Source organism: Cetorhinus maximus, chromosome 7 (genome assembly GCF_964194155.1).
Source record: "Cetorhinus maximus chromosome 7, sCetMax3.hap1.1, whole genome shotgun sequence".
Taxonomy (NCBI): domain Eukaryota; kingdom Metazoa; phylum Chordata; class Chondrichthyes; order Lamniformes; family Cetorhinidae; genus Cetorhinus; species Cetorhinus maximus.
Window position 1 is genome coordinate 105,702,648 of NC_135885.1, and position 144,179 is coordinate 105,846,826.

The following is a 144,179-nucleotide window of genomic DNA, read 5'->3' on the forward strand; positions in this document are numbered from 1 at the left end:
CTCAACTGATGGTGGGGCAGGAAGGTCAACCATGGGCCTTCCCACGCAGAACCTAATTCAGGTGGAGGTGGAAGGCAGTTGGGTTTGAGTATGTCACCATCCTGCCTAACTATATGCCCTGCCCACCTCCAAGCTCACCACCAGCAAGTTCACAAGCTTCTGCCTGATAGATTTTAGACCAACTGGCCTTTAGTTTCCTCCTTTCTGTCTCCCTCCTTTCTTGGATGGTGGTGTTACATTTGTGGCTTTCCAATCCATTGGGACCTTTCCAGAATCTAAGGACTTTTTGAAGATTACAAACAATGCATTCATTATCTTTTTTTAAAAAATTTGTTCATGGGATGCGGGCATCACTTATTGGGCCAGCATTTATTGCCCATCCCTGAGTGGCCTGCTAGGCTATTTCAGAGTGCATTTAAGAGTCAACGACATTGCTGTGGGTCTGGAGTCACACGTAGGTAAGACCAGGTAAGGACAGCAGATGAGTTTTTACGACATTCAACAATGGTTTCATGGTCATCATTAGACTTTTAATTCCAAAATTTTTATTATTGAATTGAAATTTCACCATCTGCCGTGATGGGATTTGAACCCAGGTCCCCAGAGCATTACCCTGAGTATCTAGAGTACTAGTCTAGTGACAATACCACTCCCCTCAATCTCTCTAGCCACTTCCTTTAAGAACCTAGGATGCAAGCCATCAGGTCCAGGGGACTTGTCAGCCTTTAGTCCCATTAGTTTTCCTAGTACTTTTCCTCTAGTGATCATGATTGCTTACATACATACATACATATGAACATATAAATTAGGAGCATGAGTAGGCCATTTGGCCCCTTGAGCATGCTCAGCCATTTGATAAGGTCATGGCCTCAACTCTACTTTCCTGCCTACCCCCTATAACCTTTGGCTCTCTTGACAATCAAGAATCAATCTAACTTAGCCTTAAAAATATTCAATGATCCTGTTTCCACTGCTCTCTGGGGAAGAGAATTCTAGGGACTAATGACCTCTGAGAGAAAAAAAATTCTCCTCAACTCTGTCTTAAATGGAAGACCACTTATTTTTAAATGGTGTCCCCTAAGTTCTTCTTTCCATTTTGCCCCTGCTTTTCTACTATCCTTGGGGCATGTTTTATGTCTTCCACTGCAAAGGCAGGTACAAAATAATTGATCAAAGTCTCTGCCGTTTCCTTGTTTCTTATTATTAATTCCCCAGGGTGGGGTTTTCCAGCCCCGCCTGCTGTTTGGATCCTCTGGTCCTGCCGAAAGCCAATGGAGTTTTGGCTGGACTGTCAAATCTCCTGCGGCAGCTTCTGCCAAGACAGGCCAGAAAATGCCAGCCCCTGTCTCACTCGCTAAGGGACCTTCTCTTGTCCTTTTATACTTGTAGAAGCTTCTACTCTTTGTTTTTATATATCTTGCTAGTTTTCTCTCATACCCTAATTTCTTCCTCATTACTTTTTTAATGATTCTTTTCTAGTTTCTAAAATTTTCCCAATCTTCTGGCCTACCATGAATCTTTTCAGCATTGTACATCTGTTTTTTCAATTTGATACCATCCTTAACTTCTTTAGCTAGCCACGGATTGTGAATTCTTCTTGTAGAGTCTTTCCTTCTCATGGAATATTATTTTGTTGAGAGTTAGGAAATATCTCCTTACATATCTGCCACTGCTTCTCTATCTTCTTACCTATTTTCCAATTTTACTTTAGCCAACTGGTTCTTTACAGTCTCGTGCCTTTATTTAAATTTATGCCACTAATTTCAGACCCAAATTTCTCACCCTCAAATTGAGTGTGAAATTCTGTTACATTATGATCAATCTTACCCAGAGGGTTCTTTACTTGGGGGTCATTTATTAATCTTGCCTCAATACACATCAGCAGGTCTAAAATAGCCTGTTCCCTGGTTGGTTCCAGAATGTATTGTTCTAAGAAACTGTCCTGAATACACTCCATGAACTCATCCTCCAAGCTACCTTTGTAACTTTGATTCAGCCAAACTATATGAAGATTAAAAACTCCCACAATTATTGCAGGACCTTTCTTACAAGACCCCATTATTTATTGATTTACACTCTGTCCCTACAGTGTAGCTATTGTTGGCGGCGGGGGAGGTGGTGGGTGGCTATAAACCATTTGCACAAGTGATTTCTTCCTTTTGCTATTTCTTATCTGCACTCAAACTGATGCTACATTTTGATCCTCCAAACCAAGGTCATTTAGCACCACTGTACTGAACTCGTCCTTGATTAACAGAGCTACCCCACCCCTTTTTCCTTTCTTCCTGTCCTTCCAAAATTTCAAATGCCCTTGAATATTTAGGCCGCAGCTGTGGTCACTTTGTAAATATATTTCTGTAATGGCTATCATATAATACTCATTTATTTCTATTTGTGCTATCAATTCATCCATCTTTTATGAATATTGCATGCACTCAGATAAAAAGCCTTTAATTCTGTCTTTCTACTATTTTTCCCTACTCTGACCTTATTTGCTGGAGCACTCTCACGTTTGTATACTCTGCCCATTCCTGTCTGGTTATCACTACCTAGATCGCTCCTTGTACTATTGCCTTGTTCTTTCTCTTTAACTTTCCAAATCTCCTCTCATGTGAAACCTCCCCCAACTCCACTATCTAGTTTAAAGCTCTCTCCACAGCCTTAGTTATATGATTTGCGAGTACACTGGTCCCAGCGTGATTCAGGTAAAGGCTATCCCAATGATACAGCTTCCTCTTTCTCCAATATTGGTGCCATTGTCCCATGAATTGAAACCCATTTCTCCCACACCAATCTTTGAGCCACGCATTCAGTTCTCTGATCTTATTTACCCTATACCAATTTGCTTGTGACTCAGGTAGTAATCTAGAGATTATTACTTTTATAATTCTGCTTTTTAATTTAGCCCCTAGCTGCTCATATTCTCTCAGCAGAGCCTCTTTCTTAGTCCTCCCTATTTTGTTCACACCCACATGGACTATGACAACTGAATCCTTTCCCTCCCACTCCAAGTTTCTATCCAGCCCTGGGGTGATGTCCTTAACCGTGGAACCAGGTAGGAAACGGCCTTTGGGACTCATGCTCTCAGCTGCAGGGAACAACATCTATCCCAGTAACTATACAGTTCTCTGCTACAACTACACTCCTTTTTTCTCCCCCAACTTGAATGGCCTCCTGCACCACGGTGCTGTGGTCAATTTTCTCATGCTCCCTGCAGGACCTGCTCTTGTTCACATAATCTGCAAGAGCCAAAAATCTGTTGCATGTTTGCAAAGGCTAAGGCTCTTCAATTGCTACCTTCTGGATCCCCATACTTGCCCTTCTTACAGTCACACCCTCTTGTCCCTGACCATGGACAAAATCTGAAGTACCTTGCCTAAGGGATGTGAATGTCTCCCGGAACAAAGTGTCCAGGTAACTTTCGCCCTCCCTGATGCATCGCAGTGTCTGAAACTCGGACTCCAGCTCATCATCTCAGAGCTAAAGTTCCTCAGCCTGCAGACACTAACTGCAAAAGTGGTTGCCATGGATTACACGGATGTCCACCAGTACCCACATGCTACATCCACCATGGAGTGAGCATAAAGGAGGGTCAATGCACCCCCTCCCCATCTCCTCCTCCACAACCGCCCACCCCCAACCCCAGCCTGGAACTCACTGGGAGGCTATCAGGGCTTAGCTGGCAGTCTCCCTACATCACATCCGTGCTGCAGCTGCAACATATCATCTGCCTTGCCATCTTTATTTTGTTTTTTGTAACTAATTAAGTTTCAAGTTTATAAATGTAACTCAATGATTATCAGTAGTTATATTATGGAGTTTAACTAATTATGTTAAAAATTTAATATAATGGTTATATCTATCCAGTACCAGTTTAAACTACTGCCCCTTTTTACATGGGGAAATAACTTAAAACTCACTAATTACCCACCAGCACCCCTAATTAATGGCCCCGAGCTTCAGCTCTCAGATCCCGCTATCTCTGGATCCCTATCTTGGACCACTCCTTTTTGTAAAAGGCCAGAACAGTACCTCCTCCTTCACTGCACTGAATTCCCTCACTTACCAAATTCCCAGGTTTAAGCACTTGGTCTCACTGCACTCAGTCTCGAGCTGCCATCTTTTGTGCAACTTGAATCCACAGGAAGTAATTTACTCAATGGTACAACATGGTTTCTCCTGATTTCCCTTCCTGTGTCACTGCCTTTCTTTGCATCATGACTATTCAGCCCTGAATATCTACCATACATACCATTCAAACCCACAGAGTTTCTTCTATTGCCTCTAGCTGAATTATCTTTTCCTCTTGGTGGATGGCCACCCAATTCATTTCCCCTGACCCACAATGTCTCCCCTCCTACAAAGTGCACTCCAGAAACCCTCCTCCCTCCTATTATATAGTGTCTCTACCTGTTTCTCAGTGACTTTTTGCTTCAGTAAATCCATCTTGACACATTTATAATGCACATGCTTTTCCTGGACATTGATACATTCCACAATACTGATTCCCACTAACCTGCCACACTAAATAATTAAAGGAACAAATGTAGCTTTAAGCCAATTCAAGCCAAGGCATTTCAGTGCTTATCCTTACTTATCTGGCCTCTTGCATTTTATGTTGTTCTGAAAGGACCAGATCACCTCAATCGGCTATGTTGGAGTATGTTCAAGTAGAAGTGTTGTCCATTTTCTAAGTCTTTTTTTTCAATATTTACAATCGGCCCATATTTAACCCTTTTCCATTTGAAGAACAGCAATGGTCTGTTATGTAATGCTATTCTCATATAGCTTGGAAGATATCTTGTGCACAGAGATTGTATCTATTTCATTTCTGTTCTTGCAGACAATGCACTTTCTTGATCAAACTTATCTTCTGGCAAATCCACCAATTTTTACACCTGATTACCCCTGTCCAAGTCTTTTATCAAAGTGCCACCTACATCCTATATCTTTTTCTTCTTTAATTCTTTTATCTGCCAACTGACCTTTGAATTCTTGTTGAAGCTTTTGCATATTGAATTCAGTTGTCTCCAAAGTTGATCAAATTTGCTGATTTTAAAAGAACTGGCAGTTCAGCAGTGCATTTTAGCTGCTCAAATTAGGTGGAAATATTTTTAGCCTACTTATTCTCAATTCTTGATTCCAGCTGTCAGGTTAGAATGGTTTTGTTGCCTCATTTTGAGGCCTCTAGAATTTCTACCTGAACCTTCATTGCATTGATTCCCAATAACCGTCTCATACTGAGCTAAGTTTATGAAAGATTGTATGAAAGAAATATCAGATCCCATTCCATGGATGGCCAGGATCCAAGTGTATGAATGACACAAAGACCTTTGCGAACTGGAAGGTTAGGTAGTGATTTGATGTATTGGACAAGGCCGGGTCACAGTTGCTTTGTATTCAGAATAGCTCCTTCTCTGCAATCCTTGTTACCCTCTTGAACAAATAAAATCATCAACCAGCTTGTTAAACTTTCAAATGGTGGAAAAAAGCCAGCAACTGTTTAAATAAATAATTGAGGTGAAAGGCCAAAGCCCTTAGTAAAGGACAATACTATGGTTGAAAGAAATTTTTAAAAAGATGAGCCAATCACTAAGTAATGATTAGATAGCACCAGCGTTTATTTAAATGTCTGGAAACTAGGAATAGAATTTCTGATGGCCAAGAGTTCCACAGCTTTAACATCTAGGGAAAAGATGAATTAAAGAGCAAATTCTATGCTGACTCTTGGGGCAGGGAGGCGGGGGAGCTGGTAATTTAGTGGGGGAAGGCATCAGGAGAAGAGTCGAATATCTATCCCACCATATTGCCAGTGGTGGGATCTCCAACAGACAGCCAATTTAGCCACTTAAATGGCAAATTAAGGGCTACCTCCTGCCCTGCTGGCATTATGTTGGTATCAGGAGGACCATTGTGATGTAGGGAGACTGCCAGCTAAGCCCTGATAGCCTCCCAGTGAGTCCCAGGCCAGGGTTGGGAGCGGGTGGTTGTGGAGGTGGTGGTGGGGGGGAGAGGAGGAGGGTGGGCATTGACCCTCCATTATGCTTACTCCATGGTGGATAGAGGAGCCCCCTGGAGGCAATGACAGCTCCCACAGCTGTGGTGCTGCCAGTTGTCGGTGACATCTCCAGTTCCCCTAATTGTTGTGGCCTGCCTGCCTTGCTCTGGCTCTTTAAAATAAATGTACCTTATTTTTGAAAACTTCTTGTTGCGGAGGCACCCACTTTTTCATCTTGATGCCTCAGCAGTGGCCACCTGTAACAGCAGTGCTGCCAATGCTGCCAATGCTCTGATTGAGCTAGCAGCTGGGAGGCAGGTTGATGTCCTCATTGGAGGCTAGTTCCAAGGTTGGCCTGTTACAGCCATCTCTAAAATGCCACCCTCGGTCTCACCAACCCCGCATGGGTTCAAGTCTTACTTTTGGTCGCGGTTGCAGGACATCAATGTTCCCAATAAAATTCAGCCCTTGGTTTCAATGCCTTATACAAGTTCAGCATGACCTCCTTATGTTTATACTCAATGCCCTATTAATAAAGCCTAAGGTACTATTGCTTTATTAACTACAGTCTCAACATGCCCTGCCATCTTCAATCACCTATGTACGTATACACTGAGGTCCCTCTGTTCCTGCACCTCCTTTAGAGGCTCTCCCTTTATTTTGTACTGACTCACCATATCTTTCCTGCCAAAATGAATCACCTCACAATTCTCCGCATTGAACTTCATTGGTCACTTCTCTGCCTAATCCACCTACATATCTATGTCCTTTTGAAGTTCAAGACTATCCCCATTACAGTTGACAACATTTCAAATCTTCATATCGTCTACAAATTTTGAAATCATGCCCTGAACACTACAGTCTAGGTCATTAATATATATCAGGAAGGGCAAGGGTCCCAACACTGACTCCTAGGGAACTCCACTACAAGCTTTCCTCCAATCTGAAAAACAATGATTTATCAGTACTCTCTGTTTCCTATCACTCAGCCAATTTCTTATCCAAGTGCGATTTTCCCTTTCGTTCCATGACCTAGAATTTTGCTCACAAGTCTGTTGTGTGGCACTGTACCAAATGCCTTTTGAAAATCCACATACACCGCATCAACAGAGTTTCCTTTTCAACTTTCTGTTACCACCTCAAAAAACTCCAGTAAGTTAGTGAATGCATGCTGCCTTTCCTTAATTATTCTGCACTTGCCTAAGTGATTATTGATTTTATCCTGTACTATAATTTCTAGAAGTTTCCCTCCCACTGAGGTCAAACTGATTGGCCTGCAGATACCATCCTTGCAACCCTTTTTGAACAAGGGTGTAGCATTCACAATTCTTCAGTCCCCTGGAGTTCATGGTCTGAAGCTGTTTAAGACTGGAAGATTATCATTAGTGCCTCTGCAATTTCCACTTTCACTTCCTTCAGTACCCTTGGATGCATCTCATCTGGTCCTGGTACCTTATCTATAGATCATTATGATACATAGATCATTAAAATGTTATGAACAGGTACAGAAAATATTCAGATAAAAGTAAAATACTGCGGATGCTGGAAATCTGAAACAATAACAAAAATTCCTGGAAAAACTCAGCAGGTCTGACAGCATCTGTAGAGAGAAAGACAGAGTTAATGTTTCAAGTCCGTATGACTCTTCTTCAGAACTAAAGAGAAGTAGAAATGTGGTGAAATATGTACTGTTTAAGGTGGGTGGGACAGGTGAAGCTGGATAGAAAGTCAGTGATAGGTGGAGGCAAATGAGAGATTGCAAAAGATGTCATAAACAAAAGGTCAAGGGGATACGGCTAAAGGAGGTGCTAATGGTGACATTAAGAGTAGAAAGCAGAATGAGCACGTGACAGATGGTCCTAGTGGGGGTGGGGTGGGGGGAGGAGGCTGTGTGGGAAAAAAGATCGAAATAAGCTAAAAGGTGGGGATAAAACAATGAATGGAAATAAATTTTAAAAATAATAATATAAATAGGTGGGGAAAATATATATATATAAAAATTTAAAAATAAATATTGAAAAAAGGGGATCAAAAAGGGTTGAGGATGGAGGAAAGACTTCATGGTCTGAAGCTGTTGAACTCAATGTTAAGTCCGGAAGGCTGTAAAGTGCCTAATCGGAAGATGAGGTGCTGTTCCTCCAGTTTGCGTTGAGCTTCACTGGAACATTGCAGAAGGCCAAGGACGGACATGTGGGCATCAGAGCAGGGTGGTGTGTTGAAATGGCAAGCGACACGGAGGTCTGGGCCATGCTTGCGGACAGACCGGAGGTGTTCTGCAAAGCGGTCACCCAGCCTGTGTTTGGTCTCTCCAATGTAGAGGAGACCTCATTGGGAGCAGCAAATCCAAATTGAGGGACATGCAGGTGAAGCGCTGCTTCACTTGAAAGGAGTGTTTGGGCCCTTGGACGGTGAGGAGGGGGGAAGAGGTGTTGCACCTTCTGCGATTGCATGGGAAGGTACTGTGGGAGGGGTTCGAGGTCTAGGGAGTGATGGAGGAGTGGACCAGGGTGTCCTGGAGGGAATTGTCCCTATGGAGTGCTGACAGGGAAGCGAGGGGAAGATGTGTTTGGTGGTGGCATCATGCTTGAGTTGGCGGAAATGGCAGAGGATGATTCTTTGAATGTGGAGGCTGGTGGGGTGAAAAGTGAGGATAAGGGGGACCCTATCATGGTTCTGGGAGGGAGAGGAAGGTGTGAGGAAGAGGAGCGGGAGATGGGTCGGACACGGTTGAGGGCCCTGTCAATCACAGTGGGTGGAAAACCTCAGTTAGCCTTCTACCTCTTACCTTAAATCTATGCCCCCTTATTGACCCCTCTACTAATGGAAAAAGTACCTTCCTATCCACCCTATCTATGTCCCTCATAATCTTATACACTTCTATCAGGTCCCCTTGCAACCTTTGCTGCTCCAAGGAAAACACCCCCAGCCTATCCAATATTTCCTCATAGCTCAGATCCTCCAGCCCAGGCAGCATCCTGGTAAATCTCCTGTGCACCCTCTCCAGTGCAATCACATCCTTCCGATAATGTGGTGACCAGAACTGCACCCAGTACTCCAGTTGTGGCCTAACCAGTGTTTTATACAGTTCCAGCATAACCTCCCTGCTCTTGTATTCTATGCCTCAGCTAATAAAGACAAGTATCCCAAATGCCTTCTTAACCATCTTACCTATCTGCTCTGCTACCTTCAGGGATCTGTGGATATGCACACAAAGGTCCCTCTGATCTTCAGTACTTTCCAGGGTCCTGCCATTCATAGTGTAGTCACTTGCCTTGTTAGCCCTCCCCAAGGGAGAGTGACGGTTCCTCTGTGGAGGCCAACCAGAGCCAAGGCCATGGCACTGTGGGTGGTCCAGCTGCTCGGGGTGGGGACGAAGTGTGGAAGGGGATTCATTAATGAGGGGAGTAGACAGGCGCTTTTGCAGCCATAGACGTGACTCCAGGATGGTATGTTGCCTCCTGGGTGCCAGGGTCAAGGATGTCATGGAATGGCTGCAGGGCATTCTTAAGGGGGAGGGTGAACAGCCAGAGGCCGTGGTCCATGTTGGGACCAATGACATAGGAAGAAAGAGAATTGAGGTCTTGCAAGCAGACTTTAGGGAGTTAGGTAGGAATTGAAAAGCAGGGCTTCAAAGGTAGTAATCTCTGGATTACTCTTGGTGTTACGCAGTAGTACGCATAGGAACAGAAGGATGAGCAGATGAATGTGTGGCTGGAGAGTTGGTGCAGGAGGGAGAGTTTTAGATTCCTGGGGTATTGGGACCGTTTCTGGGGGAGGTGGGACCAGTTGGACGGGTTACATCTGAACAGGAATGGAACCAACATCTTCGGGGGGAGGTTTGCTAATGCTGTTGGGGCAGATTTAAACTATATTGGCAGGCGGATGGGATCTTGAAAAGTAGTTCAGAGGGGAGAGAAGCTGAGGTGGAATTAGGAATTAAAACGCTAGCAAGTCAGTCTGGAAGGCAGAGGGAACATAGGCTAGATAAGAAAGGAGTGAGTTTAGCAAGGCTAAATAGAATATATTTTAATGCAAGGAGCTTGAGGAATAAGACAGATGAGCTGAGGGCACAGATAGGCACATGGGAGTATGGTATCATAGCTATGACCGAGTCTTGGCTAAAAGGGCAGGATTGGCAGCTCAACATTCCTGGTTATAGGGTATTCAGACGAGATAGAAAGGAGAGGAGGGTGGTTTGCAATATTGATCAAGGAATCTGTTTTTACAGTGAGGAGGGATAATATCCTGGAAGGGTAATCAAATGAGGCCATATGGGTAGAAGTAAAAAAGACAAAAGGGGCATACACTCGGGAGCCTACAGCATGCACCCAACAAACAGCCAGGGGATTAATTATGTAATCAAATTTCAGAGAAGTGTAAGAATCATAAGGCAGTAATAGTAGAGGATTTTAACTACCCAAATATTAACTGGGGTAGTTTCAGTGTACAAGGTAGGGAGGGAGCAAAATTCTTAAGCTGCATCCAGGAGAATTTTTTTAGGCAGTATGTAGAAAGCCCAACAATGGGGTGCGGGGGGCAGTTCTGGACCTAATATTCGGAAATAAGCCTGGGCAGGTGAAAGGCGTATCAGTAGGGGAGCATTTTTGAGATAGTGACCATAACTCAGTTAGATTTAGGACAGTTATGGAAAAGGGTAAGGTTGGGCCAGGAATAAAAGTTCTAAATTGGGGAAAGGCTAATTTTACTAACATGAGATACGATTTGGCCCAAATGGACTGGGAGCAGCTACTTGCAGATAAAACTGAATGCAAGGGGGACGAAGTCATGCGTCAGCTATACAAAGCCCTAGCTAACACTGCTAGAATACTGCGAGCAGTTCTGGGCACCACACTTCAGGAAGGATATATTGACTTTGGCGGGAATACAGGGTCAATTTACCAGAAAGATACCTGAACACCAATAGTTAAATTATGAAAGGGGGTTATAAAAGATAGGGTTGTATTCCCTGGAATTTAGAAAGTTATGGGGTGATTTGATCAAAGTTTTCAAGATATTAATAAGAACAGATAGGGTAGATTGGGAGAAACTATTTCCACTGGTTGGAGTATCTAGGGCTAGGACATAGTCTAAAAATTGGCGCTAGTCCTTTCAGAAGTGAAATTAGGAAACGCTTCTTCATAGAAAGGGTGCTATAAGTTTGGAACTCATTTCTGCAAACAGCAATTGATAATTTTAAAACTGAGATTTGATAATTTTTTCTCAGTCAAAGACTGTAAATGATATGGGGCAAAGGTGAGGTATATGGAGTTAGTTTCACAGATCAGCCATGATCTCATTGAATGGTGAAACAGACTTGAGGGCTAACTGGCCTCCTCCTGCTCCTATGTTATTATAAAAAGGTGTTGTTGAATAGATCCCTCCCTACCTTGTACACTAAAACTATCCCAGTTAATATTTGGGTAGTTAAAATCCTCTACTATTACTGCCTTATGATTCTTACACTTCTCTGAAATTTGCTAAAAGCGATGAGTTCACTGGTACTTCTCACCCTAATAAATGTGCCACAGTTGTAACGCTTTGTATTGTACAGGGGTAACCAGGTTGATTTGCATGCTTTTCTGATCCAATTAATGATTGAGTCATAAGCTGAATAAGACTCAGTGGTCACTTTTAGTAGTTAAAGGTAAGAGTGCCAAGAGATCCCCAGATGGATAGTTCCATATTCTTAAGTTTCAGCAGTGTGTTTGCCAACGTCCTTTTAGCCCAGCCACTGCATTTGCATCTGACTTCTGTATTTCCTGACCAATTAGAGTGGGTGGGCATCTTTATTGCCTGCATATGTCTGTTGCAGGTTCACCCATCCGTCTGTCCCAAGGCACCTCCTCATATTCCCACATGAACAGTCACTATAGACAGTCACTCTCGTCTTAACACAGTGACATAAGTGTCCATCATCTGTGACCCTCCAATGTTGTCCTTCCATTCTCTTAAAACACTATCTTCTCATGCTCATAGGTTCTTTCTTTTCTTGCAGGAGAAAAGAGCACAGGACACCAGGGAGAGGTAGAGAACCAGAAATGGCCTTTCAGTTATAGCCACCTTTACAGCTGGAGAGGAAGAGGGGACGAAATTGAGCAGGGGTCCACATGCCTGACCATTTGAAATGGAGAGATGAGGATCTCCCAGATACCAGGTGACAGCATTAAATAACTCACAGGCATGACATAAAACACTCATGTAGTTTTGTCAGCAGCCATTGAAATATGATGATCTGCACAATGATAGCTTCAAACCCTCTCACCATGTCGGTTCTAATTCATAACTTTCATCTCTCACAGGTCTAAGCATCCCTCAGGAGGCGATGCCACAGAAGGACGAAGAGTCCTCAGAGGAGATCACACATTCTGAGGATGCACAGTCACATGAGCACCCTCCATCAGCTCAGATAATCACACCTTTCTGGGCCTACCAAGACAGGTAGTTGAGTTGAGACATGGTGTCTTACATATCACAAGCAAGTAGGAGTAGGTGCTGGTGACAGGTACAGCAATGGAGAAGGTGCAGGACACAACAAATTCTACTTACCTGGACATAGATGCTGAACTTCAGAGGGTTGTTGATGAAGAGGACTATACTACAGGAGCAGCAGAAAACATGGGAGCTCCTGTCAGCCTTTCTCCTGCAAGAAGGGAAAGAACCTATGAGCGTGAGAAGAGTAGTGTTTCAAGAGAATGGAAGGACAATATTGGAGGGTCACAGATGACCCATGCAAAACTGTGCATGATTAGAGAGAGATTGGAGGAGTGGATCTCTAACCATGATGTCTCAGGCCTTCGTGCTGATGTCGAGGTCCATGGAAAGAGAAGCCACCATCATGGGACATCAAACGAGGCAGTACACAAAGTGAATGCTGGGGCTCATGCTCAGATTGTCTCTTCAGAGAGAATTGAGGAAATCCTCACCTTAGCCATTTAACACCTCACTGAAATGCAGCAAAGTGAGGGTGGGCCATGAGATGGATGATGCAGAAAGGGCACATGTAAGTGTGGACTTTGCTCAAAATGTTTCAATGCCTGTCCCCTTGAGCCTATCTGATCAGAGCTCCACATGTTGCCTCTTGTCCCAATGGCCAAGTCAGCCCTTACACAGGTACAAGTGGAACAGTTTTTGGTGAGGTCCTAATGAGAATGTGCTCATTCCCTCAGTTCTACGCAGCAGAAGTTGTTGAGGCTCTTGTTCCTCATCTGCTGCATAAATGGTTCCATGTTGTGAACGTTGACAGCTGGAAAATGAAAATCAAAGCAAAACTTCCAAGGCAGAAATAACATACAAAGTTTTGGAAATCATCTACAAAGCAGTAAAAGCACTCTCAGAAGAAATCCTGGGAGCAAAAGCCTTTCACCAAGGCAAGGAAGCAGCTGTCAGATTTCAGTTATTAAAGCCTTTCTTGCCTGTCATTTGTTCATCCCAATTAATTCCCACTGTCCTTTCATTTTGTTTTACATGGTGTGTTCCAAAAAGCACGGGAAACCCATGTGCACAGAGTTAAAGTCAGAATTCTGGAATAGTGAGCATTTAACGTATTTAAATTGCAGACCCCACCATCCCACAAAGCTCTCCTACAAGGCGAAGATGACGCTCAGATTAAGGGCGATGTCTGTGGGGTCCTGCTGGCTTCCTGGTGTGCTGACAGTTTCAGCTGTTTTAAGTTCCCATGTACCTTGATACATTTTTAAACTTCCACCATTCAGTCAACATTTAAAAAGCTTAAAAGGTAGTTGAAGGGAAGGAGCATGGGACCAGAGCCAACATTTGGGATTAGAACTACTGCTTGTCTGGAGGTTGAACACCCTGTTCCATGTTGTAATTTATATGTAATAAAATGTTTTTTGAATTGTTAATCATTTTCATTGATGTAGAGATTAAAATAAATATAAAATTATATTGCCTTAGATGTGAAGTTATGATAGTCTGTGTTCTGAATTGTAAACTGATTTTTGGTGTATCAGTCATGAGGCAGGACACACTGAGAACAGAATGTCAGGACACTAAGCTAAAAGGAAACTTTTCACACACTTCATTAATCAACTTTTGAAGATGTAGGAATCCTTTGAACAATACTACACAGGGATGAGTAGCTTGTTCGTGTTTCTTTCTAAATTGATTTTTGTTATGTGGGCGATGATCAGGGATAGTCAGCATGGCTTTGTCAGAGGGAGGTCATGCCTAACAAATTTGATTGAATTTTTTAAGGAGGTGACTAGGTGTGTAGATGAGGGTAGTGCAGTTGATGTAGTTTATATGTATTTCAGCAAAGCCTTTGACAAGGTCCCACATGGGAAACTTATAAAGAAGGCAAATGCACATGGAATACAGGGTAATTCGATAAGGTGGATTCAAAATTGGCTTAGTTGTAGGAGAGAGGATGATGACAGAAGGCTGCTTTAGTGACTGGAAGCCAATGTCCAGCGATGTACCACAGGGATCTGTGCTGGGTCCCCTTTTATTCGTCATTTATATAAACGACATAGATGACTATGTGGGGGGTAGGATTAGTAAGTTTGCAGATGACACAAAGATTGGCCGGGTGGTTAACAGAGAGGTTGAGTGTCTTGGGCTACAGGAAGATATAGACGGGATGGTCAAATGGGCAGATAAGTGGCAGATGGAATTTAACCCTGAAAAGTGTGAGATGATACACTTTGGAAGGAGTAATTTGATAAGAAAGTATTCAATGAACGGCATGACACTAGGAAGTTCTGAGGAACAGAGGGACCTTGGCGTGTGTGTTCATAGATCTCTGAAGGCGGAGAGGCATGTTAGTGGGTTGTGAAAAAGGCATATGGGGCACTTGCCTTTATCAATCAAGGAATAGATTACAAAAGTAGGGAGGTCATGTTGGAGTTGTATAGAACCTTGGTGAGGCAACAGCTGGAGTAGTGTGTGCAGTTCTGGTCGCCATATTATGGGAAGGATGTGATTGCACTGGAGGGGGTGCAGAGGCGATTCACCAGGCTATTGCCTGGGATGAAACATTTAAGTTCTGATGAGAGGTTGGATAGACTTGGGTTGTTTTCGTTGGAGCAGAGAAGACTGAGGGGCGACCTGATCGAGCTGTACAAGATTATGAGGGGCATGGACAGGGTGGATAGGGAGCTGCTGTTCCCCTTAGTTGAAGGGTCAGTCACAAGGGGACACAAGTTCAAGGTGAGGGGCAGGAGGTTTAGCGGGGATGTGAGGAAAGATTTTTTACCCAGAGGATGGTGACGGTCTGGAATGCGCTGTCTGGGAGAGTGGTGGAGGCAGGTTGCCTCACATCCTTTAAAAAGTACCTGGATGAGCACTTGGCATGTCATAACATTCAAGGCTATGGGCCAAGTGCTGGTAAATGGGATTAGGTAGGTAGCTCAGGTGTTTCTCACGTGTCGGTGCAGACTCGATGGGCCGAAGGGCCTCTTCTGCACTGTGAGATTCTGTGATGCTGACAGGACTGTACTTATTGCCCATCCCTAGTTTGGCTCAGGTTAGGATGAGGAGAAAAACTGCCCTTGAACTGCTGCAATCCATGCTGGGGTGATGCTAATTTTATTCTCGCCACTGAACTACAGAGCACCTAGTTCCAATTGTGTGATTGACAAGGCCACTTCAGAAAGCATTAAGAGTCAACCACAGAGTGAGAGTGGAGTCAGGTGTAGGTTGCACTGGGTAGGGTTGAAAGGCACCCTTCCCTCTAGGAACAATAGCTCACCAGTTGGGCTTCTAGACCAATGCAGAACTTGCATGGTTTTGTTTTGGTGCTAACCCATAATTTATCTCTACCTTTTCAATAAAAACAAAGCAAAATATAGCCCATAGATAAAAAAGCCTTTAAATACAATACGGTGCAGAAAGAAAACAATGATAGAATATCGAAGGGGAGGAAAAAAAAACAATGATCAAGAGGATAAGAGGAAAGGAAAAGGTGGCAAGGAGCAGTGAAATATTTGTAATCCAAAGAACAAAGCTTTATGTACACTGACTTCCTGAATTTTTGAAAAAACAATTTATACTAGGACACAGCAACAGGAAACAGGATAAAGATGACTATGAACTTGAGTGAGTTCAGATTTGCTGTTCTTTTTATGCTCTTTGAATACATCATTCATTACCACCAACCATCAGCATATATTATGCCACGGGGCAATTTTATAGGTCTGAAATACCGGAAGACAGTATTCTCAATTGAACATTTGGAAAATCGTTGGATATTTGTGTTAGAATTTCTGATATGCATTGTTAGCAGCTGAGGGTTCTCGCCAACAGCATTGACTTTTTAGTTACTCACCCCATCCAACCTCAAGGAGCATGATGTTTGGTTCTCCAACACTATCTGGTCACTGGGGGGTGGATTCTTACAGTCAATGTGAACCACAATCAATGCAAAAGCTTTGCTAGCACGGACTTTATAGAAACATTGGATAAAGGGATTGTGTAAAAATTTGCAGAAAGATTATTAAATGAAATCTGAGAAACAACAGCTTTCATAAATATTGTACGCTATTTTATTGCATATGGCTATTGGGACAGCATTCAAGATCAATACAGGTATAGTACAATATGCTATTCTAAATTAATTTTTCATCTTCCGGCAGCATTACATTCAACCTTATAATACAGTATATACAACGGAAGACACAGCAAGATATTGTTAAAGTCACAATTATCTCTTGTCTGGTCACAAGAAGAAATATTACATAATGTTATATTTCCCTCCATCTGAAAAGTAAGAGGTAACATGAAAACACTGCTGTTACATAGTTTAGGGTTTACACAGCATCAATTGAAGAAAACACACACATTGAACTGAAAGTGGCAAAATATACAAATAGCAAACTTTGCTGTACACTCTAGTGAACTTTGTAACTAGTGTATACAGATACATATTAAATTGTTCCAAACTGTAAACTAAAGATGTAAAATATTGCATACAGTTTTTGATTTGTACATTTAAATATTTTGATACAGTGAAGCTATTAAAACAGTATTTAGTGGCATGTGTCACTTATCTCAGTACATTCCAGACTCTGCTGTTGTCTCAGGTAATGAAATTTGTGGTCAGCATTTTTTCTTTCAGTGCCAAGGTTATAAGTGGCTATTAATGCAGATTCGGCCACTTTATCAGGATTAATTCTGATCTATTTTTACATAATGTAAAAACTAGCAATGATGACAGTACAGATCTTCTTTGTAGAGTATATTTACATACGCCATTAGGCATAACGACAATGGAATTGACCTCTGGTAATACAGAGACCTTCACACCAGTCTGTAGTGAAACTTCAATTACTGGCATTGCAGAAAACTACATTTACATTCAGAATTTTCTGGCACTTTCATCAGCTGTTCCAATATTAATAAATAAGTCAGCAGAAAGGACTTGAGGAGCCACATTCACTAAAGCAGTACTGAATAGTCCAAGTTCTGCATTCAACATAAGAAGCACTCGTGGTTAAGAAACAGCAAGAACTATATATTTTAAAGAAAAACTGCTGACTCCCCTCTGAAGGAATCAAACTTACATTTTAAATAAGCTGTACATTAACAATGTCTTGCATTCAATTGTGTTTTAATATTTACATTCTGATGCAGCTTAGAATATCACCCACATTTGTAATGTCATATCTTCTCTCCCTATAATGACTTATGGAAGGTTATCATCTTGGTTTTAGTGAAAGCACTTCTCTGCATCTTGATGGGTCTTTCATGGATCTTTTGATCCAAATCCAATGTCCTGAAATTGCACTTTTCTTTCCTCCTATCTGTCAGACCATTTTGTATTTTTTTAAGTTAGGCTCAAACTATTCAACATGGGATCCTTCTTGAACAAGCCCAAAATTCTGGCTCGTCATACAGTTAAACTATTTTCAAGACATTAAACAAGATGTTAAGGCCTAGGGTTTCTGTCTCAGGAGTTCAGCAGCAATGAAGCTAAGTTTGTGCTCCTTCTCCCATAAAAGGCTGACTTTAGTATTTAAATGAGGTAGGATTTATACCAGGACAGTAACATTCCAGTTCAGTCTGTTCCTGGCATGAGAAGCATTTCAGAAAGGTAATGTGGTCAAGGTGTTACCAGACTGGGAAAGTTAAGTAATAGAAATTGTGGCCATATCTCAGCTTAAAGAAAGGCCTAGCTGGAAACAGCTAATATACTGTTAAATAAGTACTGCTTCAGTGCACTCCACCTAGCAAAGGAAGAGAATGATCGATATCCATAACAGAAACTAATGAGGCAGAAAGCTTCCTTGTCCTTGAAGGTATGCTGTGCGTTGCAGTGTTATAACGGTCTCGAGGCATTATTGGTTACCCATTCACAATGAGGAAAAAAGGTAAACTTGAGCAGCATTCCACAAAGGTGTTTGCTGAGCAGCATCACTTGTTTGAGGTTCCAGAGAAGGGTCCATCAGTCTGAACAAGAGAAAAGAAAAATTTTGCCTGAAACAACATTTCATAATATAAACTTAGTCACTTGGTAGTACAGAACTTGAATATTGCTGAAAAAAGAGATGCGTTGCTGAAGCTTTTTGTCTTGCCCTCATCAGGACAATTGCAAGAATGCCAAATTTCAAATGATCACAACAATTTATACAACAGGAGAGAGGTTTCCAAGAATTGGCTGGCAAGTTGACTCTGATTGGCCTTCGGCTGTTTGTAATAGGCAGAGCACAGACTATACTCAACCAGCCTGCGTTTGCAAAACCCAAAACAAAACACCTGTTAGATGTGATTCCACGATTGGGCAGCACTAACTGCTAAACCAACTCGTAATGTGACTCATTTAGGCTTGCTAGAAGTGACATACATTCATACATTCACCTGTTCTCGGCAAACAGCGGGAGTATGTTCAAGCTTTGTGCCTTTTTTGGATTACTGGAAGTACATGGAGCCTATAGTTGCCCATTGCTTTCTCCTGACAATACCTTGGCCAACCAGAATCAATTTGTCAACTAATCAGCACCCTTTTCTCCAGTAGTATAAATTGTGATTTTTTGAAATTTGGCATTTTTGCATTCATCCTGATGAGCCCATGATAAAAAGCATCAGCAACATGTCTCTCTTTTCAGCAATATAAACTTAGCTAGTTATTTGCAGCTATTTTATTTACTTAATAAACAACTTAGATATACAGAAGGGTCAGATAACAAGCTGCATCTATTTCCAGTGTTTGAGCCTGTATCCTTTATCACTCTCCCAAAAGTTGTTTGCTTAGCTATCTAAGCACAGCAACAAGTCACATGGGAAATGCTGCTTTTGAGGCAGTGTTTATTTCTGCTGCAAAACTGGAGTTTAAGGATTAAGACCAGGAATTTAGAGATCCGTGCAAGTGGGTGGGATGCAGAATGCAAAATACATTTTGTAAAACATGCACCGCAGCTACAATTTCAGGATTCTGGGGAGAGCTGAAATTAATAGAGCTCTTTTGAGTAGTCTGCAGGTCTGACACAGAATACACCCAGAAGTCAGGCCAATGCATTGATTGAAATGTGGTTTCAAAGTGCAACCTACAAAATCTCTGCTCTATTTTTGAGAACATATATTTCACTTCATTTTATTTAAATGGCGAGGTTGGATGCAGTTGTGACGTGGAGTAACTGTGTCTAATCCTTGAACCTGGTGCTCTAAATTTCCCATATTAAGATATGCAGTTTCACCATTTCAAGATTTTATTTTAAAAACTTTGCATTAAACCTACTTGAATGACACTTAATAGGTGCAATTAAGTCTAAAAACAAAAAAACCAAGTCTCAATAAGATTTGAGTCAAACCTTTAAACCAAATTAATAAAAACAGTGCCTAAGCAGAGAGAGAAGTTTCTGGAAAGTATGGGGCTGGTGTTTACAATGGGAATACTGTGCTCTAAATATTACTGTTGGCACAAGTTCTTTTCAATTTCCCAAAGTGCAGTTATCAGGAGCTTGAACACAGGCTTCTTTTGTTTTTCAACATCCTTTTGAAATTTTAACAAAAGAAATCCAGAACATAATGAGTATCAGATGCAGAACAATCTGCCGTCAGAAAGTCAAACCCTTGAAAGGAGGTTTTTGAAGCGTATGGCCACAAGAAAAACATTCAGGGGGTGAAATTAGTTCACGCCAGCAACATGAAACAGGTATGTAGTGAAGTGGCAGCTGATTTTTTTCACCTCGCCTGTTCTTCTTGTCACTAAGTTCACAGAATCATAGTACAAACTCGTTTCAGAGACTTGATTCGCTGCCACTTTTACTTGGTTGGAAATTAAAACTCTTGGCAATCTTTTCTAAGACAATTAAAAATAAAAACTTACACAGTAAAACACTGGCTGCTGATTCACTAAGAGCTCATTCCGTGCTGCTGGTATGCATCAATTTCATCCGATGCCCACCACCGCCACCCCCTTGCCTACACCACCCCGGGATGGGAGAGCAGGTGTGGGGGGGCTAAAATTGGGCGCCAGGGCAATGACACAGTGCCTGCCACCCACAGACCCTCGCAGTAACTTTACCAGCAATGGGGGATACGTAGGGTGACCTGCTCACACATGGACCAATCAAGGCCTTGAACTGATCAATTAATGGCAACTTAAGGGCCTCCTCCACTGTCACTGGGATTTTGACCGTAGCTAGGAAGGCTGGTGCCAGGTGCCTAGCCTACGATTTGAAATCTGGTGGACAGATGGCTGGGCAAGGGAGGGTGCCTCCTTTTTGGGCCCCCTCCCCTCATGACAAATCTCCCCACTGGGTTTCCCCTCCCTCCCCTCTCCTACCCACCCTTACTATCCTGGCACCCCACACCGGGGTCTGTTCGCATTGCCCTGGTGACACCCCAGACATAGCTTCTTCTGGGCTCCGCGGCTTCTTTTCATTAGGGGACCCAGCAGTGACCACCGTCCACATTGGCGCTGCTGGAACAAGAACTACCAGCCGCTACAAGCTAATCAAAGGATTGACAGCCATGAAATGGCTGTGGGCAACCGACCAAGGTGGGCTCACCAGGGCCTTTACACCAAGGGGTGGGAACCCTGCCCCAGCGTAAAATTCAGCCTTTAGAGTGCATCACTTTAATCATGGACTGGCAGCCCATAGCCTTCAAGGCAGCATACGTCATATGATTCTTTTGCTAAAAGAGATCCCTAGCTAACACATATTCTGTGGATTTCAAATATAATTTGAAAAGGAGGATTTTTCATTTAGTTGTTCCCAGGATGTGGCAAATTTCTCCATGTCTCGTTGCCCACAGGTGTGTCATCTACTTTAGAGCGCATTTACAGTCAATCACATATAGTGTGGACTCAGTCACATGTAGATCAACTGGATTAAGGTGACTAGTGCCCTTTCCCTGAAGGGCATTACAACAGTCCAATAGCATTCACAGCCATTTAAATCTTCAATTACTAAATTTAAATAAGATAAGATCATAAGAAATAGGAGGTGTAGGCCATTCATCAAGATCATGGCTGATTCAACTGTGGCCTTAACTCTACTTTCCTGCCTACCATACCCACCCCCCGCCCCCAAAATAACCCTGGACTCCCTTGTAGATCAAAAATCATACTAGCTCAGCCTTGAATATATATCCAGCTTCAACTGCTCTCTGTGGAAGAGAATTCCAAAGACTAACAACCCTCTGAGAGAAAAAAAATCCTCATCTCCATCTCCAGTAAGTGAGATACTTTATTTTCAAACTGTGCCCTCTAGTTCTAGATTTCCCTATGAGGGGAACAACCTCTCAGTATCTACCATGTCAAACTCTTGGGAATCTTATCTGTTTCAATAAACTCCTTCCCCATTCTTCTAAACTCCAATGAGTATATGCCCAACCTATTCACCCTTTCCTCATAAACTAACCTCTTCATCCCAGGAATCAATCCAGTGAACCTTTTCTGAACTGCTTCCAATGCAAGTATATCCCTACTTAAGTAAGACGACCAAAACTGTACACCGTACTGTAGATGTGGTCTCACCCATGCACTGCACAGTTGTAGCAAAACTTCCCTAATTTTATACCCCCTTGCAATTTAATTTCACAACTTGCCATAGCTGTTGCTTAATGTCATTTTGCAAGTTCAGTTAATCTATTTAGATTATAACAATTGTCTGTTTGAATCAACCTTTTCCTTACACTCTTAAATCTAGATCATTTCAATCACACAGCTTGTTTGATTAAAAACAGTGGCAGTTAGCAGAAATTCATCCAAAAGCCAAATCACCTTGAGGGAAAGTATCTGCTGCATGGTTACCACATTAAGTACGGTAACAGTTACTGTAAGGGAGCTTTAAGTATTGCTTAGCATGACTAAGCAGGATGTTAATAAACTCAGCAGCAGCTAAATGGTGTGGCATTCAATACACACTATTTTTCTAGATTGTTGAAAACCAACACAAAATGAACACTAGTTGGATTATAAAAGACTCTGCCTAATCATCATCACCACAAAAGGAATCAGTAATGGAGCTCTATCATAAGTTAGGGTACAGTGATACTATGTGAAATCAGTATTGTCTGACCAGTTAACACCTATTATACCCTTTTTAAAGATTAAATTGACTGAATGCCACTGCTTGTATGACTGGAGTCAGAAGTCCCACTTCAGAGCACATAACCTAGCTTGACACTCTGAATGCTGCAAAGTCAAACCAAGGGTCCGCTTACCTTCTCAGAAGGCTGTAAAATATCCCATCACATTGTTCGAAGAGCAGTAAAGTTCTCAGTGCCTTGACTAACTTTTATCCCTCAACCAACATTATTAAAACAAATTAATTGGTCATTTCTCTCAGTGCTGTTCACGGGTGCTTGCCATATGTAATTTAATTGCCTATATTTACCTACATTACAACATTGATTACAGCCGAAGTACTACTTTTGAAGTGTAAGTGCTTTGGGGCAAACCAAGCCATTTGTTCCTTCTCCTTTTTCCCCCTGCTCCCTGGCAACTGTCTGAGGCTGAATCAGACGGTTCGCGACCTTAGTTTCAAATACGACACTGAGATGAACTTCCAACCACAAATCCATGCAGTCACTAACACCGCCTGTTTCCACCTCAGTAACATTGCCTAACTTCACTCTGCCTCAGCTTAACCACACCTGAACCTTGATTCATGCCTTTGTTGCTACTAGACTTGACTTATTCCAAGACACTCCTGGCTGACGTTGCACCTTCTATCTTCCATAAACTTGAAGTCATCCAAAACTCTGCTGTCTGTCACCTAACTTCCTCTCACCCATTATCCCTGTGCTCACTGACGTATGATGGCCCCTGTTAAGAAACGCCTTGAATGTAAAATTCTTACCCTTGTTTACAAATCCCTCCATGGCCGTGCCCTTCCTCATCTCAGTAATCTCCTCTGGCCACTGCTAATACTGGGATCTTGAGAATCCTCAATTTTAATTGCACCACCTGGGCCCTAGTCTATCGAATTTCCTCCCTACACCACTCTGCTGATACCTCTCTTCCCTCCTTTAAAATGCTCCTTCTCTCTGACCTTCATCTGCCTGATATTGTTTTGTCTGGATCAGTTTTTTTTTTAGAAATAACACTCCTGGGAAGTGCCTTGGAGCAGATGTATTTCAATACACTTTGAATCTAATAAAGTTGTTGAATATAAATTTCTATAATTCTATTTCTGCCTAAGTGCTGAACTATAGTGACACCAAAATAATTGGACAGATAGTTTGTTTGTAAAGGTTTTCTTGCTGGGTTCCGCATCCCACCACCTAGCTGAAGTCAATAAATAGATTCAGTAGATCTTTCGTGTTCATCGACACTGAAAGCAAGGTCAAGTTACAAGGATCACACAGCCACAGCACTCTGTCAGCCAACCTAAATTCAAAATGATGAGGTGGCACGATTCATGGTCACAGGATTAATATAAATGAGAGAGACCATTCAGCCAATCTTCCCGAGATAAATAGCTTAACGCTAGATTTTGACTGGCTAGATTTTAACGTGAACGTTAAATAACTTCAATCGAAAAGTCCAACCAATAAGTCACATAAATGATCCAACTGGATCTTTAATAAATCTGAAATTTTACCTTCACTGGTCTAACAAGAAAACCATGTGGATTACTCTCTGCGTGAAGGAGTTAGGGTGATATTGACCTTCCACCAGTATTAGTCAGTGCTTCTGATACTACTGATAAGGCCAAGTTTGATTTACGTCCTTTACATAATTTCCTAGGTTTCCTCATTCATCTAGAGTGCTAGTTTGGCCAAGTTTCCCTCAAAACCCAATCTTCTCATACAATCAATCAACTTTGCAGCTCTTCCATGCACTGCTTCCATTCTCAACTGAAATTGTACAATAGTACAATGGTCAGCACATTTGAATGTCAATGAGAATAACAGACTCTGATTTCTACTCTAGTTGTGCTTTTCTACATTTGCGCTCTTTTCTTGGGAGTGTAAAGCAGCAGAAATTTCACAGGATGCTTAACAGTCAGACAGACCTCCATGGTCACAGGCAAACAACAGGGTGACTCGTCCTATAAGCTCCCACAACCCACATGATGAGGGGAAACCGCACACAAAAACACACACAGACACTGGACCAAGTACTTTGCGTATGGCAACTCATAATTCAGAGCCAAAGCTCCAATTTCTGCTTGCCAGGACTGTCTAGAGCAGGGTTTGAATCCTGTATCTTCTGGCTCAGAAGCAGCAATCCTACCACTAAGCCAGAAACTTGCTTCTGTACTCTAGTGATTTAACAATATAATTCAACATTCTATGCTCTTTGTTTATTGTTGCCGCACCATGATTTTGTATGTTAAGTGCTGAGACTACTATTAATGAAAACAGATGTCAGACTTATAGCAAATGAGGAAATTCCACAGCCACCTTGAGAGTCTGCCTGGAGGTCAAGTACAGGAATACATATTTGTCTATCCACTGCTGCAGCAGTTAGCTGCTGAAACTCTGCAACTTCTACTGGTGAAATCTGAATTCCATGTGGTAAGGTGCAAGTCAATGTTGTGGGAAGGGGGTTGGTGACAAAGCATCACAGCTTTACATTGTGAATTGTTTTGCTGGTTGTGCTGCTCCTGAGGATTTACTTGTACCTGCTAAACATAGAGGGTTCGAATTAGTGCTTGTCAGTTGTCTAATGTCTACTGTCCTTGGGGGAAGGGGACAAATGTTGAGAGGTTGGAGCCAAGGTGGCTCTAAATGTGGCTATGGACAGGGGAGAGATGGTAGGATGGTTTCCCACTTTTTCCACCTCTTGACTGATGGCAGATAGATGCTTTAAAAGGAAAAGATGTTTTAACTCCTTGAGTGCTGTAACTTTCAGGAACAAAAGACAGGTTTTCTCATAGGTTTAAAAAGGATAAATGTTTATTTCTTCACACCTGAATGTATTTGCAACAGCATCCGCTCACATGCAGAAAGACACACAAACACACAGACACGCGCACACACACACAAAAGGGTAATAGCCCAGCACCATCCAAGCTTGATGCTGAAATAGGGCGCATCAAAGACATCCTGCAAGATAACTGTAACCCTGATCAGATCATTTTGCACTCTGTATCACGCAAACTCATGAACGGGCCTAAGGCTGTCACATTCGGTGCTGAAAAGTGCCCAGTCTACCTCAGATTACCCTGGAAGGGCAAGACACCTCAAAAATTTGAGCAACAGGTAAAGCAAGCTGTTTCACACTGCTATTATGTGGTAGCAACTCAAGTGGTATTTGCCACTAACAGGATGCTGCTGTCTAGCCAAAAAGATATTCTGCCTATCACACAAATGAATAATGTGGTGTATGAATTTCAATGCCAGTGTGCTGTTAGGTATGTAGGCTGTATGTCCCATAGACTGGCAGGTTGTATCAAATAGCTTTCACTTACCAACCAATCAGCACTCTCTTCTCATACAAAGTTGTTGTTTCCCCTGACATTGGCATTCTTGTGATTGTCCTGATGAGTGCAAGACGAAAAGCTTTGACAAAATGACTTATTTCAGCAATACTCAAGTTCTATACTACGAAAGGACCATTTGATTACATAAGAGGTAGCATGCACTTAGGTCTTAAACATGAACAAGGAACCGGAGTAGGCCATTCGGTCCCCCGAACCTGCGCCGCCATTGAATGAGATCATAGCTGATCTGATAGTAACCTCAAATCTGCATCCCGCCTACCCCCGATAACCTATCACCCCCTTGCTTACCAAGAATCTATCCACCTCTGCCTTAAAAATATTCAAAGGCTCTGCTTCCACGACTTTTTCAGGAAGAGAGTTCCAAAGACTCATAACCCTCAATTAAAAAATTTTGTCTCATCGGTTTTAAATGGATGACCCCTTATTTTTAAACAGTGACACCTAGTTCTAGATTCTCCCACAAACGGAAACACCCTCTCCACATCCACCCTGTCAAGACCCCTCAGGATCTTATATGTTTCAGTCAAGTTGCCTTTTACAGTTCTAAACTCCAGCAGATATAAGCCTAGCCTGTCCAACTTTTCCTCATAGGACAACCTGCCCATTCCAAGTATTAGTCTGGTAGACCTTCTCTGAACTGCTTCCAATACATTTACATCCTTCCTTAAATAAGGTGACCAATACTGTGCACAATGCTCCAGATATGGTCTCACTAGTGTTCTGTATAACTGAAGCACAACTTCCCTACTTTTGTATTTAATTTCCCTCGCAATAAATGAGAACATTCCATGAGCTTTCCTAATTACCTGCTGTACCTGCATACTAGCCTTTTGTGATTCATGCACCAGGACACCCAGGTCCCTCTGCATCTCAGAGCTCTGCAATCTCTCACTATTTAAATAATATGCTTCTCTTTTATTCTTCCTGCTAAAATAGACAATTTCACATTTTCCCACATTATACTTAAAAGTTTAAAAATTCACTGTTATATTTGGTTCTCTCGAGATGGAAGTTTGAAATGTTTTGGGCCTGATGATTTCCTTTGGGTTCATTGAAGGAATGGAGTTTGGAAGTTTCCAGCAATGGATTTGCAGTGGCTCTCTCCTCTAGCAGCATGTTTCTGACTTTATTTTAGTCAAGGTGCAATCGAAGCTCTGTAACGAAGATCTGGTTCAGTTCTTTAAATCAGTATGTAAAAGCTAGCCTCAATTTTTGCCTGATGGTAGGATTTTAGGCAGGGTGCTTCTTTGACTGGTCTGTCCCTGTCTGCCCAGGCTGACACACTGAGGATGCTCTCCAAATGTGTGTTAATAAACAATCCTTATCACAATCTGGTTTCTGTCAAGTGACCATGGTATCTATTTCTCCATTGTCCACACAAACGGTCCCTGACAACTTAAGCACTGACACTCAATAATGTTTGAGTTTCATCCATTTGCATTTCCTTGTGGTAGAATGGGTTTCTTCTTATACCCATTCGGTGGAATTCCATCCTGTGGCCGAGAAGTCTGTAAGCCCAGTGTGAGCTAGACTTCTGAAGATTCTTGGATAATGGTAGGCATTAAATCCACAGGAGAGGTCTGTTACTTGTTAATGTCTTCTCAATGAAATGTTCTGAAAGATGGCTTGCATTTTAGTGTCCTGCCCAGGCAAGCAGGCCAACTTCCAACCTTGTGTAGCTTCATGTATATTGGCAGGAACAAAGAGGTCACTTGACTTCTCAACCCCATTTTGTTTCAAAGCAGATTGTCCGTTCTCCAATTTATTTTTAAAAATAAAGTTTCCATTTTCCATAAATCCCTGCATAGGCGGCAGTGTTACACAATGGAAATTCACAATCCAGTCAATCCTCTGTGTTAGACACGGTGGTCTGATATCAGAGACAGGCAGGTCCAGAATACTCTGGGGTGCTGCTGGTAACAGACCAGCTAGCCTGAATCAACTCTCAGAATCTGTTGGGGCAGCCCTGCCACTAAGGATTGCGATTCTTCCCACTTAGCGTCAGACAACCCTGAAAGTCAATGTCCTAATGAGGGAATAGTCTTAGTTGGTCAAGCGCTGGAGGCTTACTAGTGTTCCGTGCTTGTAGGTGACATGGTTTTAGCTGGTTAAGCTCCTGAAATACTATTTGATAGTCTCCAAAACATGCCAAAGTCTTAACTAATCTGGAGTTAAGTGCAATGTGCCTCTCCGAGATAGTCTGAAACTTTGGCAAATAGAAAATATCTGCATGTAATTGCTACAACTTTGTTTGGAGGCTCTTAAATATACTGTGTGATGACTACAGTATCTGTGAATGTCGGAATTCCGTGTGACTAAAAGATCAACATTACATCACTGCATCAGTTTGGAACATTCACTAAAAGGCAGTTCAGAAACCAAGACCTCCCACCATTGACAACATTGTGAAAGTAAACACTGGCTAAACTCCAGAAAAATTGATCACCACCAAAGATCTGCAGCTGCAGAAATACCGGAATTTCCTATAAATCTCAAATTACATGTGCACTGTACAATAATGTCTATTTTTCTGTAATATGCTGAAATTGGTTTCAAATAAACCTGACTGCAGAGTTACAATAAAAGAGCCAATTTTTGACTGAAGGCTATAAGAAATTTCCCTGATTTATTGTTTGAAATGGAAGGTTGGAACATACTTAAGTTTTATTTAAATTCACAAGGATAAGGTGAAGTGTACTTCAAAACCAGTAGCATCTTGTGTGTAGTGTCCTTCACATTACACCCCAAATTGTGATTGAAGGAAACAGAGTAAGCCAAAAGAGATAAGTAACAGGAGGTAACAGATGTGAGCTCAAAGCTAAAGATTTTGGAGATAGTCTCCTTCCCACTTTTATACACTAAGGGAAACCTTTCCCTACTATAACATAACAATGCTCCATATGTGCAGTACTTCACAGAATAGGGTGCGGGTGAAGTGGATACAGAAATAAAACTTTCAACAGATTTGCTTTCCGAAAAGCTTTTGCTCCAACAGTATTAGCAGATTAGTCAACTGGTCACGCGATAAAGGACAGGAAGTATCAACAGTAGATATACGTGATAATTGCAGTTTGACTACACATTTATAGTAGCTTGTTGGCCTAATACAGAATGAGATAATGTTTGGGTATGCTAGAGACTGTTGGCATTTTCACAAATTTATTTAAGAATGTTTGCTTATTGTATATAATTTTATTATAACAATTTTGCTGACATTGCATATCATCTACAAGTTAATTTTTGTTAACGCGAAGTATAGATGAATAGATGTTCTTAAAATCAAATTTTTCACACTACTGTATTACGAAGTAACTATTTTGAACATTGATACTATCGCTATGGGTTGTTACATTGGGTCTTGGGAGAAAAGAATTTGAGGGATGAGGCAAAATGCAAATTGAGGGTATGGTTTAATATTTTTTAAATATTTTAATAATTTTTATCAGTTTAACTTCAGTGGTGGGGAAACTTCTAGAAACAATAATTTGGAACAAAATTAATAGTCACATGGAAAAATGCAAGTTAATTAAAGAAAGCAAGCATGGATTTCTTAAAGAAAGTCATGTTTAACTAACTTGAAGCTTTTTCAAGTAGTAAGGCTGATGAGCGCAATGCTGTTGATGTGGTAAACATGGACTTCTAGAAGGTGTTTGATGTAGTGTCCCTGAGTATCAAGGGAGAATTTGGCCGAGGGTAGCATTAAGGAGGCCTAGCAAAACTGAAGTCAATGGGAATCAGAGCAAAAACTGCCCACTGGTTGGAGGCATACCTAGAACAAAGGAAGATGGTTGTGGTTGTTGGAGGCCAATCATCTCAGTCGCAGGACATCACCGCAGGACTTCCTCAGGGTAATGTCCTCGGCCCAACCATCTTCAGTTGCTTCATCAATAACCCTCCTTCCATCATCGGGTCAGAAGTGGGGATGTTCACTGATGATTGCACAATGTTCAGCAACATTCATAACTCCTTAGATACTGAAGCAATCCCTGTTCATGTGCAGCTAGACCTGGACGATATTCAGGCTTGTGCTGATAAGTGGCAAGTGACATTTGTGCCACACAAGTGCCAGGAAATTACCATCTCCAACAAGAAAGAATCCAACCATTGACATTCAATGGCTGAATCTCCCACTATCAACATCTGCGGGAGTGGGGGTTACCATTGATCAGAAACTGAACTTGACAGCCAAAGAAATACTGTGGCTACAGAAGCAGGTCAGAGGCTGGGTATTCTGTGGCAAATAACTCACCTCCTGACTCTCCAAAGCCTGTCCACCATCAACAAGGTACAAGTCAGGAGTGTAATGGAATACTTTACATTTGACTGGATGAGTGCTGCTCCAACAATACTCGAGAAGCTTGACACCATCCAGGACAAAGCAGCCCATTCCACTGGCACCCTATCCACCACCACCACTGATGCATAGTGGCAGCAGTATGTACTATCCACAACTTGCACATCAGCAACTCACCAAGGCTCCTTCAACAGCTCCTTCCAAACTCACGACCTCTACCACCTAGAAGGACAAGGACAGGAGATGCATGGAAACATCACCAACAGCAAGTTATCCTCCCAGTCACAGACAATCCTGACTTGGAATTATATTGCTGTTCCTTCACTGTCATTGGATCAAAATCCTGCAACTCCCTTCTTAAAAACATTTTAAGTGCACCACGCTGACTACAGAGATTCAAGCAGCTCACTACCACCTTCTCAAGGTAAAGTAGGGGTGGGCAATAAATGCTGGCCTTGCCAGCGATGCCCACAGCTATTGAAAGAATAGATTAAAGGAAATGTATTAAGCAGCTACTACTAGGAAGGTATGAGATTTAAGATTATAACAGGTAGGGATGACCCATTTCCCACAACTTGATTTACTCAATTTCAAATTTCATCTTAGAACGTATATACGCTCAGAACTATTTCTCTAAAGCCAGCCAGGTTATTTGCTATTTTCTCTTAAAACAATCACAGTATTTCTCCCCCCACCCTTCATGGCTAGGTCCACGTCAGCTTGAGAGAAAGAAAAGGGAAGAAAAAAAATGAAAAGGTAGAAGAGTACCGTAAAGTTAATTGTAAGTTTTAACAGAAGGATCATGGTTTACAGGGAGGGAACAATTTCTAAATTGCATGGCGCCTGCTGTACAGTGTGAACGGAGAATGTTAAATGAAAATCAATCACCACCCCTCTCCTCCCCACAATGCTTCTTCCCTCCTGCTCATTAAACAGAACATCTTGTGTCTCACGGTAAATATTAATCCAAAGTATAATAGATGTTTTGAAGCTGCACTTATTAGAATTTCATTTAATGGTAGAACAGCTTACATAATGGAAGAAGGGACTTTAAAAAGTAGGAAAAAAGAACAAGAGTGTAAGATTGCAGCAACACTTTTGATTAGAATATGAGTACTATGAAAAGGCAAGTTTGAAAAACATCAAGACGTTAATTTGACAGATGATTAAATTCAATTAATTTTAATCCCAAATCCCACTTAAAACTATTAATAGAAAGTTCTGATATTAAAAATGAGTTAATTCAATGCATGAATTTACCTTTTATGCAACACTGCACAAAAGCAAAAAAAAAGTTAATTCACGTGGATGAAAAAGTAATGGAGGATGGAAATATTGGTGGGCCAAAAGTTGGTTCTTGAAGTTTTGATTAAATGTATTTATTTGTTTGAAAAAAAGCATTTCGCAGTATGTCCTAAAGTTGTTCCAAGTCCACGCCCTATTGAGGGTGACAGATGCCAGTACAGAGTCAGGTGCTCCATGTTCCCCTACCCCTTTTTTTGGAGCATTTTATCAGAAGCACATCGTGAAAGCTGTTTCTTTTTCACTTTGTGACACTTCAGAATAGCAGAAAGGAATGAGTTTGCCCAACGACATTCAAAAGGAAAAGTTATGGCAGAACCTCCCTAAATATATATATTTTTTAAAAGTTTGCCCATCTAATAATTACAGATCCTTAAAGGAAAGATCATGTAAAGCAAGGGTGGGATGGAGGTGGGGAGGGGGCTATTAACATGATTAATTCATGGCAAACAGCCCAGCAACCACTCAAGTATTTCATGCACAAAGCATCTAAAGAGGCATGAAAGCAAGCTCATGCATTTGCTTGCTAGACGACTGCAGTGCTGTTGCGACTGTTACCCAGCTGATAAGTCATCATTCACTTCTGTCAGATTTCCATTGCACACCACGATAGATAGCTAACTCATTTGTTTGTCTTGCCTTTACCAATCTACTCATTCACTTCCAGTCTCACTACTAACGAGTTCATTTGCAGTGCCAATAACTGATTCACTTAAGCCTTTGACAACAAAGGCATAAAAGGTTGTTACGAAACCAAACAATGGTTTATGTGATTTCATACATTTCTCATGAGTCATCAGACAGCCATTTTAAGACTTAAAAGAACAATGTGATTTTCCTTTGAGTGCTGAGGTGAAGTGAAAGCAGCTTTCGAAATATTGAGGGAAAGGTTCATTCATGTGGCACCTCTTCTAGCTGCACCACACGGACATATAAATTCCTCGAGGGCAGGAAGAGCCACAGATATTCTCCAAACGCATGGTTCAAAAAACCTGCATGATCTGCACCACCACCTGACCATGAGGAAATCAACTTAGCCTGTGTAACGCTACTTGAAGCAGCATAACACTGAATGATTTTTCTTCCACTAGGCTTTTCTTTAATAGCTGCAAACATCACGCAAATTTTTAATCAGCAAGTCGAACTGGATAAATGAGTGACTTCTTAGGAACTGCCTTAATTCATGACATTACAACTTAAGCAAAAAAAATGTTTCAGTATTGACACAGGAAATCTATTGCATCCTCATGGAATGAAATTCGGAGTGTCAGCCATGGCTCAACCTTCTAACTCAAAGGCAGACTGCTATGTGTTCAAGACCTACATCAGGACTTGGGTACAAAAATCAAGGCCAACTCTCAGGGAGTGCTGGATTGTCAAAGGTGTTGTCTTTTGGATGAAAGGCCTGGTCTGCCTTCTCTGCTGGACATAGAAAATCCCACGATACTATTTCAAAGAGCGGGCGAGTTATCCTGGCCAATATTTATTATTCAATCAATGTCACAAAAACAGATTATCTGGTCATTATCATTTTGCTGTTTGTGCACACGTTGGTTGCCACGTTTCCAACATTGCAACTGTGGTTACACTTCAAAACTACTCCACTGGCTGTATTGAATGGTCATGAAAGACACTATCCAGCTTTTTCTCCCCAAAAATTGAAATTAAAACTTTACCTGTGGTTTATAACTATCTACCATTGAGTACATTTTGTATCCTATTCTATACAGTACTATAGGGTAGTTATGTTGTGTTTGACTGTTATTTTGCACTTGCTACACTATCAGACCACGCATAAAATTGTTCGCGTTAAGTCCTTGTACCCACTGAACTATAACAGCTGAAATGTAGAGGAAGCAAGTCAGCTTCTCATGGTGCTGAATATGGGGATTTGAAACTAAATGTAGTGCTCGGGTGAGGCAGACTTAGAGGGTAGGTGAAATTCAACCAGAAATTGTAGATTTAATTCAGTCATCATTTTAAAATCATACATCTGTTCTCATTCTTATACAATACTTTGATTTTATATCTTTTTTTTTAGCTCAGTAGCAATTTGGGAAGCAGAATTAGTTGCAACATAGGAACTTCTCTGCAGTACAGGCTGAGATATATAAAATCAAAGCACTACAAATCCAAGAATGTAATTTAAGGTGTGACAAGTTTACATAAGCTGTTCCTATTATAAATGTGGACATGGGAATTCATAATTGAAAAGTCAAGAGAAAATGTAACCTGACTTGTGATTTTAAACTATGTTACAACCCATAAATATGTTAATAACACATGAACCCAACTGTGCTGAATAAATGGATGGGTTTTCCAAAAATAATGTATTGGGTTTTGTAGACCTTTTATTACTTGAGCTACTTTGAACAAATTAGAGATGTAATATATAAGGTTTGACAAGAATGTCTATAATTACCTGGACATATTGCAGTATTGTACTGCTAATCACGGAATCATAGAAGAGTTACAGCACAGAAAGAGGTCAGTCATCCTGACATGTCTGTGGTGACTCTCCACAAGAGCATCTCAGCTAGTCCCACTCAACTGTCCTTTCCTGATGGTCCTGCAAATTTACTATCTTTAGATAATTATCCAATACCCTTTTAAAGCCATGATTAAATCTGCTTCCACCACACTCTCAGGGGGTGTGCTCCAGGTCCTAACCACTTGCTGCATTAAAAGGTTTTCCCTATGCCGTCTTTGGTTCTTTTACCAATCACCTTAAACTGATGTCTTATGGTTCTCGGCCCTCTGCCAATGGGAACAGTTGCTCTCTATGTGCTTGGTCCAGAGCCGCCCTCAACATTTTCAAGACATGTCCATTCAATATTCCCTTCTCCAAGGAGACAGAACCAGCTTCTACAATCTAACCTTGTAACTGAAGTCCTCCATCCCTAGAACCGTTCTCATAAATCCTTTCTACATCCTCCCTTTACCTTTACATCCTTCCTAAATGTAGAGCCGAAAATTGACCACAATACTCCAATTGAGGCTGATCCAGTGTTTTATAATGTTTCACCATAAGCTCCTTGTTTTTGAATTCCCATCATCCACTTATAAAGCCCGGGATATTGTATAACTTTTTAAACACTTTCTTAACCTGCCTTGCCACTTTCTACTATTTATGCATATATACTCCCAGGTCACTCTCTCCCGCACTCACTTTAGAATTGTGCCTTTTATTTTATATTGCCTCTCCCCATTCTGTACCAAAATATATCACTTCACACTTGTCAGTATTAAATTTCACCTCCCACCTTTCAGGCCATTTCACCAGTCTGTCTATTTCCTCTTGCAGTCTATCTCTATCCTCTTCACAGTTCACTACATTTCCAATTTTTCTGTCAATCACAATTGAAATTGTAACTTGCACACCTAAATCTATGTTGTTAATATGGAAACATAGAAAATAGGAGCAGGAGTCGGCCATTTGGCCCTTCGAGCCTGCTCCACCATTCATTATGATCATGGCTGATCATCCAACTCAATAGCCTGCTCCCGCTTTCTCCCCATATTTTTTGATCCCTTTCGCCCCAAGAGCTATATCTAACTTCTTCTTGAAAACATACAATGTTTTCGCCTCAACTACATTCTGTGGTAGCGAATTCCACAGGCTCACCACTCTCTGGGTGAAGAAATTTCTCCTCATCTCAGTTCTAAATGGTCTACCCCACATCCTCAAACTGTGACCCCTGGTTCTGGACTCCCCCCACCATTGGGAACATCCTTCCTGCATCTCCCCTGTCTAGTCCTGTTAGAATTTTATAGGTTTCTATGAGATCCCCCCTCATTCTTCTGAACTCCAGCGAATATAATCCTAACCGACTCAATCTCTCCTCATATGTCAGTCCCACCATCCCAGGAATCAGTCTGGTAAACCTTTGCTGCACTCCCTCTATAGCAAGAATATCCTTCCTCAGATAAGGAGCCAAAAACTGCACACAATATTCCAGGTGTTGTCTCACCAAGGCCCTGTACAATTGCAGCAAGGCATCCCTACTCCTGTACTCGAATCCTTTGGCTATGAAGGCCAACATATCATTTGCCTTCTTTACTGTCTGCTGCACCTGCATGCTTACCTTCAGCAACTGGTGTATAAGGACACCCAGGTCTCGTTGAACATTCCCCACTCTCAATTTATAGCCATTTAGATAATAATCTGCCTTACTGTTTTTGCTACCAAAATGGATAACCTCACATTTATCCACATCGTACTGCATCTGCCATGCATTTGCCCACTCACTCAGCTTGTCCAAATTACACTGAAGCATTTCTGCATCTTCCTCAAAGCTCACCCTCCCACCCAGCTTTGTGTCATCTGCAAATTTGGAGATATTACATTTAGTTCCCTCATCTAAATCATTAATATATATATTGTGAATAGCTGGGGTCCTAGCACTGATCCCTGTGGTACCCCACTAGTCACTGCCTGCCATTCGGAAAAAAACCCGTTTATTCCTACTCTTTGTTTCCTGCCTGCCAACCAGTTTTCTATCCATCTCAATACACTACCCCCAATCCCATGAGCTTTAATTTTACATGCCAATCTCTTAAATGGGACTTTGTCGAAAGCCTTCTGAAAATCCAAGTAAACCACATCCCCCGGCTCCCCCTCATCAACTCTACTAGTTACATCCTCGAAAAATTCCGGTAGATTTGTCAAGCATAATTTCCCTTTCATAAATCCATGCTGACTCTGTCCGATTCTGCCACTGTTTTCCAAGGGCTCTGCTATTAAATCTTTTATAATGGACTCTAGAATTTCCATCAGGCTGACTGGTCTATCATTCCGTTTTCTCTCTACCTCCCTTTTTAAATAGTGGGGTTACATTAGCTACCCTCCAATCTGTCGGAACTGTTCCAGAGCCTATAGAATCTCGGAAGATGACCACCAATGCATCCACTATTTCTAGGGCCACTTCCTTAAGTACTCTGGGATGTAGATTATCAGGCCCTGGGGATTTGTTGGCCTTCAATCCCATCAATTTCCCCTACACCATTTCCCTATTAATACTGATTTCTTTCAGTTCCTCCCTCTCACTAAACCCTGTGTTCTCCAACATTTCTGGATTGTTATTCGTGTCCTCTTTTGTGAAGACAGAACCAAAGTATGTATTTAGCTGGTCAGCCATTTCTTTGTTCCCCATTATAAATTCCCCTGTTTCTGACTGTAAGGGACCTACATTTGTCTTCACCAATCTTTTTCTCTTCACATACCTATAGAAACTTTTAGTCAGTTTTTATGTTCCCCGCAAGCTTACTCTTGTATTCTATTTTCCCCTTCTTAATCAATCCCTTGGTCCTCCTTCGCTGAATTCTAAAGTGCTCCCAATCCTCAGGTCTGTTGTTTTTTCTGGCCAATTTGTATCCCTCTTCCTTGGATCTAATACTATCTCTAATTTCCCTTGTAAGCCATGGTTTGGCCACCTTTCCTATTTTACTTTTGCGCCAGACAGGAATAAACAATGGAAAAACTCAGCAAGTCTGGCAGCATCGGCGGAGAAGAAATCAGTCAACGTTTCGAGCCCTCATGGCCCTTCAGCAGAACTGAAGCATAGTTTCAACAAGGGAGAAATATAAATTGGTTTAAGGTGGGTGGGGGGGAAGAGACACATTGAGGGTGTGGTGTGAGCAGATAATCAAAAGATGTCAGAGACAAAAGGGTCAAAGAGGTGTTGAAGGTGGTGGTCTTTGTCCGAGAAAAGTGCTAATTAAGAATGCAAGACAGGATATTCAAAGTACAGCTCTAGTGGGGGTGGGGTGGAAAGACTAAAGGTTTTAGTTTTAGATTTAAAAATAATGGAAATAGGTGGGGAAAGAAGAATCTATATAAATTATTGAAAAAAAAGGCGGGTGGGGGGGGAAAAGAAACGGGGTGGGGATGGGGGGAGGGGGGTTTAAGATCTAAAGTTGTTGAATTCAATATTCAGCCCAGAAGGCTGTAAAGTGCCTAGTCGGAAGATGAGGTGCTGTTCCTCCAGTTTGCGTTGGGCTTCACTGGAACAATGCAGCAAGCCAAGGACAGACATGTGGGCAAGAGAACAGGGTGGAGTGTTAAAATGGCAAGCGACAGGGAGGTTTGGGTCTTTCTTGCGGACAGACCGCAGGTGTTCCGCAAAACGGTCGCCCAGTTTGCGTTTGGTCTCTCCAATGTAGAGGAGACCGCATTGGGAGCAACGAATGCAGTAGACTAAGTTAGGGGAAATGCAAGTGAAATGCTGCTTCACTTGAAAGGAGTGTTTGGGCCCTTGGATGGTGAGGAGAGAGGAAGTGAAGGGGCAGGTGTTGCATCTTCTGCGTGGGCATGGGGAGGTGCCATAAGTGGGGGTTGAGGAGTAGGGGGTGATGGAGGAGTGGACCAGGGTGTCCCGGAGGGAACGATCCCTACGGAATGCCGTCAAGGGGGGTGAAGGGAAGATGTGTTTGGTGGTGGCATCATGCTGGAGTTGGCGGAAATGGCGGAGGATGATCCTTTGAATGCGGAGGCTGGTGGGGTGATAAGTGAGGACAAGGGGGACCCTATCATGTTTCTGGGAAGGAGGAGAAGGCGTGAGGGAGGATGCGCGGGATATGGGCCGGACACGGTTGAGGGCCCTGTCAACGACCGTGGATGGAAAACCTCGGTTAAGGAAGAAGGAGGACATGTCAGAGGAGCTGTTTTTGAAGGTAGCGTCATCAGAACAGATGCGACGGAGGCGAAGGAACTGAGAGAATGGGATGGAGTCTTTACAGGAAGCGGGGTGTGAGGAGCTGTAGTCGAGGTAGCTGTGAGAGTCGGTAGGCTTGTAATGGATATTGGTGGACAGTCTATCATCAGAAATTGAGACAGAGAGGTCAAGGAAGGGAAGAGAAGTGTCAGAGATGGACCATGTGAAGATGATGGAGGGGTGGAGATTGGAAGCAAAATTAATAAATTTTTCCAGGTCCCGACGAGAGCATGAAGCAGCACCGAAGTAATCATCGATGTACCGGAGAAAGAGTTGTGGGAGGGGGCCGGAGTAGAACTGGAACAAGGAATGTTCCACATACCCCATAAAGAGACAGGCATAGCTGGGGCCCATGCGGGTACCCATAGCCACACCTTTTATTTGGAGGAAGTGAGAGGAGTTAAAGGAGAAATTGTTCAGTGTGAGAACAAGTTCAGCCAAACGGAGGAGAGTAGTGGTGGATGGGGATTGTTGGGGCCTCTGTTCAAGGAAGAAGCTAAGGGCCCTCAGACCATCCTGGTGGGGGATGGAGGTGTAGAGGGATTGGACATCCATGGTGAAGAGGAAGCGGTTGGGGCCAGGGAACTGGAAATTGTTGATGTGACGTAAGGTGTCAGAGGAATCACGGATGTAGGTGGGAAGGGACTGGACAAGGGGAGAGAGAAGGGAGTCAAGATAACGAGAAATGAGTTCCGTGGGGCAGGAACAGGCTGACACGATCGGTCTGCCAGGACAGTTCTGTTTGTGGATTTTGGGTAGGAGGTAGAAGCGGGCCGTCCGAGGTTGGGCGACTATCAAGTTGGAAGCTGTGGGAGGAAGATCTCCAGAGGAGATGAGGTCAGTGACAGTCCTGGAAACAATGGCTTGATGTTCTGTGGTGGGGTCATGGTCCAGGGAGAGGTAGGAGGAAACGTCTGCGAGTTGACGCTCAGCCTCCCCGAGGTAGAGGTCAATGCGCCAGACAACAACAGTACCACCCTTGTCAGCGGGTTTGATGACAATGTTGGGGTTGGACCTGAGAGAACGGAGTGCAGTGAGTTCAGAGAGAGACAGATTAGAATGGGTGAGAGGAGCAGAGAAATTGAGACGGCTAATGTCACGCCGACAGTTCTCAATGAAAAGATCAAGAGAAGGTAAGAATCCAGAGGGAGGGGTCCAAGTGGAGGGAGAATATTGGAGGTGGGTAAAAGGATCCGTTGAACGGGGAGAGGACTCCTGCCCAAAGAAGTGAGCACGGAGACGAAGACGGCGGAAGAAGAGTTCAGCATCATGCCGAGCCCGAAATTCATTGAGATGAGGGCGTAAGGGTATGAAACTAAGTCCTTTGCTGAGCACTGAACGTTCAGCATCGGAGAGGGGAAGGTCAGGGGGTATAGTGAATACGCGGCTGGGGCTGGGATTGGAAGATGGGGTGAGGACGGAGGGACAAGCAGGGGTGGAGGGCCCCCGATGGGTGTTGGAGTCGATGAGTTGTTGGAGCTTGCGTTCCTTAGCACTTGAGAGAAAGAGAAAAAGTTTCTTGTTGAGGCGACGGATGAGGCGAAGAATAAAATGAAACTGGGGGCACGCGCAGCTTTGAAAAAGGGTGCGGCGGTGCTGCTGGAGGGAGAGGTCGAGTGTGTTCATATGGCGGCGCATGGCACTGAGTGTGGATCTCAGAATGCGACGGGAACAGCAGTCGATCGCATCGGCAGACCGATCGTGTCAGCCTGTTCCTGCCCCACGGAACTCATTTCTCGTTATCTTGACTCCCTTCTCTCTCCCCTTGTCCAGTCCCTTCCCACCTACATCCGTGATTCCTCTGACACCTTACGTCACATCAACAATTTCCAGTTCCCTGGCCCCAACCGCTTCCTCTTCACCATGGATGTCCAATCCCTCTACACCTCCATCCCCCACCAGGATGGTCTGAGGGCCCTTAGCTTCTTCCTTGAACAGAGGCCCCAACAATCCCCATCCACCACTACTCTCCTCCGTTTGGCTGAACTTGTTCTCACACTGAACAATTTCTCCTTTAACTCCTCTCACTTCCTCCAAATAAAAGGTGTGGCTATGGGTACCCGCATGGGCCCCAGCTATGCCTGTCTCTTTATGGGGTATGTGGAACATTCCTTGTTCCAGTTCTACTCCGGCCCCCTCCCACAACTCTTTCTCCGGTACATCGATGATTACTTCGGTGCTGCTTCATGCTCTCGTCGGGACCTGGAAAAATTTATTAATTTTGCTTCCAATCTCCACCCCTCCATCATCTTCACATGGTCCATCTCTGACACTTCTCTTCCCTTCCTTGACCTCTCTGTCTCAATTTCTGATGATAGACTGTCCACCAATATCCATTACAAGCCTACCGACTCTCACAGCTACCTCGACTACAGCTCCTCACACCCCGCTTCCTGTAAAGACTCCATCCCATTCTCTCAGTTCCTTCGCCTCCGTCGCATCTGTTCTGATGACGCTACCTTCAAAAACAGCTCCTCTGACATGTCCTCCTTCTTCCTTAACCGAGGTTTTCCATCCACGGTCGTTGACAGGGCCCTCAACCGTGTCCGGCCCATATCCCGCGCATCCTCCCTCACGCCTTCTCCTCCTTCCCAGAAACATGATAGGGTCCCCCTTGTCCTCACTTATCACCCCACCAGCCTCCGCATTCAAAGGATCATCCTCCGCCATTTCCGCCAACTCCAGCATGATGCCACCACCAAACACATCTTCCCTTCACCCCCCTTGACGGCATTCCGTAGGGATCGTTCCCTCCGGGACACCCTGGTCCACTCCTCCATCACCCCCTACTCCTCAACCCCCACTTATGGCACCTCCCCATGCCCACGCAGAAGATGCAACACCTGCCCCTTCACTTCCTCTCTCCTCACCATCCAAGGGCCCAAACACTCCTTTCAAGTGAAGCAGCATTTCACTTGCATTTCCCCTAACTTAGTCTACTGCATTCGTTGCTCCCAATGCGGTCTCCTCTACATTGGAGAGACCAAACGCAAACTGGGCGACCGTTTTGCGGAACACCTGCGGTCTGTCCGCAAGAAAGACCCAAACCTCCCTGTCGCTTGCCATTTTAACACTCCACCCTGTTCTCTTGCCCACATGTCTGTCCTTGGCTTGCTGCATTGTTCCAGTGAAGCCCAACGCAAACTGGAGGAACAGCACCTCATCTTCCGACTAGGCACTTTACAGCCTTCTGGGCTGAATATTGAATTCAACAACTTTAGATCTTAAACCCCCCTCCCCCCATCCCCACCCCGTTTCTTTTCCCCCCCCACCCGCCTTTTTTTTCAATAATTTATATAGATTCTTCTTTCCCCACCTATTTCCATTATTTTTAAATCTAAAACTAAAACCTTTAGTCTTTCCACCCCACCCCCACTAGAGCTGTACTTTGAATATCCTGTCTTGCATTCTTAATTAGCACTTTTCTCGGACAAAGACCACCACCTTCAACACCTCTTTGACCCTTTTGTCTCTGACATCTTTTGATTATCTGCTCACACCACACCCTCAATGTGTCTCTTCCCCCCCACCCACCTTAAACCAATTTATATTTCTCCCTTGTTGAAACTATGCTTCAGTTCTGCTGAAGGGCCATGAGGGCTCGAAACGTTGACTGATTTCTTCTCCGCCGATGCTGCCAGACTTGCTGAGTTTTTCCAGGTAATTCTGTTTTTATTTTGTTTTGGATTTCCAGCATCCGCAGTAGCTTTTAGCTTTTTGTTTTTAGGAATAAACAATTGTTGCAGTTCACCCATGCGCTCTTTGAACTTTTGCCATTGCCTATCCACCGTCATCCCTTTAAGTAATGTTTCCCAATCCATCATAGCCAACTCGCACCTCATACCATTGTAGTTTCCTTTCTGAGACTTGGGTCCTGAATCTTAATAATCAACTACGTCACTCTCCACCTTGATGAAGAATTCTATCATATTCTGGTCGCTCATCCCCAAGGGGCATCACACAATTAGATTGCCAATTATTCCTTTCTCATTGCACAATACCTAGTCTAGGATGGCCTGTTCTCTAGTTGGTTCCTCAACGTATTGGTCCAGAAAACCATCCCATATACACTCCAGGAATTCCTCCTCCACGGTATTGTTACTAATTTGATTCGCCCAATCTATGTGCAGATTAAAGTCACCCATAATTACAGGTGTTCCTTTATTGCATGCATCTCTAATTTCCTGTTTAATGTCATTCCCAACATCACCACTACAGTTTTTTGCCCCTTAGTGTTTCTCAGCCCTACCCAAACAGATTCCATATCGTTGGAGCTAATATCTTTCCTCACTATTGCGTTAATTTCCTCTTTAACCAGCAATGCAACTCCACCGCCTTTTCCTTTTTGTCTGTCCTTCCTCAATACTGAATACCCATGGATGTTCAGTTCCCATCCCTGGTCACCCTGTAGCCATGTCTCCGTAATCCCGACTATATCATACCTGTTTTACATCTATTTGCGCGGCTAATTCATCCACTTTATTGCGAATGCTCCTCGCGCTAAAGCACAAAGCCTTAAGGCTTGTCTTTTTAACATTACTTGTCCCATTCCCACTGAGATCCTGTTTGATTCTTGCCCCTGATTTTTCTGCCTATCACTTTTCTTATTCCCCTTTCTGTCTTTTGTTCTTATCCTTGATTCCCCCTCCCCTGACTTTGCATAGGTTCCCATCCCCCTGCCATTTTAGTTTAAACCCTCCCCAACCACTCTAGCAAATATTCCCCCTAGGACATCAGTCCCGGTGCTGCCCAGGTGTAACCTGTCCAGTTTGTACTGGTCCCACCTCCCTCAGAACCGGTCCCAATGTCCCAGGAATCTGAAACCCTCCCCCTCACACCATCTCTTCAGCCACGCATTCATCTGATATATCCTGCTATTTCTACTCTGACCAGCACATGGCACTGGTAGTAATCCTGAGATCACTACCTTTGAGGTCCTACTTTTCAACTTACTTCCTAACTCCCTATATTCTGCATTTAGGACCTCATCCCTTTTTTTTAACCTATGTCGTTTATACCAATGTGTACCACAGCCATTGGCTGTTCACCCTCCCCATTCAGAATGTCCTGTAGCCGCTCTGAGACATCCTTGGCCCTAGCACCAGGGAGGCAACATATCGTCCTTGGGTCTCATTTGCGGCCACAGAAACGCCCATCTATTCCCCTTGCAATTGAATCCTCTATAACTATTGTATTCCCACACGTTTTACTCCTCCTCTGTGCAACAGAGCCAACTGTGGTGCAACGAATTTGGCTGTTGCTGCTTTCCCCTGTGAGGCCATTCCCCCCAACAATATCCAAAGCGGCATATCTGTAATGGAGGGGAATAGCCACAGGAGATTCCTGCACTGCCTGCCTAGTCCTCTTGCCCTTCCTGGTGGTCACCCATTCCCTTTCTGCCTGTGGACTCTTAGCCTGTGGTACGACCACCTCTCTATACGTGCTATCCATGATACTCTCCGCCTCGCGGATGCTCCAGTGTTCCCAGCCGCTGCTCCAGCTCCGAAACGCGAACTTCCAGGAGCTGCAGCTGGAGACATTTCCTGCACGCATGCTGGCCCCAGGCACTGGAAATGTTCCCGGCTTCTCACATAGAGCAGGAGGAGCACATCATGGCTTTGAGCTCTCCTGCCATGACTTACCCCTTTAAATTAAACCTTTTGGAAGATACTTGATATCAAATAATATCAATTACTCTAGGGCCCTTCTTCCCTGCTCTTTGTTGTTACAGAATATAGCCCTTACAAACAATGAACCACAAAATAAAACCTTAAAAGCTATAAGTGATAAAAGCAGTAAATACTTACCCGACCATACTCACGGTACTCAAAGGATCACCTCATTCCCTCCTCAGCGAACTCCCTCAGTCACCAAACCCCAACTTAAGCACTTTACTGTAGCCCAAAGCAGCATTCCAGTGCAGACGAAGTCAGCACTGTAAGATGGCCTGTTTTTATACTCTCTGAATCTAGCCTCTGGAAACCTGTTTACGCCAGTTATCTAATTAACTAGTTGTAGCTGCAATCAGAGCCTGTATAAACCCTGTTTTAAAGCTGGCCTAAAACTCACCTTCTTCCAACCCAAACAGCAACTTTTAGTTAATTACTAAATTAAAGAAAGACTAGACTTTAGATAGACATTAACCCTTAAATTCCCTCAGTCACCAAACTCCAACTTAAGCACTCTACTGCAGCCCAAAGTAGCACTCCAGTGCAGTGCATATAGAATGAAAAAAGTGGTGGTCCTAATATCAATCCATGGGGAATGCCACTATGTGCATTCCTCAAGTTTGAAAAACTGTTCACTACTTTCCATATTCAGCCTGTCCCCATTTATATTAACCTGACATCTGTCATACACAGCATTTTTCTGAGCCAAGTAGGAAGGGTACTCAGACAGCGCAAGACACAGCTGGCAAAGGAAGGGTGGAGGGAGAGAGGGATGTATAAGAGGTTAGAGTCAAAGAAACAAAGAGCTCAAGGACAATTGTAGGTCTGAAGAAAGTCAGAGAAATAAGGAGGATTTTCTTCAGAAAATACTTCCTTTATTTGTGATTGGTAAGGATTATGCTGCAATCTAAGAGCTGCTGAATTACCCAACCAAAATAAAAAACGGTTATACCTTCTGACTCAAAGGATTTAGTAATCATTTTATTCTGCAATTTTGTGAAATGTTCTATGAAAAATGTGAGAAATTGTTAATTTATAATTTCTCATGTTTATAATAAAAGTTACCAGAGATAACAGTCCAACCAGCTCCCCTCAAGCTCTTTGTTCCTCTGACTCTGACCTCCAACTACCTAAGGGTTCACCAGATTTGGCGTCAGCTCTATGATGCAATGCTGAGCAGGATTTGAGCAAAGCTTGAAAAAAATTGTTTCTAAACAGAAGAATTATCATATACTAATACAGGAAGCCCCACAACAAGGCTAGTTCCCTATGCAGTCATTTGAGTTCTTTTTACAATCATTTCTTTAGGATGCTTTCAGAAGCCGTAAAAATATGCAAATATACCACAAAGATTATTAGAGTTCAATTCAACTTAGGTAAGGAATGCTCTCAATTTAGCATGTTAACCTTTTTTTTTGGTGATGCAATCACGTATACAGCCGTTCCTTGTTCCTTTGTCTCCCATACCCCATGTATACCACATACAGGCTCTTCCTCATTTTCCAAAGAATTGAGCAATTTTCAAAAACTCTCGAGCGACTAGCAGAATGCTTGTTGTTACCAGAGTGGTCAGATTTTCTTCAAAAGTTTTCTAAGGTCCTGGATGGGTATTCCTCTGGAACATTTGTATTCAAGGTAAAAATCCCAGATTATATCTTCAGGTGGATATTTTACCATGTAGATGCAACAAAGAAAAAATTAGCTCAGCAAAAACTGCTTCAATGGCCAGAGTTATCTGACCTCTCTGCTTCTAGGTTACTAGTTATGAAGCTCTTAAAGGAGGTGTGACATATGCACCTCTGCTGAACTATGTGAGACACCCAAAACATGTACAAAACATGCTTGAGGAGCCATTTTCAATGTTATGGCTGAAAGCAAACCACCCTTGCTCCCCAGCCCCCACCTGTCCTCCCAGCTAATAATGTGAAATCCCAACTGATTTTAGTCATTTATTTCAATGAGGGAATGACAGGGCAATAGTTAGGACAATTAAGCTCATATCCTCATAGCAAAGTTGTGAAACTGAATTGAATAAAGCTGACAAATGGTAGAAGCTATCAGACAGCTGTAAAAACCTAACTAATTCACTAACGTTCTTGGGGAAAGGGAACCTGCCACTCATATCTGTTGTGATCTAAACAAGCCTGCAATCTAAAATTATGACCCCAATTTAACCCTTACACTCTGTTAAAATTTGACCCTATTATCATTGAGTCATAAGGCCTCTGAACCAGACTGTTTGCAATCTTGGTGTTATATCTGACTAAGATGAGCTTCCAACCACATATTCAGCTACCAGGACCGTATATTTCCACCTCCATAACATCGCCCAACTCTGTCCTGTCTCAGCTCAGCTGCTGAAACCCTCATCCATATCTTTGATTACCTCAAGACTTGACTATTCCAAAACACCCCTGGCCAGGCTTCCACATTCGACCTTATGTAAATTTAAAGGTCTTCTACAACACTGCTGCCCATATCCTAACTTACACCAGGTCTAGTTTGCCCATTACTCCTGTGCTCACTGGTCTACATTGGCTCTCGGTTAAGCTCTTCAATCCATTTTAATCTCTTCAAGCCCCACAACACTCTGAGGTATCTACACTTCTCCAATTCTGGCTCATCAGCTCCTCCAATTTTAATCGCTCCACCATGGGTGGCCATGCTTTCAGGTACTAAGACCCGATACTCTGGAATTCCCTCCCTAAACCTCTTTCTTCCTTTAGAATGCTACTTAAAACCTATTTCTTTGGCCAAGGTTTTGGACATCTGCCCTAATATCTTATGCGGTTCAATATCAAATTTTATTTAATAACACTCTTGCAAAGTACCTTGGAACAATTTACTATGTTAAAGTTGTCACATAAATACAAGTTGTTGTTGTTGAAGTGGCCTAGAAGTCATTCAAGTACTAGAGTACTTTTTCAACATTAAAATTAACTGTGGCTCCTCAGGTTTCTTCAAAACCTTACTTTTATACTTTCATAGTTTGAACTTCGCAAGATCTTCTGAGAATGACTTCGGGCTACCGAACAACACTCTGATGCATGTTGTAGGCAAAAGCATCTGTGTTCAACGACATATTCCAGGGTGATTAGCTGTTGTGAGAATAAGGCTTTGTCAATAAAACAGAAAGTAGGTCTGCACTTCCTCTATCCAGTGACCCTTCCCCGCCCCTTCCTACCCCAATAATTAGATAAAAAGAATTATTAAGCTGTTTGTGGGAGACAAGATGGCTTTAAAATCCATTTTTTTTCCAGCATCTAAGAATTGACTTCCAGCAGTGCTCATAATATGCATCTGGTTACCAATAATCACCATCTTTAGAAAAGGTGTCAATCACCACACATCAATGTTACTCTAAATGGTAACAAAGACTTTTAAACACATTACCTCATAATATCACAATTTGAAAGGAAGATGTTTGTAAAATCATTTAAGCAGATGGGAATCCTCCTAAAGTAACTAACCTCAAGTAACAGTGCAGCCACCTATTTTAGCTTTCCACTTCAGCCATCAAAGATTACATCTTCCAACAAATTCATTGGATTGCTGTCACTCTACATGGAAACATGGACTTTCAAAAACTTGTATTTTACATCAGCTGGCAATAGAAGTTGGGTTTGTAAAACAGATGTGGGTGAATCGCCACCACCGCACATTCTTTCCCATCCACCCACTGACTCCCAACCCCTCCAAATCAGACTGTGTTTCCTGCCACATGCTAGATCCTTGGTGTTCATCATGCATTTTGATCAACCTATCTAATAGGACATCAATATGCAAATCTATAGAACAGGATTCAGGAACTGTTTCCTGGGACATTCTATGCACATCACAAAATGAACAAACAAAAGCTTTGTTATATATGCTGGTTATTGGCCAGTTTAAATGCTAGAGACCTACAAGAAGTAAATATTACAGATGAGTCCTGATTGGCTGCATTTCACTCATTGGGGTTCGGATTGACTCAAAACTTTGGGGCACTCACCAATCATTTGAATTCAAGTTCAAGATGAAGACCACTCACTTATAAATAAATGTTCAGTTATGAAATATATTCCCATTTACTGTAATATTAATTCTTTAGGAAGCAAAGTTTTGCAGGTTCATCTTTAAATTCAAAAGGTTCAAAGATATATTCCTTTCTTTTATCTTGTTCCTTGAGAGAAAGAATGAAAAGGAGTGGGCCTTGCAAACACAGCATCAAGCTACTGGTTGGTCTAACCAATATCAAACAAAGAGGGAGTTGTCACCTTAACAGAGGGCAAAAGGCATTGCACTCTACATCTGCAAGTGCCAGTTTGGCCCAGTGGTTACACTCTTCCCCTCTAAACCAGAAAGTTTTAGCTTCAAGCCCAAATTCAGCATTTGAATCCATAGTCTGGACTGTCACTGCAGCACAGTACTGAGGGAGCGCTGAATGGCCAGCGATAATGTCTTTTAGAACAGACATTAAACTGGAGACCTCATCTGTTGTGTATTTAAGACCGAGACAGATAGGTTCTTGATTGGTAAGGGGATCAAAGGTTACGGGGAGAAGGCGGGAGAATGGGGTTGAGAAACTTATCAGCCATGATTGAATGGCGGAGCAGACTCGATGGGCCAAATGACCTAATTTCTGCTCCTATGTCTTACGGTCTTATGGTTGCTCAAATGAGCATTTCAAAATTGCTAAGCACAATGCAGTTCGCCTGGTATCTTGATCAACATCACCAAAACTTATTATCCGATTGTTTCTTTCATTATTGTTTACGTGACCTTGCTGTGCTCAAACTAGCTGCAACAATGTTTGCTTCTTAAACCAGCGATTACACTTCAAAATAATTAATTGGCTGTAACCCACTTGGGACACCCAAGCACATGACATTTCTACAGAACTCCGCCGTAGATGCTGAAAAAGTAAATGTACTTTTTCAACTCTTCCACCCTGCCCAACCCACACCCACCAACCCCATCCCACCCAACCCAAGAATGACTATATGGATGTTATAAGCAAACGGGAAGGAGTCATTAGTAGTAGGTATCAATTTAATCCATTATTCATTCTCACACTTCATTTAAGGTGGACCCGTAAAGAGCTAACTCCAGGAAAAGCAGCTGCCTTTTATGTGCCTGAGACTGATTTACATAGAATAGCAAATACCCGAGCTGACAACAGATAATAACAACAGTGAATAGCTCTATGATACTTCCCATCACCATTTTTTGCTCTCCATCAGATTATTTTCAATCAACAGAAAAATGTTTTCTTGGAGGGTTCAATGACACTGGAGCCCTTTACTGATAAACTGCTTAACATAGCTCACTCATTCAATGACTCCCTCATGCACTAACTGAAATATCCCTTCTTGATTTGATCCACCCCACAGCCGAACATTAGTTCTATAGATTTCTAAGAGAAGGTTACATTAATCATTCAATAGATGTTGATATTCTGCAATTATAAAATTGGTGAAATTAAGTATCAATGAAATTTAAGGAAGTCTCACCACACAATTTCAAAATGATACGTCTCTAGACTATTTGCACCCATAAATAGTTATAAAGAGGTATTTTCTTTATCTATTCATAGGATGTGTGCTGTACTGGCTAGGTGAGCATTTGTCACTCAGCCCTAATTGCACCAAGAAGGTAGTCATAAGACACCTTCTTGAACCGGTGTAGTCCATGTGGCATAGGTACACCCACAGTGCTGTTAGGGAGTTCCAGGATTTTGACCCAGCTAGAGTGATGGAACAGCGATATAGTTCTTAGTCAGGATGTTGTGTGGCTTAAGAGGCGAACTTGCAGATGATGATGTTCCCATGTTGCCCTTGTCCTTCCATGTAATAGGAGGCCACAGGTTTGGAAATCGCTGTTGAAGGACCCTTTACAAGTTGCTGCAGTGCATCTTACATATGGTACATAATGCTGCCACTGTGCGCCAATGGTGGAAGTAGTAAATGTTTAAAGGTAGTGCATGGGATGTTGTTCAAGTGGGATGCTTTGTTCTCTATGGTGTTGAGCTTCTTGAGTGTTGTTGAAGCTGCACTTATCCAGGCAAGTGGAGAGCACACGCACACACTCACACAATGTAAAATCCTAAACAAGGCTTTTTACCAGGCAATAGTCCGTGGAGGAAACCTATGGTAATCATGTTCATTCATTCAAATGCGTTCTGCCTGAAGGTAGGTCCTTTGGCTCATTGTCTGCGATACTTCATCCTGAGCTGTTTCCTTTGCTGTTTTTTTCAGTGGTGGTTTGTCATTTCTTTCACTCTTGGGGACAGAGCAAGGAGGCAGATCCCAAGTCTACCTCAGCTGGAATGGGAATCAATCCTGCGCTGGTGTTATTCTGAACCACATACTAGCCATCTAACTGACTGAGCTAACCGGCCCTTGGCAATCATGGTGATATTTATGTTTATTGCACAACATCGCCAACAGCAGCACCTAAATTTTCTATATTTCTAGTAATAATCATAGTGGCTTTCCACCATTCTAGCAGCCTGTAATAGTCTCTTGTCAAATGCAGCTCAGTGGTAGCACTATCATCTTCTAAATCAGAAGGTTGGTGTTCAAGCCCCACGATTAAGGTTTCAGTGCATAATCTAGCCTGAGGTATCAGTGCATGACTTGGTGAGTGCTGCACTATTGGAGGTGCTGTCTTTCAGATGTGACATTAAACGGAGGCCTAGTCTGTAACATTACAGTGCTCCCAAGGGGTGTCTTGACCAACATTTACTATTTAACCAAAAACACAAAACAAACAGAAAACTTGTTGGTCATTTATATCCTTGCTGCTGCGCTTCTCTACATTACAACATTAAATTGGCTGTAAGGTGCTTTGGGACGTCCGAGGTTCTGAAAACTGTTATACGCACGATAGTTCTTTTGCCATCATTAGTGTAGCTCATATACATAGACCAGAGGAAAAACTGGATTTGGTCAAAAAGACAGGATTGTGATGCGCATAGAAACCATACCTGCTCAAGTCAATATGGGCAGCATACAAGCTGTGCACTACCTACTAATTTATGGCATGCAGCCCAGTCCTGAACATGCTGCTGACTGGTTATGTGGCTCAGCAGGTGGCCCAAATTCATGCAGGGCTCAAAAGGTTTAAAGTTAGCCCGCACTATTTAAAGCCAATTTGCACTTCTTAACAGTGTGGTGCATTCTCGCTGGAGCAGCTGCTGGAACTGGTTACAAAAGAGTCTCCGAGCAGGAAGTAAAGTGGAAATGATGCAACGGGTGAGAGACCACATTCCAAGGTTGTCTAATATAACACTGGAAGCCTTGATCAGAAGGTAGACAGGAGGAGAGAGGTCCTCTTCCCTCATTGGGCTAGGAGACCCTCGAGGCTGATACTAAGAAGGCAACGGGAGCAGGTAGCCATCACTGTTCATGTAAACAGTTTAGCCTCCATGAATGGGAAGCAGTGCAGGAAGTTGTTCAGTGACCATACATGGTCAGGGGTAGTGAATGCATCTTCAGATACCATTTCCTTACAAACTAACAACTGGCCTCACACACTGCTCCATTCAACAAACCACATTTACTCACATGCTAACAATCTCTATCAAGAATGATTCATCCATCACACTTATAACTTCACCTCACTCTCACACACTTAGCATTGTTCCAAGGCTCACACCTGAACTTCACTACTAGCTCTTCAACTGTGACAAACATATCACCCAATCACACTGCACTGCACTTACTCACATTCCTTCCTCTCTCTTGCATGATAAGGGAGCCCCCTAAATCCCATAACTCTCCACTGGTTGGAGTCATACCTAGTACAAAGGAAGGTGTTTGTGGTTGTTAGAAGTCAGTCTTCTCAGTTGCAGGACATTATTGCAGGAGTTCCTCAGGGTGGTATCCTAGGCCCAACCATCTTCAGCTGCTTCATCAACAATCTTCCCTTCATCTTACAGTTAGAATTGAGGGTGTTCGCTGACGATTGCATACTGTTCCATACCATTTGCAACTCTTCAGGTACTGAAGCAGTCCACGTGCATCTGCAGCAAGACCTGGACAACAATCAGGCTTGGGTTGAAAGTGGCAAGTAACATTCATGCCACACACACATTAAGTGACCATCTCCAACAAGAGAGTATCTAACCATCTCCCCTTGATATTCAATGGCATTACCATCACTAAATCCCCCACTATCAACATCCTGGGGGTTACCATTGACCAGAAACTGAACTGGAATAGCCATAAAACTATTGTGGTTACAAGAGCGGGTCAGAGGCTGGGAATCCTGTGGCAAGTAACCCACCTCCCGACTCTCCAAAGCCTGTCCACCATCTACAAGGTGCAAGTCAGGAGTGTGATGGAATGCTCTCCATTTACCTGGATGAATGCAGCTCCAACAACAGTCAAGAAGCTTGACACCGTTCAGGACAAAGCAGCCCGCTATATTGGCATCCCTTCCACAAACATTCACTCCCTCTGCCACCGACGCACAATGTCATCAGTATGTACTATCTACAAGATGCACTGCAGCAACTCACCAAGGCTCCTTTGACAGCACCTTGCAAACCCATGACCTCTACAATCAAGGACAAGGGCAGCAGACGCATGCAAACACAAGAACCTGCATATTTCTCTCCAAGTCGCTCACCATCCTGATTTGGAAGTATATCGCCGTTCCTTCACTGTCGCTGGGTCAAAATCCTGGAACTCCCTCACTAACAGCACTGTGGATGTACCCACACCACATGGACTGCAGCAGCTCAAGAAGGCAGCTCACCACCACCTTCTCAAGGGCAATTAGGGGTGGACAACAAATGCTGACCTAGCCAGTGATACCCACATCCTGTGAAAGATTTGAAAAAAGTGAAGGTAGTAGCTGCTAAGTAGCGTGGGACAGGCACAGCTCCATGCTCTCATTTCAATCAAGGAGATGGTGCTGCCATCATTACAGCAGTCACAACTGAGGCTGCGGCCAGTGGGAGCTGAGATTTAAAGTTTTGAAGAAGGAGTTGGATATAGCTCTTGGGCGAAAGGGATCAAAGGATACGGGGGGAAAGCAGGAGCAGGCTATTGAATTGGATGATCAGCCATGATCATAATGAATGGCGGAGCAGGCTCGAAGGGCCGAATGGCCTGCTCCTGCTCCTATTTTCTATGAAATGATAGAGGGTGTTTCTACCTAATCCACCTTTTCACATCCCACTTCCCCTACATCCCACAATCTCTTCTGAGTTTTTAAGTGGCTGATGACAGAAGTATGCACCTCTTGCTTTCCCTAGTTCACTCATGCCAACTTAACTCTTGTGCCTCTATCCTGTCAGATACCCAAGAACTGGTACATGGTCAAGAACTGTTGTGAGAGCGTGAAGCGCAAGAAGAGCAGGATGCTAATAAAGAATAAACACCATGTGTACTTTAGAGGGCAGGACAGAGATGGGATCTGTATGTAGCGAGTCACCGGGTACGAGTGGGCTGTAGATTGGCAAGGGGGAAAGGATGGTGCGTGTGCAGAGAACTCAGATGAGGACTTTGATGGGGCAGCATACAGAAAAAGGCTTATAGGCATGCACACACAAACAGGCCAACCAAAGAGCCAGATGTCACTGTCGAGGAGCTCCAACTTAGCACTGGGCTTGAAGCCCATTATCCCCATCATGAAAGTAATAGCCATGAGAATACTTGTGGACCCGAGAATGATGCAGTGTCGGATGGTTAATGCCTGAGCTTCCATTGCAGCATAAGGAGAAGCCACCCAATGACTGAGTGCTGTTGTGGAAGTTCAGATTAAGGTCATGAACTCTTTGATTGTTGCCATGTAAGCCATCATGGCTGTATTCAAAAGGGGCTTTGAGAGGGTGCAAGCTGGAGAGGGCAGTCACATGACAAGCCAACCCTTTGTATGTTTTAAGCTGACCTGAGGACAAGCAGCTGAAAAGCTGAGATAGATCCTCTCCTCCCACCCCCCTCTCTCTCTCTCCACCCAACTTGAAAGATTTTGAGCCCTTCTGCTACAGTTTGACTCTCTCTCTCCATGTGCAGCACAGATTTTAAAGAAAGGGCTCAACTCCACAGCTGTGTGTCTCCAGAAGAACAGGTAGATCTTCCATCTGAAGTTTTAAATCACCTCGACGTTGAAAGCAGAAGACCACGAGTGAAAGCAGCAAGACCACTGGATTCAGCCTGAAGCCAGCCGAGTCTCTAAACTACAGACTCTGAATTCCCTTTAACTTCTATAGACTCTAATTTGCCCAACATATCCTTCCCTGCCCTGTATTCTGTATTTGTGTGCGTGTGAACTCCGAGTACCCCAATTCAGCCGCATTGCCACTCCAGTCCAAAGTTCTTACCTTGAAATCCAGGTGATCCTATCTCGCCTGACCTTCCACTGAGGGCGGGCAAGATATGGGCAGTGAAGTGCGTCCCCATGGCTTAGTGTCGAGGGCTGTAGAGTCAAAGGTAAGTAAGCCACACCCCCTTTTTAACAACACTAGCTGCCGTAAACCAGGTAAGTATAAAAGTTCAGCCAGGTTTAGAGGTCTTTGACAAGGTAAGCTTATAAGGTGAGTGGGGAGTGAGTCAATGCTGGGGTGGAGGAGGGTTGGAGTCCCATGGGGGGGTCAATGTGGGTCTGTACAATAGTTGCCCAGAAGCTAGATGTGGTTATAATTCTTCTAACTGTTTCTGGATAACTATTATGTAACACAGTCGGAACCATCCGAAGTTTGCAATTTAAAAATCACAATTTTGGGATGGTTCCCAGTGCAAGGCAATTACCCATCAGAAGTTTGCACTTCCCAGGCAACTGCTGTGCAAACCTTACCTGGGAACTTCTGGCGGAGGGGGAGAGTGTTTCCCCAGTGCATCTTTTAAATACCCCCCCAGATACGAAACCCCGGAGCTTGGAGGTTACGGCCCATTATTTTACTTAGATCAGTTTAAGTATAATAAAACTAACCTCTTTCTTTGCTAAACTCAAGAAAACCTGTCTGATTGGTTATTTTATGATCACAGCACATAAACAGTTGTGCGCTCACTGAATTGGAAGTATATTCTTTTCAAACAAAAAAAACTGTTGCGGTCAAATGAGGAGGCAGCAAAAAGTGAGGGGGTGGTATTTGACCCCTCTTCACCCAATTGTAACAAAGGCTATGACCATCTCCAACAAGTGAGGATCTAACCATTTCTCCTTGACATTCAACAGCATAACCATCACTGAATCCCCCACTATCAACATCCTGGGGCTGGGGCGGGTGGGGGGGTAGGGTTACCAGTTACCAGAAACTGAACTGGACCAGTCATATAAACACTGTGACTACACAGGCAGGTCAGAGGCTAGGAATTCTGCAGCTAGTAATTCACCTCCTGCCTCCCCCACCCCACCCCCCCCCACCTTTGGAATATTCTCCACTTGTCTGGATGAGTGCAGCTCCAACATTCTTGACACCATCCAGGACAAAGCAACCTGCTTGGTCAGCACCCCATCCATCTCCTCAAACATACATTCCCTCCATAACCATGCACAGTGGCAGTAATGCGTACAATCTACAAGATGTACTGCAACAACAAGGCTCCAAACCTGCGACCTCTACCATCCAGAAGGGCAAGGGCAGCAGGTGCATCGGAACACCACCACCTGTGAGTTCCCTTCCAAACCATACAACAATCTGACTCGGGACTATGTTGCCATTTCTCCACTGTCACTGGGTCAAAATCCTGGAACTCCCTCCCTAACAGCACTGTGGGTGTACCTACATGACATGGAATGCAGCGGTTTAAGGCGGTGGCTCACCACCACCTTCTCAAGGGCAATACATTTTGCCTGGGCAGCAATGTTCACATTCTACAAAACAAATTCAAAACTGAATAACATTGTTTTAACAATAAATTCTCACTTAAATTTATTCAAATTATTGGATGATTCATTTTTTATAGCCTAAAAATTGACTTTAAATTATCAGTAGACTATAATGGGTGAAATGCTCTAGCTGAGCAGGAGGTAACAATGCCACGTTGTAACTAGAGCTTTTATTGAGCAACTTTATCCAGGATTTCCTTTTTTAAGTGCATTTGATGACATTAACGAAATGGAGCAATATACTCAAGTTTCCAAACTCAGATTACAAGAATTCCAGTTTGGCTATCATTACAATATATAAGAAACTATTTAACTAATGGTTTCTTCTCGATCATCACACCTTGCAAAGTTTTCAGGCACTGCTTTTTCATTCTGACAATCTAATTCACTTGAGTTTCACGGTCATCACAGGTAATATGAACTGCTGCACTCACTTGCAATTGATGTAAACTATTTAAAATAAATCATTGTAGAATTTTAAAGCAACTTTGTAAAATGTCAGGATAACATGGCTTGAAACAAATCTAATTCAAACTCGCTTGCCAACAACTCGCTGTTCAAATAAAGGCATTCGACAGATGACCACCAGCACTGCCTCCTGTCACAAAGCTCACTCTTGTTTACATTCCTCACACATTACGTTAAGGGCTGCTTATTGTCCTTTTGTTTCTTATTCTGTCTGCGCAGACATAGATTAAAATCATAGTCTCCCACTCCCTTACAGCTTTATCGTTAAACTGTCCTTGACCTAGCAGAACCTCCAACTAACTACTGAAAAGGCAAAGACAAAATTAAATGGGCTCAGCCAACAGTACTGAATCAAACTGTTCAACATAAAAATATTTATACAAAAAAATTGACCTATTTTGCAATAAAATTAAATCCGACATCTCCATAATAAATACAGGTGTAGAAAACTCCAAATTTTTGGAACACGTATCAAAACAAGCGAGTGGATTTCACAATACAAATCCCTCCACCACCTGCCACACAAAAATGCAAAACTCCACTGGCAGCAAGTTCCAATGTTCTCAAAAATTCAAATCCCTACATGAAAAAGACTCGAGGAGAACAGACAACAGTACGTACTGTTAATTTATTTCAGCTGAAGTTGGTCAGAGGTCAGTCCGTCGAAACACATCAACTTCCCTATCTCCAACCAAACAATACTTTATATTCACCTACATACTAATAAGCCATATATTAAAACAATAACTGCAATAAGCATTGACATCTATTCACAATTATACTTTACTGGCATTTTTTAACCCTCAGTTATTTGACCATTTATTGCCCATCCCTAGTTGCCCTTGAAGAGGCGGTGGTGAGCTGCCTTCTTGAGCCACTGTAGTCCATGTGGTGTAGGTGCACCCACAGTGAGCGCTGTCAGGGAGGAGTGAAGGAATGGTGATATAGTTCCAAGGCAGGATGATGTGTGGCTTGGAGATGAACTTGTAGGTGGTGGTGCTCCCAAGCACCTGCTGCCCTTGTCCTTCTAAATGGTAGAGGTTGGGGGTTTGGAAGGTGCTATCAAAAGGAGCCTTAGTGAGTTGCCACAATGCATCTTGTAGGTCGTACACTTGACTGGCACTATGTGTCAGTGGTGGAGGGATTGAACGCTGAAGTTGGTGGGTGGGGCTACTTTGTCCTGGTCTTGAATGTTGTTGGAGCTGCGCTCATTCAGGAAAATGGAGGACATTCCATCACACTTCTGACTTGTGCTTTGTAGGTGCGGACAGGCTTTGGGGAATCAGGGGAGTTACTTGCCACAAAATTCCCAGCCACTGACCTGCTCTTATAGCCACAGTATTTACATGGCTCATCCAATTCAGTTTCTGGTCAATGGTAACCCCCAGGATGCAGATAATGGGGTAACGCCATTGAAGACTTATTGGAGATGGTCACAGCCTGGCACTGGTTACTTGCCACTTATCAGCCCAAGCCTGAATGTTGCCCTGGTCTTGCTGCATTTGGACATGTACTGTTTCAGTATCTGAGCAGTCGCAAATGGTATTGAACACTGTGCAATCATCAGCGAACATCCCCACTTCTGACCTTATGATGGAGGGAAGGTCTCTGGTGAAGCAGCTGAAGATGGTTGGGCCTAGGACACTACGCTGAGGAACTCCTGCAGTGATGTCCTGGAGTGGAGATGACTGACCTCCAACAAACACAACCATCTTCCTTTGGGCTAGGTGGGACTCCAACCAGTGGATAATATTCCCCTTAATTCCCATTGACTCCAGTTTAGCTAGGGCTCCTTGACATCACACTCAGTCAAATGTGGCCTTCATGTCAAGGCAATCACACTCACCTCACCTCTGGAGTTCAGCTCTTTTGTCCATTTTTGGATCAAGGCTGTAAAGAGGTCAGGAACTGAGTGGAGCCCAAACTGAGCGTCAGTGAGCAGGTTATTTCGGAGTAAGTGTCGCTTGATAGCACTGTCGATGGCCCCTTCCATCCCTTTGCTGAACATCAAGAGTAGACTGATGGGATAGTAATTGGCCAGATTGTCCTCCTTTTTGTGGACAGGACATATCTGGGAAATTTTCCACTGTGATAGAACCATAGAAAAGTTACAGCACAGAAAGAGGCCATTCAGCCCATCTTGCCCGTGCCAACCAAAAAAGAACTAGCTGCTCATTCTAATTCTACCTTCCAGCCCTGGTCCGTAGCCTTGCAGGTTGCAGCACTTTAGCTGCAGATCCAGGTACCTTTTAAATGACTTGAAGGCTTCTGCCTCCACCACCAAACCAGGCAGTGAATTCCAGACACCCACCACCCTCTGGGCGAAGAAGTTTTCCCTGCGTCCCCTCTAATTCTTCCACCAATCACCTTAAATCTGTGCATCCAGTAACTGACCTCTCCACAAGGAGAAACAGGACTTCCCTGTCTACTCTATCTAGGCATCTCAGGACCTCAGAAGGAGGCTGAGATGGATCATCCACTCCCCACTTCTCACTGAAGGTGGTAAAAGTTATGGTATCATTACACAGCAAAATTGTTCTTGCACATCAATAGATCAGTTGTCTTGACAAAATCCATGACTGTGCAGTGAAGTTCATGGAGCCAAGGTCATTACATCACTAAAACAAAATGAAAAGTCAGTAGGCTCCTTTAATTGTTAAGTGTTCAAAATCCACCAACAATTAATGACCCTTATGGCCAAGATTAATGTAAAACCATCCATATAAAATGGACATATAAAATATTTGGCTATTCGTTTTGCTCAATTGACAATGCACTTGCTTGAAAAGGTTGAAGATTCAAGATCCTTTCCAAGATTTACGCAAGTAATCCAAGAAGATATTTTAGTGCAGCACTGAGGGAATGCTGCATTATTTGAGGTGTTATCTTTTGATGAGGCATTTAACCAAGATCCCTTTTTCCTGTTCAAATAGATTTAAAGGATATCTTGGCACAAAATAAAGAACAGTAAAATACTTCTCTGAGTATTCTGGCCAATATTCATCTTTTCACCTGGATTCTGGTCATGGTGATACCATTGGCTTCAGCATCACCAGGTTAAGTATTGACCAACATTCCCCATTTGAATGCCATCTAGTCCAGTGACCCTGCTAGAAGGTATGGCTTCTCAAGGGCCATTGTAGACTTTGCTGTCATGACCATGAGGAACTAGACTATGTCAAAGTGGTAGAGTCATCAACCCTTCCAGGCTGTCCTTGTGTCTCCTGGAACCATTCTCCAGAAAATTCCTGTGAGCAATGCTGGAGTAAAATCTGCTGAACATCTCCTTTTCCTGATTCACTTTAGGTAGACTCACAACAAACATTGAGGCAAAGAAGAGGATGGGAAGTATTGTAGCTGCTATTATTAACCAGTTTCTGTGGTGGTTGTCATATGAGGCAACCAATGCAAGAAGGTAGGGAGTGGGGGGGGGAATGGAGATGGGATAGTTGGAACCTGAACGTCATATGATGAAACCAAAAATACAGCCCAAGCAGTGTAAGCAAGCCGACCAAAATGCCACCAAAGGTTTTCATTTCTGTACCCAGAGCTAGATCTAAACTAAAGCTCCACTGCTGAAAGGAGCCCATAATTTTAACCTACTTAAAAATGATTTTCACTGGAAAAATTAGTATGGGAAAGCCTCCAATGAAACTCTGACATTCCTGATCAACATAAGTTTCAGATGGGATTTTACATCACCAGACAAGACAATTTCCTGGTTAACAACATACATTACCCACTGCCACAAAAATGTAATCAATATTGCCACAGGCCAGCTGTATAATGTGGAATGGTGAGATGATGGCAGTGATGATAATGACAATAACTTGCATTTGCATAGCACTTTTAATGTAGTCAGAAAGAAGGGAGACATTAAGGGAGGTGACCAAAAGATTGGTCAAGAAATTGCTTTTTAAAGGAGGGGGTCTTAAAAGGGGGAGAGAAATGTGGCTCAGGATAAGCTCTGGTACTTTTAGAAAGAAATTCAATACTTCACACAGTTCTGACGCTTTGGTGAAGAAAGGTCAGGACGATAACACTTCTCTACCAATGCATTAACAGCTTTTTCTTTCATTGCCCCAAGTTATCAGTCACCTGTGGATTAACATCTGAACCATAAAATTCCTATACCTCTATGTAGCTCAATGATGAGAATTAATCATTCATTTAAAAAAGAGTGGCAAATCAAGAGAGAACAGTTGTCAGCAGCCATAGGTTAGTAAAAGTCTCAGAAGACACAAATGCACTAAGGAACAAAAGTAAATCAAATAATGTACCACATCTGTGCAATTGAATCCAATTTTCACATTCCTATTAAAGTTTAAATAGAAAAGGGTTTTCATAAGTGTTAACAATCCATAACTTTTATCAGGCTGCAGTCAGTTACAGAATTTTAACAGCAATGGTCTCCATGTTGAAGAGAATCATTGTAGTTTGTCTGTTCATTCACAAACATCAATTCAGTAGAACAGTGAGAGTGGGAGTGGGAGGATCAGTAATATTCACCACATGTGTAAGATTTTATTTTGGTTTGCGGTAACTGATGAAGAGCTAGAGCACTGCACTGACAATGGTATGTTACTAGATTTATTTCAGAGTTCATTGGCTTCAAAATTCACAAGTTTATAAGGAGGTCTCCTACACTATTGAGTTCAAGCCATCTTTTTGTCTTGAGAAAGCAAAACAGCACTTCAATTTGTTGTAGTTCACCTGCTTTGGTACCACTCTCCCTACTTATAAATCAGCACTTATAGGCTGATATTGAAGTTCCAAACCTTTTATATGCACATTTATGTTGGCATAAATGTAAACTAACATAACATTCTGAAACCTGTATGAATGAAAGCAGGGAGGTACAGTCATTTAAAACACAGACTGAACTGACTAATGAAGACGTTGATAACTTTCCATGAGGTAGAATCATAGAATCACAGTGCAGGAGAGGCCCTTCGGCCCATCGAGTCTGCACCGACACATGAGAAACACCTGACACACCTACTTAATCCCATTTACCAGCATTTGGCCCATAGCCTTGAATGTTATGACGTGCCAAGTGCTCATCCAGGTACTTTTTAAAGGGTTTGAGGCAATCTGCCTCCACCACCCTCCCAAGCAGCGCATTCCAGGCCGTCCCCACCCTCTGGGTAAAAAAGTTTTTCCTCACATCCCCCCCAAACCTCCTGCCCCAGGACAGATAGATTAAAAATATTTCAAAGTGTGGACAAATTTAATTTAGTGATTCTGCAGCCATTAAGATTCGAACACATACTGGGGCAGCAAACAAAGTTCACATCTGAAACATTAACTACATCTCTGCACTCTCCATTTTAACACAAGTTTGATTTGTTTAAGAGAAACAGGTTACTGTGTAGAATGTAGAACCTAAGCGCAATAAAATTCTACCTATTGGTGTTGCCGACCAGAAATTCTACACTGCCGAGTTAAAGCCTACAAACACTGAAAATTTTGTCTAAAGACAAGCAGATAGAATGTAAAGATCACAACTGTTTCTGTTTGCAGAATTTTAACTGGAGCACTGTGATGAGGTAGCTCATTAGCCAATACATTATTTACCCATCCAAAAAGTTCATTCCCCCATCACTTGTGATAAACTGCGCAAACATCCACAAAATAAAATGCTTTTAACTTCAGTAAAGCCTCTCTTAGCTTTTAATTGTTTTTTCAGGTACCCTTCCAGTCAAGAGAGATATGTTGACATGCCTCAACCCCTCGATCATTGTATTTCTTCAGTAGATCAATGAGAACTTCTCAGAAGTGGTTCAGGATTACTCCCATCCTCCAGGAAAGTGCCTGCCTTCTGCTCTGTACCTCTTGTCGTCCTCTACTTCCCTTCCCACCCCATCCCTGCAGCACAAATCAGAAATCACCATATAGAATCATGGAACAGTTCTAGCTCAGAAGGAGGCCATTTGGCCTGTTGTGTTTGTGATGGCTCTTTGCAAAAGCACCTCACCTCGTCCACACCCCTACCTTTTCCCTGTAGCCTTGCAATTTTTTTTCTCTTCTGATAGTTATCCAATTCTCTTTGAAAGGTCTCGTTTGAATCTGCCTCCATTACAGTCCCAGGCAGTGTTTTCTAGATCCTAACTATTTGCTGTGTAAAGTGTTTTGTTCATGTCGCCACTGCTTCTTTTGCTCATCACTTTAAATCAGGACTCTCTGGTTTTCAATCCTTCTACCAACAGAAACAGTTTCTTTCTATCTACTCTGTCCAGGCCCCTCATGATTTTGAGCACCTCTATCAAATCGCCCCTTAATCTTCTCTTCACCAAGGAGAACAACCCCAGCTTCTCTAATCTATCCACATAACTTAAGTTCCTCATCCCTTGATTCCCATTCGCATGAAACTTTTCTGCACCCTCTCTAAAGTCTTCACGTCCTTCCTAAAGTGTGGTGCCCAGAACTGGATACAATACCCCATTTGAGGCCAAAGCAGTATTTAATACATGTTTATCATAACTTCCTTGCTTTTGTGCTCTAGGTCCTTATTTACAAAGCCCAGAATCTCATATGCATTATTAGCTACTTTCCCAACCTGCACTGCCCATTTTCAATGATTTGTGCACGTATATCCCCAAATCTCTCTGCTCCTGCACCCCCTTTAGAATTGTACCCTTTATTTTATTGCCTCTCCTCATTTTTTCTGTATTATCACTATAGAAACAAATAGGTGCCCACGTGCTGTGTAGCAAAGCATATGAAACACTGACACATTCTATCATCCTGTTGCCAGTCAATCATAGTTAGCTGATTACTATACTTAGACCTTAATCTTATTTCCATTTGCATTGCTTGGCAAACTGTCTGAATCTATCAGGGTGAAGGGAAAAGCTGTCCACTACCAAGGCCTCTGTCTTTAGAGCTGACCTGCTCGTCACAAAAATCTCTGGGTCATGGAAAGTCCCACTGTTGTTTTGGCAACACACAAAAGCAATGTACCTCCCTTCACTGACCACAGAACAAAAGCAGGCTGCTCAACTTTGTCTAATCTCCACGTCATGTAATCTTTCCTAATACAATGCTAACTCTACGTAATGAATAGCTTCATCTTCAGCAAGAACATCGTGACCTGGCTAAATCATCATTTCTTAACCTATGACTTAATATTATACATAATTAACAAATGCTCCTAAATGTAGATAATTAACCTGACTAAAATGCAATTCTAGTCAACTATGCAAATAACCAGCAGTCACATCCAGAACAGGACACTTGATGGAAACTCCTGCACTTGCTTACATTGGTACAATTGGAAACATTATGCTGGGTGCAAAAAAATGTAGTATCTTAATCAAATTCATTATGAGTAACTGAAAACAAGCACAATGCATTGATAGACCAAAATGTGAAATGTTCAGTCCTTTACTAAGATTTTTCCCTTCTTAAAATGCCCTCTTCTTCACCACATCTTCCCAAGTGTTGTTATTTCCCAGCTGAAGGACAAATATTTTTCCTGTTTTGTTTGAATTGCAAGGCAGATGGTCTGAAATCATTAGTTCATTGTCAGCAGTGATGGAGGGTAGATTACTTGTGTGCTGTGTTCATAATGGCAGGTGCACAGCCCTGGGACTGCCATCTGCTGGGAAGTAAATGTTCTGTATTTATTCTGCAGAGATGTTGAAGAGGTTGTGCCTCTGTTAAACAACAAAATAGAAGCCTGCCCTCTGTAGCACTTCTATTTTACCTCTCCCCTTCAGCCTTTTATGGTCTGCCTGATGGGAGTGACGCAGTGCCTAAAAATAGCTGCATGTTCCATTCATTATTACTTCTTTGTAACACTTAGTGCAGGCTGTTATCTTCTAAATGAATTAGAGCTTCCCTCTTTATATGCCAAGCTCACAGTTCTAGAAGTAGGCGGTGATTGCAAAACGACTCATACATGGTTTCAGCCTGAACGCAGCTGCCTTCTGAAGTCAGAGCTTTTCTGTAATTGGACATCAGAAGAAGGGAAAAACTATCCAGATCATTTAAACTGTGTGTGTAAATGCTCATATGATCTTACCAAACGGTTGAAAGAGGGGAGTTCAGCAATGATTGTGGGAGAGGCTACAGCAAGTCTAATGCCCCCTCCCCCGCCAAATATCACAATCATGTTACTGTGAGAACCACACACACACACAGTCAGCACTGTCAGACAACTACCAACAGGAGAAACGGTATCATTAAATAAGGAAAAAGGCTGGTCCCCAGAGTAATTGAAATGATAGTAAACGTGACAAAAGCGAAGAATCCAAAGTGATAGAAATGATTACACTAAAGCGATTCATTCAATTTCGAACAGGAGACTCATTTAATTAAGTTATTCAGCAACTTTATGTAAAGATATTCAATAATATCAATCTATCCACGGCAAATTGCACAGTTTAAAAAAGAGAAAAATACGCACATCTTTAATTTGTACAAAAGAAATTAATGTATTATCAGAATGATAATCTAACAGATTAAGGCAACAGGACTGAAAAGGGCAATAGTGGAAGAACAAATGGTTTATGCAGCTGGAATGCATTAGTGGATTAACATGGAATTTTGCTCCTCTAGTAGGTGAGGTTTTAATTTGGATTTAAAGGATTTCCCACAGAAAAGAACTGTGGATAATCTAAAGCCAACACCACACAGATATTAGTTTTTGTTTAAATTGATCAGATTCTGTGTCACGTTTGGTGGTATTCAAAAAGAAAAGTGACACAATAAATGATAAACACACATTTCACACAACAGCGGGTAGAAACAGTGCATTACTAAATTGTGACAATGCCGAATGTTCAAACAAACAAACTCATGTTTGGATGTTTAATGTCTTTAACCTAAAAGTGTGTGAAGGGGCCCCACATTTCTTTGCTCAATATCAATCAATCCTTTACCTTGCAAAACTTTTGCCCATTGTCATAAATACCCATCTGGTTCACTAATGTCCTTTTAGGAAATCTGCTGTCCTTACATGGCCTCAACTACATGTGACTCCAGACCCACAGCAACGTGGTTGATTCTTAAATGCCCTCTAAACAAAGGCAATTAGCAATAAATGCTGGCCTAGCCAGTGATGCCCGCATCCCATGAATGAATAATAAAAAATACTGCCAATATATAAATGATCAGACAATTAATGGGAGATGTTAATGTTAAACCAAGTATAAGATTTACTTATCCCTGTTGGTTTGTTTGCACCTCCTACTGGTTCATTTACTAGTTATAGGGTTCCACAGGAAGTGGTGCCTGCCTCCACTTCAACAGAAAAGAGCCACAAAAGTAACATGGGACAAGTAGTAGGTCATCAGTGTAGATGAACCAAGACTGAAAAAAGATCAAGTGATAAAACCAACTTCATTTACAGATTTTCCACTTCAATTTTTTTTTTCAGTTAGAATACTAACTGTTACAGGCAGAAGAAAAACAAAACTGAACAAATCCTTAATCGATGTCTTAAGAGAGAGCAAACCTTACTGCTCTATACTCTTATTGATGTGATCCCTGGTACCATCACAAAGAATGTATGCCAGGGTCCATTAATTTATATTTGACAGCAGATAGGTGGCTGAGGAACTGATTCAAACAACATGGATCCACATCAGCCTACGAAACCCCCTGCTTTTGTATGGTGCCTATGTGTATCCGCAGGATGTCTCAGTGCATTTCGCAGCCAAAAAACTCACTGTGCCAAACATGACAGCCAACTTGCATATAAACAGAGGTGAATGAATACTCAGGTAATGTATTTTCAGTGCTTGGATTGAGGAACGAATGTTGACCAGGACACCAGGACTCTTTGCTCTTCTTCAAATAGCGGCATGGGTTCTGACATATGCACCCGATAAGGCCTCACTTTGACATCTCATCTGAAAAATGGTACTTCACAATTGGGATCAGGTCTCTCTAGTTGACTTTGAACCCAAAACCTTCCGGCTCAGAAACGAGAGTCCTACCACTGAGCCAAGGCCTATGGCAATACGTTAACAAACAACTCTAGACAACAAGGGTTGCTTTTGCAAGGAGGTACAATTCGAGTTTAATGCTATACGCTGCCGGCAGCACCTCTCTCTCCCCACATTTGAAGCTTACATATCTCATTAGATACAAAACTTTTCATTCTACATATTATAAAAACAGAGCAATTTTTCATTATTCTTTCAAGATGCAGTACAAAGTAAACAGTTTTTCTCTTGTTAAAAATGGCAATATACAGCAGTTTTTTTTAAAAATTGCTTAATTTCAAATTATGGTTTCAAAAAACTGTTCTGCAAATCTGTGCCAGTTTAAATTTCCCAAAGTCTAACTCCATTTCCTACTGGTTTCTCATACTAATTAACATTCATATTTTCAATCATCCAACCAATATCCAGCACTAATTGACTCTGATTCAACAAAAGCTTCGGACAGAGAATTCTGATTCTACCCACTCTCATGTGAAGGAATTTCCCTGGCCCCTCCAAATCTTTTACGATCATCATAAATTTATGTCCTGCTGTTACACAAATGTTCTTGTCCTGTAAAAATCCTAATGCTACTGTTGGAAAAATGCTTAGAAGCATCAAAACATGCAAATGTTAAAAACACAAATCACTTAAACTTAGAATCTACATGAAAAAACTAGCTATTGAGAAATGAAAACAAAAGTTGCAGTATGAACCTATCAGTTCCATACTGAAGCACACCTAAAGCTGGTTTTACAAATCTATTTACAGTTAACCAAGTGCCCTTATTTGACTTAGCCCTGCATTTATATTGTAACTTGGCATCCTTGAAAAGGTTTACATTTCCAGTATTATGTCAAATCTCGTTTAGAAAATATACTGGTGGAGCTCTTGACCCCCTGAGCACTTCTGGAGTTATATGTTTACACAGGCCGGAAGCCCTTGACCATGGGGCCTTTAAACATTTATAAACGGCTGGGGGCAGAGTTCCGACTATGTAAGCATGCACTGGGAGGCTCAATTCTAATCACAGTCAGGCAGCAGAAGCGAGCTACGCCTGGCTGACACCTATACTGCAGCTTCTGAGCCCAGACGGCTGGCTGCAGTGTAATTCCACCATGACTTTCTCTGTGTGGTGTGAGTCTTCTGCACCCAACTTTAGGCCAGTATCACTCAGGCGAAAAACTCACCAGGACATGGCTATAATTGAATGCTTGCGTGTTCACGACTTAGATTCTGTTTATTGTCCTCGCTGCTTGTGAACACAACACTGTTTTCCTATAAATACAGCCCTTGTGTCACAGTAAAGCCATTGTAGTCACTTACCATCAAACTACATTAATAATCTAGGACGAAAGACAACAAAAGACCTGGGGGCTGATTTTAACTCAGGGGTGCAGGAGCTGAAGCAGATGGAGCGCTGCCATTTAAATTAGTGCTCCACTCATTTGGGACAGGCAGGCTTCCTGTGCCTGAAGTTGGAGAAATTAAAAAGATACGATGAGGCAGAGAGGAACTTGCCCAGGTGTAAAACCTTGCAACTCCGCGCTCCCCCATCCCATCTTATTAAACCCTATCTGCGCCATATCCTATCAGATGGTGGGAAGGAAACTCAGCCCTCTACACAATTTATCTTTTTGGTTACTGTTAAATAGCTTCATGGTGCCACCAGAATCATTGATCAAGTTACCCCTTCCCTGATCAACATTAATTATTTCCTATTTCTTTCCAAATTGGGTAACTTGCTGTGCCATTTTGAACTATCTTCAGATAAATCAATTGATCATAACTTACCCACAACAAAACCACTTAGCTGATGAAATTAGTTTAATTTTCTCTCACACAAAGTCACTTTTAAGCTACAGTGTTGTATCTATAGAGACTGTACAGGCTTCAAAAATAGTATTACATTGAAAATGAAAATCATCTTCAGCAGGAGTGCAAAACAGATAGTTTAACATCTCATCTAAAAGACAGTCCTCTGACAACGTGCCACTCCCTCGATAATGTAGGCAGAAGCTCATATGAAGTATGTGCAAAACTCAGGGACAAGCAAAAATAAACATTTTAATCATCAACTACACCATATTGCAGAATTTTGGCTGATCAGAACATACAATTGGAACTTGATAGCAATATTTCATTCACAAGTATTCTCAATGCTCCTGTTTTTCATATTGTATTAAAATAGTTTAATGTAGAAACGCTACAGTAATTCTCAGTCTTTACTTTAAAGGGATCATGGCAGGAATAATCCAACAGGAGAAAATGAGAAATTCTCATTTTCCATTTTAAATTAAATTACAATCTCAGGATGAATCAAGTAAACCAATCATTTGGAGAGAGAAAATTTTAACCAAGCCATCCCTTCCTTCCATCTGACAGGAACATTCAAACTACAGCTGTGGTATTTATGGGACAGAGAGAAAGGTTTTGGTCAGCGCACTAACCTCCAGAATGATAACCTTCTCATTTCAAAAACACCCATTGCCTAACATCGTAGGTCAAAAAACAAGTGAGCAGCTCAACCTTTGGACGAACAGTCTGCATTCCAGTCAGAAAACACAGTACCTGACAACTGGCAAGCAGCTGACTCACTTGTTTTTGTAAAGTATTTTAATCACAGCCCACAGTGAGTTAAGACATGAAACCAACTGCAGCTTTTAAATAAAAACACTCACAAAACACACATGCATTTCAAGGTACATGAACAACTTTAGAGAAAACAAGTTCCAATTAATGGTGGTCTGCTGAAATAATGAATGGTACAGCTGAGGAAATGCATAACAGATGTTTAAATAGTAAAAGTAAAAACACAATGCTGGAAATATGCTGCAGGTTCATCAGCATCTTAACATTTTGAATAGATGCTTTTTATTTACTTCTGCTTCCATCAGGCTTATGTTAAATTCAAACCAAACATTGCAAGAATTTATGTGCATCACAATTACACACAAAACAAAGAAATGACTGAAACAGGAGCCACCGAATATAATGAATAAAAAAAAACAATTGTGAAAAAACATTTCTTTGATTGACTAATCAGAATGCAGCTTTACAGTCAGATGTTAGTCTACAGAAACTCACCACGTATTGGTGTTTTCCTTTCAGACTGCAGCCAATCTAGTTCTCTCACAGCAGACTGGATATATGAAAAAAACAAGTCCTGAAATTCTCAAGAAGCACATTTTCCACCACACCTGATCCTGTGATACCCATAATGAGGACCATCGTTGTAGCATCAGCTTTTTCCTACTCCCTCTGCCTTATGCCTTTCGCGTTTAATGAATGGAGTAAACCAAGGTTTATTGTTACCAGTACCACCCTGCTGTGGCAGGAACAGAGTAACAGATGCCTGCCCTCACTGAAGTTGGGGAAGAGGGGGAAAAAGGGCAGGTTAAAGATGTTATTAAACCGATCAGAGCCACATTGGAGTTCAATAGTTAAACTAGGACAATGTCTCATTAAAAGAGTGAAGCTTCTTAGCAAGCCATTTTTATAGCTATCTACCTCATTAGTAACTATTTATCAAGAACTTTGCTGACACTAACAGCAAGGCACTTATAATATCACACTAATGACCTAAATTAAAAGACAAAATTAATTTCCATCAGAAAAATGCCAGAGGTAAAAGAATTCCAATTAGTAGTTTTTGCACCAATTAGTTAATACTGTCCATTCAATTAGCTAAAGTAATTGAAATCAACACAAGCTACAGGATACATCACAGCACTCGGAACATGGACTCGCAGACACCAAAGACTGGTAACTCGTCTCCCAGAGTGATATATTAGCTTTAACCCTTCACTGTCAACGTATTTATGGATGAAGTTGCAGAATACAACCATATTAAAACTGTCCAAATATCCAACATTTAGTTCATATCCCAAGAAAGATAAATGTTTCTTCCTCCCCAATTATTCACTTCCCTTTTTATCTGGCCTGACCAGTCCATACAAGGTAGGCAGATGACCTGTTCCCAGGACTGCCAATAAACAGCATCCCATAGGTTCATAAGAGCAACAGGGAATAATTAATTCACCCTCCCAACAATTGAAAAAGAGTTCAGCTTGCTCTCATACTAAACACAGGCAATCACAAATTTAGCTGAGTGGGAAACTCAACCTGCATTGCTTAACACCACAGAGGGAAGAAGCGATGTGCTGAGTCATTGAAGATAGACCGTGTTGAAATACTGATATATTTATAAGTAACTGAAGGCCCAAAACCTCTGAAGTACTAGTCATGAATTACAGAGATTCCTTAATCATTGGCTATAAAAAATATTTAATGGTTTAGCAATCCACTCTTTTCATGCCACCATTGTTGTAGAGTAATTCACTGGTATTGAACACACTTTGGGTCATCCCAGGGATGTAAAAGGCAAAAGCCTTCTCTTTAATAGAAGATGATACAAGTTTCATTAAAAAGCAAATTTTTCTCCAATTGTTTGGAAGCACATAAAGAGATGACATAATAATGCCTTTCAAGACATTTTATGTCACTTGCTTTCCTTCTTCCTTAGGTAAAAGTTTGCCAACCACATTTTCACAATTTCCATACATTTTTCTCTCTCAGCTGGCTGGTTGACAGGAGAGTGATTTGAATGGCTTGCTGCTCTCGTGCTGAGGGGCAGTACCAAAAGGCCACTCAGTACCACAGCCGCAGGAGCCTGAATAAAGTGTGCATGAGGAATTTGAATATCACCCAGCTAGCCTTGATTCTAAAAACAAAAAGCTAAAAGCTACTGCGGATGCTGGAAATCCAAAACAAAAACAGAATTACCTGGAAAAACTCAGCAGGTCTGGCAGCATCGGTGGAGAAGAAATCAGTTAACGTTTCGAGTCCTCATGACCCTTCGGCAGAACTGAGTATAGTTAGGAGAGAGGCGAAATATAAGCTGGTCTAAGGTGGGGAGGCGGGGGGAGAGAGAAGTTGAGGGTGGGGTGATTGTGGGGATAAGCAAGCAGTGATAGGAGCAGATAATCAAAAGATGTCACAGACAAAAGGATCAAAGAGGTGTTGAAGGTGGTGATATTATCTAAGAAAAGTGCTAATTAAGAATGGAAGGCAGGATACTCAAGGTACAGCTCTAGTGGGGGTGGGGTGGAAAGACTAACAAAGTTTTAGTTTTAGATTTAAAAATAATGGAAATAGGTGGGAAAAGAAGAATCTATATAAATTATTGAAAAAAAAAAGGAGGGGGGAGAAACAGGGTGGGATTGGGGGGAGGGGGAGTTTAAGATCTAAAGTTGTTGAATTCAATATTCAGCCCGGAAGGCTGTAAAGTGCCTAGTCGGAAGATGAGGTGCTGTTCCTCCAGTTTGCGCTGGGCTTCACTGGAACAATGCAGCAAGCCAAGGACAGACATGTGGGCAAGAGAACAGGGTGGAGTGTTAAAATGGCAAGCGACAGGGAGGTTTGGGTCTTTCTTGCGGACAGACCGCAGGTGTTCTGCAAAGCGGTCGCCCAGTTTGCGTTTGGTCTCTCCAATGTAGAGGAGACCGCATTGGGAGCAACGAATGCAGTAGACTAAGTTAGGGGAAATGCAAGTGAAATGCTGCTTCACTTGAAAGGAGTGTTTGGGCTCTTGGACGGTGAGGAGAGAGGAAGTGAAGGGGCAGGTGTTGCATCTTCTGCGTGGGCATGGGGAGGTGCCATATGGGGGAGGTGGTCTCGTCGGGACCTGGAAAAATTTTTTAATTTTGCTTCCAATCTCCACCCCTCCATCATTTTCACATGGTCCATCTCTGACACTTCTCTTCCCTTCCTTGACCTCTCTATCTCAATTTCTGATGATAGACTGTCCACCAATATCCATTACAAGCCTACCGACTCTCACAGCTACCTCGACTACAGCTCCTCACACCCCGCTTCCGGTAAGGACTCCATCCCATTCTCTCAGTTCCTTCGCCTCCGTCGCATCTGTTCTGATGACGCTACCTTCAAAAACAGTTCCTCTGACATGTCCTCCTTCTTCCTTAACCGAGGTTTTCCATCCACGGTCGTTGACAGGGCCCTCAACCGTGTCCGGCCCATATCCCGCGCATCCGCCCTCACGCCTTCTCCTCCTTCCCAGAAACATGATAGGGTCCCCCTTGTCCTCACTTATCACCCCACCAGCCTCCGCATTCAAAGGATCATCCTCCGCCATTTCCGCCAACTCCAGCATGATGCCACCACCAAACACATCTTCCCTTCACCCCCCCGGCGGCATTCCGTAGGGATTGTTCCCTCCGGGACACCCTGGTCCACTCCTCCATCACCCCCTACTCCTCAACACCCACCTATGGCACCTCCCCATGCCCACGCAGAAGATGCAACACCTGCCCCTTCACTTCCTCTCTCCTCACCGTCCAAGGGCCCAAACACTCCTTTCAAGTGAAGCAGCATTTCACTTGCATTTCCCCTAACTTAGTCTACTGCATTCGTTGCTCCCAATGCGGTCTCCTCTACATTGGAGAGACCAAACGCAAACTGGGCGACCGCTTTGCGGAACACCTGCGGTCTGTCCGCAAGAAAGACCCAAACCTCCCTGTCGCTTGCCATTTTAACACTCCACCCTGTTCTCTTGCCCACATGTCTGTCCTTGGCTTGCTGCATTGTTCCAGTGAAGCCCAACGCAAACTGGAGGAACAGCACCTCATCTTCCGACTAGGCACTTTACAGCCTTCCGGGCTGAATATTGAATTCAACAACTTTAGATCTTAAACTCCCCCTCCCCCCATCCCCACCCTGTTTCTCCCCCCTCCCTTTTTTTTTCCAATAATTTATATAGATTCTTCTTTTCCCACCTATTTCCATTATTTTTAAATCTAAGACTAAAACTTTGTTAGTCTTTCCACCCCACCCCCACTAGAGCTGTACCTTGAGTATCCTGCCTTCCATTCTTAATTAGCACTTTTCTTAGATAATATCACCACCTTCAACACCTCTTTGATCCTTTTGTCTGTGACATCTTTTGATTATCTGCTCCTATCACTGCTTGCTTATCCCCACAATCACCCCACCCTCAACTTCTCTCTCCCCCCGCCTCCCCACCTTAGACCAGCTTATATTTCACCTCTCTCCTAACTATACTCAGTTCTGCCGAAGGGTCATGAGGACTCGAAACGTTAACTGATTTCTTCTCCACCGATGCTGCCAGACCTGCTGAGTTTTTCCAGGTAATTCTGTTTTAGCCTTGATTCTGTCCTCATCTGACACCCACTGGCACTCTTCCAGCAGGCTACTGGATAATGTTCAGATGTAGGGATTCTGGCTACCAATCCCAGTCCTGGGGCATTACAAACAGTGCAGTGCTCCTGTCCACCTCAGTACCAGACTGCCCGGTGTGAATCCCTACTGAGCTACCAGGGAAGCTAAGTATTTCTGAAGCAGCAGCAAAATGCACAGACAAAGGACTGGGAAAACTTCTTAATTCAGTGAATCGACACTATTGAAAGACAGGGAGCTGCTGAGTGGACTGGAATAGAGCAGTAGCTTTAATTCAGTAGCTGCTGCACAGAGACGATTACTGGTAATGATATTGATTCCTTTGTGGATCGTGGGATCCAAGAATCTGAAGATTTTTAAACATCAAATACTAGGGGCCTCGTTAGGGAGAGGTTCTAGCAGAAGGATTAAAATCCATACTAGTTCAGACTGTGTTGTTAGTGTCTGAAGAATATCTCTAATGTGGAAATATATATTATTTGAGGTTTTCATGGTTCGGTTAGCTAGATACAGGCCTTTGTGAGCACTGTATTTGACCTTGTGACTATGCCAGCCTTCTCTATTCTCTTCCACAGGCAGGCCTTTTTTTAATATAAGTAACAGAACTAAACTATAGGATTTTAATCCGTTCTGGAGCAGGCAATACTATAGTCTAAATACACCCTAAAACCCTACATGCTGAGTGCTATTAGACTGTCATGTTTGTAAGTTTCGTACTATCATTCAGTTTGTAGTAAACTGGCATTGCTTTTAATGTAAAAAAAAAATGCAGTTTTTGGTTATATTCAGGTTATCTTATCTATGAAAAGATTAGATATAACAAGTGTTCTGAGACCAAAAATGAATACTTTTTGAAAATTATTTTCCAACCACAAAAAAGTCAACAAAATCAAACTTATTAATCAAAATTGAATCTTCAAAAAGTGTTGGAAATGAAGGAGTTAAAACATCCCTTCCAACAAACATTCTTTACATATTGCTTTTAACATAGAAAAATGTCCCAAGGTGCTTCACGGAAGTGGAGTCAAAGAATGAATGCCAAGCCAAAGAAGAGTTTAGGAGAGGCAGTCAAACACTTGGTCAAATGATGGGTTTCAATCAAACTCTTAAAAGGGAAGAAAAGTGGAGAGGTTTTAGAGATGGAATTGCAAAGTGTGGCAGCTGAAAATGAACGTGGGGGGAGGAGGGGGTATATGAGAGACTAGACGGAGCAGCTTACTTTAAATCTTTGTGAAATTACTGCTTTTCTGCAGTGCGGGGTGGTGAGTTCTTCCTCCCTTCTTCATATGATTGTGTATCTAGATAAAACTGAGTTAAATTTTCTTCAGAGCACTCATACGGTTACCATCTTCCATCTTTAGTACTTTACTAATACTCTCAGGAATCTTTGGTAAACAAATTATTAAGAACTGCCCTGGAACTTACGCACACACTTCATGTACTTTGTACGTTTTGTTCTTAGCAGATCAACAGACCAACAAAAGAGCCTTAATGCAAAAAGTGGCTCTGATTCCAATCCATCAGATTCCAATCCATCAATGTCTATGTTACAATCTATTTCTCATATTCATCTCCCTAAAATGAGGCAATTTCTCACTGTGTACATTTCAATGACTTAAAAACACGCCAGCTAGTGCCACGTACAGAAATCAGCAGCTTTCCCGTTGCCCCTAGCAAAATCAGCTAATAAAAGTAAATAAATCACAGACAGGCTGGCAGCTAGTACTAGACTACCAGTTACAAACAAGCTACATTTTTCAGTGCCTTTTGGCATCCAAATGTGCTATGTAACATGAATGAACAGAATGTGGTGTCTTTTTGTTAGGGTGGTGCTGATCCAATTTTGCAACAGATCAATCGAGTGACTAATCAGGCAACCAGATCAATTCAACCACCATATAAAATAGCACAACTTCCTGATTAAATGTGTTACGGGAATCTTACAATAACATACTGACATCATGTTGAACAAGACTCAGCTTGTCGAGAGCGATTTTCTTTTCATCTAATACCTGTGCCAACTAGTCCACGAATAAACTAAAAACATTTCACTTTGTGTTTTTTTAATTAAAATGATGTCACCAGTGTTCCACAAGACAGGATGCGAACATCCTGATCGGAAGTGCTCATAGTACTACTATTAACCAAATGAAACTGCTTTCAAACAGTGTATTCATCAGAGATTGTGTTTTTTTTCATCAAAATGACTAAAGTACCTGGCTCATAGATTTCAACAGAAGTCAGAGACGTGTACACAGTAGTTAATCTCATAAATCTTATATTCTTAAAACACTTACACTGCTTAATCATAAACGTTAATGAAAAGCGTATGAACTATGATATTAATAAAAAAACATGCAGAATATCCTGACACAGCAATGTTGAAACATTCAGAACCCCTAGCTGGACACATTTATCTTCTCAATTACTATCACAATTGTGTGCCCAAACATCTAGAATCTTTTCCCTAGCACAGATGCACAACTGCTGTGAAACTAGGCTTGCTGTAGCCTTCTAGTATAAAAAACCCCCAAAAGACAGTTGCTATTTCAGCTTTTGGTTTCAGTTTAACTAAGCAGCACAACTGAAAATATCGAAATAAATAAAAATCAAAGCTGTAATGTGAAACAAACCAATTGCTTCCATGTATTAAACTAGTGCTTCAGAATCTGCATGTGCTAAAAACAAATATAAACTAACAAATATTCATATGAATATTTACAACATAAGATGTCACAAACCTACACTAGAGTTTAAACTTTGCATTATTATATCTGCATTTTCCATTTATTGCACATTTCACCACCATGTCTGCTCTAATTAATGGTTTCAAGATGAAACCAATCACTCAAGACATTCTTTCTGCTCTTCTTCACACCCCCACTGCCCCCCACCCTTGCTGCCGAGCCCCCTTTCCTTCCTCCCTCCTCCCCTTTGATTGAGGCTGTGCTTAAATTCTAAACAGGTGAAGATAAATTTTGGCTGGCTAAATCTAAAGTATTCCATCTCTGATTTTTGTTTTATGCACTCTGTATTTTGAATTCTCTCCTCTGATAAGATACAAGTTTACAAGTTATAAAAAGCAACAGTCAATACTATCCTGTAATTGTAACCAGCTGAACGAGGACATTTAATTTTAAAGGAATTTATGCTTGACATACAATGCTACATAATTTTTTGCAAATAAACAAAAGTAAAACTGAATGTTGAAAATATAAAGAGGGAGGGATTAATACAAAGCAGCGTTTTGCGTGGATGCTTCATTTTCAGTATTTGACATAGCACACAGTACCGAGTCTGTATCCCTCACCTTTGAGAATCAACCGCAATTACCATGAACTTCCAGTCAGTTCTGCAATAAAAAGTGCAGACAGGGGCGCGGTGGGGCGGGTTGAGGTGCAGACATGCATTTGATTCTTCTCAGTAAAACAGCACAGGAGTAACCAAACAGTTCTAAGTTCCAAATACCACCTTTCAAGATTCCTGATCCATAATCAAAAATCATTGTGAATGTTTGCAAAAATCAAACTGCCTGTTCATAAAAATATAAAATGGGTCCTCTCGATTCCTCGCACAAAGCAATAGTAATAAATGCTTAGAAAATAAAAAACCTTAAAAGATAAAAATATACAGTTGACAAACCTTCCACAGCAGCAGCTCGGTCGAAATTCTTTGACACAAAGTCTATTCTGGCGTACGTGCTTGCATCTGTACCATTAATACTTCCTTTGGCTTGAGGAGTTGATCGACATCGTATTATTTTCTCGCATCTCGTCAAGTCATCATCCATTAAATCTAAGGCAATGTAGTTCAGCCCATTCTGGAAACCGGTGGAGGTTTTGCGGCACATTGGGCTTCCTTGTTCCTCTTCAGCTTCGTCATTCTTTCTGAGAGAAACATTTTCAAATGAAGCAGAACTGTGCCTCTTGGGATCGTGAGCAAATGAAGGCGAAACAGGTGTGACAGTTGTCGTAGAAGAGAACGTTTCTGAACTATGTCGCCTTCGTCCCTGGGGGTCAGCGCGGATTACTTTCGCACCCCGATTGGGATCTGGTGGCAGACTCGGAAGCATGAAAACCTCTACTCCAGGCAACTGATCAATCAGGGAAAGTCTTTTCACACCAGTAGTAGGGCTAGCCACTTGCGTACTTTCGTGTTTTGGTGAAACTGGTAGTGGAGCTGTTGTGGCGATTCTAAATGTCATTTCTGTATAATCAGTCTCATCTTCTAAAGGGTTAGAGAGACAGGATGTTCCAACCTGACCTTTCAGGAAAATGTCACCTGTGAGACTTCTGCTGGAACATGACATTGGCGATCCAGCTACTGCATCAAAGGAACCGACAGGAACAATTCCATTCTTTGGTGACTGAGGGTTGAGATCGAGGTTCATGTAATCAGACACTGGGGACCTTCTCTGACCATTACTAGAGTCCATGGAAGATAAGGGACCTTCTAGTGACACAGGTGGGGGGGAATACACAAATTTGTTGCTGAAATCTATATTAATATATTCTCCTGGGCTCTTTGGTTCAGGTGGTAAAGGATGCTCATTTGTACTTGGTAAGGTGCTGGCTCTTAGCTTGTTCAGTGATAATCTGGTAGGTCTCATAGCTCTTCCTCTCGACACTAAACAGTCAGTCCGACTTTGCCTCACTGGTGAACGAGCAGCATGACTGGCTGCACAAGATGTGCTAGACTTCATATTAAATGTTGGCTCTTCAAGAATCACACTACTTGGTGAATTCATCAGAACATAGTTATCATTTTCTCCATTCTTCTGACACTGAGGTTTATAAGATCGGGGTAAGGAGTAAAAAGAGTAGCTGGGTTTGGGAAGTTCATCACTTACAGGGTTGAAAAAGTAGTCTGGAGGAGTAACTGATGCGCAGCAGTCAACAGGAGACATGTTCATATATTCATCATTGGTGAACTTTCCATCAGAACTTTCTACCGATAACTTTGATCCACACCACATTCTCATGTATCCATTTGTATCCGGCGAGTAGCTCTCAGTTGGAGAAACGTTTTTGTATCCATTTGCATTCACTTGGGAATGTGATCGGGGATTAATTATTTGTTTTGGGGCAGAAATACTTTTGGGGCTCATTGGCACGTAGTCATCACTTTTGTTAGGTGCAGATGCTACTCCAGGAGTCATTGGCATATAGCCAACATCACCAAGGTTAGTGGATCCAGAGCTCCTTTGGGATCCTATTTCAATGTCACAATAATCTTCTGGATAAGGGTTGTAGGCGACTTTGGGGGAGGCATTAGATGAAAGATGTCCTGAGCTGCCCATGCAGGTTGCTTTCATTAAAGTATATTCATCTAATGAAACTGAAGAAACCTGCGATGTGGCTCTCTGTCGACATGGAGTTGTTAAAGAGTAAGTTCTTTTCCTGTAGCCCTTCTCCAGTTCAGTACTTTCATCCCTAGCCATCTGATAATAGCTGCGGTTACACTGGCCACTAGTATGTCTTTCCATTAACATATACCCATACAATTCGCTGCCTTCTCGAACAGGTGGTGTGTCAGTGAGGGACTCTGGTGTGTTACTTCTGTTCCCCACATAATGTCTTAAGTCCCCAGGACTAGAACCGTACTCATCAAAGGAAATAAATCCACCATCGCTTGGGGAGCCTGAAACGGATGCACTGCAACTGGATGGCCGAGGTATGGTGTCCGATGCAGATCCATGCCCACTACTAGATGAAAGACTCACTGGACTTGTGGCAGATGGGGGGGAATGGGACATTGGCATAGACATTGATCGACTATGGTGAAGAGAATTGTGTTGAATCACTCTTGAATTTCTAGACATAGTATTTGAACGGCTGAAGTGTGTTCTCACCATACTGGGGCTGATAGGACTGCCAGTCACAGACTCTGGTCGACACATGGAACTATCACCTTCGCTGGCTGTCCTCACGCGGCACGATGTGATTTTATTGGCTGAAAAAGGGGTTGTGATGCTGTCAGTCCGTGACCTCCTTTGAAGGCCGGTCTGACTGGGGGGCAGGTTATTCAGGTGCCTTCTGGTTGGCACAGTGATGGGATTGGAACCTGAGGATTGACTCTTGCTTCTGGGCCGAAATTCACACAACTCTTTCATTGCTTTCATAGCTTCCAGAATAGTTTCGTGGATATGCTGAGCCACCACTGAGTCATCCACCTGCATCCACAGCTCCCCGGGACCAGTAGATGCAGACCTGCCCACTTCAATGAAAAAGAAATTCTCCGAGTGCCCACATCTCCGGATGTTCATCAGCTGCAGGTGGACAGAAGGGACCTCGGAATTGAGTTTCACGAAGCCCATGCTCTTAGTGGAAAGGCACAGCATGTAAAAACCGGTGAGGTTTTTGGCTTGTCCCAAGCCTTTCGGCTTCAGGTTGACTTGCCACACTTCCTTGTAAAGGGCAGAAGCGGGGGTGAGCAGACCATAGCCCACCTCCTCTCGCTGCAGAGACAGCGAGGACACGTCAGGCATGAACTTGTCCTGGTTAAGCAGGTCGGTGAGGGCGTGAAACCAGCTCTCCTGCTCCTGCTCACTGTCTGCCGCCACCGCCAAGTACTCGTCCTTAGTGTAGAGGGCGATGAGGTATTTGTGTTTAGCGTCCGCTCTCTTGTTGATATTCAGGCAGCTCTCCAAAGGGATGATTCTCTTCGCTACCGACTTGTTTCGCCACTTCTTCTCGTTCTCATAATACTCGAGCCGGGCCGGGCAGTCCCCGCTGCGCTCCCTCAACACGAAGAATCTCTTGTGCCCATGTTTCTGCTTCTTCAAGTAGCCGCATTTCTTCACCTTAGTGGGGCAGAGATATCCCCCTAAACCCCCTTTTAATACCGGCGGACTTGCCATTCTTTAAAAGAGGGTCAATCCTTCAATAATAAGAGTACAGACTTGTTTCTTTTCTTCGGGCTGCTCCTCCTGTTTTCTCTGCTCCTCTCTCTGTCGGTACCAGAGTGGAAGTGGGAGCTGTAAATAACACACACACATTGACTGGCTGCACAGCAAAACAACATGTGACCTCCTCACAAACGCCAGCTTTCAGCAAAGCGAAGACGGTGCCGCGCAGGGCGAGAGAGGGAATGTGAGAGGGGGGAGGGGTTTGATGAGGGAGGGGGGGATGTGGAAGGGGGGAGGGGGTGATGTGGAAGGGGGGAGGGGTGGGGGGGATGTGGAAGGGGGGAGGGTGTAGGGGGGATGTGGGTGGGGGGAGGGGGTGGGGGGGATGTGGGGGGAGGGGGTGGGGGGGATGTGGGGGGAGGGGGTGGGGGGGATGTGGGGGGAGGGGGTGGGGGGGATGTGGGGGGAGGGGGTGGGGGGGATGTGGGGGGAGGGGGTGGGGGGGATGTGGGTGGTGGGAGGGGGTGGGGGGATGTGGGTTGGGGGGGATGTGGAGGGGGGGTGGGGGGGATGTGGAAGGGGGGTGGGGGGGATGTGGAAGGGGGGTGGGGGGGGATGTGGAAGGGGGGTGGGGGGGATGTGGAAGGGGGGTGGGGGGGGATGTGGAAGGGGGAGGGGTTCGGGGGGATGTGGAAGGGGATGGGGTTCGGGGGGATGTGGAAGGGGATGGGGTTCGGGGGGATGTGGAAGGGGATGGGGTTCGGGGGGGATGTGGAAGGGGATGGGAGTTGGGGGGATGTGGAAGGGGATGGGGGTGTGAGGGATGTGGCAGGGGCAGGGGGTGGGGGGATGTGGAAGGGGGAGGGATGTGGAAGGGGGGAGGGGTTGTGAGGGATGTAGAAGGGGGATGGGATGTGGAGAGGGATGGAATGGAGCAGAGGGGAGGGGGGATCTTGGAGGTGGGAGGGGGGAGGGTGGAGGGATGGAATGGAGCAGAGGCCAATGGGGAGGGGGAGGGTAAGAGGGGGAGGGGAGGGTAAGAGGGGGAGGGGAGGGGGAAGAGGGGAGGGGAAGAGAAGAAGGGAGGGGAGGGGGAAGAGGGCAGGGGAGGGGGGTAGAGGGGAGGGGAGGGGAGAAAAGGGGAGGGGAGGGGGAGAAAAGGGGAGGGGAGGGGGAGAAAAGGGGAGGGGAGGGGGAGAAAAGGGAGGGGAGGGGGAGGAGGGGAGGGGGAAGAGGGCAAGGGCAAAGAGGGGAGGGAGGGATGGGGGACGGGAGGGAGGGGGCAAGAAGGGAGTGGAGGGAGGGGGGAAGAAGGGAGGGGAGGGAGGGGGAAGAAGGGAGGGGAGGGAGGGGAAGAAGGAGGGGAGGGAGGGGGACGAAGGGAGGGGAAGAGGGGAGGGTGGAAGTAGGGAGGGAGCCAGGAAGAGAGGAGGGGAGGGAGAGAGTGAGGGGTGGGGAGTGAGGGGTGGAGAGAGTGAGGGGTGGGGAGGGAGGGCGGGAGGAAAGGGAGTGGTGGAGAGGGAAGGGGAAGAGGGGAGGGGAATGGGGGACGAGGGGAGGGGAAGAAGGGAGGAGGGGGGAAGAGGGGAGGATGGAGGATGGGAAGAGGGGAGGGGGAAGAGGGGAGGAAAGGGGGGGAGAGGGGAGGAAATGGGATGGTAAGAGGGGAGGGGGAAGAAGGGAGGGGGGAAAGAGGGGAGGGAATGGGGAAGAGGGGAGGGAATGGGGAAGAGGGGAGGAAAGGGGGGAAGAGGGGAGGGAAGAGGGGAGGGAGGGGGATGAGGGGAGGGGGAAGAGGGGAGCGGAAGGGGGAAGAGGGGAGTGGGGGGGAAGAGGGGAACGGGAGGGGGTAGAATGCAGCAGAGGGGGGAAGAGGGGAGGGGGAGTGGAAGGGGAGAGGGGAGGGGGAGGGGGAAGAGGGAAGGTGGGAGGGGAAGAGGGGAGGAGGAACGGGAGGGTATGGGGGTGGAGGGTATGCGGAGCGGGAGGGTATGGGGAGGGGGAGGGTATGGGAAGGGGGTGGGTATGAGCAGGGGTGAGTATGGGGAGGGGAGTGTATGAGGAGAGGGGGTAAGGCGGAGTGTATGGGGAGGGAGAGGGTGGAGGGGGAAGGGTTGGGTATGGGAGAGGGTGGAGGGGGAAGCAGAGGGTATGGGGAGAGGGTGGAGGGGCAGGGGGAGGGTATAGGGAGATGGTGGAGGAGGGAAGGGGAGGGGGAGTGTATGAGGGGAGGGGCAGGGTATGGGGGGAAGGGGAAGGTATGGGGGAAGGGGAGGGCATAAAGGGAAAGGGGGAGGGTGTGGGGGGAGGGTGAGGGTGGGGAAGAGAGAAGGTATGGGGGAGTGGGAAGGTATGGGGGAGTGGGAGGGTATGAGGAGTGGGGAGGGGCGGGTATGAAGAGGCGGGAGGGGAGACAGAGTGGGTGAGAGGGGGAAGGGGTGAGGATAGGGGGAGGGTGTGGGGGAGAGGGGAAGGGAAGGGGAGGGGGAAGGGATGGGGGGTTAGAGGTTGAGAGGGGGAGTGGGAGGGGGACAGGGGTTGGGGGAGATGGTGAGGGGGTGGGGCTGAGGGTGAGGGGATGAGGTTGGGGGACGAGGGTGAGAGGGAGAGGGCTGGGTGGGAGAGGGGATGGGGAGGAAATGGGGTGGCAGGAGGAGATGGGATGGGGGAAGGGGAGGATTTGGGGGAATGAGAAGGGGAGGGGTTGAGGGAATGAGAAGGGGAGGTGATGGGGAATGAGAAGGGGAGGGGATGGGGTATGAGAAGGGGAGGGGATTGGGGGATGAGAAGGGGAGGGGATGGAGGGTGAGAAGGGGAGGGAATGAGAAGGGGAGGGGATGGGGGGATGAGAAGGCGAGAGAAGGGGGTTAATGAGAAGGCGAGAGAAGGGGAGGGGATGGAGGGTGAGAAGGGGAGGGAATGAGAAGGGGAGGGGATGGGGGGATGAGAAGGTGAGAGAAGGGGAGGGGATGGAGGGTGAGAAGAGGAGGGGATGAGAAGGGGAGGGAATGAGAAGGGGAGGGGATGAGGAGAAGGGGAGGGGATGAGAAGGGGAGGAAATGAGAAGGGGAGGGGATGGGGGGATGAGAAGGTGAGAGAAGGGGAGGGGATGGGGAATGATAAGGGGGTGGTGTGGGGGAGGGAAGGGATGAGGGGTTTAGGAGGGATGTGGGGCTGAGAGGGGGAGGGGAGCAGAAAGGTGGATGAAGGGGACGGAGTGGAGGGGGAGGATGAAGGGTTGGGGAGGAAGAGGAGTGGGTTGAGTGGGAGAAGAGGGAAGTAGGTCGAGGGTGATGAAGAGGAGGGAGGGAGAGGGGCTGATGAGGGAGGAAGAGGAGGAGGGGAGGAAGAGGAGGAGTGGAGGGGAGGAGGGGGAGAAAGCGGAGGGGAGGAAGAGGAGGGGTGGAAGAGGAGGGGTTGAGGGGGTGGAAGAGGAGGAGGAGGAAGTGGAGGGGGTGGAAGAGGAGGGGTTGAGGGGGTGGAAGAGGAGGAGGAGGAAGTGGAGGGGGTGGAATGGGGAGGGGTGAGGATGGGGTTGGGTAGAGTGGGAGGAGGGCTCTGTGGGTGGAGAGGGAGGAGGGGGAGGGGAGAGAGAGGAGGGAAAGAGGCAGGAGGAGGGGAGGGTGAAGATGGGGAGGAAGGGGGCAGAAGGGAGGAAGGGGAGAAAGGGATGATTGGGGAGGGGGAGGGGGAGTAGGGCGGAGGAGTAGGGAGGGGGCATGGGGAAGAAAGAAGAAGGGGAGGAAGAGAGAAAGGGAAGGAAGGAAGGAGGGGAGGAACAGAGGAGGGAGGAATGGAGGAAAGGTGGGTAGAGGTAGGCGAGGAGGTGGAGGGTCGTGAAAGTCTTTGCATGAAAATTTTGTATCTGGCCTCATGGTAGAGAACACAAAGCACCCCAATAACAAAAGAAAATCAAGAGGCAAAGGGGAGGAAGTTAAAACAATCATCACTAAAGAAAAATAATGGGGCTACAGGCTGACAAGTCCCCTGGACCTGCAAGCCTTTATCCTAGGATCTTAAAAGACTTGGCTGCAGAGATAGTGGATGCATTGGTTATAATCTTCCAAAGTTCCTTAACACCTGCCATTGGGAAAGCACTGGCATAAGTTATTTAGTAGCAGGACATGAAGAAAATCATAACACAATCAAGCAGAGTCAACATGGTTTTATGAAAGGTGAAATCGAGGCTGACAAATTTAATGGAATGTTCTTTGAGAATGTAATGAACAATCATGGATAAAGGTGAACTAGTAGATGTAGACTATTTAGATTTCCAAAAGGCATTCGATAAAGTGCCAGATAATATTGTGGGTGTAATATGTTGACATGGATAGAGGATTGACGAACTAACAGAGAACAGAGAGTTGGGATAAATGGGCCATTTACAGCAAGCTGTAACAAATGGAGTGCCACAGGGATCAGTGCTGGAGCTTCAATTATTTACAATTGATATTAGTGGCTAGGATGAAGGGACTGAGTGCATTGTCATCAAATTTGCTGATGATACAACGTAGCCAGTAATTCAACAAGAATGAATTCACCTAAAAGGAGCCAAGGTTTAAAGTTCAAGTGATTGTATTGAAAAACAATTGGACAATTGTCAGAAATTGCTCAAGTTTCATCTCCTGGCATTTAACTTTGGAACTATACTTAAAAAAACCTTAAGATGAAACACTGAAGTGACTTCTTAAAAATACTAGTCGAGAGATGGCAGAGGCAATCAGACCACACAATGATAAGCAACTACCCAGTTAAATGATTTGTCTTGACCATTGAACTCCTGTGGCCAAACTGTAAATTGTACTTACAAGCTAACAAACTGTGGGGTTTAGTATGTTTGGGTGTGCACCCTCATTCTTTGGAAATGCTAATCCCAAACACTGTTTAATGAGAACAAAACTCAGCCACCAATCTAATGATTCTGATAAACCAGAATCTTCCCCATCGAAACACCTTCATATGTTAATGGACTATTCATGAACCCAGGATGTGGGATTGTTGCAAGATATAAGTAGGTACAATCAAAAGTGGGAGGATTTGTGGCAATCATTGTCATAGGTGTGATTTTTACACCGTAAGAGATGTGTGTTTAGGAATAGGGGCAGTGACTTGCAATGTGACCTGGGGTAGAATTGATCATCCATACACACGGGAACATACTCCTCTGGGTGATCAACAGGGTGGGTGCAGTTAATATGTTACGGGAGCAGCAATTGTCAGTATTGATTTAACTTGAAGGAGGCAGGTGACTGATGTTTGTAAGCTTTCAGTGCCACTGTTAAAAGAATACCGAGCTGGACTGACTTTTGAGCCTTGACCATTTTCTCCACCTGGATGGGTTTGGGTCAGGCTTTTGAGTTAAGAGTATAAGATGGGAGGTGAGGGTTCACCTACCTACCATAAGTTTTGAAGAGAACACAAAGAGTGCGCAAAAGTGTATAGATAGGTTGTGACTGTCTTCCTCTGCAGAAAATGCAGCAGAGACTGTCATGCCCAGAGTAGCTAACCATCCCGGATTTTCCAGGATTGTCCTGTATGTGGGCTTCCCAGGGTGCCATTTGTCCCAGGTTCCTCTGGGCAGCGACTGAGGAGACTGCTCAGAGTCTCCTCATGCCACTGCCCGATCATCTTTGTGTTTGTGCATGAGCAATCCAGAGCGAGCACAGTGTGCATGCATAGACATGAACACACACATCCAAGAGGGTGCAGCAGCAATGGTCAGCACCCTCCTCTCTGAGAGTTGTCCACCTTCTGTAGGCGGGGGGTTAGTGTAGGTGTCTGGAGTTGGGGGTGCTGGGGCTGTCCGATGGTGGGATATGGGGGGGGGGGGGGGGGGCGTTGTGGCTTCGTTTTGGACTGGCAACAGGGGGAGGGGTGGGATGAGATGAGGGAGGTGGAGGTTGGGGGAGGGAGGCGAGGAGGGGGTGGAGGCAGGAGGGGAGGGGGAGAGGTGAGGGACGAGGTGGTGGAGGCGGGGGATGAGGCGGGGAGGCGGAGGAAGGGCAAGGGAGCCCCAGCGAAAGGGCAGGAAGTAACCTCTAGCCTCCAACATTGCTCCGACCCGCAGGTTGTAAAAGGCACCCAGCAGGCGTGGGGGGTCTTTTTATAACTGGTGTCTTTTAAATTCCAAACAAAACAATCGTGCACTTATCTTAAATAGATAAATACATCAGTGTTTCTACAGATACAAATGCTGATCGATTTCTTCCCTCTTTATATTTTTATTCCTGGGATTCTAAGTGAACACAAGATGTAAAGGTGCTAAGAACTGACTGTCTGGGAGTGAGTTTAACTGCCTTTAAAGTTGGTTGCCGTTGTGAGACAGGGAGTCCTTGTTTATCACCAATGCGTCAGATTGAGCTGAAGATCAATAGCGTTACCATAGCTGCAAGAGCAGAGCAGGACGCTGGCGGTGCACTTTCATCTCGGCCAAATAAGCCTCCTGTAGTGAAACTTGTAACAAAGTCACAACCTACCCACTCTCCGTTCAGCCACACACACACGCAAACACACACAAACCCGTCGCAGGTAAGGTTTAACCTGCACTACCTCCCACATAGCAGGATCAGGTGCTGCAGTGTTTTCTTGGGTTCAGGTCGTTTGGGGTTAACCATTACAGCCGCTGAGTCACTGAGACCACGTCTCTGCAGCAAGGAAAAGGCACTATTTAATGCTCTTGAACTATTGTACACATTTCCGCAGGGTTTTTTTTTGTTTTTGTGCCTGGCTGTCCGTTTAGTACTGACATTGTTAAGAGTAAATAAAATATAAAGTAAAACAAGCCCGCCCCCTAGCATCGAACGAAATACTGGGGTTTGTTGTTTTCATGTGGGAAAGGGGTGGAGTTCACATGAGTCGTGGAGTAAAGTTATTGACGTCGTAGACTTAGCAAAGCTGGAGGCTTTACCGAATTGTTTACCGGCTGCCTGACTTTCAGCTCGGAGCAGAATCCTGTCCCAAACCAAACTATTAACCGAAATATCATGTCTGGTTAAACTCGCAAACAGCATGGTTAATTTGCAATTGAACCGCATGATCACAAATTGAAAATGACTATTTAAACACGTATTTGCCTTATGCTTACCCTTATTTACAGCTCCACATTGGGCGTTAAAACCCTGACGTGCGCTTTTAATGCTAATCTGTGCAGACCTTAATAAAACCGAGTCATTCATTATTGTATTTTTCCACTGCCATTTTGTGATTGCAGATTTAAATTGAATGTAACCTCCAGAATGATTGTGCGTGCATTCATATTTTACGAATTGCATTAACAACTAATTGTTTTTAGGTTCACTGAATAAGATTTAAAGGTCAGTGTGTGTGACTTTAAAACAAAAATATAGCAATAACCGTTCGTTATTTTTAATATAACTTTCAGTTCAGTTCTGAAGATTGCTAAAACACAGCTACATAAATCTTAATTAAGTACAAGTAGCAGATCATCCTACCTCCCCCCACTGTCTCTCAAATGTAGACGGTCAAATCTCCAACAGGAATAAGATTTCTTTAAGAAGCGGTAACAAAAGTCAATGCTCTTTAACTGTTAAACTCCCTCCAGCATAATTCCCCTTTCTCCTAGAATAATCCATTATTTACATGCTTCGTTTAATTATTTATTTCTTTTTAAGATAACTGAACAATTTTTGCATTTATTGATTTTTCCCAATCTAATCATTGTGAAAATGTGTTCAATGTTTTCTCTACAGTGATAGATTAAACTTGAAGGATTATTATCTGCATTGTTGATATTTTCATTCCTTTGGTGGCCAACTATATAAGACGGGGTGGGGAGCCTTTTTCTTATCACGGCCACTCGCACATAGACAAAAATCAGTCGTGGGCCACACACATAAAAATCAACAGTGTGGGTGGAGCTTTGGTACACAAAACTGCATTGTCAACTTGTAATCTGCTGATTTGAGCTCTTCCCACAGAACAGCAACCATACTCAAAGATAATGTTTCTCAGCATTCCTGGTGTCATTCTTTTGTTTAAATTAGATGGCAAGTTTCCCAAACCAAGTCTAACACTGTCCTAAAGTTCACCCGGGACTTGACTGTTTTCACGCACCATCGTGGTTAGTTACGGAGACAAACAAGCAGCCATGCTGTCATGATGAGTTTGTACAGATCTCACCAAAAATGCCTGAGACAACAAAAAAAAACAAAGTAATTTAGGCAATAGGAAGATCTATAACTGTATTCGGAGGCTATACAAAATATTTTAGCTAATTTTAATTTTAGAAATCTTATTGTGGGCCGGATCCAGTAGGTTCCCCATCCTTGATATAAGAAAAGAATCGGCAAGCAAATTCTGATGGTTTAAGGTGAGGGATCGGCTACCATACATAAACATTTAGCTTCTTAATGGAGTAAAAATGAATTTATTTAGTTGTTTGATGGTACCTCTTATGTAAAATGGCTATTTATCAAATCATGTGACCAATAAATTGCAAGAATGCCAGCCTAGTCTTAGTATTTTGCATTCTTTCTTGTTTGTGAAGATGGCCATGTTCATTGTCTGGAGTGTTTGGTAGAGTTCCAGTGGGTATGTAGGTGATTGCTAAGGCCAATGCGTGCCTAGAAGGTTCTGCTGCAAATAGGAAAGGATACCACAAGTGATTGAGTTTTGGATCAGTCGCTGGTTTGGGATTACCTTTCCTTGTGTTTTCTCTATGCCTCTGAGGCACACTTGCTTTCAAAGGAGGCCAGACCATTTTTTATTTGTTACATCAGGCACAGTGATCCTGTGTGAGCCCCTCCCAGGACTTGAAGTCAATATCAAAACTCCTGAGTGAAGCCTTTAGAGTGTCCTTGCCGGGCTTCCTTTGACTGCCCTGAAAGCACACCCCAGACTCAAGCTCTTCATTGAAGATTCAGTTTGCCAAGTGAATGTCAAGCATTCTGGCTACATGACCAACCCAACTCAGTTGTGACTGTCGCAATGTGGTGTGGATGCTTGGCATGCTAGTTCAGATGAGCACCTTAGTGTCTCGTATTTTGTCCTGCCATCTGATCTCCAGAAGCTTCTGAAGGCAGCTCAAGTGGAAGTGGTTGAGCTTCTTGGCATGATGCCATCATACACAATGTAAGACTAACATGTGTAGAGCAGAATAGGCAGGGCTATTGCTCTATAGATGTTTAGTTTGGTAGGCAGACTTACTCTTCTTCATTCCCAGGCTGATGTTCAAAGACTGCTGAAGGCTACATTTGCTTTGGCAATTTTTGTATGTGTCTCATCATCAATATAGACAGCTTGAGAGAGTGTGCTGCTGAGATAAGTGAAATTATCTACTGCTGACAGCTCCAGGAGAAATGCCAAGTACGGAATATGGACCTCTACACAACCTATTGCATATCAACAAGATCTCAAGATCTGAAAACATTCTGGGATATAGAATCTTCAGGCGAGACAGGGAAGGGGGTAAAATAGGAGGAGGCATTGCATTATTAGTTAAGGAGTCAGGTACTGCAGTAAGGAGAGATGATATTTTGGAGGGGGCATCGAATGAAGCTTTGTGGGTAGAGATTAGGAATAAAAAAGGGGCAGCCACATTGTTAGGTGTTTATTATAGACCCTCAGATAGCGGGAAATTGAGGAGCAAATATGTGCACAATTTGCAGAGGTGTGCAAAAATAATAACAATAGGGTAATTATATCAGGTGATTTCAACTTTCCCAACATTAATTGGGATGGACATAGTGTTAAGGGCTTGAATGGAGTGGATTTCTTGAATTGTGTACAGGAGAACTTGTTAGGTCAATATGTAGAGGGTCCAACAAGGACCAGTGCTGGACCTAATTCTGGGGAATGAAGCCAGGCAGGTAGCTGAGGTGGTGGTGGGGGAGCATTTTAGTGATAGCAACCACAATATGGTACAATTTAAGTTTGTTATGGACAAAGAAATAGACAAGTTGCAAAAAATTTTTTGGATTGGGGGAGAGCGGATTTTAGTAAAATAAGGCAGGATCTGGCCAAGGTAGACTGGGGACAGCTACTTGTGGGGAAATCTACAGAGGAGCAGTAGGGGGCATTCAAAAAGGAAATGGGGAGTGTACAGGCTCAACATGTTCCCCCTAGGGTGATAGGAAGGAGTAACAAGCCCAGAGAACCATGGATGACCAGAGATATTCAGGATACGATGAAAAAGAAAAGAGAGGCTTTTAGCAGGTTCAAGGGAAGCAAATCAGCGGAGGCATTAGTGGAGTACAGAAAGTGCAGGGTGGAGCTTAAGAAAGCAATTAGGAGAGCAAAGAGGGGATATGAGAAAGCTGTTGGTGGTAAAAGTAGAGAAAATCCCAAGATATTCTATGAGTATATCAATGGGAAGAGGATAACCAGGGAAAGAGTAGGGCCCATAAGTGACCAAGGGGGCAATCTATGGATGGAGCCAGAGGACATCGCTAGAGTGTTCAACCAATACTTCACATCCGTCTTCACCCAAGAGAATGAGGATGAAGGTATCGAACTCTTGGGAGAGAGACTGCGAGGTTCTTGAGCAAATTGATATAGGGAGTGACAAGGTATTGGATGTGTTGGCAGGCTTAAAAGTGGTCAACTCCCTAGGTCTGGATGATTTGTGTCCCAGACTGCTGAGGGGGGCAAGGGAGGAGATCGCAGGGGCTTTGACCCAAATTTTTAATTCCGCTCTGGCCACAGGGGACGTGCCAGAGGACTGGAGAACAGCTAATGTGGTTCTGCTATTTAAGAAGGGTTGTAGAGATAAGCCAGGGAACTACAGGCCAGTGAGTCTCACATCAGTGGTAGGGAAACTATTGGAGAAAATTCTGAAGGAGAGAATCTATCTCCACTTGGAGAGGCAAGGTTTGATCAGGAATAGTCAGCATGGCTTTGTCAGAGGGAGGTCATGCCTAACAAATTTGATTGAATTTTTTGAGGAGATGACCAGATGTGTAGATCAGGGTAGTGTAGTTGATGTAGTTTATATTGATTTCAGCAAAGCCTTTGACAAGGTCCCATATGGGAGACTTTTAAAGAAGGCAAATGTAAATGGGATACAGGGTAATTTGATAAGATGGATTCAAAATTGGTTTAGTTGTAGGAGACAGAGGGTGATGACAGAAGGCTGCTTTAGTGACTGGAAGCCAGTATCCAGTGGCATACCACAGGGATCTATGCTGGGTCCCCTATTATTTGTCATTTATATAAACGGAATAGATGACTATGTGGGGGGTAGGATTAGTAGGTTTGCGGATGACACCAAGATTCGCCAGGTGGTTAACAGTGAGGTTGAGTATCTTGGGCTACAGGAAGATATTAATGGGATGGTCAAATGGGCAGATAAGTGGCAGATGGAATTTAACCCTGAAAAGTGTTAGGTGATACACTTTGAATACTTCCTTGTCAAATTATTCCTTCCAATGAACGGCATGACACTAGGAAGTTCTGAGGAACAAAGGGACCTTGGCGTGTGTGTCCATTGATCTCTGAAGGCGGAGGGGCATGTTAGTGCGGTGGTGAAAAAGGCATATGGGACACTTGCCTTTATCAATCGAGGCATAGATTACAAAAGTAGGGAGGTCATGTTGGAGTTGTATAGAACCTTGGTGAGGCCATAGCTGGAGTAGTGTGTGCAGTTCTGGTCACCACATTATAGGAAGAATGTGATTGCATTGGAGGGGTTGCAGAGGAGATTCACCAGGATGTTGCCTGGGATGAAACATTTAAGTTCTGACGAGAGTTTGGATAGACTTAGGTTTTTTTCGTTGGAGCAGAGAAGACTGAGGGGCGACCTGATCGAGATGTACAAGATTATGATGGGCATGGACAGAGTGGATAGGGAGCAGCTGTTCCCCTTAATTGAAGGGTCAGTCACAAGGGGACATAAGTTCAAGGTGAGGGGCAGGAGGTTTGGGGGGATGCGAGGAAAAACTTTTTTACCCAGAGGGTGGTGACAGTCTGGAATGCACTGTCCTGGAGGGTGGTGGAGGTGGGTTGCCTCACTTTAAAAAGTACCTGGATGAGCACTTGGCACATCATAACATTCAAGGCTATGGGCCAATTGCTGGTAAATGGGATTAGGTAGGTAGGTCAGATGTTTCTCACATGTCGGTGCAGGCTCGATGGGCCAAAGGGCCTCTTCTGCACTGTGAGATTCTGTGATTCTGTGAAATAAAAGCAAAATACTGCAGATGCCGGAAATCTGAAATAAAAGCAGAAAATGTTGGAAAAACTCAGCAGGTCTGACAGCATCTGTGGGGAGAGAAACAGAGTTAAAGTTTTGAGTCCATATGACCCTTCACAGCTCTTAAGAAGTGTCATATGGACTCTGTTTCTTTCTCCACAGATGCTGTCAGACTTGTGGAGTTTTCCCAGCATTTTCTGTTTTTATTTCAAGACTGAAATGTTCTCTTGGAAGAATAATACAATTCTCAAAACTATTCTTATTTGTTTTTCTTATTGCAAGGTCTGAGGTCTGGTAAGATGAGACCAAGTGATTGATTAGCAAACTGATGAAAATAAAACCACACAAATTGTCTGTAACGCTTTCAGGGCAATAAGAAATATGACAGAAATGAAAACTATTGCTAAAAGCTTCAAGAGTCCAATGCAACATTTCAAACCATGTCACAAACATTGGTTTATAATAGACTCAAAGGAAATTCAATGCGTTCTGTTCTTCCTTTTCCTACTCTGCTGTTTATCCAGGATCATTGTTCTGTGCTGAATGTTATTATTGGTTAAAATGTATTTGATTTATAGAAACATGAGAACTTTAGTCCTTAAAGATGAGTGTTAAACCACCTGAAAGTTGGCTGAATGGACAAGCACAAATAGACTTGGTTTATCTTTTGGCTGCAGCTTTGAGGTCAGCATTCAATTGTGGGACTATGTATCCTTTATCTGAAGAGTTCTCACATTTATATTGTCACAAATATAAGTAGGATTGTTGTCCCACTCCCTGGGTTGCTGTGTGATAAAGTACATCCATTACATTGTGCAAGTAACAGATTGTGTAAGTATTAAAACGTCAGGGCACATAAGAAAGTATTGTACAGTTCACCCTTATCCTATTGAGACAACTATCCTTTCAGAAAGATATATTCGATATTCAGTGCTGCATATATATTTTATAAAGGATGCATGAATTATGAAATTCAGCATACTTGAATTTCTTGTATTCTTGCAAAAAAAAGAGAATGAACAGAGCAATCTGACCCAGAGCTTTGAATGCTGCCCCCAGGTGGCCACTTTTAATCCAGACTGACAAGTGCATTTTGTGCAGACTGATAGGTTATAATGAAGACCATTTATTTGTGTTTCACAGAAAAATGTACAGGGTCACAAAATTCAATTCCCCAAACACTAGTAAAAATCCTGAAATCCCATGTGATGATAACAGAATTTGATCATTTATTTATCACTACAAACCATTTGTCCTAACTCTCAACAGAGAACAGTAGAATTGGATCCCTAAAATCCCATTAATAATCATATGCCTAATAGACATGCATATATATACACATCACTCATATATGACTCACATCTATTTCCCTTTGTATTAATACTATTTCCACATGCAATTCTTGTCAACTTTTTCCATTATACATTCTATACCCACACATATAATGGTTACTACTTATGGGAATTTATCACACTACAGCTATACAGACCCTTGATTTGGTGGTTGTGGCTTAAAAACTAGTCATAGTACATGAGAAGTCTAATTTAAAAACTGCATTTCAGATGCTTATACCAAACTTATCTTAATACAAATTTGCAAGTTTCATTGGTTGCAGTCTTGGCAGAGGAAGAATTTAATCTTAAACAATGCTATGTGGTTAGTTCTGATTGTGGGTGACTGACAGCTTCTTTTTACATTTAAGTGCTGAATTATTTAAAATCCAGGAAGCCCCTATAACTCTTCTGGGAATAAAAATATAAAAGCAGCTGTTCAGTTTAAATCTGGCAGTCAATTTAAACATCTCTGCAAGAAGAAACTGGTCAGTTGAAACTGCTGAGAGAGAATAAAGAAAATTGATTTGACATGTCCAAGACAACTACAGAAGTTTACATTGATAGGAAAGTTAAGAGGAAATGCTGCCAAAAGAATGGGCTAAATATAAAGAAGTAGATGCAATTGCAGGCATCTTTCTTGATCTTTCATGCAATTAAGTATTTTTGAAACATAATCACTGTTGTAAATTAGGAAACTGTAGTGATTGTAGCTATAACCTTTCCTACTGCCTTTAGGGGTCACATGATTGTACTGACGAATGAGCCTTAAGTGCGGGTAATCTTAGGGGTGGAGCTTACAGTCATGGACCTGGTTGAAGCATGTAGCTTCTAAACAAGCTCTGTAATAAAGTCATCTGTTTCAAGTAAGAAACCTGTCTGGTACATCAAGTTTATTATGAAAACAATGTAACCAATTTGGACACAACAAGTTCCCACAAACAACAATGAGATAAATGACCACACAGTCTGTTTTAGTGATGTTGGTTGAGGGATAAATACCGCTCAGGACACCAGGAGAATCTCCTGCTCGTCTTCAAATAGTGCTATATTTCTTATGAAAGCCAATTACTTAGAATTGTAGTTTTTTTTCACTCAAGGAGTTAGGTGGAGTGATATTTACCTTAAGCATGTAACTGATTTATATGACTAATAATTATATGTTTTTTTGTTAAGAAAATTCAGTTAATAGTTTTAAACTTAAGATGAGGTCTGGAAATGGTCTATTTATTCATCAAAGATCAAAGACATCTGGAAAAGACTCTCTGAATCAAAAAATAATTAATAGACAGGGTTTTCTCTTTCATTTGCCTGAGGATAATATTAAAAGCTTAAGTTAATCTTAAAGTAAAGGTAGATATTCTCAAAGGTTCACACTCTCATTCATGCGAGTGTTCTAAAATGTGAATGCAAAAATAATCAACAAAAACATGCATTTATATTGTATCTTCAATGTTTGAAACTGTCACAAAGCACTTCAGAGGAATAAGTAGAATAATCAATGGCAAACTACAGAGTCATCTGTTTCAAGTAAGAAACCTGACTGATACATGGCCAAGGGCATGGTCAAAGATCTTAAGGAAGATCTTAAAGACATTGTTGGGTCGATGCCAGTGTTGTAGCTGTACTGGAACAGTTTTGTTAGGGACAAGGTTAATTCTGGAGCAGTCCCGCTGGAATGTTGTCACAGCCCATAGCTTTGGTTTATCCAATGTGCTCAGCTGTTAATACCACAGAGTGAATCGAATTGGCTGAAGACTGCCTTCTGTAATGCTGGAGTCCTCAGGATGAGGCCAAGATGGATCATCCACTCAGGACTTCTGGCTGAAGATGGTTGCAAATGCTTCAGCCATGCCTTTTGCACTGATGAACTGGGTTGTACCATCATTCAAAATGAGGATGTTGATGGAGCCTCCTCGTCTGCTTAATTGTTTAATTGTCCTCCACCACTCAGCATTGGATGTGGCAGGATTGAAAAGCTTTAATCTGCTTAATTAGTTATGGGGTTGCTTAACTCTGTCTATAACCTGCTGCTTCCACTGCTTAGAATGTGTGTAGTCCTGTGTTGTAGCTTCACCAGATCGGCAACTAATTTTTAGGGTTGCCGATCTGGTGCTTCCCACGACATACTATCCAACACTTGGAGGAAGGATGCATGTTAAGGAAGTTAAGGATAGTATCAAATGGAAAGAAAAGGTGTATAATGCTGTAAAGGTTAATGGTAGGCCAGAAGAAACCTTTTAGAAACCAGGGCCAGAATTTTACATTGATTGGGCAGGCATGCGTCCGACCGGAACGCACGTGAAATTGCACAAAATGATGTCGGGCGTGCGTCCCGACGTCATCGCGCACGTGATCAATATTGAGGTTGGCGGGTGCGCGCGGGAGTCAGAGCCACACCCATCAACAATTAAAGGGCCAATAAAAGCCATTAAAAACCCAATCGTGCATGATTTTACGTTGCCTGTGTGATTTCATGCTCATCATACAGGCAAAACAGGCAGGCGTTTTTAACGAAACCTCATCCAAGGGTGAGATGAAATGTCCGGGTAAAGTATAATTAAAAAAAGATATCTGGGGACTGATGTTTTTTGAGTTCTGCTGTCAGGTGCTTGAGTGTGTTGCAGATACTGTTTGGTGCATTTTTTTCTTGTCATTTAATCTGTCCAGGTCTGCAGCTCTCAGAGGCAGCTCTGCAGCAGCAGCTGTCTGCCTTCAGGGAGATCAGGTTAAAGAGGCCGGGGAGGAGGGATATAGGGAGATTACAATCTTGGGGGGTGCAGGGTGTGTGTGGGTGTCCCCAGTGGACACAGGGAAAGCTGCCAGGCTGCTTGCCTTGATCCTTCTCCCGCAGACAAAAATATTGCAGCAGAGGCAGATTGATGCCCTTAAATGGCACTTAATTGGCCACTTAAGGGTCTCAATAAGTTTAAGGGCAGGAGGGCTGCCTGATGATTTATTTGTCCCTCCCCAACCCCGTAATATGGAGGACAGGTTGGGGGTGGGTAGGAAGGCAGCTGGCTGGCAACCCACTTTATTTTACAAGACCCCCACATTCAAATACGTCAGTGGGGGCTATAACCAGCAGATTGGAAAATTATAAATGTAACACCTCTGTTGGAGAAAGGAGGGAGACAGTAGGCAGGAAACCATAGGCCAGCTAGCTTAACATCTGACCCAGCTTGGCCTCGGTTGGGCTACTTCATCCTGTTCTGAGCACTGCACTTTAAGAAGGGTGTGAAGGCATTGGAAAGAGTGCAGAAAAAAACTAGCTGCGCACCTAACCAAGCTGCTTCAGTACAGCTACAATATTGGCATCTACCTGGCAATGTGGAAATTTACCCAGGTATGTCCTGTCCACAAAAAGCAGGAGAAATCCAACCTGGCCAATTACCGCCCCATCAGTCCACTCTCGATAACTAGTAAAGCGATGGAAGGTGTCGTCGACAGTGCTGTCAAGCGGCACAAGTGCAGCAATAACCTGCCCACTGGCACTCAGTTTGGGTTTAACCAGGGCCATTCAGCTGTTGACCTCATTACGGCCTTGGCCCAAACATGGAAAAAAAAGCTGAACTCAAGAGGTGAGGTGAGAGTGACTACCCTTGACATCAAGGCCACATTTGACCAACTGTGGCATCAACGAGTCTGAGCAAAAGTGAAGGCAGTGGGAATTGGGGGGGAAACTCTTCACTGGTTGGAGTCATACCTAGCACAAAGAAAGATGGTTATAGTTGTTGCAGGACAATCATCCCAGCTCCAGGACATCACTGCAGGAGTTCCTCAGGATAGTGTCCTAAGCCCAACCATCTTCAGCTGCTTCATCAATGACCTTCCTTCCATCATAAGGTCAGAAGTAGGGATGTTCGCTGATGATTGCATAATGTTCAGTACCATTCATGACTCCTCAGATATTGAAGCAGTCCATGTTCATATGCAGCAAGACCTGGGCAACATTCAGGCTTGGGCTGATAAGTGGCAATGTACATTCATGCCACATAAGTGCCAGGCAATGACCAATTCCAACATGAGAGAATCTAGCCATTTGCCCTTAACATTCAATGGCATTCTTATCACTGAATCCCCCACTATCAACATCCTGGGGATTACCATTGACCAGAAACTGAACTGGATGGACATACTGTGGCTGCAAGAGCAGGTCCAAGGCTGGGAATTCTGCAGCGAGTAACTCACCTCCTGACTCCCCAAAGCCTGTCCATCATCTACAAGGCACAGGTCAGCAGTGTGATGGAATACCCCCCACTTGCCTGGATGAGTGCGGCTCCCACAACACCTAAGAAGCTGGCAGGACACCCAGGACAAAGTAGCTCGCTTGATTGTCACCCCATCCACCATCTTCAACATTCATACCCTTCACCACCAACACACAGTGGCAGCGGCGTGCACCATCTACATGATACACTGCAGCAATTCACCAAGGCTCCTTTGACAGTACCTTCCAAACTCCCAGCCTCTATTACCTAGAAGGACAAGGCAGCAGAAGCATGGGAACACCACCACTTGCAAGCTTCCCTCCAAGCCACACATCACCCTGAAATGGAACTAAATCTTCGTTCCTTCACTGTCGCTGGACCAAAGTCCTGGGTCTCTCTTCCTTTATGCACTGTGGGTGTACCTACACCACATGGACGGCAACGTTTCCACAAGGCAGCTCACCACCACCTTCTCAAGGGCAATTAGCGATGGTTGGTTTAGCCAGTAACACCTGCATCCCATGAACGAATAAACAAGAAAAAAAGGTTCATGAGAATGGTTCCAGGGATGAGGAACTTCAGCTGTGAAGATAGATTGGAGAAGTTAGGACTGCTTTCCTTGGAGAAAAGAAGGCTGAGTGGAGATTTTTGGAAGTATTAAAAATCATGAGGGTTCTGGACAGAGTAGATAGGGAGAAACTGTTCCCACTTGTAAAACAGTCAGGAATGAGAGGGCAGAAAGCTAAAGCATTAGTAAGAGAAGCAAAAGTGACTTGAGGAACAGCTTTTTCATGCAGCAAGTGGTTAGGACCTGGAATGCACTGAGAGCGTGGTGGACACATTCAATTGAAGCATTCAGTAGGGAATTTGACTGTTAGCTGAAAAGGGGATGAATGTTCTTCATTACGAGTAGAAGGCGGGATAATGGCACTAAGCAAATTGCTTATTCAGAGAAGTGGTGCAGACATGATGGACCAAATTGCTGTAACAATTCTGTGATTCTATCATTGGGAAAATGCTGGAATCTATTATTAAGGACATTTTGAAAATCAACCTGGTTTTGCAGCAGGAAAATGGTGTTTGGCAAATTTATTAGAATTCCTTGAGGATACAGAAAGCAGGTGGATAAAGGGGAACCTGTAGATGCAGTGCCACATAAAAGTTACTGTACAAGACAAGAGCTCATGGTGTTGGGAGTGATATATTAGCATGGACAGAGGCAAACTGACAGAAAATGGAGAGTCAGGATAAATGGGCCATTTTCAATTTGGCAAACTGTAACTGGTGGAATGTCACAGGGATCAGTGCTGGGGCCTCAACTATTTATGTTCTATACTATTGACTTGGATGAAGGTATTGTAGCAAAATTTGCTGACAATACAAAGAAAGGTAGGAAAGCATATTGTGAGGAGGATGCAAAGGCCAGAATCTTCAGGTCGGCGTGTGTGGGCGGGTGCCGCTTGCCAGTGTGTAAAATGACACACAGTGATGTCGGGCATGCATCCTGACATCACCGCGCATCATTCAGATCTTCAGTTCGGCGGGCGCACACTGGAGTCGGCTGCGCACCTGTCAAACTGTCAAAGGCCTATTAAGGCATTTAAATATCAATAAAAATAATTAACAGAGCTGCCCGTCCAACCATAAGGTTGAGGTTTCATGAAGGTTTTCAAACTTTAATAACATTTTTTATAAAATTCATAGACGTGTCCCAGCTCATGTGACACTGTCACATGAGGAGACATGTTTCAAAAACTTTTTTTTTTCTTTATTTAAATTTTTAAAAATCAAATTAATCTCCCTGAGGCAGCTCTGTGCCTCAGGGAGATTTCTGCGCTCTTCGCGCGCATGCATGAAAGAGCGCAGGGCCCAACTCAGCCCACTTCCCCCGCCCACACAGGGAGCACTCAGCGCTTCCGGATGCGCGTCATGCTGGGCAGGCTTTCATTGGCCCGCCCACGTTAAATGGCAGCGCGCAGCTGATCGCGGGTGGCGATCAGCTGTGAGCCCGCCCTCACCCACTCCCACCCAGCACCCCCCAACAGGGAGAAGTTTCTCCCCAAAGAATCTACAAAGGGATGTGGATAGGTTAGGTGAGTGGGCAAGAATTTGGCAGATGGAATATAATGCGGAAAAATCTGATGTTGTCCACTTTGACAGTAAAAATAGAAAAGCAGAATATTATTTAAATGGAGCTAGACTGCAGAATTCTGTGCTATGGAGGGATCTGGTTGTCCTCGCACATGAATCACAAAAGTTAGCATGCAGGTACAGCAAGTAATTAAAAAGGCAAATTGAACTTTGGCATTTTATGAAGGGGGATGGAGTATATAAGTAAAAAATTCTTGCTGCAACTGTACAGGGCATTGGTGAGACCACATCTAGAATATTGATTATAGCCTTGGTCTCCTTACGTAAGGAGGGATAGACTTGTATTGGAAGCAGTTCAGAGAAGGTTCACTAGATTGATTTCTAGGATGAAGGGGTCACCTTATGAGGAAAGGTTGAGTAGGTTGGGTCTAGACTCATTGGAGTTTAGAAGCATAAGAGGTGACCTTATCTTTGGAGGCTTGACAGGGTAGATACTGAGTGAATGTTTCCCATCATGTGGGAATCTAGAACTTGGGGGCACAGTTTAAAATAAGGGGTCTCCCATTTAAGATGAAGATGAGAAATTTATTCTCTCAGAAGGTGTTAGGTTAAGGCAGGCGGTATTTGGCAGGCTGACCAAATCCCAAAGGAAAACTTGGTCAGGCTACCACAACAATTTTGTAATTTGTATTTATTCCGAGAAGGTATGTGTACTGAAGTCAGAAATAGAGATTCCAGTACCACTTTTGGAGATTTTAAATATAAAATTAAAACGTTTATTAACAAATGAAAAGAAAACTTAAACACTCAAGATTACAGTTACACAGTTAAATTTAGTCTTATAACATTTCCCAAAAGATCTCTACTTAGCTAGACTCACAAATAAATACCCTTTTCCAGGTAATAGTCCCTATAGATTCTTAATCTATAAAACATCCAGTAATATTTCCACAAGGCACCTGCTGCTGCTATAGGGGAGGTATTTCACAAGCTTCTCTCTCCCTCTCACTCAACAATGGAGATCCAAGGCTTAAAACAAAACCTTGCTTTCTGGAACAACCAGACACCTCTCTGGAGTGGCTAGAAGCTGCTTCCTTCACAGGACTGTGCTCACACAGCACAGCCTTCAAGATCACATGGCTGCACACAATTTATATACCTTTAAATCTTTCCTTAAATATATTATTTTCCCTTTCACCTTTAAACACATTGTTTTTAACTTTCTTTTGAAAGTTACTTTTCTCAGAATCTAAAATCTTGCATGTTGTCTTTATGGCCACTACTTTCATGATTTATTCATGATCTTTGCCAGCTGTAAAATATCCTTTTTCTCTCTCTGAAATTCAATAGATAAAAATTCACTCCTCATTTATCTCCTAATGCATATTCCTATTCATGCTGTATCTACTGGTATCCCATCTTAGCTCACTCAGATCCACTTCAAAAATGCTTGCCTTACACCTTATCCTTTAATAATTTAAACCTTGTGGTCTGACTGTCTTCAGTCTAATTAACTTAGTCACACACATACACACACATACACTGCCCTGCTGCCACAAGCCTGCTTCATAGTATCCCACAGTAATATTGGAAAAAATTAGATTTTCTTTACAAAGGTCATTAGCGTTTCGAATTTTCTTCCCTAGAGAGCCGTGGAGGCTGGGTCATTGAATATATTCTAGACTGAGCCAGACAGATTTTTGATCTACAAGGGAGTCAAGGGTTAAGCGGCTGGGGAGGGGCAGGGGGGAGGCAGGAAAGTGAACTGAAAGCCACAATCAGATCAACCATGATCTTATTGAATGGCAGAGCAGGCTCAATGGGCTGAATGGCCTATTCCTGCTCCTATTTCTTCTGATCTTTCTTATGATAGGAAGGGGTTTAGGGAGGATGGTCAGAGCATGGAGGGGCAGGTTTTTCCAGTCAGTGAGCGGGGGCGGGGCCTACTCGCTGACACGTAAAATGACACACGGATATGTTGGGCGTGCGTCCTGACATCACCCCGCGTCATTTAGATTTTCAGTCCAGCGGGTGCACAGCCGATTTGGCTGCACGCCCGCTGAACTGTCAATGGCCTATTAAGGCCATTAAAAAACTAATTAACCTCATTGATGGACCTGCCCGCCCAACCTTAAGGTTGGCGGGCAGGCCGGAAACCCTGGCGGGCCTCGTAAAAAGCATGAAACCTCATCCACGGGCGGGATGAGGTTTCGTGAGAGTCTTTAAACTTTTACGAAAGGTTTCAATAAAAGTTATGGACATGTCCCAACTCATGTGACAGTGTCGCATGAGGGGACATGGCAGTGAAATTTTTTAAACCTCTTTATTTAAAGATTTAAATCGGAGACAATCTCCCTGAGGCAGCACTTTGTGTCAGGGAGATCTATGTGTTCTTTCATGCGCATGCTGAGGAAATCCACCCCCCGCCCGCACAGGGAACGCATAGCGTTTCCTGGCGGACATCACGCTGAGCGGGCTTTAATTGGCCCGCCCACATAAAATGGCGTCAATCGAAGGCCCGTCCGCCTGCATCCTCTCCTGCTCTTCCCCCTCGATGGGGTGGGGGGTGGAGGGGGGGAAATGTTGGCCCAGGAAATTTAATACAAATCAACAAATAATGACCCCTCCTCCCATTTTCCATTGATGCCATATGTGGCATTCTTACACTGGCAATATTGTATGCTTATGAGGATCAGTATAAATGTGAGAACTTTGCCAGAAAGTAATTGTTGCAAGAACCCATGACTTGTGGTTAAAAAATTGCTGTATTCTCCTTCCAAATGATTATCTGTTGTCAATCAGGTGGAATTTGGAAGCCTTGTCTCACTACATTCCGTGGGCAAGGGCAAAAGCTGTAAGGTTCCTCATGTGGGTGCAGAATCTCGCTAGATGGGACTGAAGAGCTATAGCATTGATCTATAGAGCCTTGCAACTTCTGACCTGTAGTACAACAAGCCAGACATTTGATTAATATATTGAAACAACCTGCAACTCTTCCCAATTCCAGTTACTGAATCATTTACATAAATTCAGTGCAAGTGGCGTTATTCAATATTTTGTTATAATCAGTAAGAGCTCCAAGCACAACTTTGACCATGTGCTGACACTTAGATTAATGATAGGTGCAGAAAATCTGGTTAGTAGCTCAAATCAAAGAGGATGTGCCAACTTAAAAGGAAGCGTATGGCGGCAAACATTTTGTCAATCTTTCTAATTATTAAAGCACTAGTTATTCATCCATCGTCTTGTGTACCAGGGCTGAAAACCAATTCCAATTTTCAGATGAATTTTCCCTTATTATTATATAATACGTTGATTTTGCATCAATACTATTTATAGCAAAATAACAATATACAGTGATTTGGAAAGCAGAAGAGTATAATTGATTGGAGTGTAGGAGTTTCTTTGCAATGCAAGTTTACAAACTAGGAGACATAAAACTGAAGTGTTATTGTTTCGCCAGTAGAATGGTGTAATTACAGTATAAAAAAAGAAAATAAAGACTTTACAGCCAATTAATTACTTTTCAAAATGCAGCCATTAATTTTAATGTTGAAAACGTGTCAACCATTTTGTATACAACAAACTCCCACAAACAGCAATATGATATTGACCAGTGTTATGACCGAGTAGTTGGTAAAGCTGAGTTATTTTAAAAAAAACCCAGAGGGAAACTTTAAATAACTGTCAAAACCTATACTTTTAAGTGTTATGTTTGAGATGCAACTCTAAATTCAGGAATCATACCACCAGTTCTCAAGAGGTTTTATAATAAGCTTAATGAAACATTTTATTAATTTACACTAGTTATTAATTTACACTAGTTATTAATTTACACTAGTTAAATATATACACATGGCTACAAATTACTACAATCATAACTTTTAACAAGTTCCCAAACTAATCTTCATTAAGGCAACAGCAACCCATAGACTTAACCAGACACCAGGCAAAGCATTTTCACCTTACAAATTCAAAATTAGATTATTTTCGCTTTGGCTCCTGTGGAGACAATTAAAGGCTTACAGCTGCTTTTGCTCTCACATTGCCTCTGCTCTACACACACAAAACTGCTGAAGTTATACCTAGCACAGCCCATTGAATGTAAATTCTCATTGTATCACCAGCCTCTTTGAACTCCACCTTTTAACAATAGAATCCCTTTCATAGCACCAATTTTATTAGTAATATAAACATATTGCTTGGTCTCTGCTAGATAGGTGCCAACTTTCACCCCACTTCTTGAATGCTCTATACAAAAAATGAAAATGCACTCTACCTCGCTCTTTACAGCTCAAAATTAGTACTCATCAAAGCACCCAGACTAACTGGCTTTAATCCAATTAAGACACACCCACAGACTAAACCTCTATTTTAGAAGAAAAATACTTTCCAGTAATATTATATACATTAATAGCTTCATGATACCATATAATCTGTTTTTTTGTGAATGTAGATTGAGGTATAAATATTGGCTAGGACACCACGGACAGAATTTTGCCCTTGGCATGAGGGCTCGGCGGTCGGGAAGCCGACAGTCGCCTGCGATCGGGCACGGAAGGCAATTTCACACTGGCAGGCCAAGTAAGGCCCATCCAGCATGAAACGCGAGTGGCAGCGCTGAGCACAGCCTGTGGGGGTTGCGGGGAGGGCAAGCGGGCCAAGCACGAACTTAGCGCATAAGCGCGAATGTGCACTACATAATCTCCCTGAAGCAGTTATGAAGGTATGTGAAAAAATGTAATTAAAAAAATAAAAATGTAGTGAAACATGTCCCCTCATGTGACTCTGTCACATGAGCAGGGACATGTTTTTAATTTAAAAAGTAAAGTTTTTATTTTATTTGTGTTTGCTTTTGGAAACCACATCCCGCCCGTGGATGAGGTTTCCAAAAAAGTGCAAAGGCCGCTTGGCCTTTTCACCTGCCTGCCAACCATAAAGTTGGACGGGCAGCGAAAAATTTATTTTAATTAACTTTTTAATGGCCTTAATAGGCCTTTTAATTGTCAGCGGGTGCGCTGCCGACTCTGCTGCCAACTGAAATGTCGTGCGAGTGCACAATGACGTCGGGACGCATGCCCGGTGCGCATCCGCCTGCCGAGCTAAAAATTTTACCACAGTGATAACTCCCCTACTCTTCTCCATAATGAGCCATGTGATTTTTTTACATCCACCTGAGCATGATGATGGGACCTCAGTTTAATATCTAATCTGAAAGACAGCACCTCTGACAGTGCAGTGCTCCCTCAGTATTGGACTGGAGTATCAGCCTTGGTTTTGTGCTTAAGCCCTCAAGTGGGAGTTGACCCCAGAACCTAGTGATTCAAGGCAAGAATGCTCCCAACTGCCAATTTATTTACAGAAAATGAAATAAAGAGAGGGAAACAAATATGGTATTAATAGAGGCAGAAAGAAAAAGATTAAAACATAGGGCTGCATCTTCCGGGGCCTGCTCGCCGATGCGTCAAATGACACGGGGTGACGTTGGGCATGTGTCCCGACGTCATCCCACGTCATTTAGATTTTCAGCTCGGCGGGCACGCAGCTGATTCAGCTGCGTGCCTGCCGAACTGTCAAAGGCCACTTAAGGCCCTTAAAAAGTAAGTAAGACAATTAATGGACCTGCCCGTCCAGCCTTAAGGTTGGTGGGCAGGCGAAGAGCCCAGGCGGCCTTCAGAAAAATCATGAAACCTCATCCACGGGTAGGACGAGGTTTCATGAGGGATTTAAAATGTTTATAAAATGTTGATGTAAAAGAAATTGACACGTCCCAGCTCATGTGACAGTGTCACATAAGGGGACATGTCAGGAGCTTTTTTTGTACTCTTCCAAAAATTGTTACAACTTTCACTGATCCCCCTGAGTTGGCACTTTGCCTCAGGGAGATCTGTGCACTCTTTCTCGCGCATGCACGAAAGAGCGCACTCCCGGTCAGGGAATCCCCCCCCCCCCCGCCCATTCAGGGAGCGCACAGTGCTTCTGAGCAGACGTCACGCTGGGTGGGCCTTAATTGGCCTGCCCACGTAAAATGGCAGCACATCCCCAACCAGGGGCGCCGATTAGGAACCCACCTGCCTGCGCCCACTCCCACACATCCCCCCCGATGGGAGAGGGTGGTGGGGGGGGAATGTTGCCCATAGATTTTTGCTTTCTTTAAATTGATAACCATAAATAAAATCTGAAAGAATGAGACTTCACATTTATTAAATTTAATTTTCAGTGCCATTGAGGCTGTTTAGCAGTAATTAAGATTTCCATAAAAAGCACTTACTGGAATGGACAAACCTTCACTTCTTCTGGTGAGTTTAGTGGGTATCTATCATGTAAGTACAGAAACTGGAATCCTGTCCATAGGTTCCAAAGCTGAGTCTCTTGACAAGGTACTGGCATAGTAAAGCTTCAGGATGTGAAGTGTAACTCAGACAGCAGCTTTATGATTTCCATGTTTAACTGGGGACATGCCGTTACTGGAAGTTGCTGTCCACTTACTCTTTGATAATGGTGGATGCTGTTAACCTTGTTGTTATCCTTAAAGCAAAATCTGAGCCAAATTATATCCTTATTTTGCTCAGCTTCTGATTATGGCCAGGATTTTCCAGTCCCAAAATTCCCTCCGAAAGTCAATGGACTTTTTGCTGGTTCGCCAAATTTTTCCGTCCCATCCTCAATGGGTCCCGACCTTGGCCTTTGTCTCTATGAAGCATATTGGAAAGTTTTTCTGTGTTAAGGATCCTCTATAAATGCAAAATGTTGTGGTTAAATAACATTTCTCACTAAACTGAGGGTTGCACTGATCACCAGTGCAGACTTCAAAAGTCGACATTTTGTTTAGCTAACGACTGCTAATCAATGCAGTCTGTGCGCCTGATTTCACAAACAATGTGAGGCTCGAGCCCACCAGCAAAGCTTTGCAAAATCAGGTTGCGAGTTGAACAAGCTGCAAATTAGTAACATAACATTTCTTTTTCAGACGAAGGCTTGTTTTACAATTACCTTAAATGTCATTGACGCAGTTGGTAATAATGCCGCATAGGCACAAATACCTTCAGTGATTCTTTGCAGTGAAAACATTACACTTTTCTTCTTTTTTCCCCTGACGATATCAAGACTTATCTTAAATGCCATTTACACAGATTGGTGTAATTCAAAACTGAATGTTGCCTGAAGGTTGTTACTGCAGTTTCTGAGAAGCAAATGTATTTTCCATTATAATCAGAATATTTTTGATTTCAAATAACTTTAGAAGGCCACACTGAAGTTATTAATCAATGCTGCATTCAAAATATTGTAATTATATTCCTCCATGACTATTCTTGTAGTTGCATTAGTTTTATTTTCTGTTTATTATATGCTACCTGATTTAATATATATTTTTACATTCTTCCTTATCTGGAATTCCTGTCTTTCTAATGGTTTCTCAGGGGCTTCTGCAGAGTTTACATTAAAGTTACAAAGGAGTTTGGGAAACCCTTGCAGAATTTCTAAGAACTTTGCAAAATGGTGTAACCTGCAAAGGGTAAAAGAAGGATGCTCAATCTACCCAAAACCTGCACTTGGGGGAATGATGTTGGATAGATTGTTTTAACTGAAATAAAAGTTTATAAATGTAGGATATGAGTCTGGCACATGTAGAGTTAGTGTGGGACTGAGTACAGTACTGCCCACACAGTGATGAGAGAGAACACATGACGCATGCCTCGGGGTCAGTCTAGTGTTGGACAGAGCTGTATGCAGAAGCAAGCATGGAGACAACTCTCTAGCTTGAACCCTTTACTGTATATATGTACATAGTTTTTGTATTTAATAAATATATACAGTTAACCTACTTAAGACAATGAAGACTTCATTAAGACCTACTGAATGGTACGTAGCATCCTACATGATAGCAGCAAATGGAAAAACCTGAAACCTCGCAAAAAAAGCAGAGAAAAACTGCACTTTTTTCTAAGACTAAAGAAAAAATCGAAGGAGCATTCAGGTCTGAAGAAAAGCTCGAGAAGCAGATGTGCAGAGGAAAATCACCAGGGGAAAGCTCCAAAGAAAGGCTTGGAAGCTGAAGGTAGAAATTTAAAATTCTTCGCTGTAGCTGAAGACTCCTTGGGATCTCTTGGAAGTCCAATTTGAGTGCAGGTCAATAGGCCTAGCAAGGGTGGGCTAAAACATTTGAATTCCAGGATAAAGCAAGTCCTGAGAAACATTTGGGCAGAATTTTTATCTCGGCAGGTGGGCGTGCACCCAACCCAACCCAGCATGAAATGACGCGTGTTGACATTGGCCGAGTGTGCCGACGTCAATGCGCAGTCGTGTGATAGTTTGGTTGGCAGCAGCATGCCCACCGACAATTAAAAGACCTATTAAGGCCATTAAGTTAACAATTGACTTGAATTTTTCATTGCCCACTGAACCTAATGGTGGCGGGCAGGTGAAAAGGCCAAGTGGCCTTTGCATTTTTTTGGAAACCTCATCCACAGGTAGGATGAGGTTTCCAAAAGCAAATACAAATAAAATAAAAACTTTATATTTTAATTAAAAACACGTCCCTGCTCATGTGACAGAGTCACACGAGGGGACATGTTTCATTACATTTTTCTGTGCTTCATTATTTTTTTGGAAAATTCTGATTCTGCATTTTCTTGCACGCATGCACGAAGTTCGTGCTAGGCCTGCTCGCACTCCCCCACCCCACCCGCACAGGCAGCGCTCAGCGCTGCTGCTCACATATCACACTGGGAGGGCCTTAATTGGCCTGCCCGCGTAAAATCATGGAACGTTGCTGATCATGGGCGACTGCCACCGCCTGCCTGCGCCGAGCCCGCATGCCAAGGGCAAAATTCTGCCCTTTAAATTCAGTGGACAAAATTGCCATTTAAAATTCTGCCACAAAAAACATGTTCCTGAGTCAGCGCCTGAGCTCACTCCAAAAAGGAAAAATTGCAGTTAAAGAATCAATTTTAAACACCAGCAAAGGCCAAGATTCGACATGTGCGCGACCCTATAGCATCGCGCTGAAATGGAGAAGTCTTCAGCTGGTCAAAGCCGCCATTGTTTAAAATCTTTTCAAGGCTGAGCACGAGCGCTATTGCAGTGGGAACCTGCCAAAACTGGCAAGAACAGATAAACCCTTTGTCTTCAAATGAACAGTGGCGTCAACTTGAATTTCAGCAACTTTGTAAAGCTGAACCTACAGTTGGCTGGTGATGTGATATTGGAAACAAGCTGACTCTTAATGGCAGTTAATGCTCACTAAAGGCCCTCATCCTATCTCCGCTGGTATTAACCTAGTGGTGGGTAAAGGGCTTGTCATGTGGGGAGCATGACAAGCAACCGTGTGTGGGGTTGCTTGCGGGCTCCCGGAGTGTCTCTCATTCAAAGGCACTCAGTGCCTGATAAATGGGCCCAGCATTGGGAATGGGGGGAGGGGGCTGCTGATAGCTAACCCCCTGTCCTTGCTGCCAATCCCCCTCTGTCCTCTCCCCACAACCCCCGCTCCATAACCATTTGTGGCCTGGGATCCAGCAACAAATTTAGGCCTCAGATAGGTGTTGTACTTGTAGCAGCCACCACCCTTCTGCAACTGCTGAAAGTTACTATCAGCCTAAAATATCCCCTGATAAGGAAGCCTTTAAGCACTGGTTTTCCAAATGTGAGCTCACAACCTTGTGCATGCCTTGTCTGCAGCACATACAGGGAAATCACAATTATGCTGCATGAATGAAAATTTGTGGGAAGTACACTTGCAATTTCACAATATCTGAGAGAGGAAATGATGCAGTCAGAAAATTGTTTTTTTTACTGTATGAGCAGAAACAAGCACATCAGGTCATTCAAAGGACCATCTTCTGACTGCACTCTTTGAGAAGGAGGCAAATGGAATTCTTTGGGATTAAGTTGGCTGGTGATATGATATTGGAAACAAGTTAACTCTCAATGGCAGAAGTGGCACTCCAGCACCTGATCCAGGTACATCTGTGGCACTCCAAGGTGTTGAGAAGATTGTAAGTGATCTTGGTTCATTGATGGGACCAGGCCAAGTAGACTCATCACTGGGGAGAAGGGAAGGGGGATTTGGTTTCTTCTCACTTGACTCTAGGTAACGCTCTAAATTAATATCTAGCTTGCTGGGTAAGAAGCAGGAAATGTGACAATGCACTGAATTGGCAAGCTATGGATTTTCAGCTAGTTACATTTGAACAGCAAACCTGTATCCACACTTGAAGGTGTGGGGAGGGGATCTGTAAGCCTGCAATGTTGCCAACCTGTGCTTAGGGATAAAGTAATTCGCACATCTCTAATAGGGAGAGTGTGTGCAATCCATATTGGGCTAAATAAACTTGGTACAATTTGGATTTCCTAGTAATTTGAGGTGTGTTAAGCATAATGAAGGGTTTCAGCAGCTGTTAGGAATCTGACTGACGAAAAAAAAGATTTTACGTGAACAACAACAGGAAAGTAATTAAGATCAGTCTTTATTAATATGTTCTCGATTTCACTGCAGCTAACACGTAGAGAAAAACTTCACCCAGATAATGAATTGGCCAAGAGCTAATGGAAGCTGCCAGTCAGTGTCATGTAGACGTTAATAAAGAATATTCAGTTGTAGGGTGATTATTCCCATAATATTCTTCTCCTGACAATCTTTCTTTTGTGTACAAACCAAAACAGATAAATTATCAAAGCACCAAAAAGTTTTCAGAAACTGTGGGCTAGATTTTGCCATCGACGAGCAGGGGGCGGGGCCCACTCACTGACGGCAAAATGACGCAGGATGACATCGGGGGGAACCCCCAACGTCATCCTGCCCCATTTAAATTTTCAGGAAGGTGGGGGCACAGCGAGATCAGCTGTCTGCCCGCCGACCTGTCAATGGCCAATTGAGGCCATTGACTGGATCATTGAAACAATTAAAGGTCCTGCCCATCCAACCTTAAGGCTGGCGGGCAGGCCAGGAGCCCCAGTGGGCTTCTGAAAAAACATGAAACCTCATCCACCGGCAGGATGAGGTTTCATGTAGGTTTTAAAAAAGTTTATTAAAGTTTCAGTGAAATTTATTAACATGTCCCATCTCGTGTGACATTGTCACATGAGGGGGACATGCTAAGGTTTTTATTATTTTTCCATTTTTAAAGTTTACACAGATGTCAGCGATCTCCCTGAGGCAGAACTTAGCCTCAGGGAGATGTGTGCTCTTTCGTGCCCATGCGTGAAAGAGCGCACTCTCGCATTTGGGGAATCCCCCCCGCCCGCACAGGAAACGCATAGCGCTTCCCGGCGGATGTCACGCTGGGTGAGCCTTAATTGGCTTGCCCACTTAAAATGGCAGCTGGGCCTGCTTCTCCGGGGATCGGTTCCCCGCCCACCGGAGATTGGGTTGGGTCCGCCCGCCCGACAGGCAGAAAATTCTGCCCTGTATTCATTTAGTAAGATAGTTTCACACCAAGTTAAATGGGTCCACACTATTTGCATGTCTTCTGAGCAATACAGTCCCCAGAATGGACAGGAATTGTAACGCTGTAACAACTGTCACCACATATTTATGGCTAATGATTGCTGGAGATGTTTCATTTGTTTGTTCAATATATATTTTGAAAATGTTTTAAAATAGCACATGGGTAAAGAAAAGCCAAATGCCAGAACAACCTTGAAACATCCTGAGAGGTTTGAAAATACCACATGGCACATGTTTTGTTCTCTCAATTAAAATATGGGTTGGGGTGGGGAGAGGGTCTTCAGTGCTCCTGGCACACCCTTCTGTGATTATCTGTTCATTAATGGATAGAAAAATCATGATGGGACATGTGCCCAAATTCCCAGCTATCTAAAAGAGCCTTTTTAAATGCTGGCATTACAATGAATGCTTGTGGCACTGGTATTTTGGGTGTAGAACAACAGACATTTTAGCCCATGTACTAGCATGATGCTGGCTTAGTGTTGGAAAGAAGTGGCTTATCTACAATACTTGGGCCAGAATTTTATGTTCGGCATGTGGGTGCGTGCCCGACATGCACGAGCGTAATATGACGCACGATGACGCCGGGCGTGCGTCCCGACGTCATCGCGCACTTGCGCGATATTTTGTTTGGCGGGTGCGCGCTGGAGTCGGCTGCATGCCCGCCGATAATCGAAAGGCCTTTTAAGGCCATTAACGAGCTCATTAACTTGAAATTTACGTTGCCCATCCAACCTAAAGATCGGCGGCAAGCGAAAAGGCCAAGCAGCCTTTATATTTTTTAGGAAGCCTCATCCACGAGCGGGATGAGGTTTCCTAAAGCTAATGCAAATTAAATAAAAACTTTATTTTGAAATTAAAAACATGTCCCATCTCATGAGATGTGAGTCCCATCTCACATGAGGGAACTTGTTTCATTAAATTTTTATTGTCTTTATTCATTTTTTAAAAAAGCGCTTCAATCTTCCTGAGGCAGCACCGTGCCTCAGGGAGATTGAAGTACTCATTCGCACACATTGCGCGCTATGCCTGGCTCTCCCTCCTCCCCCTGCCCGCACAGATAGTGCCGAGTGCTGCTACTCGTGATCCACGTAGGGCAGCATTGGCCTGCCCGCGTGAAATCGCAGTGCGGAGCCGATCGCGGTCAGCAGTCGGCTTCCCGCCCGCCTGCTCCCACTGAGCCCGCCCGCCAAGGGAAAAGTTCTGGCCTTGGTATTGAAACCCAAATTGAGTTATTTTACAAGGGTCTCACTTTCTATGGCTAGAATTTTTAGCTCAGTGGGCGGGCTCGCTCCCAACCCAACCGAATGTGAAATGACGCACAGTGATGTCGGCCGAGCGTGCCGACGGCATCGCGTGGTCACACGATAGTTCGGTTGGCGGGTGCGTGCCGGATCCGGCCGACAATTAAAAGGCCTATTAAGGCTATTAAGTTATCAACTGTGGTTAATTTTTCACTGCCCGTTCAACCTAACGGTTGGTGGGCAGGCGAAAAGGCCAGGCGGTCTTTGTATTTTTTTGGAAACTGCATCCACGGGTTGGATGAGGTTTCCAAAAGCAAATACAAATTAAATAAAACTTTATTTTTTAATTAAAATCATGTCCCTGCTTATGTGACAGAGTCATATGAGGGGACATGTTTCATTATATTTTTCTGTGCTTTATTCATTTTATCAATATCTTCTTCACCTCCCTGAGGCAGCTCCGTGCCTCGGGGAGATTATTCAGCGCCCACCCGTGCGCATGCACGAAGTTTGTGCTAGGCCTGCTCACCCTCCTCTCCCCACTCGCACAGGCTGCTCTCAGCGCTGCCACCTGCGTATCACGATGGTCGGGCCAGTTCAGTGTGAAATTGCAGTGCGCTGTCAATCGCGGGCGGCGGCTGGCTTCCCAACCGCCCCTGCCCTCCCCCGCCGATCCCACACGCTAAGGGCAAAATTCTGCCTTCTATGTAATGCATTCTTAACCTTCATTTCAAACTGACATTGTTGCAGAGACAGTTTTGATATACTGGTGCAGAACAGAGATTCAACACCGAGTGCTTTGACTGCAAATTAAATTCAATGATGCTTTCACTGGCTTTTTATGAATTGGGCAAAAATCTAGCAGCTCTGGGTTTTGCCTCGTTTTATGGATCCTGCCCCCTCAAGGCTGGAATTCCCCAGAATTTTGCATCCAAAATTGTGTGATTTCTGGGTTTTTGTGCTTTGGCAGATTAGGGCCTGCTTAACGGTTCAGACATCCATTATCTCAGGGATAATCCTCACACACTGCCTCATTTTACCCCACTCAGAAAAAAAAAGGACAACCAATTAGTTAAGCAGATCAGCAAGAGAAATTAGCCAGCATAGAAGAAAGACCATTGCAGCAGGCACTAATGAAAAGTGAAAGCAAGGGAAAGAAAATAAAGAAAGGGAAAGAAAATAAAGAAAATAAAGAAAGGGAAAGAAAATAAAGAAAAGGAAAGAAAATAAAGGAAAGGAAAGAAAATAAAGGAAAGGAAAGAACAGAAAAGGAAAGAAAAAATGAAAGAAAAAATGAAAGAAAAACAAAGAAAAATGCTTACGACTTTGGCGTCTGGCTGGACGCTGGGTCCTGCAGTCTGTGGAGCGTTCACTGTGGGGCACCAGGATCCCACCAACAAAGGTCGACGGCTCGGGAGAATTATGGGCAGGGGGATCAGTCAGCCCTGTTTGCCCCTTCGGGACAAGAAGCAGTGTCCTCGGCATGCTGACAGGTGGAGTCGGAAACCTGAGGGGGCTGAAGAAGAAGAAACCCTGAGCACAAGCTGAAGAGAGGGGTAGAGACTGAAACCTGGGGCACAGGCTGAAGAGAGGGGTAGAGACTGAAACCCTGAGCACAGGCTGAAGAGAGGGGTAGAGACTGAAACCCGGGGCACAGGCTGAAGAGAGGGGTAGAGACTGAAACCCTGAGCACAGGCTGAAGAGAGGGGTAGAGACTGAAACCCTGAGCACAGGCTGAAGAGAGGGGTAGAGACTGAAACCCTGAGCACAGGCTGAAGAGAGGGGTAGAGACTGAAACCCTGAGCACAGGCTGAAGAGAGGGGTAGAGACTGAAACCCTGAGCACAGGCTGAAGAGAGGGGTAGAGACTGAAACCCTGAGCACAAGCTGAAGAGAGGGGTAGAGACTGAAACCCTGAGCACAGGCTGAAGAGAGGGGTAGAGACCGAAACCCTGAGCACAGGCTGAAGAGAGGGGTAGAGACTGAAACCCTGAGCACAGGCTGAAGAGAGGGGTAGAGACTGAAACCCTGAGCACAGGCTGAAGAGAGGGGTAGAGACTGAAACCCTGAGCACAGGCTGAAGAGAGGGGTCGAGACTGAAACCCTGAGCACAGGCTGAAGATAGGGGTAGAGACTGAAACCCTGAATACAGGCTGAAGAATGGGCTGAGACTGAAACCCTGAGCACAGGCTGAAGATAGGGGTAGAGACTGAAACCCTGAGTACAGGCTGAAGAACGGGCTGAGACTGAAACCCTGAGCACAGGCTGAAGAAAGGGGTAGAGACTGAAACCCTGAGTACAGGCTGAAGAACGGGCTGAGACTGAAACCCTGAGCACAGGCTGAAGAGAGGGGTAGAGACTGAAACCCTGAGCACAGGCTGAAGAGAGGGGTCGAGACTGAAACCCTGAGCACAGGCTGAAGATAGGGGTAGAGACTGAAACCCTGAATACAGGCTGAAGAACGGGCTGAGACTGAAACCCTGAGCACAGGCTGAAGATAGGGGTAGAGACTGAAACCCTGAGTACAGGCTGAAGAACGGGCAGAGACTGAAACCCTGAGCACAGGCTGAAGAAAGGGGTAGAGACTGAAACCCTGAACACAGGCTGAAGAGAGGGATAGAGACTGAAACCCTGAGCACAGGCTGAAGAAAGGGGTAGAGACTGAAACCCTGAGCACAGGCTGAAGAAGGGAGCCATAAGGAGGACAGGGAGAGAGAGAGCAGTATCAGGCAGATGAAGTAGGAGCCTCAAATGGTGAGCTGCAGTATGATAGGAGAAAGAGCCATGAATAGAGCTGTCAAAACCTCCGACAGCGTCTAAAGACTCGGTGAGGGACAGGAGCAAGTATACAGCTGCTAGGGACTGAGGCGGACTGCCTGGACAACACCACTGCATCCAAGAAGCTCTGAGGTGAGGAAGATACCCTTTGTGGTCCGGATGGCAAGGTAATCTGGTTCACGTGGTTGAGAGGAATTAACAATAGGAACTCCAATAGTCGTCGCTTCTGCTGGACTCAAGGCATCCATGTTCTCACTGCGCCATTATAAACTTTGCTAGTCGGCTGATTAGGGACCAGGAGTTGAGCTCACATTGGTTTCCTGATGTGTCTAGGGCATTGGGTCATGGTCGTCCATTGTAAATAGTTTGTTTCTATGAGTTATGCTTTTCCATGAATGTACAGAAAGTTTTGGTGCCAATGGAATAAGGGATTCCTGTTTTAGAACTTTCATGCAGTCCATGTGCTTGAATCTCACGTTACACTATGGGCATGTTCGGCGGCATGAGCGGACAAAATGGCAAGAAGGCCACCAATTTGTGATTGTCGTCTCCACTCGCTGTTGGTGTGCTGCATTTCCTGCCATCGGACATTGGGAACCTCGTTGTAATACATCTGCATATCATTATAAGCCCAGCCCGCCGGAATCGTTCCTCCCTCTCCCCCCCCCTGCTGGCTCCTCTACACATGTTGGTGTGAAAGCATATAAAAGGCGTGCACTTCGCAGGCTGCACTTGAGGAGAACTCAGAGATGAGTGCACAGTAATGTTGCGGAGCGCTCACCCGGGTTGCCTGTTGGACTTTGAGGTTGAGGCATGTGGAGTGGGGGGAGCAAAGGCTGCCCTGCAACATAATGAGTGTTTCTGTGCACTGCTGTGACTGGGCACGTTGTACAATCTCCTTGCTAAAGCTGGCCGTGGAGCAGTCACGGTCGGAAGCACTCGCTGCCCCTTGCAATGTCATCATTCAGGTTTGGACCAGTCTCCCCCATGGTTCAAGCTAACAGCGCATCCTTGAAGCAAAATGTTTACCTCGGCAGGTGGGCACACACCAACCTGCTTATGCGTAAAATGACATGTGTTGATGTCGGGCAAGTGTCCCGACATCAACACGCAGTCGCGCGATATTTCGGTCGGCAGGCGCATGCGGGAATTGGCAGTGCGCCTGCCGACAATCAAAAGGCCTGTTAAGGCCATTAAAGTCTTAATTACCTTACATTTTTTGTTGCCCGTCCAACCTTATGGTTGGCGGGCAGGTGAAAAGGCCAAGCAGCCTTTGCACTTTTTAGGAAACCTCATCCACGGGCGGAATGAGGTTTCCAAAAGCAAATAAAAATAACATAAAATTTTAAAAATGTAATTAATAACACAGAGTCACATGAGCAGGGACATGTTTTATAACATTCTTCAATTCTTTCTTTTTTTTTGAGAGCTCTTCATCTCCCCGAGGCAACTCTGTGTCTCAGGGAGATTCTCAAGCACACACTCGCGCACACGTGCAAAGTTCGCACTCGCCCTACTCGGCCCCCCCCCCCCCCCCCCCCCCCCCGCCAACACAGGCAGTGCTGAGCGCTGCTGCTGCTGTTTCATGCAGTGTGGGGCTTAATTGGCATGCCCGCTTGAAATCACCTTCCGACCCCGATCACAGGTGGCTGTCAGCTCCCCGACTGTCCCGACCACCCCTGCCAAGCCCGCCCGACAAGGGCTAAATTCTGCCCTGGCAGTGTGGGTTAAGAAAATGCCTGTGCCTGAGCTGAGAGCAGAGTATGCAGTCCAGTGGGCAAAGCTGCTGCCAATCGATCAGGTGGAGTGGGGCGGAGATGGATGGAGTTTCGGGAAGCCTTGCAGCAGCACTAATCTCTGGCCATCCAAGTGGTGGCCAGCACTTGCCGGGATGTGGCAAAGGGCCTTCAGACTTAACCAAGACAGGTTTTTAGTACAGCCATGCTAACCCACGTGTCCCTCTCTTTCATCCTGCAGGAGGAGTACATCAGGCTCATGGAGTCTGGTGAACTAGCTGAATGCCTCGTGGCGTACAGGGAGCGAAGATGATGGAGAAGAGAGCGACTGAGATGCCTGAATGCACAGAGGGAGGAGCAGCACCCTCTGGAAGAAGGGGTGGCTGGGGCACCCATACACGCCACTGAAGAGCCACAGCGAGCCGTTGCTGGTCAGCGCCTAGGTGGACCCAGGATCTATAGATGCTGCCTTTCATTCCTGTAGATGACTGAGAACCAGTGTCACCAAAGACTGCTCATATCTATTGAATTGGTCGGTCACATCTGCCAGCTACTGCAGGATTTGGCGCCATGGGGACATGAAAGTGAACACTGGGCTCAATTTCTATGCCAGTGGCTCTTTTCAGGGCTCTACAGGTGACCTCTGTGGAATACCACAACCCCCCACTCTCGAGTGCATCCATGAGGTCATGGATGCCATTTTCACAAGGGCACACAACTTTGTGCAATTCGCCTGGGACCAGGAAAGCCAGGATGCAAGAGTGATTGGATTTGCCAGGATCTCGGGTTTCCCACAGGTGAAGGATGCCATCGACTGCACTCACTGCTGAGGTCACTGTCGCAACAAGCGGTCAACTGTGTCAACCACAAGGGCTTCCATTCGCTGAATGTGCAGCTGGTGTGCGACCACCACAAACGCATCCTGCAGGTCTGCGCACGGTTTCCAGGGATTGTCCACAACTCCTACATTCTCAGTCGATTACAGACCCCTGACATCTTCCAGAGTCCACAGAGACTGCAGGGATAGCTCCTCAGGGACAAGGGCTACCTGGACAAGAGGCTGTGAATGATGACACCCGTGTGGTGGCTGCAGACTGCAGCAGATCGAAAGTATAATGAGGCTCATGCTGCAACTCGCAACTTGGTGAAGCAAACCATCGGGATGCTGAAAATTAGGTTCTGCTGCCTGGACTAGTCTGGTGGAGCCTTGCAATATAGTCCACAGATTGTGTCATGCATCGTCATTGCTTGTTGTGCCTTTTACAAACCGGCGCTGCAACGGAGAGAGGAGCTGGAAGTCTCCTCCAATGAGGAGGATGCTGACGTGGATGAGGGTGAGGATGTCCTCAAAGGTGACGATGACAGGGATGAGGCCCGCGCACTGGCCAGAGGAGGCAGGTGCACTTGGGAGGCCCTCATAGCTGCTAGATTTGTGGAGGATGATGACGACGTGCAATGAGGAGACCCCATAGATCCTCACATTGCATCTGTGAATTTTGACTCCTGTCTGGCTTATGGCAACGCACAAACCCTCTCTGATAATGCTCCTGTCATGGAGACACAGTGGAGGTCCTATTGGTCACTTGATTGCAGGAGGATGATAACGAGATGCAGTGAGGACACTCCATAGATCTTCACACAGCCTCTGAGAATGTCTGACTCCTGTCTGGCCAAGGGCAGCTCGCTTCTGCCCTGTGATCAGGGTCATATCATAGAGACGCAGCCATGAAACTTTAAAAGCACCTGATCCTTTGTCCGCCGTCAGCACCTGACCCCTTCAGGAGCACAGCATCACTGGTCACAGATGCTGAAGAGATGGGGAGCAGCTCCACTTTAAAGTTGCTGAGAGCACACAGAGAAAATGACGGAACTCTGTGACGCCTGCCCACTACATTCTGGCAACAATGACAGACACCATCGAGGGGCAGATATCAGTAATGTATCCAGGGAGTATGAGGCCGGCCCATCGCTTTGGTCTGTAGGCTACACAAAGCACAGGGAAAAGGCCCTGGACTGGGAAACCTGCCTTTATCTTGTGCAGAAAGGTTTCACATCTGAGTGACATGAACACAGTTCATCAGAACAAGGAGCCATAGGCAAGGAGACATTCTTGGGAGTTTAATGACAATAGTGAACAGTATGTAGAAGTGACTAACACCTGTGTCCAGGCTGTGAAACTACATATACTTAACCTTCATAACACTGCTGCTACGTATTGATGCTCCCCGGCCATCCACATTGGAGATGGAGGCAGTCTGCTGAACTACGCTCTACTTGTGATGACCCTGGCGGGCGTCCTCTGGTGGGCCAAGACCTGGAGGGCCCTGGTCTGCTTTCGGGGTCTTGCTGTGTGGCAGTGGAACCCTCCTCAGGTGGTCCTGGAGCCGCAGAGGTCACAGGAAGAGGGGATTCAGATGGACCGGACACTTCCAGAGTCACCTGGATGGATGGTCCCAAGGGGTACTCCTCCCCACGGGTGCCCAAGGGTCCGTGACTGACTCCTTGAGGAGCAGGGGTAACTGGAGTGAGATCGGTTTGCCCCGTACCCCTCTTGCGTACACACTGTTGGAGGTCAACTATGACATCAGCAACGGAGTTGAGCCTGCACAATAGTGCAGAAACGACATCCTGGACCAAGGTCTCCATTGCGGCCGCCATCCTACCAGTGTTGACTTCGGTGTGTTGTCATGCTGGCGCTATCACTTGAGCCTGAAGGCGGATGGGCTCCTCCATTGTGCCTTGCAATCTGAGGAGTGTAGTGGCCAACCCTTCCTGATGTTCCTGAGCTTGCCTTTGCAGCTCCAGTAATTGTGACATGACTGAGTCCGGAGGCTCGTCATCTGACTCGGACTCAGCAAACTTATGGCCTCCAGCAGCCCTCCAAGTACTAGAAACCTGGGAAGTCCCTGCCGCCACCTGCTGTGGATCAGACAGTGTGATGTGCTCACCAGATTATGATCCGATGCTACCGTAAAGATAGTTCCTACCGAGGTGTGTGTCTCTGCGCTGGTGGAGGGTATGGATGAGCGCTGTGATGGGACTTCAGGGAGGGTGCCTTCAGATTCCTCTTCAGAGGTTTCTTTGGAGCTTGATTGGAGGCCCTGGGTCATGGACTCTATTGGCTGTTTGGCAGATGTGCCTGTGAAAGCAAGGAGAGATAATTAGTGCATGGCAGTGGCCTGTGAAAGAGGATACATCACTCACAGCATGGTTATCTGATGGATGCTACACCACTGGATCCTCACCTGGCGGAGCACTGCCGGCCTCACTGTTAGCACAGGACCAGTCCCGGTCATCACCAGCCAGCTGGCTGGCTGTTTTTAAGGTCTGTGAGGACTTTGATTTCAGGCATTCCTCCACCGGTCTTCAACCTCTCCCTCTTGTTGTGTGCCAGCTTGTCCTGCATGAATAGAGATGGAGAGAGTGTAAGCAGGATGCCTGCCAGGCCAGATGATAATTATGCCTGGCATGTGTGGGTGGTGAGTGGTCCCACGGACGGGATAAGGAAATGATGGTGAGTGTGAGAGAGTGAATGGTGATGTTCCTTGAGCCAGTAGGGAGTGAGGGCCCTGTGGATGTGTGATGGGTTTGTGAGTGTGAGAATTGAGAGTCATGAGAAGAGTGACTTACCCTGGTGGAATGGAAGAGATCGTTCATCCTCTTGAGGCACTGGGTGGCTGTCCTCTGTTGAAAGGCGTTGGCACTGACCACTGCTGCCACCACCTCCCAAGTGAGGTTGCTGCTCATCTTGCATCCAGAGCGGGGGTAGAGGACATCACAGCAAGACTCCACTGCGTCCAAAAGGCACTTGAGGGACGTGTCATTAAACCTGGGGGCTGCAGTCTTTTTGCCTTTCAGGGCCATGTCTTCTTTGCAGCAGTCCTGGGCTGGAAGCACTAAGAGGTGTGTGTGTGTGTGTGTGTGTGTGTGTGGCTGGACTTTAAATATGGTGCCCGGTGTACTGAAGCAGCAAGGTGATGGCATGGTGGGTGAATCAGAGCCTGCCTGCTCATGGAAATGGCGTGTTTCCCGGGAATGCATAATTAATGCGACGGGTTTGGGACAATACGGCATGAAAAGACGCTATTGAGGCCGGTGGATTAAACATTATTTTGCCACGCTTAATGAAAATCTGGGATGATTCTGCCTATGTACAATGCCACAGGAGATACTCTAACTTATATAGTGAACACAGCATTATTTATTTATCATAATTAGTTAACTAATTCAAATTTGTATTAAAATATAATCTAAAAACCTTTCAATAATAAAATTCACAAAGAATAATGCAACAATTAGTCACCTTGGGACCCTAATGACCATGATGACCCTGAATCTCTAGGGTCATACAGGACACTCTATAAAATGCCTTGATATAAGCCATGGTGAATTCAAATACAGTTATATTGTCAGCCATCCAGAGCTTGTACATTCCGCATAAACTACCAGCTACAGATTGGATCCAGGATAATTTGTTTTATATTTCCTCCACTTCCTTTCGCGGAGGTCAAAATAAATTAATATTCAACAAGGAATAAGCCTATTGGGAAAATATGAGTGGCTGCCCACCATTACCCATTCAACAGACAAAAACCATGGATAGCATGTCCCACAATTTCCTGACAGGTACAGCACCCTGCCAGGAGCATGCATTCAGAAGCCAACTCCTTTAGTATCATTCAATATCAGCAACTAAATAAATAAAGTAATTAACTGATTTGCAAATGTTTATTTTAATAAAACCTATTTTGAAATAGTTGCTTGCACTGTTCTGTAGCCTGAAACGGAACCTACAAGCTAATGATTGAAGTGTCGATTGAAGTGTCAAGTGAAGCTTGATGGAGAAAAATCAGGAGAACAGGTACAACTGAAATCTTAAGCCTTAAACAGCTCGTTTCTCTTTATATTTTATAAAACAATTACAGTTTTTTATAGACGGGGAGCTTTCTTTTTTACAATGGTGCTTTTGCTAGGATTTCTGCAGGGCAGTAATGCGTGTTAAAATTCCAAGAATAAAAATCATTGGAGAAAACATAGTCAACAGACAAGCCTGTGCCACTAAAGCAGCATTGAATTCCGCTGCATTTCAAAACATTGCTTACAATTTCAAGTGAAAACATATGGCATGAGGCTAAATAAAGAGTCACAAAGTAATTGTAATTTGCTGCATTTTCCTAGCTGAAAAATTGTAAGCTTAAGGAATGGATTCATGTCAGGTATAACATTTCATTAGCACCTTTTTTGTAGGATAAATTCAAAATGACTTTGTTTTGTGTGGCTTGTGAACCCCACTCCAAAATGGATGCTTTAATTAGGTCCTAATTAACCAGTCCTGATTTGAATTAGGGGCACATGTAAAATGGTGTCCCGGTGGGCTATTATGAAAACCTGAAATGAGGGAACAAAATCTTTACAATTTAAATAAGGACATTTTCTTGGTTAGAGTCTGGAGTACAACTTGAATGGAAGACAAAAATTGAAGCATGATTAATTTGGTGATTCCAAAGTGGTAGCACGCTCCTTTCTGAGTCAGAACATTGTGGGTTAAAGTCACACTTCATTCCATGCTGACACTTCAATGCAGTATTGTGGTAATGTTGTACAGTTGGAGGTGTTGTCTTTTGGTTGAAACATTAAACCTAGGCCCTATCGTCCCCCTCAGCCATATGTAAAAGATTCCATGATACTATACGAAGAGGAATGGTTGAGTTCTTCTAGTGCAGGTTTGTCTAACATGTGGCCCGCAGACTGGATTATGGCTCATGAAGCCATTCTATGTGGCTCTGGGAGCCACTGTTCAAAATGCCAGTAAGACAGGTAAGTAAAGTTGAAGATTCTGCAAGGGGCTGCTTCTCTAATCAGAAGCCATTACTCTCCCATGTTTGTGCTAATAGGATCACTAGTGCTGCAGGGCCCAGAAGAGAGAGAGGCTGTGGGCCTGGGGTAGAGAAGTTGCTGCAGGGCCTGGGGAGAGAGAAGGTGCTGCGGGGCCCGGGGGAGAGAAGGCACTGTGGGGCCTGGGGAAGAGAAGGCACTGCAGGGCCTGGGGGAGAGAAGGCACTGTGGGGCCTGGGGAAGAGAAGGCGCTGCAGGGCCTGGGGAAGAGAAGGCGCTGCAGGGCCTGGGGGAGAGAAGGTGCTGCAGGGCCTGGGGAGAGAGAAGGTGCTGCGGGGCCCGGGGGAGAGAAGGCACTGCAGGGCCTGGGGAAGAGAAAGTGCTGCAGGGCCCGAGGGAGAGAGAGAGGCTGCAGGGCCCAGGGGGTGGGGGCTGTGGGGCCCCGGAGAGAAAGCGAGGCTGTGAGACCCAGAGAGGAGAGAGTGGCTGCAGGGCTGAGGGCGGGCTTTACCATTCCTTCACTCTCGCTGGATCAAACCTTGAACTCCCTTCCTAACAGCAATGTGGATGTGTTTATAGGACGTGAACTGCAGAGATTCACTACCATCTTTTCAAGGCAATTATGGATGAATAGCAAATGTTTGCCTTGTCAGCGCCACTCGCATCACAGGAATGAGTTAAAAAAAGATAGACAAATGCAAGATCACCCTTTTTTCCCCTAGCATTTTGGCATAAACAATTCTTATTATTTTTTTCTGTCTTTCCTTTTGGAGGAGGTATTAACTCATTCAGTTTTAAACTGAGGTAAGAGGAATTTCAGATATGCACATTAAGCATTCATAAGCTAATATTTCATCATATAGTTTTGGTACTAGTATGTTGTATGAGAGTTAGTTTTTAAAATTATGGGTGTCTGGGTACTCAGGTGATAGCAGCAGGAAAAGAGGCTTTAGATCTGTTTTGATGTTATTTTGTGTTCAATTGTTTCTAGGGTATGAACTATCTATTCTGCTGCAAGCTCATGTAGCACCTGTTAGTGTTGACCTAATAGGAGCAGCTTCAGAGTATTAGTAAGCTGATTCCAAAGTTAAATATGTTACCTTGGTCCAATAGGTATCACTCTTTCCTGAGTCACTAGGCTGTAGGTTCAAGCCACAATAAAGGTTTAAGAACTCAAGATAGGCTGTCACTTCAGTGGAGTAACGAGGCAGTGCTGTGAGGTGCTGTTTAGTAGATGAGTGGTTTAGTTCAGTGCCAACCTGCTTACTCAGATAAATACCATGATCCCATGGTGCTATTTCAAGAATGGAGCAGGGTATTTTTCCCAGTGTTCTGGCCAACATCCCTCCCTCAACTAGCACCACAAGAAACAGATGAACTTTAAAAAAATTAATTTGTTGATTGTAGAAGCTTGTTATGCACGAATTGGCTCCTATATTTGCTTATGTAACAACAGCGGCCAGTCCTAAGTTATTCTTTTGTCTTGTCCATAAGAATGAAAAGATATCCAAACTTTATTCCTTTTTGCTATTTTAAAATAGGTTTTGCTGAACCAAAGATGGCTGCTACAGGTCACATGACTCACAAGATTGACCATCTGTTCTGGAACCTTCCAACAGCGGTTACAAGAACAAAATAGTTCCACTCTCACCCTCATAGTCTCCCAACCTCGGATGGCCCGCTTCTACCTCCTACCCAAAATCCACAAACAGGACTGTCCCGGCAGACCAATCGTGTCAGCCTGTTCCTGCCCCACGGAACTCATTTCTTGCTATCTTGACTCCATTCTCTCTCCCCTTGTCGAGTCCCTTCCCACCTACATCCATGCTTCTTCTGACACCCTACATCATATCAACAATTTCCAGTTCCCTGGCCCCAACCACCACCTCTTCACCATGGACGTCCAATCCCTCTACACCTCCATCCCCCACCGGGATGGTCTGATGGCTCTCCGCTTTTTCCTCGAACAGAGGCCTGAACAATCCCCATCCACCACTACTCTCCTCCGTCTGGCAGAACTTGTTCTCTCACTGAACAATTTCTCCTTAAACTCCTCTCACTTCCTCCAAATAGAAGGTATGGCTATGGGTACCCACATGGGCTCTAGTTATGCCTGTCTCTTTATGGGGTATGTGGAATATTCCTTGTTCCAGTCCTACTCCGGCCCCCTCCCACAACTCTTTCTCCGGTACATCAATGATTGCTTCGGTGCTGCTTCATGTTCTCGTCTGGACCTGGAAAAATTTATTAATTTTGCTTCCAATTTCCACCCCTCCATCATTTTCACATGGTCCATCTCTGACACTTCCCATTCCTTCCTTGACCTCTCTGTCCACCAATATTCATTACAAGCCTACCAACTCACACAGCTACCTGGACTACAGCTCCTTACACCCCGCTTCCTGTAAGGACTCCATCCCATTCTCTCAGTTCCTTTGCCTCCGTCGCATTTGTTCTGATGATGCCACTTTCAAAAACAGTTCCTTTGACATGTCTTCCTTCTTCCTTAACCGAGGTTTTCTACCCACAGTGGTTGACAGGCCCTCAACCGTGTCCGGCCCATCTCCCACGCATCCGCCCTCACACTTTCCTCTCTCTCCCAGAACCATGATAGGGTCCCCCTTGTCCTCACTTATCACCCCACCAGCCTCCACATTCAAAGGATCATCCTCCACCATTTCCGCCAGATCCAGCATGATGCCACCACCAAACAAATCTTCCCTTCACCCCCCCAGGCAGCATTCTGCAGGCATCGTTCCCTCCGGGACACCCTGGTCCATTCCTCCATCACCCCCTACACCTCAACCCTCGCCCACGGCACCTTTCCATGCAACCACAGAAGGTGCAACACCTGCCCCTTTACTTCCTCTCTCCTCACCGTCCAAGGGCCCAAACACTCCTTTCAAGTGAAGCAGCATTTCACTTGCACTTCCCTCAATTTAGTCTACTGCATTTGCTGCTCCCAATGCGGTTTCCTCTACATTGGAGAGACCAAACGCAGACTAGGTGACCGCTTTGCGGAACACCTTCGGTCTGTCCGCAAGCATGACCCAGACCTCCCTGTCGCTTGCCATTTCAACACTCCACCCTGCTCTCATGCCCACATGTCCGTCCTTGGCCTGCTGCATTGTTCCAGTGAAGCTCAATGCAAACTGGAGGAACAGCACCTCATCTTCCGACTAGGCAGTTTACAGCCTTCCGGTCTGAATATTGAGTTCAACAATTTTAGATCATGAACTCTCTCCTCCATCCCCACCCCCTTTCCAATCCCCCTTTTCTCCAATAATTTATATAGATTTTTCTTTTCCCACCTATTTCCGTTATTTTTAAATGCATTTCCATCCATTGTTTTATCTCTACCTTTTAGCCTATTTCGATCCCTTCCCCCCACCCCACCCCCACTAGGGCTATCTGTACCTTGCTCATCCTGCTTTCTTCCCTTAATGTCACCTATTAGCACATTCCTTAGATAATATCACCACCTTCAACAGCTCTTTGACCTTTTGTCTATGACACCTTTTGGCTCTCTCCACCTATCACTGGCCCTCTATCCAGCTCTACCTGTCCCACCCCCCACCCCCCTACTTAAACCAGCTTATATTTCACCTGTTTTCTATTTTTCCTTTATTCTGCTGAAGAGTCATACGGACTCAAAACATTAACTGTGTTCCTCTCCGCAGATGCTGTCATACCTGCTGAGTTTTTCCAGGTATTTTTATTTTTTCCACTCTCACCCTTGTTGGATCTCAAACCCTAATGTAAGTCCCCTTTATAATCACAAAACCAGACAACTAACAGGGAAACAGACTACCACCAGCTGGGACAATAACAAAGACGGAGACATCGAACCTCATTATACCTGAAGACGTGTTAATAACTACCATTTTGTTCCTAAGGGAAACAATGTATCTTGGCCAGAAGCACAGAAACTGCTTATGAGGCTGCAATTAACTCATAAATGAGCCACATCACATAACCTTCATGCTTCTAGCCTTCTGGACCATTTTAATATTACATTTTGAGCCCCACAGCTCAGTTTGCTGATTTAATAGCAACTGGAAAGAACTCCAGCAGGTCCCAGTTGACCAAGCAACCAGCCATCATCTCTCAACACCTCAAAGTCTGTTTGATTTTAAATCTCTGATCATTGCCTGCCAAGCAGTCTTTAAGTATAGAAATCCCATCATGCTGCAACATTATTTGGCTCAAGGATTTTCATGTTGCTGTCTCCAACCAGGAACTCATCTGGAATGAACTCTGCCACAAAGGAAACACCCTCTGGACTTGGACTTTCCGGACTCTGGAATTCACATGAACTAATATTCATGTCTGTGGTTCTTTTTACTGTTGTTATCCATAATTGCAAAATCTCCCTCTTTTCTATTACCCCTTACTCTATATATGTGTGTCTGTGAAGTTGCGAACATCCCACCACCACCCCTCCCCCCCACCCCCGCACCCCTCCACCAACTCCCTTGGGTTTGAATGTGAAATAAATGAAACTTCTGAGTTAATGATAAGAGAGTTTGCTGTATGCTACTTATAAAATTGGACCACACAAACTGAGGATTTGGGGAAACAAGCCACATCCTACTTCAAAAAAAAATTCAAAACACCTCTGCTTACCATCAGATAGTGAGAGGATTATCTTGTGTGTGAGAAGTTCATTTTGCTCTTTCCTCTTTGTAACACTTTGATTAGTAAAGCATTTTGGCCTGTCTTGAGAATTTGTTCACTATTTTAATATAAGTGGCTGTCAGAATCACCTCTTCCTCTTCTTTCAGTTCTCACATTTCTCTTGGGCTCGCCACAATGCTGGTTGATTACTCGTCTCCACTTTCTCCTGTCAGTCACCCATCCTTCTTCCAATCCCGCTGTGTTTAAGTGTCTCACCACCCTATCTTTCCATCTGGTCTAAGGCCTTCCTCTACTCCTTCTTCCTGCAATTTCATCTCAAACACTTGCCTCACCACATTTCCTTTCTCTCTCCGCAACAGATGACTATACCATTTCAATTTCTTCTCAGCTACATTCTTTGATGCTTCCACAATTTTCACAGACCGCCTGGTGTATTAGTTGATGATCTTGTCCTTTCCTGTATTTCATATATCCATCTCAGCTTCCACGTCATTAATATCCATTCGTTGTTCCTCTCTTCTTGATGTTGCCCAAGTTTCTACACTCTAACAATTTATTACAATTTTCTTGTAGATTCTTCCTTCCAGTTTCAGCCATACTTTTCTATCACACAACATTGCAATTCTTCCAATTACTTCAGCCAGAGTTAATCAGTTGCTTAATTTCCATTCCCATACTCCCATCTTCTGCCACCACCAACCCCAGGTACTTGAAGCCATTCACTTTCTCCAGGTCTTCACCCATAATCATTACACTTTCATTCCGATCGTCTTTCCTAAGCTCAAACTGACAGTCCCCATATATTAGATCTTTGGTCCACTGACCTTCATATCCCTGTCTTGCAGTGCTTTCCTCCAGTTACCAATCATGGTCTCATCATCCCCACAGCATTGCTCAATGTCATCTGCAAACATCATTGACTATAGCACTTCCTGGCTCATTTGCAACATCCATGACAAACAGGAAGAGGAAGGGGTTCCGTGCCAATCCCCAGTGCAATCCAACTTTGACTTTGAAACTTTAACTCTCACCCATACTACTTCTTACTCTTCTATGCCACTCCCTGTACCTGTCCTGTAATAGTCATACATACTTCTCAGGAATTTCACAAATTCTAACACATTTACAGACTATCAGAATCACCAGGGTTCTTAACTCCTTGCCACTGGCTTATTCCAGTTTGCTACAGGGGACATTGAGCTGCATATCCTAGTCTGCATTATGCAGCTGCATTAAGCAGCCTATTGACACCATGGTTTCCAGGGCTAACCAATACATCCCCTTCTCCATTGATCTCAACAGTCAGCATGACAGAACTTTAGGATTTGGAGAGTGCTTGGTTTCCCTTGCTACCACAGGGCCATTGATAGCATTAGGGCACCTGAACACCAGCCAGCAGCCTTTCTGAACAGAAGCAGTTACCTCTCCATTAATGCTCCGATAGTGTCTGAGCAGAGAAACAGGATAATGCAAGTTTCTTCAAGGTGCAGGCAGCTGTCATGATATATTTATCTTGTGACAGTCTATTACCCTCACAATATTTGATCATTCCAAGAATGTGGCATGATGGCTGCCGGGGACAATGGATATCCTCATAGAAGTGACTTACCTCTCCACTACCCCACCACATCTGGACAACATACAACTAACCAAAACCAGGAACCATTTGAATGACTTGTGAAGCAGAGGATCAAGCAGCTGGACAGAACTGAGTGCCCACAAAATGCCTCATAAGCAGTCTACTACATAATGGTGGTGTGCTGCATGCTGCATTACCATAGTGGAGAGGTAAGTCACTTCTGTGAGGATATCCATTGTCCCCAGCAGCCATCATGCCACATTCTTGGAATGATCAAATATTGTAAGGGTAATAGACTGTTACAAGATAAATATATCATGACAGCTGCCTGCACCTTGACATACAGCGAGCTCTACATTTAGGGGAGGTACAGCAGAGGCAACAGTCCTCTTCAGATAAAAAAAACCAAAAGAAGGAGGGCCACTTTAAAAACTTGCTGTGAGGGATGTGAGAGGTGAGCCAATTGTTCAACAATTCCAGTGAGCCCAAACTCCTGTCCTCAAACTCTAAACTGAGCAGATCTGAATTAATGATTGTTACATCTTTCACCATTAAAGAACACATTCTTTCTGAAAGAAACCATTAAACCATTATAACTATTCAGCCAACAATTTTCTCAATTAAATAGCTCCTGGCCCAGGTCATTAACATGATTCCGGGGCACCCCCAGTGCAGGCCTGGACCTTGGCTGGGCCTTGCTGCTGAAGAATGGGTACACTTTTAAGTGCAGCTATATGTGACCATCTCAAGGGAATTAGTTCAAGTGGCAAGAGCTGCTGTCACAGAACATTAACATTGTCCAGTTGTTATAAACTGTTCATCTAATTTAATAAATACTTTATTTAGTGAAGAATTGTTGCAAATTAAAAATAAGAAGCTTGTTCAACTAAGCCTGATTGAGGGGTAAAACCACGAATGCACAATTTTTGCTGTCAATTGCATGATTACTTTTTCATTCATTTGAGGCCAGCAGATACTGTATTGTCTATCACTGAAACAAAGGAATGACCTTTGACCGCCATAAAAGTTAAACCCAATTAGAGCAGTTGTTACAAATCAATATGTAATGGAAGAATTGTTGTGGAGCTGAATTTACAGGTTTTCCCCTGAATGTTTGATAAGCAGAACAGAATTGTGTCCATGGACTTTCAATAAACAGAGATTGTCTAAGATGATTTTTAATTGGATCAGTTGATTGATTCCTTATGCCCCATCCATTAACTGCCAGCTGCCAAATTGCTCAATCCAGTATCCAGATTTTAACTGTAAAACAGAATCCCACCTTAATCTGAGTTCAAAATACTCTAATGATTCGAGATTAAATTCTGCAATTCCACTTTTGCTGTAGCAAGTATTACAGTCTGATTATTTTCAACATAAATTTCATTTTTCAGGTCCCACATATCAGATCAAATACTATTGGTTGGAAATTTTTTTGTATTCTTACGGAATCAAATGCATCAAGGATTGTTTGCAAATAACAAGGCAGCTTTGTAGGATTATGTTAAGACAATTCTGGTTTACATTGGAGTTATGTCTCAAAGCTGAGCCAATTATATAAAGACATCTATTGCTGAATGGTAGTGTGTGCATAGCTAATTCAACAATGTCGAAACAAAACTATGTCAAAACACAGGGTTTATAATTTGTCTAGGATGGGTGGAATACCATAAAACTGAAGTATTTTATAGGGTTAAATTCCCTCAGGCGTTCTCCCAAAATTACAATGTTCTCTAAAGCAAAGAACGAGAGTCCAGATAATTATGTTGCCTGCCCATAGCCTGGATTTGGGACATCTGCTCAAGGCTGGAGAGGAACTTGCAGTAGGAGGGGGAGGATCCAGTTGTCGTGGTCCATGTAGGGACCAATGACATTGATAGAACTAGGAAAGAGTTTCTGCAAAGTCTGTATGAGGAGCTAGGTACCAAATTAAGAAGCAGAACCTCAAAGGTAATATCTCTGACTTACGTGCAAATTGGCATAGGGCAAATAAGATAGGAGAGATGAATGCATGGCTCAAAGATTGGCGTGGGAGAAGTGGGTTCCAATTTGTGGGGCACTGGCATCAGTTCTGGGGAAAGTGGGGGCTGTACCATTGGGATGGTTTACACCTGAACCATGCTGAGACGAGTGTCCTCATAAATCACACAGCTAGTGAAGTAGAGAGGGCTTTAAACTAAACAAGTGGGGTTAGGGATCAAGCTTGGGTAGAGGTAGCAATTCAAGGTGTAGAGTCAGGACAGGGGGACAAAGTAGTAATATGAGGGTCAGAGAATGGCAAGAAGGGACAGAGAGAAAAATCCTAAGAATACAACAACAGTCAAGACTAGATGTTACAAAGGTAACAAAAAGACAAAGCTGAAGGCTCTCTATTTGAATGCACGTAGCATTCATAACAAAGTAAATTAATTGATGAAGTAAATAAATATGATCTGATAGCAATTACGGAGATGTGGCTGCAGGACAACAAAGATTGGGACCTTAGTATTGAAGTGTACATGACATTCAAGAAGAATAGGAAGCTAGGTAAAGGTGGAGGTGTTGCACTGTTAATCAAAGAGGGCATTGATGCAATAGTTAGAGATGACCTTGGTTCAGGAGATCAGGATGTAGAATCGATTTGGGTGAGAATGAGGAATAGTAGGGGAAAAAAGTCATTAGTGGGAGTGGTCTACAGGCTCCCTAACAGTAGCCACAGTGTAGGACAAAGTATTCAAGAGAAAATATTGTGTGCTTGTGATAAAGGAATGGCAGTAATCATGGATGATTTTAATCTACACATAAACTGGTAAAATCAGATTGCCAATAGTAGCCTGGATGAAGAGTTCTTAGAACCCTTTCAAGGTAGTTCCTTAGAGCAGCACATTCTGGAACCAACCAGAGAGCAGGTTATATTAGACTTGGTATTGTGTAATATGACTGGATTAATTAATGACCTCAGAGTAAAGGCACCCTTAGGTAGCAGCGACCACAATATGATTGAATTTTACATCCAGTTTGAAAGGGAGAAGAGCAGGTCCAAGACTAATATCTTAAACTTAAATAAGGGCAACTATGTGGGGCTAAAGCTGAGCTAGCTGAAGTGAACTGGGATACTAGGCTATTCCTTTTAAAAATAAAAATTCTAAGGGGAGGACCCACCATCTGTGGTTACCTAAAGATGTTAAGGACAGCATCAAACTTAAGGAAAAAGCATACAACTCCGCAAAGATGAGTGGCAGGGCAGATGATTGGACAAAATTTAAAGAACAGCAGAGAATGACTAAAAGGTGAGTCAGGAGAAAGAAATTAGAATATGAAAGGAAGCTAGCTAGAAATGTAAAAACAGTTAGCAAGAGTTTCTACAGGTATTTAAAAAGGAAAAGAGTAAGTAAAGTGAATGTTGGTCCTCCAGAGAGTGACGGTGGGGAGCTAATAGTAGATAATAAGGAAATGGCGGAAGAAATGAACAAATATTTTGCTTCTGTGTTCAGTAAAGAGGATATGAAAAACATTCCAGTAATAGCTGAAAATCAGGAGGTGAACGGGAGAAAGGAATTTGGTGAAATTTAAATCACTAGGGAAACGGTACCGAACACATTGATGGGCCTGCAGGCTGGAAAGTCTCCGGGTCCCGATGGACTACATCCTAGGATCTTAAACGAGGTGACAAATGAGGTAGTCAATGCGCTGGTGTTAATTTTCCAAAATTCGATGAATTCTGGAAAGGTTCCATCAGATTGGAAAGTAGTAAATATAAACCCCCCTATTCAAGAAGGGAGGAAGGCAGTAAACAGGAAACTATAGGTCAGTTAGCTTGACGTCTGTTGTGGAGAAGTTATTGGAATCGATCATTAAGGAGGTTATAGCTGGGCACTTAGAAGAGCTCCAGGCAATGGGGAAGAGTCAGCATGGTTTTGTGAAAGGAAAGTCATATGTAACCAATTTATTGGAGTACTTTGAAGGAGTAATATGCGCAATGGATAATGGGGAGCCTGTAGACATACTGCACTTGGATTTCCAAAAGGCATTTGATAAGGTGCCACATCAAAGATTATTACAGAAAATAAAAGCTCATGGTGTAGGGGGTAACATATTAGCATGGATAGAAGATTGGCTGGCTGGCAGAAAGCAGAGAGGGTGCATAAATGGGTCTTTTTGGATTGGCAGGATGTGATGAGTGGAGTCCCATAGGGTTAGGTACTGGGGCCTTAACTTTTTACGATTTACATCAATGACTTAGAGGAGGGGAGTGAAGACACAGTAGCTAAATTTGCAGATGACACAAAGATGGGTAGGAAAGTATGTTGCGAAGAGGACATGAGGAGATTGCAAATGGATATAGATAGCTTGATTGATTGGGCAAAGATCTGGCAAATGGAGTTTAATGTGGGAAAATGTGAAGTTGTTCACTTTGGCAGGAAGAATGAAAAAGCAGAGTATTACTTAAATGGAGAACAGCTGCATAATTCTGAGCTGCAGAGGGATATAGGTGTTCTAGTAGATGAGTCACAAAAAGTTAGTATGCAGGTGCAGCAAGTATTTAAGAAGGCCAATGGAATTGCTATCCCTTATTATGATAGGGATTGAACATAAAAGTAAGGATGTTATGCTTCAGTTGTACAGGGCATTGGTGAGACTGCACCTCAAGTACCGTGTGCAGTTTTGATCTCCTTATTTAAGGAAAGATGTGGTGGCGGTTGAAAGGAGGTTTACTAGATAGATACTTGGAATGAGTAGATTGTCTCATATGGAAAGGTTGGACAGACTGGGCTTGTTTCCACTGGAGTTTAGAAGAGTGAGGGGTGATTTGATTGAAGTCTACAAGATCCTGAACAGCCTGGACAAGGTGGATGTCGAAAGGATGTTTCCTCTTGTGGGTGAGTCCAGGACTAGGGGGCACTGTCTTAAAATTAAGGGTCACCTTTTTAGGACAGGGACGAGGAGAAGTTTTTTTCTCTCAGAGGGTTTTGCGACTTTGAAATTCTCTGCCTCAGAAGGTGGTGGAGGCGGGGACATTGAAGATTTAATAGCTGAGCACTTGGAAAACAGTGGCAGAATCGGACAGAGTCAGCATGGATTTACGAAAGGGAAATCATGATTGACAAATCTACTGAAATTTTTCGAGAATGTAACTAGTAGAGTTGATGAGGGGGAGTCAGTGGATGTGGTTTATTTGGACTTTCAGAAGGTTTTTGACAAAGTCCCACATAAGAGATGAGCGTGTAAAATTAAAGCACATGGGATTGGGTGTAGTGTATTGAGATGGTTAGAAAACTGGTTGGCAGGCAGGAAACAAAGAGTAGGAATAAACTGGTCTTTTTCCGAATGGCAGGCAGTGGCTACACCAGTTGCTGAAGGTAAGCATGCAGGTGCAGCAGGTGGTAAAGAAGGCAAATGGTTTGTTGATCTTCATAGCGAGAGGATTCGAGCACAGGAGCAGGGATGTCTTGCTGCAATTATACAGGGCCTTGGTGAGATGATACCTGGAATACTGTGTGCAGTTTTGGTCTCCTTATCTGAGGAAGGATGTTCTTGCTACAGAGGGAGTGCAGCGAAGGTTTACCAGCTGATTCCTGGGATGGTGGGACTGACATATGAGGAGAGATTGAGTCGATTAGGATTATATTCGCTGGAGTTCAGAAGAATGAGGGGGGATCTCATAGAAACCTATAAAATTCTAACAGGACTAGACAGGGCAGATGCAGGAAGGATGTTCCCGATGGTGGGGAAGTCCAGAACCAGGGGTCACAGTCTGAGGATATGGGGTAGATCATTTAGGACTGAGATGAGGAGAAATTTCTTCACCCAGAGAGTGGTGAGCCTGTGGAATTCGGTACCACGGAAAGTAGTTGAGGCCAAAACATTGTATGTTTTCAAGAAGGAGTTAGATATAGCTCTTGGGATGAAAGGGATCAAAGGATATGGGGAGCAAGCGGGAGCAGGCTATTGAATTGGATGATCAGCCATGATCATGATGAATGGCAGAGCAGGCTCGAAGGGCCAAATGGCCTACCCCTGCTCCTATTTTCTATGTTTCTATGTTTCTAAAAAGAAACAGTCAGTTGGGTCTATATTTTCTGGAGTTCTTAATTATGTTCCCATGGTTGGAATAGAAAGTGAAATAGAGAACAGCAGGTCGAGAAAAATGGAAATAAAGAGTAAGATGGAAAGGAGAAGCAAATCAATGCCATAATGGTGGAGTGATCAGGTCTTTCTGGCTGGAGGAAATAAGATGGGCAAACGGTCTTCGTCATACATAATTATCTTGTGATTAGTATGGCAGACATGAATGTGGTTAACAAAGAAGAGTTTGGAAAAAACAACAATTAGTTGCATTTATGTAGTGCCATTAATATATAAAGCAGCTACATGAGAGCAAGGACAACTGTAGGGGGTGGTGGTGTGTGTCAGCTTCACCTCTGACTTCTGAGTGGTTCGAATCGCTCCCACTCCCTGGGTTCTAGACCTTGGACTTATTTGGGGGTTGTGACAAAGTGCAGCAGACAACTGGTTTTGGTGCAAGAAAAAAACTGAATTTATTGAAGTCACAAATGAATTTATAACATCAGGATTACACTGAGATTATACAGACTTACAAAGTACACTTAGTTAAGAAGGGGGAATGCATGGCATAATGAGGGAGAAATCACGCTACTAATCCCCTTACCCTAGTCACACCCCCAAAACCTAACTAAATTGAACTAGGAGAGGTCAGGGATCATGCTCACCAACCCAGGGTTCCTTGACAGTTCGAAATCCAACCAAGTAAGCCGGTTGCAGTTTTGGGGTACGCTCTTTGAGTCCTCTGGGGCCTGCCATCCCCACGTGGTCCTGGTCTGTGGAATCTGCGAAGGTTCTTCAGTTGAGTGGAGGACACGGTAGTGGGTGGTCGATTTTCGTGGAGGGCTGTGGTTGCGGCCTTGTTGTCTTCGGTTGAGCCTGCCACCCCGTGCCCCTCGCCGTGACGTTGCCTGTGGGCCTGCAAAACCTCCAGATATTCTTGCTTAAACTCTGTTTCAACCGCTCCCAACTGCTCAGTGCCTGCTAGCTGGTTTCCCTCCCTCTCGTAATTGACTGGGCCAGTTATACTGTCTTTCAAAATTCTTATCAGAATCCAAATCAAGGTTAGTTCTTTGTTTGATTTTGGTGGGCTTCCCCCGGTGATTGTTGTCTCGTTGTTTTTAATGGGCTTGCATGATGTTTATCATTGCCTTCCTGCCTAGTAACTAGTTTTGAACTGAAAGCCATTGTATGAGTTGTGTATTGATGGGTTCACATAATTGAATTGATTGTGCCTTCCTGCCTTAGTAGTTAGTAGCGATTATTTATGCAAGATTTTGACGGGCTTCAGTTTCGTGTGAGGTGAAGTCTTTCTCTGGGTTGATTGTGTTAAAGGGAAGAATGCGTATTCTGTCTCCTCTCGTCGTCTGGTTTCAGGCAAAACAATCCACACTGCACTCAATAAGCCCGGGCATGTGCAGCCCCAGGCCTTCATGGGCCCAGCCTCCCGTCTGCCGGGTTTTATATTTAACTCAACAGTTTAAAAGTCCAAAAGTCATATCCTTGATGATGATATGAAAAATGTAGGAATTTTGAGAACCCTTCACAACAAGCAGCAGGAGAGGAGTCAGAGGGTTGACTAACTGCATGGCCAAAAAGGAGGCTTTTGGAGATGAAGGAAGAAGCATCAGGTGAAGTGCTTTAGGGAGTGATGCAGTTCCAGAGAGCAGGGCTAATTGAATAGTAAGAGTTAGAAGACTTGAGGTACAATGGTGACTCTGTATGAAACCTTAGTAAGACCACAATTGGAGTAATGTGTGCACTCTTAGGTGCCATATATTAGGAAGACTTTGAGGCAATAGGAACAGTACAGCACAGACTCAAAAGGATACTGCCTGGTATAAGGTATTGAAATTACAAGAAAAGAATTGAAAAATTGGGGTTGCTTTCATCAAAACATAGGATATTAGAGGGTGGTTTTAAGAATGTTTAATATTATGAGTGGATGAGACAAAGTGGTTAAAACAGTCTGTTTCCAGCATCTGATGAGTCTAGAATGAGAGAGATTAGATATAAATTTAAATAGATGTGGATTAGCCCAGAGACCAGGGGAAACCAGAGGTTGTGTAGCTGTGGAATGCACTACTGGAGATAATGATTGAGATATCAACATCATGGTAATTACCATTAACCAGAAACTTAAATGGACAGCCATATAAATGCTGTGGGTCCAAAAGGAGGTCAGAAATGACAAATTCTGTGGTGAGTAGCTCATCTCCTGGCTTGCCAACACCTGCCACCATCTACAAGGCACAATTCAGGTGTGTGTGATGGAATACTCTCCACTTGCCTGGATGAGTGCAGCTTAAACAACACTCAAGAAGCTTGACACCATCCAGGACAAAGCAACTCATTTAATTGGTACCCATCCACCACCTTAAATGTTCAATCCGTCCACCATCAGCGCACAGTGGCAGTAGTGTGTACCATCTATAAGGTACACTGCAGGAACTCGCTAAGTCTCCCTTGGCAGCATTTCCCAAAGCAAGGCTTGGATGATATTCAGACATGGACTGATAAGTGGCAACTGACATTTGTGCCACAGAAGTGTCAGGCAATGATTGTCTGCAACAAGAGAGCATCAAACCATCTCTCCTTGGTGTTCAATGGCATTATTATTGCTGAATCCTCTACCATCAACATCCTGGGGGGTTACCATTGACCAGAAACTGAACTTGACCAGCTATATAAATACTGTGGTTACAAGAGCAGGTCAGAGGCTGGGAATTCTGTTGTGAGTAACTCATTTCCTGACTCCCTAAAGCCTGTCCATCATGTACAAGGCAAAAGTCAGGAGTGTGATAGAACTCTATTCATTTGACTGGAAGAGTGTAACTCCAACAACACTCAAGACAATTGACACCATCCAGGACAAAGAGGCCTGATTGATCAGCACCCCATCGACCACCTTAAACATTGATTCCCACCATAATGAGCGCTGGATGGAAGCAGTGTGTGCCATCTACAAGATGCACTGCAGTAACTTGCCAAGCCTCCTTTGATAGCACCTTCCAAGCCCATGACCTCTACCAGCTAGAAGGACAAGGGAAGGAGCTGCATGGGAATACCATGACCTGAAAGGTCCCCACGAAGCCACACACCATCCTGACTTGGAACTATATCAGCATTTCTTCATTGTAACTGGGTCAAAATCCTGGAACTCCCTAACATCACTGTGGGTGTATCAATACCAGGTGGGCTGTAGGAAGGCAGCTCATGACCATCTTCGCAAGGGCAAATAGAGATGACAAACAAATAATGTCCTTGCCATAACCGCTCACATTCCATGAAATTAAAAAAAATGCTGACAATTAGCAACAGATGTACAGGATGTGCTTTCTAAACCAGTTAACTGGTATACATAGTGGGAAACTCACAGGCAGTCCAAGGCCAAAATTGCAAAGTTGCACTGCAAGAATGCAATCACTAGTTGGAGTTGTGAAATTACCCCCAACCATTTTTGACATGTGTAATTCAAAAAGATAAATGAACAAACAGGACATTTGTAAAGTCGACCTTCCACAATGTACAGGCTACCAGGAAGTAATAAAATTAATACTTTCACAAACTTATAAAGTGGAGACATCTGCGCTAATAATGGGTATAACATGAGATTTAATGGTCCTAATGCAAATGATTGGTTCATCAGCCTGCTTAATTAATCAAATTTTATAGTAAGATGAGTTCCTTGCTGAGCCACAAGCCATTCTCATGAAGATTTGAGAGAGGGCTGGATTGTACACTCCCCCACCAGCACGCCAGCCCAGAGACACAAAAATTGTTCTTCATACAGTTGTCACCCTCCGATCATTTACCCATATAATTTAGACCATGATTAATACCATTAAATGTGCTGATTTTGCTACTATGATATCCCATGTATCTCTCCAGCTCTTCAAACTATTGGAGGAGCATTGGAATCCTAGCTTGAAGCTCTATTTCAATCAGGAAATAGGTAATGGGCTGCAATTTGGCTGAGTGACAGGAGACAGAGTAGTGGTTAATGGATGTTTTCAGGCTGGAGAAAGGTTTGAGGGGGAGTTCCCCAGAAGTCAGTGTTGGGACCCTTGGGCAGGATTTTCTGCCCCGCTGGGGTCGTCCGGTCCCACCGAAAGTCAATGGACGTTTGTCTGGGCTGCGCCTCACCCGTGGCAAGTCCGCCATGCCGAGGCCGGAACGTTCCAACCTTTGTCTCTCGCAATATATGTTGATGACATAGCAGGTTGCGTACAGGGCACAATTTCAAAATTTGCGAACTACTCAAAACTTAGAACCATTGGGAACTGTGAGGACAGTAGGGTAGAACTTCAAAGGGACATAGACAAATTGGTGGAATTGGAGGAAAGGTGGTAGATTACGTTCAATGCAGGGAACTGTGAAGTGATTAATTTTGGTAGGAAGAACATGGAGAGACAATATATAGTAAATGGTACAACTCCAAAGGGAGTACAGGAGCAGGGGGACCTGGGTGTATGTGTACATAAGTCACTGAAGGTGCCAGGACAAGTAGAGAGAGTGATTAATAAAGCATACAGTATCCTAGGCTTTATCAATTGGGGCATAGAATACAAGTGCAAGGAGGCCATGTTAAATTTGTATAAGACACTAGTTCAGCCTCAGCTTAAGTATTGAGTCATTGAAGTATTGAGAGTCACACTTTAGGAAAGATGTGAAGGCATTGGAGAGAGTGCAGAAAAGATTCACGAGAATGGTTCCAGGGATGAGGAACTTCAGTTATGAAGATAGATTGCAAAAGTTAGGACTGTTTTCCTTGAAGAAGAGGAGGTTGAGAGGAGATTTGATAGAGGTATTCAAAATCATGAGGGGTCTGGACAGAGTAGATAGGGAGAAGCTATTCCCACTCATGAAAGGGTGACAAATGAAAGGGTACAGATTTAAAGTAGTTCACAAAAAAGCATAAGCAGTATAAGATACACCTTTTCATGCAGCGAGTGGTTAAGACCTGGAATGCACTGCCTAAGAATGTGATGGAGGCAGGTTCATTTGAAACATTTCAGAGGGAAATAGACTGCTATCTGAAAGGGAACAATGTGCAGGGTTATGGGGAGAAAGCAGGAGAATGGCGCTAAGTGAGTTGCTCATTCAGGGAGCTAGTGCAGACACAATGGGCCACATAGCCTCCTTCTGTGTGTAACAGTGTTGTGATTCTGTGATTTTAACTTTCCAGCACACTGGCAGCTGGGAAGCCCAGTAGTATGTCAGGAACTTAGTTTCAGCAGTGCTCTTGTGAGTGGCTTTTTAACCTAGCTGCTATATTAGCATTTCGTTTCCAAATTTCCCAACAACTTAATGCCTGACCACTGTTGATGGAGAGACGGGGGTCTCACAGCCAGCTAGTGACAGAATTAAATATCACAATCGTATCCTATACAACACTCTCATGTTGACTCAATGTCAGCAGCCAGTCCCATAGGACGTGCTGCAGAGGAGACCACTCATTCTGAGGATTCTTCTTCACAGAATCCAAGCCACTAGTTCAGTTACAAACACCTTCATGGAGCCGCCATGACAGGTAATTAGGTTGTACATGGCATCTGACACATGACAAGCAAGCAAGAGCAGGTGATAGAGGCAGAGGCACTAGTAGAGAGATCCCATTGGAGGAAACAAAATGCACCAAGCTCTGCTCATCTGCACACAGATGCTGACTCTGGGGTGGGCCATCAATGAAGGGGATAATTCTGTAACCGCAGCAGAAAATGTGTGAGATGTGGTAGTCTTTCTGTCTGCATACAGCATACTTGGACAGAGAGGGTGGAGAACTCCTCCTCAAGTGTAACTGCATTGCTGTCACAGGCTTTCCATGCCCATGAAAAGAATGACCCCCTGTATGAGGCGTCAGATACAGAAATCAAACAAGCGTATGCTGGCCATCACACTACACTCTCTGAATGTCAATTTAAAATGATTGATGATAAGGTCAATCATGATCTTACATGATTGTATGTTTCAACGAGATCTTATGTAGAAATAGGAGCAGAAGTAGACCACATACCCCTCAAGCCTACTCCATCATCTAATATAATCGTGGCTGATCTGCCTCAACTACACTTTCCAACCCACTCCCCATATCCTTGATTTCCTCAGAGACCAAAAAATCAGTTTATCTCAGCCTTAAATATATTCAATGATGTAGCATCCACAGCTTTTGGAGTAGAGAATTCCAAAGATTCACAACCTTCTGAGTGAAGAAATTTTTCCTCATCTCAGTCCTAAATTATCTGCTCCTTATCCTGATATTGTGTCCCTGTGTTCTAGGTCTCCCAGCCAGCAGAAACAACCTATCAGTGTCTACCCTGTTTAATCCCTTCAGAATCTTGTATGTTTCGATGAGATCACCTCTCATTTTTCTAAACCTCAGAGTATAGATGCAATTTATTCAGCCTCTCAAGATAAAACAACCCTCTCATCCCTGGAATCAATCTAGTTAAACCTTTGCCTCCAATGTAAGTATGTCCTTTCTTTGTTTGTGGAGCCCACACTGGGCACAGTACTCAAGTTGTGGTCTCATCAAAGTCCTATACAAAGCCTTGTAGCAAGACTTCCTCATTCTTTTACTCCAATCCCCTTACAATAAAGGCCAGCATGCTGTTTGCCTTCCTAATTGCTTGCTGTATCATTTTGTTAACTTTCTGTATTCCTTGTATGAGAACATCAAAGTCTTGCTGCAAACCTAGCCTTGGTCCTTCCGTGCCCCACTATCGTGCAGCAAAGCACTTTCCAGATCATTGCCAACAGGGAACACTGGTGGGTACATGAAAGAGAAGGTGGAGAAAGTGGCAGACTCTGTTCAAAGCATTTCTTGTCTATTATGCTAACCCCTGCCCCACCCCGACTCTCACTCAATATATTCAGACCTCTCTCCCGACGATTGAGTCTGCTCCTGGGCTAGTGCAGGTGGAGCAGTCTTCGGCATGGCTCCAAAGCCCAGAGAACACTGGCCAAGAGCATCACAGCTGTCAAAGCAGGGATATGAACAGTCTGCCCCTACCTCTGCTAAAGTCACAGATGTTGCAACAATAAGAATTGCAAAAAAAGGAAAACTAAAGATTTGTAGTGGCACAGGGTTATGCACATGGGTGGTTAACACACTGTTAGATTATTAGGTTTCTGTTTATTTTTTTCTGTAACATTAAAATAATTTGTTTGCACCGTTTTCCTGTATTGACCATTTCACCTGTTCCCTGACAAGTGAGAAGAGTTAATGGTGAATCATGGATGTTTGTACATAGATGTTTTGTTGATTGTAGGGCTGCTTTGTGTTGAGCAATGGGAGGCCAAGTGGGTTTAGAATTTGGCTGCCAAATGCTTCTGTTTAACTGAAGCGTCCCAGGTGGCTGTGTATGCTGCTGCTGGTGCTCTTGGCACACCATGTTTCTCCTCCTGTTCCTCATGTTCTTTGAAGAGGAAATGTGTTCAGCAGCTTCCTCCTTTTGAAGTTCCAGCCCTTGCTGCTGGGCTATGTTGTACAAAGAGGAGCACGCTACTATCATGATTAACAGGTGATGCACACTGAAGTGCCCCCCCCCATAGATCTGTCCAAGTGCTAAAAACGCATCTTCGGCATCCTAAATGATTGCTCAATGATTGTGATCTGGCGATGTTGATTATTTCCTTCCTAAGCATTGTTGCCTGGCCTCCTAATGGGAATCATGAGCCCAGCGCTAAGAGGGCAGTCCTTGGCTCCAACTCTGCTAAGTCTGCTTTGAGGTGTAAATGGTGCAGGATGACAGCATCATAGCTCCCTGGCAAAGATGCATTTTTGTGGACACCTGGAGTAGAAACCCCTTTGGTTAAAGACTTCAGAATGATGGGCAGGCACCTTGATTGTCCCCTGTGTACAGTATGACTCCCTGGAGCAGTGGGAAGCCAGTTGCAAATTGCAAATAATTTCAAGCCCTGGCAAGCTTGGCATCAGACACCTCTGAGATGCATTTGTAGGCAGCAAATTATGAGAGTCTGCAAACACCTCCTGCGGATATCTGGAAGTAACTAGGGGTAAAGAAATTAAGAGCGGTGGTGACTTTTAAAGACATTGACAATGTTTGCCCACCTCATTCATTTGGAAGGAAGTCTTCTTCCAGGAGGCTGCAAATGTCAGCCACCATCTGACATGATGCCCTGAGCCTCTTGAGGTACTGGTGCACAGACATGTCTAGGAATCGGATGCTTTTCGTGTAAACTCTCTGTTGCATATCGCCTCCAGCAAGCTGTACCTCTGTGCTCACCCACTCTGTCCTGTGGAGTGGCAATTGAGTGAGGAGAAGGCTGTTGCTGCTTCTGATCATGCTGCTCTTGCTGCTGATGCTGTTGCTGCTCATCTAAGTCCATACCTGAGTGCTAACGTAAAGCTGTATAAGCATGCTGAACTGATGTTTGTCAGAAGGAAATTGTAAATCAGAGATACTAATGTAGCAGAAATGACTTCCACAGTATCGGAAAATGCACCTAAGATAATGAATGCACACTTTCAGAGCAAGTCCTGTGAGCAAAAGCCTTTCACTTAGGCAAGGGAGCAGGTGTGAAGCAAATGCAGAAAATGCTGGGAAAATGCAACAGGTCTGGCAGCATTTGTGAGAGAAAAACAGAGTTAATGTTTCAAGTCCTATGGATCCAGAGATGCTGTCAGACCTGTTGCGTTTGTGAGTCCTATGGACTCGAAACATTAGCTCTGTTTCTCTCTCCAGAGATGCTGTCAGACCTGTTGCGTTTGTGAGTCCTATGGACTCGAAACATTAACTCTGTTTCAGATTTTCAGCATCTGCAGTATTTTGCTTTTATTTAAGCAGGTGTGAGGTCTGAGTACTAAAAGGATCTTTTGGCTGTCATTTGTTCAGCCCCCTCAATTCTGGCTGTCCCCTCACTTAGAGCCCCAGAAAGCCTGAGAAAATTGTGCAATCAGTTAAATTTAAAAAAAAGTTAAAATTGCTGCTAATTTCCTTTCAAAATATTTAAATTGGCAATTC

General features: G+C 43.8%; 1 protein-coding gene across 1 annotated transcript; it reads right to left on the reverse strand.

Annotated features, from left to right (window-relative positions):
• Positions 1-16,477: 16,477 nt before the first annotated feature.
• LOC144682962 (insulin receptor substrate 2-like) lies at positions 16,478-80,255 on the reverse strand. The gene is made up of 2 exons (XM_078545894.1): positions 76,910-80,255; positions 16,478-18,403 (listed from the first exon to the last, which is right to left on the reverse strand). The coding sequence occupies exons 1-2, from the start codon at positions 80,124-80,126 to the stop codon at positions 18,399-18,401; spliced, it is 3,222 nt and encodes a 1,073-aa protein (XP_078402020.1). The 5' UTR covers positions 80,127-80,255; the 3' UTR covers positions 16,478-18,398.
• Positions 80,256-144,179: the final 63,924 nt, after the last annotated feature.

What these genes read in the sequence shown, in the direction of transcription:
- LOC144682962 (XM_078545894.1), bottom strand. Translation starts at nt 80,126, where the DNA reads ATGGCAAGTCCGCCGGTATTAAAAGGGGGTTTAGGGGGATATCTCTGC.